General features: G+C 48.2%; 12 protein-coding genes across 24 annotated transcripts in view; 5 read left to right on the top strand and 7 right to left on the bottom strand.

Moving 5' to 3' along the window:
• Positions 1-2,869: 2,869 nt before the first annotated feature.
• On the bottom strand, positions 2,870-25,758 carry LOC106741579 (probable G-protein coupled receptor B0563.6). Its single transcript, XM_014613713.1, has 5 exons — positions 25,495-25,758; positions 5,029-5,178; positions 4,239-4,489; positions 3,656-3,943; positions 2,870-3,173 (listed from the first exon to the last, which is right to left on the bottom strand). Exons 1-5 carry the CDS (start codon positions 25,700-25,702, stop codon positions 2,922-2,924), a joined length of 1,149 nt encoding a protein of 382 aa, XP_014469199.1. The 5' UTR covers positions 25,703-25,758; the 3' UTR covers positions 2,870-2,921.
• A 19,676-nt stretch (positions 25,759-45,434) lies between these two features.
• On the bottom strand, positions 45,435-53,927 carry LOC106741632 (protein GPR107). The gene is made up of 10 exons (XM_014613831.1): positions 53,723-53,927; positions 52,755-52,895; positions 51,369-51,526; positions 50,778-50,935; positions 48,774-49,000; positions 48,312-48,445; positions 47,956-48,223; positions 47,401-47,673; positions 47,146-47,318; positions 45,435-46,708 (listed from the first exon to the last, which is right to left on the bottom strand). The coding sequence occupies exons 1-10, from the start codon at positions 53,816-53,818 to the stop codon at positions 46,567-46,569; spliced, it is 1,770 nt and encodes a 589-aa protein (XP_014469317.1). The 5' UTR covers positions 53,819-53,927; the 3' UTR covers positions 45,435-46,566.
• A 54-nt stretch (positions 53,928-53,981) lies between these two features.
• LOC106741633 lies at positions 53,982-58,859 on the top strand. Of its 6 annotated transcripts, none has more exons than XM_014613837.1 (3): positions 55,228-55,340; positions 55,486-55,724; positions 56,002-58,859. In XM_014613837.1, exons 2-3 carry the CDS (start codon positions 55,672-55,674, stop codon positions 57,041-57,043), a joined length of 1,095 nt encoding a protein of 364 aa, XP_014469323.1. In that variant the 5' UTR covers positions 55,228-55,340; positions 55,486-55,671; the 3' UTR covers positions 57,044-58,859. The 6 variants fall into 6 exon arrangements, with proteins under 6 accessions (XP_014469318.1, XP_014469319.1, XP_014469323.1 ...); XM_014613836.1 differs by having other exon boundaries at positions 55,230-55,319; XM_014613832.1 differs by lacking the exons at positions 55,228-55,340; positions 55,486-55,724 and adding an exon at positions 53,982-54,168.
• Positions 58,860-65,014: 6,155 nt separating this feature from the next.
• Positions 65,015-67,859, top strand: LOC106741577 (alpha-tocopherol transfer protein-like). The gene is made up of 6 exons (XM_014613711.1): positions 65,015-65,528; positions 65,848-66,007; positions 66,275-66,336; positions 66,419-66,612; positions 67,236-67,449; positions 67,565-67,859. Exons 1-6 carry the CDS (start codon positions 65,354-65,356, stop codon positions 67,768-67,770), a joined length of 1,011 nt encoding a protein of 336 aa, XP_014469197.1. The 5' UTR covers positions 65,015-65,353; the 3' UTR covers positions 67,771-67,859.
• A 245-nt stretch (positions 67,860-68,104) lies between these two features.
• On the bottom strand, positions 68,105-70,897 carry LOC106741560 (putative serine protease K12H4.7). The gene is made up of 10 exons (XM_014613689.1): positions 70,700-70,897; positions 70,407-70,588; positions 70,142-70,325; positions 69,973-70,021; positions 69,772-69,907; positions 69,322-69,388; positions 69,028-69,244; positions 68,817-68,949; positions 68,294-68,463; positions 68,105-68,214 (listed from the first exon to the last, which is right to left on the bottom strand). The coding sequence occupies exons 1-10, from the start codon at positions 70,895-70,897 to the stop codon at positions 68,105-68,107; spliced, it is 1,446 nt and encodes a 481-aa protein (XP_014469175.1).
• Positions 70,898-71,644: 747 nt separating this feature from the next.
• Positions 71,645-74,756, bottom strand: LOC106741593 (U2 small nuclear ribonucleoprotein auxiliary factor 35 kDa subunit-related protein 2). Of its 2 annotated transcripts, none has more exons than XM_014613735.1 (4): positions 73,857-74,756; positions 72,971-73,272; positions 72,226-72,753; positions 71,645-72,114 (listed from the first exon to the last, which is right to left on the bottom strand). In XM_014613735.1, the coding sequence occupies exons 1-4, from the start codon at positions 74,106-74,108 to the stop codon at positions 71,745-71,747; spliced, it is 1,452 nt and encodes a 483-aa protein (XP_014469221.1). In that variant the 5' UTR covers positions 74,109-74,756; the 3' UTR covers positions 71,645-71,744. The 2 variants fall into 2 exon arrangements, with proteins under 2 accessions (XP_014469221.1, XP_014469220.1); XM_014613734.1 differs by having other exon boundaries at positions 71,645-72,117; positions 73,857-74,754.
• A 592-nt stretch (positions 74,757-75,348) lies between these two features.
• LOC106741594 (dnaJ homolog subfamily C member 22) lies at positions 75,349-79,695 on the top strand. The gene is made up of 5 exons (XM_014613736.1): positions 75,349-75,873; positions 76,276-76,423; positions 77,451-77,815; positions 77,888-77,995; positions 78,506-79,695. The coding sequence occupies exons 1-5, from the start codon at positions 75,586-75,588 to the stop codon at positions 78,713-78,715; spliced, it is 1,119 nt and encodes a 372-aa protein (XP_014469222.1). The 5' UTR covers positions 75,349-75,585; the 3' UTR covers positions 78,716-79,695.
• On the bottom strand, positions 78,844-103,010 carry LOC106741590. Of its 4 annotated transcripts, none has more exons than XM_014613725.1 (11): positions 102,489-103,010; positions 99,107-99,215; positions 93,782-93,943; positions 91,640-92,024; positions 89,878-90,306; positions 88,558-88,745; positions 84,187-84,316; positions 80,978-81,118; positions 80,618-80,802; positions 80,308-80,531; positions 78,844-79,958 (listed from the first exon to the last, which is right to left on the bottom strand). In XM_014613725.1, exons 2-11 carry the CDS (start codon positions 99,176-99,178, stop codon positions 79,835-79,837), a joined length of 2,040 nt encoding a protein of 679 aa, XP_014469211.1. In that variant the 5' UTR covers positions 99,179-99,215; positions 102,489-103,010; the 3' UTR covers positions 78,844-79,834. The 4 variants fall into 4 exon arrangements, with proteins under 4 accessions (XP_014469211.1, XP_014469213.1, XP_014469212.1 ...); XM_014613727.1 differs by having other exon boundaries at positions 89,878-90,297; XM_014613726.1 differs by lacking the exon at positions 102,489-103,010 and adding an exon at positions 100,457-100,751.
• A 1,771-nt stretch (positions 103,011-104,781) lies between these two features.
• LOC106741592 (MAGUK p55 subfamily member 7) lies at positions 104,782-113,329 on the bottom strand. 4 transcript variants are annotated; one of them, XM_014613729.1, is made up of 11 exons: positions 112,601-113,329; positions 111,406-111,692; positions 111,021-111,152; positions 110,454-110,480; positions 109,039-109,206; positions 108,677-108,748; positions 108,247-108,371; positions 108,038-108,162; positions 107,105-107,407; positions 106,349-106,692; positions 104,782-106,211 (listed from the first exon to the last, which is right to left on the bottom strand). In XM_014613729.1, exons 1-11 carry the CDS (start codon positions 112,641-112,643, stop codon positions 106,035-106,037), a joined length of 1,803 nt encoding a protein of 600 aa, XP_014469215.1. In that variant the 5' UTR covers positions 112,644-113,329; the 3' UTR covers positions 104,782-106,034. The 4 variants fall into 4 exon arrangements, with proteins under 4 accessions (XP_014469215.1, XP_014469217.1, XP_014469216.1 ...); XM_014613731.1 differs by having other exon boundaries at positions 107,105-107,281; positions 112,601-113,326; XM_014613730.1 differs by lacking the exon at positions 110,454-110,480 and having other exon boundaries at positions 112,601-113,328.
• A 1,089-nt stretch (positions 113,330-114,418) lies between these two features.
• On the bottom strand, positions 114,419-123,052 carry LOC106741589 (transient-receptor-potential-like protein). The gene is made up of 17 exons (XM_014613724.1): positions 122,683-123,052; positions 122,026-122,248; positions 121,183-121,380; positions 120,823-121,012; positions 120,548-120,733; positions 119,807-119,997; positions 119,528-119,706; positions 118,848-119,132; positions 118,096-118,286; positions 117,408-117,490; positions 117,010-117,131; positions 116,748-116,935; positions 116,439-116,629; positions 115,922-116,121; positions 115,557-115,826; positions 115,245-115,377; positions 114,419-115,175 (listed from the first exon to the last, which is right to left on the bottom strand). The coding sequence occupies exons 1-17, from the start codon at positions 122,851-122,853 to the stop codon at positions 114,649-114,651; spliced, it is 3,528 nt and encodes a 1,175-aa protein (XP_014469210.1). The 5' UTR covers positions 122,854-123,052; the 3' UTR covers positions 114,419-114,648.
• Positions 123,053-125,230: 2,178 nt separating this feature from the next.
• On the top strand, positions 125,231-129,320 carry LOC106741559 (high mobility group nucleosome-binding domain-containing protein 5-like). Its single transcript, XM_014613688.1, has 5 exons — positions 125,231-125,405; positions 126,406-126,485; positions 127,208-127,441; positions 128,542-128,685; positions 128,809-129,320. Exons 1-5 carry the CDS (start codon positions 125,231-125,233, stop codon positions 128,974-128,976), a joined length of 801 nt encoding a protein of 266 aa, XP_014469174.1. The 3' UTR covers positions 128,977-129,320.
• Positions 129,321-135,882: 6,562 nt separating this feature from the next.
• LOC106741558 overlaps positions 135,883-139,577 on the top strand; it is a 5,649-nt gene continuing 1,954 nt past the window's right edge. Inside the window, exons 1-3 of the mRNA XM_014613687.1 lie at positions 135,883-135,942; positions 136,600-136,969; positions 137,493-139,577. The exon at positions 137,493-139,577 is cut by the window's right edge and continues 260 nt beyond it. Coding sequence (XP_014469173.1) covers positions 135,883-135,942; positions 136,600-136,969; positions 137,493-139,577 — 2,515 coding nt within the window. The remainder of the gene's footprint in view (positions 135,943-136,599; positions 136,970-137,492) is intronic.

Here is a 139,577-nt window from a genome sequence, read left to right as displayed (position 1 = left end):
TATTTTCAAATAGCGGTGTACCAACGTCGGAGAAGTTCGGACCACTTCCATTTAACTCTGCGCAAATTCTACCAACTCCTCTCTCTCTCTCTCTCTCTCTCTCTATCTACCTATCTATTTATCTCTTTCTCCCTCTTTCGTTTGTTCTTCGTCGGTTCGAAAACGGTTTTCCCGCAACTCGCGAAATGAAACTGAAACCGACCACCGGTGATTTCCCTCATCACTTCCGTCGCAATTTAATCGGCGCTCCGTATGGCAAGGACGCGCTTCAACGCGCGCGAGGAATGTCATCGATCCGTTCGCACGGACGCGCAAGATAAATATCAAAAACTCGCAGACTGACGCGTGATGCAAAAATCGATCGCGGGAACGGATTGAACGCGATCCGCACGCGGAAATTCTGCCACGACTAGCCATATCACGCGCGCTCGTCATGTACTCGTCATCTGGACCGACAGCAAGTCCGTTGCCGCATTCGACGTGACGAGTATACTCGCCGGGGCGCGTCGCGTGAATGTTTTTGCGGGCTATCGAAAAACAGCAATTCAAGAAATCAGCGAGCGTGCAATTCCGCGAACCCGTGCGCGCCATAAATCACTTCTTCGGGAGCAGGAAATTAAGTTAAGTTCGGTGGTGGCTGAAGAAGAGCCAATGTTTCCTGCTTTCCGACGAAATTACGCACATGGAATTTTTATGCACACCCAGTTTCGACACGTTCATTGTTGCAAGCGCGAGAGAGGGGAAGAGGGGTGAATGCGAGGTATGAAAGTTGGGTAGACGTTTCTCCGAATTTATTACAGCGTTCGCTTTGCCAGGTTGCCAGACATAGCGGCGAGTCCGCTACAGTGGTATGCGAAAGAGAGCTCGTGTTGCGAAGTGTCCTTTGTGGTGAGATCTGCGTATGCAAATAAGCAAAATAATGTTACCATCGAACCAAGAACGCGGACGGACCGGTTGGTTGGCAAATTTAATTATCGATTCCCTGGGAGAGAATATATCTCTTCCTGGAATGCAGCATCTATGCTGAAAACGCGACCAAGAGGTAGCGGTTTATTTCTGAGAGTTCGATGGAATATTATTATCGTAGCGGCAACGCCGGTCCTTTTGTTGGATTCGCGTAAGTTGAACCTCCACGGGTTCGTACACGCCGTCTCGTATCGAAGATACTCTCTTGTTGTGTGTTTTTTAGTAGACGCGTGCAGGAGGGACGTGGACCTTCTCGAGATTCAATTCCCCGCCTCGGTATCGAGCGAATATCGATGAGCGTGGATCGCTCGATCGTTTAATCGAACGATGACTCGTCGATTCGGTGCGAAAATGCATCGCGCTCTTGCGAGTACAAAAGATCAATGAGGTTGGTGTACGACAGCAGCGGGCACGAGGATGGCGCGTATCGCTTAATTTTGTGCTGCTACACCCGGCGGCGTTTTAATTACGTAGCGTTCGAACGGAAATGGCACGCGGCGATATTCATCGCGTTGAATAAAGTACACCCCGCGCAACATCCTTCTCGTTAATTTCGCGCGTCACTCGTTAAATGTTTGCGTTGAGTTTTGGCACACCGCTCGTCGTCATGGTTGTCTCTCGTCCGCTGGTCTCCGGTGGCTTTCGATCACACACGATTCGCTTCCCTCTCGTGCCACCTGACCACGCTCGATAGTCTCTCATGGTTTCCCCACAACAACAAAAAACATTAAAAAAGAAGGAAGAAAAACATCCCTTGCGACCGGGTACTTGACGCACCTTTTGACCGTTTTTCCTTCCCTTCTGCTTCTCTATCTCGTTCTCCGCTCTCCGGGCTCCTCGTTTAATTTCCAGCGGCAACGGTGATCGCTCGCCGACTCAACGCACAAGTCTTGTCGTTGCGTCTCCGCGAATTCTGATAAATTCCTCGCGTCACAATGAAACGGACGCACTGCTGTAGCTCTCACCGCGGCATTTCTTTTCCGGCCGTCGTTCGTTTCTCTCCTTCTCTCGTCTGCATCTTTTTCCTCACCTTCCGCCCCGGCTTTCAGTGCGAACTCGATCACCGGCGTACGCCGCGAGAAACTTTCCCAGCTTGTACTTTAGAGCGCGAAAGAGTCCCATGGGATCTCCAGTGACGGCTTACACAAAATCCCTTGCCTCTTTATGTACTTTTGTCATTGTTTCGAGAATTCGTCGCGATAACTCGCGCGAGTTACGCTCGCGATGATCCCTACGCGATCGCCAGCTGAAACCCGTGTCGCTCGCTCGTTCATTCCCTCGTCCCTTCGCAAGTGCGTCTGAGGGAAATATTCGTATATTAACTATTTAATCGGCTCGGTCGATTTGAACCTCGGAATAGTCGGAGGTTGAACTTTAGCGGCAGCTACATGCAGACACGCCCGGCTTTATCCGCTAGTACGCAAGAATGTTGTTTCGTAGGGATGTGGCTGCTTTCTGAAGGCAGTCTGCAACTATTCTCGAGTTCGCCGGTGCACGGAATATGCATAGTTCGGATACTTGTTCCGCGAACGTGCCCGTAAGATTCGCGGAGTGCGGAAAATTGATGGCGCGTGTAGCTCGATGTTTTCCCCCGCTGTAATTATTTCGCTCACCGAGAGAAACAGGAGAGAACGAACACCGCCGGGGATTTTCGAAAATCTACATATCGTCGTGCATACATACATACATACACTTTGTCGTCGGTCTCAAGCCCGAGTGAGCGAGACTATTCGTCTCTGTGTGTGATCGATACTCTTTTTCTTTCTCTTCTCTTTTCGTATGTCGTCCGGATATTCGGCTATTTTACAGAGTTCACGCCCTTACAATTGATTTGCACCGACATTTACGGTTTTGCAGTGCACGGGTTTCACGCACTAGATTCATGTCTCTTTTTGCCCAGCATGGTCAACGACCGAGTGGCGACTGACGCCGGGACCGACGGCAAAAAATCCGCGTTAAACACTAGCACGAGCCAGATGTCCGGGGGTTGCGACCGCGGTGGTCGGCGGAGTCGTCGTCGTAGTCGTCGGTCTCGGTATCGGAGAACGCTTCATAGGCAGCCCCCTGCCACCCTGCTCGTTCTTGACCCACGGCCATTGCAAAGTGCGTATCAGAGTGTTGCGGAAGTCCTCGGAGAAAAGGCAGTAAATGTAAAACGTGATCGAGTAATAGATCACCTCCAGCAGATTGGCCAACGCTCGGAACACCTGCAACCGAGTGCGGCGAATTAATGGACGGATTCATAATTGATGAGAGTCGGGGAATTAGGCGCGGGAGGATGCGCGAGAATAATCGAATCGGTCGATCAAGGAGAATCGCACGTGACGCCGAGCGGATTCGTCCAAACGACTCGATTCTTTCGATATAACGAAAAGACGAAACGTGTGAAGAACCAAGACAAAAAACGGAGGAGCAGATTTAGACTTTTTATTTTCGGTATTTACTGAAGAAAAGATCGGATAACGATTGCCAAGTTTTAATTAAATTGTTTGGTTATAAATACATAAATATAAATATATTATAAATCTTGGTAATTGTTGCCGAATCCTTTTTTCAATGTGCGATTTGATTATCTATTTTGTTAGATGTTCGAGTAGAAGCGGAATTTCTTCGTGAATTCGCGACACTACGCGCGTACGAAAATCATAAATTGTACATGGTATAAAATTTGTAATACGTGTCTCGTTACCTGGTAAGGATAGTGGCTGAGATTACTCTCGCTGAGAGTGACGTTCAAGATAACCATAGGACTAACGCAGACTAGAAACAGGATACTGGTGCTACCTAAAAGCAGAATAAGTCTTCGTTCCTCGGCGAAAGTTCTGGGATCCTCGTCATTGCTGACGGTCCTCGATAAAGTCATTCTTCGACGTCGTTCGCAGGACCTCCTGTACACTATCATTATCCTCAGATTGAATCCCGCAAGTAGGATCGTCGGCGCCACTTTAAAAACCATTTCCAGCGCCACTTTATATACCTGAAAATACATTTGCGCGTCACGCGAAGAGAAGTGAGGTAACGTTTTAAGACCGTAAACAGGGATGCATAATTAAATATATAAAACGCCCGAACGATTCGCGACCTCGCCCTCGATTTGAATGTCAGATTGTTTTTGGCAGTTTACGGCTAATGGAAGGTTTGGTAGCACTGGTATTCACACTTTTATCGGCAATTAGTTCCCGGGAAAGTTTTCGCATAACGTTACGGCTTCGAGATATGCGTTTTTTACGACTACGAAAGAGCAACGCGCCCGCGTAAAGAGCACAAATTACCTGATAGTACCACGAGTTGAGAAACGACTGATTCTCTCTCTTCTGGTAGATTAGGGGGCTACCGGGCGCCAGCAGACAGGTCGTAATTTCATCCCGAAATACGCTCGGCAGATAAACGAGAAATGTAGCCAAGGGTATGAGCACCACTGTTAGGTGAGGGGGTCCACAGAGTGGACGCGTGTGTTGTCCGGGATGACAGACGCTCACGTAACGCTCCACTGTCAATGCCAGAAGCATCATTACTCCAACCCCTGTGCATACAATTAACCTCTATATCCCTCAAATGCGTTATACGAGTCGACCTTAAAAGCTCTTCTCTCCTCTGTCTCTCTTCGTCCCGCGTTTTCGTACTCGTTATAAGATAGAGAAAAATAAAAAACCAGAAGATTCTCGCAACTCATCCCGTTTACGCAAAGTGACCTCGCAATTCGAGCCGTTTGCCCGAACGCGCCTCTTTCAGCTACATCGGAGCAAACTTCTAATCGCTATCATCGTCGTAACTTATAAGTGCCCAGCGCGAGATACGAAGTAGCCGAAGTTTGCCATCGCAAACGCGAACTCTCGAGCATCTTCTATTTCTTCCCGCGCACGGAATTCCGGGTAAGGGGGGCGGATAAATTCATTCCCTCGGCATGAATCATCGTATCAGCCGTTTCCGAGAGAGAAAACGGCGTTAACGGCGTGGAGGCGACACGTAGGAGGAGAGAGTCCGCGGTCTCGAATTTTCTCTACGAGAATGTGGAATCCCGCGGCTTTTCCATGTAAAGCGACATTGTTTCGTCGCGCGTACCGAGGCAGCCGTTGCCGAGAAAGAGCTCGAGGTGAACGTGGTAGAAGGCTTGCAGCCAACTGCTCCATCCTCCCGTCTCCTTGTGGATGAGCACCCTGAGTGCGAAGGGGATGCAGAAGAGGATCGCGAGGAGTGCCGCCGCGGAGTAACCTGCAACAAAAAGTGTTAAGCGGAGGATAGTCGGATAAGGAAAAATAAGACGGGGGACTGAGCGAGTTAACTCGATTTCATAAACCCGGAACAGCCGGGCGAACGTGGCGGCGCGATTCACTTAATCATTCCGCAACTTCCCGGGATATTCCTGCCGCCGGGGAATTTTTCATTCCACCTCGCCTTCGGGGCTCCTTTCCTCCCCTCTTTTCCTCTCTCGCACTCCGTGTTCGTAGGGTGACAGAAATAAGATTAAATCGCTCTTCAGGATCTATTCCGGGATACTCGATTATAATCTCTCTCTCTCTCTCTTTCTCTCTCACGATCTTGAATACCATGTTCCTGTTTGTTTTCCACAGGCACGCACGTTTCGCTCAGTTATTAATTAATTGTTAGCACTATCGGTTCGTTTCGATTTCGTCAATTGGTCGCGCGGTTGCAGGCAATCGAAATGGGATACGTACTTTTTGCCAATTTCCATGAGTTGACTGTGTTTTCGCGCGGTCAGCTTTAGCGTTTCTATCTCTATCTCTCTCACTCTTCATCTCGTCTCGTATTACGAGCTTTTACGCCGCCCATTGACACCAATTAACACCCTGTATTTACCGTTCTGTAGAATTTCCCGGGCGCAATTAGATGTTAGCGTCGCACTCTCGATCCCGTGTCGTTCGCGATTGCATATTGCCTACAAAATTGTTTACACGCTTTAATTCACGCGCGAATGCATAAAAAATGACTCCGGTGGAAACTTTTCTGAATATATTTAAGAAAGGACTCACCGCTTCGAAAGAAAGCAATTTTCTTTTTTACACTTCGAACAGTTGAAGTTCAGCAGGAAATATTCGGATAAAAATTTACATTGTCGTTATTTAATAATTGTCAGACAGATACGCTTAAAATATATGCAAAACTTATTATTCATATCATTTTTTTTTTTTTTTTCGTGAACTAGTTGTTATTCACGGGATTACCTTCGATCAATGTGCGATGCGCACAAACTAACAGATGCAATTTTATCAACCATCGCTTTTATCGCGCTGTCTGCTTACAAGCTCCCAGCCGCCGGTGAGCTCGAGAGACATGTCGGTAGGGTTGTAGGTTGAGAAAAAAAATCAATGTCTGGGAATGATCAATTAATTTTTAACCTTCTTCAAGACTATTCGATATCTAATGAATTGTTTTTAATAATATTTCATAGCTCCTCTGCAGACCCATCATTGAAAGTCGTACTATTTAAAAACTTTTCTGACATAACGTTGAGTCAAATTATTTTCGGATAAAAAGTCGTCCGATCTTGCCTTTGCGTCGTATTAGGGCTTCGATTTTTCATCAAAGATGGTGCCGGTTCGAGACTTCGGACAGTCACTTTACAATAATAGCTCGATCTATTAGATCGGTAAATGCAACTAAGATCAACGCGCTAAACGGGCTGCCTGGTACAATCTAGCGGTTTCGCGAAAAGACCAGTTGCTCTCAACGGGTTCGCATCTCGGCTGAATAGGGTTTGCGTCTCAGTTAAGAGATCCATTGCTTATATCAATTTCGATTGATAAATTTTATTATTAAACAGAAATCTCTGGAGCAAGAGAAAGCTTTGAGGAAATTCGGACGAAATGAAATAAATTCAGTAACCGAATTTATATCAACGTGGTAAAACTAAATTTATTAATTAAAAAGATCTACTTAAGGATTGATAGAATTTGAAAATATCGTGAGTGTGTTTTAATTAGTTCGCTTCATTAAAAAAAGAGTAAAAGAAAGAAAAGAATTAGACGCTGGTTCGTCAGTCGCACGTTTTCACTCGCCGGTAACACGAGGATTTTCTTGGTCGGTGATAACGGAGTCGACGACGACAACCACGGGGTAGTTGCAACCCCTGAGCTCGTCAGAGTCGATACCTCCTTTACCAACCGGCTCGCTTCCGCGGACTTCTCGAGGATCTCTCTTTGAACGTGTCTCGCCCGGCAGTGACAGAACGACAGTCACTTTAATTACGAGGGAAAAGTTCCGTCGGGTCTTTGCCTCCAAGTTTATTAAAGCGCGCGATACACGCCCGTCAGAATATGAAAGTCGTGCGAGAGCCCCGGAAATTGGCTAATGTCGCGCGAATGGAAGTCGAGTTTTCCGTTTGACTACACGACGACGCGTCGTAGAAGCTCGTAAAACTTTTTACGCCGCGGCTCTCCCTATTAAGGCGAAATTACATTTTTCCATTTAAATTACGATTCCTCGCCGCCCATCGGTCGTCCGTCAGCGGACGGCCGCGAGGAAGTAGTTCAGTTTTATTAACCCCGCCGAGCAGTTGGCGCGAATCGACGAACAGCGGCGGCACCGAGCACTTCTTGCCGACGGATTTCGATCCCTCCCGCTCGCTTCGTCGCTTTTCTTCAGATTAACGCTTTGTTGCGTCCTTCTTGGTCAAGCTACAGCCGTAAATCGCGCGATTATATGAGTCATAAGACTGCACTTTTTCTTTTAGCACGTAACGTCACGAGATGTTCTTCGAGGAAGTAAATTTCTACCAGAATAGGATCGCAAAAGTTGTGCCGTACAATTCAGCGAGTATGATTGCAAATCGAAGAATTGACATTCACGCAATAATTATTTATGCCACGCATATATGTGTACGTGTTATAAATAATATACTGCGGCCTGTTCTCTCTTCTCTTTGTTCATCGTACGAATGTGATACTTCAAATTATCGTTATTTCCGACTTATCCCTTGTTACGTACAAGGTATACAGCCGCTTGCTGACTCTCGCCACGGCTGATTCGCGCTTTCCATTTTTCTGGAGGCGACGAGCGGATGAGGGCGTCGAGCTCGTTAACCCACGCAGCACAGCGATGGAAATTAATGTGTTAGTGATTCATTTTAGGGTCACGGTTCGTTTACCAAACCCTATAACGCTGATTGGCCGATTCCCCGATGTTTTCTTCTTCTCTGTATCCGATCCGTCGATTCGCTGTCCGATACGCTGCGATACGAGAGCGAAAGAGGGGAGGGGCATGAAAATGCCGACGGACTCGTAAAATTCTGATTGGAAAAGTAACCGGGCGAAAGAGAAATCCGGGTCTGAATATACCGGCGTAGATATTCTTATGTTCTGCGGCGCGCACGTAGGTCTGAGGAATTTTGACGATGTCCCTTCGGAAGGAAGATCGGGCGGAAAATATGTCGGCTTTCTTGCCTCGGAAGTTACACGCGCGGCTTCGCCGATTTGCGATGATCAAAGTTCTCTCTTTCTTTTATTTTCGTTTTCTCTCAGTCGTAACGCGAAACGATGAATCGGACCGGCCATCCTCTGTCAGGCCGGAATATCAGTAATCTGTCGTCACTCGGGGCGTCCTTCACTACCACGTTCAGCGCTTCGCAGCGGTAATTGACAGCGAGTTGTTTCCGCTAATTACTCCCAAACACGCTGGACGAGGCGAGACGATTTCTTCGCGATCGCCCTCTCGACTTTACGCGCATAGCAGTTGCGCGTTGAAGATTCTCCCGATGTTGCCTGCGTCACGCGACGCGATGCGCCGTGTCATCATCGCGATGCGCCAGGTTAATACCTCACGTCCTCGTCGCATTGTCCGGTCTTGCGCGCGTACATGCATGTAACTGCACATGCATGCGCGCGTGTCGACGAACACGAGGGAGGCTAGCGAAGAAAAATGTCGCGATGTCTTGCGACGTTGTTGCCCGGCATCCCGCGGCGACGTTTTACAAATCGTGTCCTCTCCTGGCATGTTTAATTTATCGAAATCCCGAGAGAAAAGCCAGCTGCAGCGTCCATTTGTCAAGGTCCGCGTCTACGCGAAACGGTACGCCGATGATGCCGCGCGTCCGTGCACGGCCGCTTTTAACTCCGTAAAAGCGTCTGTTTCCGCGCGTTAATTTGTCGTTCCTTCGCGTCGAGAGAGCGCATATGAGCGTGCACGTATGTTTGCGTGTCGCGAATTGGATAAGTTAGAGGTTGCGAATGTTACTTGCGGAAATGAGATCGCATCGAGGCAGCGTTCATTGTCACGCGTTCTTCGTGAGAATTAATTATCGATGAGAGATTGACAATATTTTTCTTCTCAGAGATGCCGACGATAAGGATCCTTATGCAAATCCTGTCTGTGAAGAGCGAAAATCGATGAAACGCGGATTCGCAACGAACGAACCGAGACACCCGACAGTGATTGCCTCGCGCGAGTAAATTTGCGAGTCGGTTTAACTCGCAGGAGTCGCATTCGCGGGGGACACGTAGCTTTATCGAATTACGTCACGCGTCGGAAAAATATCGCCGAACCCGCGGGCGGCGGCAAACGGCAGCGCAGGTGCCAGATGTTGAATTTAGCAGAGCGTTTTCCCGCATTCGGCGCATACGTCTTGCCGTGTGTTCATCGCGTCACACTGCCAACGTTCGTGCACCACCTGTTGAAAAACGCGCGTAATACGAAGTTCCCATTACTTTCGCGGGCGCTCGACGTATGTCCCATACTTTACCGACTTTGCCCGTGTCTCTCGGCGCGGCGCATCTGCACCCGTTCATCCCGCGAGTTAATAAACGCCCGGGTAAATATCCTGAAACAATAGCTATATCGCACGTCTCTCGGCGATCTTCCAATTAATCTGAAAATTCAATTTCGTCGGAATATAATGGAACGTACTAATCATTTGTGACGCGAAATTCCGCAGTTCCCGGGCAACGTGAAATTGTTAATATTTGATATTTGATAGTCGGAAGATTACACTCTTCACGAAATATTTTGCAAATTAAACTATTTCAGAGAGAGAAGAAGAGAGAGAGAGAGAGAGAGAAGCGATTTCTTCTGACCTCTCGTTCGGAAATTAATTTCGATCTTCGACCGAGACGTGCGAATTTTACACCTGTTGCCTGCCTCGCGTATTTTTTATCGAGGAGAAAGCCGCTTGTCGGCAGCGATTGTAGTTACAGGTAGCGAAGCGGTTGAGCGATCACTTGTCGTGGGCGAGCATTTAATTCTGTCCATTGTGGCCTCGCGGTTCAGGCTATCTTGAGAATCTTTCCTTCCGAAGCTGTATCTCCGAATGCCGGTCACGAAATCGCTCACGACGTTTCTCGTGTCGCGAGGACGTCGCGAGAGAAACGTCGGAGACTCGGTCTTAGTTGACTTTTGCAAGCCTACCGTAAGACAGCGATCGAGAATGAAAGAGTATCAAAATTTTACCGAAAAAACTGCGATATTTAATTGGTCATATACAACCCTGAAGTTGAATTCATTTAACTCTACTCGAGTTGTCCTCCACTAATCTTTTTTTACAATGGAAGAGAACAAAACGCTTACCTAACGATCGTCGGGTCGTCGAAGCGAGAAATTAAGATTCGCGTGGGTAGTCGAATCGTAAAGTTCGCGATCAAGCGCTCGTGAAACGAAGGGAGACCTGTTGAGGGTTGAATCAAATCGAGATAACGGCTAGCTTCTGCTGTCGTTTCGCCGCGGTCTATGAAATTTATTAGCGGACGGCTCGAGCGGAGAAGACTTGGTCGAAGAACGAAACGCGAAAAGGTTCCAGATCCGTTTGAAACCGTGCCAGTGACCCGACGTTGGAAACTCATAACGACCAGAAATGGTAGGCACGAGGATGGGCGCAATATATCGCACGTTCGGTAATGAGCCACTCCGTGGTAATATCGTGGCACGAGGACAACGAAAAGAGGGCCCTTCACGACACCAGCGACGTTCGCACGAGCGGAGAAATTCGCGCGGGGGATTCCTCGGAATTCTCGCGATCATCGTCGTCTTTAACCGCCGTTTGTATTCCGGACGTAGACAAAGCTCTCGCGGATTAACGAAGACAGTCGGTGGCGTCGTCCGCCGCAGATCTCGCTGTCGAATAAATTGTCTCGCGCGGAAAGTAAACGGGGGTATCCACGTTATTTCGCGAAAGAGATAGAGAGGCTTTCTTCGAAGATGATGAAAGGAGTTTCCTGCGGCGGAGGAAACCGATCGAGAGCGATCGATTCAGATCGGGAGGCGTTGGCTGTTTCAGGATCCCGACTCGTCGGTCATAGGGATTGCGAGCGGCAAGGGCGGAAAAGCGAGTCAACGTCTCGCGCGTTGATACACTGCTGCTTCTTCGCGAAGAAGCTGTGTTCGCGCCGTGATAGGATTTAATTCGCACGTGTGTCCCCGACACGCATCTCTCCGGGGAAATAACGGTCGCGCATCGCCGCGCATATCGCGCGAAATTCCGAGCGTTCGACGGAATCGTGTCCTCAGATAGATAGACGCGCGAAGGATTACAATAACTCTCCTTTCGTTCACGTCGGCGCTCGCTCGCCTGCAGTTTGAATCCCGAGCGGTCGCGAATCAAGGAAACGCGATTGGGCGTGTTGACGTACTACGTGCGCCGCGCTCGCTTTGCTCGCGTCCGCCTCGAACGAATGTACGTAGCTACACGAAGCGGAAAATGTCGAGGAGAGAAATAGTATGAAATTTTACGAAGTAAATCCCCTTAATCTTTCCCAGTTGTCGAGGCAACGTGCCGTACAAAAGATCGTGAGTGAGTGATCTCCCGCAGCTTTCATTCATCGAATGCCCCATCGCGCACGTAAAATCATATGATTCGGTCATCCTCGGGGGCCGGAAAAAAGTTCAAGGTAAACGAGAGATCGGTGATAGATTAATCAAGCGGCGCACTCGGTGCGCCAATGCGACCGCTCGCGGAACGGAATCGCGCTCGACGACCGAGCACAAGTTTTAACTAGTCACTCGGCATAACGAGGGGTTATCTGAGAAGATAGCTGCTCGGTTCGTTCGGTGCCGGGGAATTAACGACCATTCCCCGTGCGTTTGCATACAAAGTGCATTCTCCGCGCCGGCGGTCCTCGTTATCCTTTTTACTGCGCGGCACCCCCCGGAGGAACTCTCCGCGAATGCGAGGCCTTCCGCCGGGAATAGACTCTCCAGTGCGAAAGGAATTAAATCGTTATCCATATCCGGGATTCCGGGACGTCGCCGTTGCCACCGCCGCCGACGACGCTACGTTTACGGCGTTCAATTTACTCCGTTCGCAGGTTTACAAACTCGGCCGGGGTGGGGCTCGTTTTATTGCGTCCCATATACAAAGGAAAAGTTTGATGAAATATTGTAGCGTCGTTTGTCCCTTATTACTCGTGACGCGCGCGCGGGGCGGATACACTCGCGAATAATATTGTACGACTCGACGGCGGCACGCGATGCCGAGCTCTCGCGCATTGGATCTAACTTCGTGCAAACTTTACTTTTATATCTTCTTACCGGGAAGTAAAAAGCTCGGCGAGAGGTTTACGTTTTATCTTCAGGATTCGCTTCAGCCGCCGGTATATCCGCCGGACTGACTTTATTCTTAATGAGTCTCAAGATATTTATTCCCGGATCTATCTGAGGACCAGGGCTGCATTCAGGTTAATTTGCGCGATTCGATATCGAAAGCCCCTTCTACAATGGCTGGAAGTCTGTCCAAATGTAAATATTTCTCCTGACATTTTCCTCGATATTTATTGATTAGTAAACAATTTGACGGAATATATATGTTTGCGAAATATACTTCAGTTTTCTTATTAATTGGTTACTGGGAATAAAACTTCACTTCGCCGTATTTGCATAAACGTTTATTTTCGTGAAATGAACCTTATATTTCACGAGTAAATTTTTAAGAATTTTTTCAGTGTAAGCAAAATGAATTACTTTCATTTCTTACGGCCTTACGCCGATCAAGCAGAACAAAGGAAGACATTAAAGCTCCAACTTTCTCCTTCCTGATTTGTTTCACATTTTGCAATAAGCTAGTAGACAGCACCGTTTTAAGAACATAAAATTCTACGATTCATCAATTAAATGGCTATGGCCTTACGCCCATTGTAGAATAGCCTTTACGCGCCTCCGTCCTTTCGGCGCAAAGTTCCAGTGAAGATGGGAGATCTCGCAGAAATCATTCGCTTGCATCTACACTATTTATTGCGCGAAAATACCAATCGGAACGATCAACGGAGTCGCTGACGGTCGTCGCGCTCGTCATTTCCGTGAGCGTAAACAAACGTGAGTCAAGTTATGCGTCGTTCAGTTGTCGGCTGCTATCTAGTTCGCCCGCGAGTTTGGCAGCATCCGATTCATGGTCTGGCGTCCACTATGTGTGTGTGTGTGTGTGGGGGAGGTCGCGAATTCCGATTGAGTGGCGGTGTCGCCGGCGCGCCGCGAGAACGAAGCGTCGGGAGTTTTCCCGAAACAAAAAAGACCGTCGCGGGGACGGGCGCGACTGAGCGCCTCGTGCGCGCCGGGTGTCAGAAAAGTTGGGCGAACGTCGTCCGACGGAGCGGCGAAACTTCGCCGGAAGATTAACCGTTGTCCTAAATCGCGCACCGGAAATCGGACACCGCAGTCAAGCAGCGCGCTACCCGTATATCCGCCGTGAAATCGGGCTCCGCGCTGGAGTTACGTCAAAAAATTCAGCGACACCGAGATGGATACGTCCGTCGGCGAGACGGATCTCGTTCCGCGACTACGCGGCGTGTATTTTTCTCGCGAAAGTTGCTCGTACGTTCTCGGGGTGCGCGCGTCAAGAAAAACGCAGTCGTCTTCGGCAACAACATACCGTTCCTGCCGCCACCGGGTCAAATCGTATTAAAAAGGGCGGTCGAGTTGAATCCGGTGTGTCGGAAATCCCGGACGATTCGGGGATCTGGGACTGTGTTTTCACTTCGAAAGAGAGAGAGAGAGAGAGAGATCGCTGCGAGTCAACGTCTCGCGATGCTCCAAATTTTACGCGCGGTTTCGTCGCGCGATTTTCGAGCCACGCGAACGATCGAAGCTCCCAAGGATTCCCAAGGAAGCCGCGCCTCATAGCCGCTTTTCTGCGACTTCCACGACGGTGGGAACTCTTTCGCGCGGGGCCCTTTAATTTTTCGCCGTTTGGACTTCCCTCTCGCGCGAGCGACTCTGTCGACAGCCGCTTGGCAACTTTCTCCTCGCGAAGCCGTTTAACGAGATTGTAAATTCGCGAGATTCGCCGTCCACGAGTTCCACCTGCGGTAATAAACGCCTCGCGATCCTTGACGCGCCATGCATGCGAGAGTAAGAAAAGCCGCACGTGCGACTCACGCCGGCTTGCTTTTATCGCGCGTTGGCGTGCGTCTGTTCCGCGGAATAGCGCGCCGAACGCAATCCCCTTTTGTCTTTCCTTCCGACGTTAATGGGCCTTCGATTATATATCCTCGTACAGACGACCTCGTACGGCGGCTTTTAAACAGTGAAAAAAAGTGGCCGCTCGGTAGGGTGGTTAAACGTGGGTGAAGAGGGAGGGGGAGGGGGGGGCGGAGAGGAGGTAACGAGGGAGCTGACGGGCGCAAAACGTTCGTTTGTCCCTTGTAATCTCAAGTTGTCTTACTTTACGACGGACCTTAAGATCGGGGCCACTGAATCTCCTTAGTCACCAACTGAAACGCGATGTCGCCGCCATGCAAATATTCAGCTTAAGCGAACGTTGCAGCTGTTTAAGCGCTTTGGAAAGTGCCGCAGAGTGTCACGGTAGTATATTAAAAAAAATGAGAGAGAGAGAGAGAGAGAGAGAGAAGAGGGGCGAGGAACACCACGGACCGAATTGTTCCCCGATAATTGCAGCGCGATTTTATCGCGAGGGACGTAAAGCGTCGTGGCGCGCGTGTGTGGCGCGCGATATCACATGCGCGCGAAAATGAAGGAAAAAAATAGACGGGGGAAAATGGAACAAGAGCCGGAAACCCCGCGAAATTTCTCGCTCTTATCGCCCTCGCCTCCGTGGACACGCATGCATGCATTCGCAGGCGGAAATAGAGATAAAGAGAGAAAGGGAGAGAGACGGAGAGTTCCCCTCCGACTCGTTTTCGCGCAGAAGTTGAACGATCTTTATCAGGGATGCGCTTCTCACGCACGAAGTGCAAGAAGCGATGCAGCTCGTGTAACCTTCGCGAAGCCGTATACCTGCGTCTTGGTGTTTCCTTCGAATGCGGATTCCACGGGAAGAGCGCGCGTTTTTGTAAGAAGCTGCTTGAAGCAGCCGCACTGCTTCTCGAAGTACTTTGGTCCCTATCGATATCGGGGTTCGCGCGCGCGGCGGGAAAAAGCGGCCGCTGATGACGGAGTAAATTGAATTGTTAATTATTATCTTAGGCGGCGGTGACACCAAGGTAGGATAGTATAGATATGAATATTTATGGGGAGGGCCGGGTATACCGCAGTTTCTTAATATATTGTGCGCTACCACGAATCCGCTTAAATCCGCATCGACATCGTCCTGCCGGCGAGCGCTATGAATTTATGAATTTCGGACTCGCGTTATCGTTGTTCCGCCGGTGGCGAAATGGAGAGAGGACGAGGAGAAAGTCCGCGTGTAATTCCGAGGGTAAACAGATATCGAAAACAAAAGAAGATATTGCGAAGGGCCTGGTGATGGGCAGCCAATAAGAACGACAGGCTACAAGAGCTAGATTGAAATTATCGCGCCTAAAATATCCGGCGATGCTCACTTATTATTTTTATTGTACATCAAGAACGCGTAGAGAGACGTGCAATTTTCGATCGTGTCGAGATTCAATTCCCGTTGCCGTTAACCGCCCGCGCGATTTCCTCCGTTGGAAAGTATTCAAGAAGTCGCCGGGAGTCGCCCGACGATCGCAATTACATCTGTATCGAGCGATACACTCTTGTCTCCGGTCCGTCGAGGCGAGCGAGGTGAGAATGCTGCCCACCCGCGGCTCTTCCTTCGGTCAAATTGGCTGTCCGACCCGTCGTGCTGTCGTGAAAATGGTACGGATTTCCGAGAGAGAGTGAATCGATTTCATCCGGCCGGTGCGTTATTCAACGTCGAGTAGTCACCTGTTATACGTGACTACGGGCAGCCTCTCGGACGCCGAGACGAACGTCGGTCACGTCGCATATAAATTGCAAAATCTACTGCGATCCGGGGACCCCAAGCTGTAACTAAGATCTACATATGTTTTTTTTTTATTTCTCTTCGAGAAGCCTTCCCGGGGGTTGCGCAAGGTATAATATCGCGCTGTCGATTTTCTAACTGATGCGAATTTGTCCTGAGTCATAGCGCGGAATTTTCGCGATTTTCTGAATCTTACTTTGAAATTCACGTCACTTCGTTTTCCTTCTGAACACTTCTCAAGTATCATTAATCATTACTTTGAACGTCACAGTGTTATTTTACTTTGCATTTTATTAGATTTAACTATCCTTTAACCTCGCGGACGAGCTAACTCCTTTTCTCATCTACTAGCTGAAAGAAAACTACGAAACTCGCGCCTGACCCAAAGGCGTCCGCGAATTTTCCCTCGCGAGAGAGCGCGCGACGTCCGGGGAAGCTTCGCGAAAATTAAGTTACAGACGCTCGAAGAAGCTCAAACTCGCTCGAAAATTCCGAAAAATCGCGCTTTCCGCGCGATAAACACTCCGCGTTCTCGTCGCGATTCTCCAACTCAATTTGTTAGGCGCGCTACTTTTGACCCTCCTCTTCCTTATCTAACTATAGTGCAGTGAAATAATATATCCCAGCGTCTCTGGTATTACCTTATCAAGCATTGGGTCGATCACCGGTGTACAACACCGGAGGGGACTACGAAATGAGAGGTATCAGGATTACGGTCTTGACCTACCTTTCGCGCAGTCGAACGTCGATCCGGTAAGGTCGAGCAGCGAACGTGCTATCCGTTGTCTCCGTAACGTCGCGATAGGAGATTACGAATTACGATAGGCAATCGCGAATTACGAGCTGAGGCGATCTCGCTTCCGTGCTCAGACCCGCGTTGTGCAACGCGCTTTAATTTACGTCGCCGCAAACGAAGCGTTCTCTCTCTCTCTCTCTCTCTCGGTTATTTAGGACGGTGGTAGTTAATACACTCTGCGACCCGAGAAAACGAGATGAAGCGCTCGTACACGCGCGCACGATCGTTAATATTCATAAAGCCCGAAGTAGCCCCGCGCTCAGTTATTTGGATGTGTAACAAGTCCAGCTGTGCGGATTTAGCCGATTTTCTCTCGCTGTTACGATGACGATGACAGCGGGGATTTTGTTCGTATCGCGAAATGATCGATTAACTCCAACAGTCGAAAAGTTCGTTCGAGCCATCAGAAAGAAACTTTGTCGGTATCGTTAGTCCTGTTTATCGGTTTCCTCGAGTGAAACGCGCTCTCGGATGGCGGATTCATCGCGTGGCTCGAAACACGGAAAAAGGGAACTTTATTTCTTTTCCTCCGGTTCGATCCCCCTTCGGTTTACCCACTTTAACAAATATTGTATCTCCCGGGATAACATCTTCATCACTTTGGTAATTACTCCGGTGGACCCTGCGAACAATTTTTCAGATGACGCAAATCTGTTTTCGAACAGAAAGTTTCCCCACTTGATCGTCGCACTATCGTGCTTCTTCGGAGCGGCGATCATCCTTCTTGACGTTTCCGCATGAATTGCGTGCTGTTTGTCATCCAATCAGAAAATATCCCGAGAAAGTTGTGCTGACGTTCATCGATCGTGCGAATTTATTGAGGTAAAAATACCAATACCCGGACGTAATACATAAACCTGGACGTTCTCATTGTTTTGGTTTTTAAAGACGAATATTTGTACTTTCAACATAAATGTATGTATATATTAAATGAATATTAAGTGTATATACCTATATTCATGGTCGAAAGTTTGGATGTTTATAGTTAAAATCGAAACAACAAGAATGTGTCCAGATGCATATCCGAGTATTGGTACCTCTACCCTTAATTGTAGTCTGCGCTTGAGACTGTTGTTCAAATTCACTCAGTTGTCGAACTCGATCGTTTCATTACACTTTAGATCGCGACCCCGGTGTTCTCGGAGGGATAAATTTCTAAAACGTTCATTAGGTTACGCGAAAACTTCTCCTTCGTTCGGGGCCCCGGCGGTGTGAACGAATTAATTAGCGCGAACGTCACGTCTAACTTGGATCTTGGCGAGGTGATACCCTCAATTTCCGCGTGTAATCGAGCAAAGGCGCGTCGCTTTATTCAAAGTGACCTTTCTTTCTAGACCCTATGTGATCCTTTCATTAAATTGTCACCGCTCGCCGAAGTTAAGAACAATAGGCCTCCTTTCGGCATGACGAGAACTCGAGCCTCCGTTTCGTGCCGGGCGATTGCTTCGTGCGCAAATCCTGAGGTTTCTCGGGGACCTCAAAATGCGATAGATTCAGCTGCGTGCGCGCAGGTGCGACATGTTAAAGGAATTACTTTGAAGCTGATACATGTCCCGTCCCTGATAATTCCTTTGACCAGCGCGTGTCGCGGCAGCCTGATTGTCTTCCTGTTCGGGATAATCAAACTCGCCCCCTTTTGTCTCGATCGCGATTCCATCGCTGTCTCTCTCGCTGTGTGTATGCACTGTCTCGATGTATCGCTCATGAACGCAGATCACAAAGAAGGTTTTCCAGACAAGAAAACAATGAGCTAGCGAGACCTGTTTCTTGTCTTCGGCGGGCGGCAGCGCGATTCGCGATTTCACCGTAATTCCTCGGAATCCCTACGGTTCGACAACAACCAAGTTTCAAGCTTCTCAAGAAAGACAGAGAGGGCAAGAAAAGGAGTAGTACGTTAACGCGCTTGTTTACCTCGTCGGGGAAACATTCGTTCGTTTTCTTGGTCGCGTCGCCGCTTATTTCGATGCGCTCGGCGTTCTCCCGTCATTCCCCAGATTTAGTGACGAATTCCGAGTAAATCGCCCGTTTACGTCGATCTCGAAATAATTTCGCGGGCCGCAAGGCCGAGTTCCATCTGGCTCGCGAGAGCGGAAGGCGCGTTTCAGTCGCGACTACAATAGGCGCGAAGGATACGCCGTCTTATCCGCCGTGCGAAGCATTCGTAAACGAGGCGCGGAAAACGAAGTGGGTCACGGCGGGAATATCGAGGAACGGGAAACGACATATCCGATAAAAGGTCGCGCCACGCGGCAAAACGACTTAGAACCGCCGCAAACGTCGCGCGGATTCCGCGATTACGAGAAGCGATCGTGCACGCGCGACCTGGCGGACGGTATCCAAATGTCCTTCGGCGAATGTTTCCCATCGCCATTAGAGGACCGTAAAATTGACGGTGTGGAGCGACACCAGGCATTTCCACAGATTACTTCCTCTCTCCCTCTCCCTCTCGCGAGAGATTCGGACGATCCGCCCTCGCTCTCACGGCCGTTTCCTCGCTGTTTTCCGCGCACGTTTCGAATTGCATTTCCCTACGCACAAATTCTTCCGCCCCAATACCTCGCAATTCGCAATATTTCCAGGCTCAAAGGCACGTCCCTACGCCCACAGCGTTGCCTCCCTACGCGAGCCAGCCTTATTCCCGGTCTGCATCCTCCTCGGCGTCGTACGTCGCGCATATCGATGCACTCCGCCGTGTGACGAGCACGTCGGGGCTGCTCGCTTATTTACATACGCGTCGGGGCCGATGCGGTGCTGTGCAGCACGACGATGCACACGCATGCGTCGGGCGTAAAGACATCCTCTCCTCCACCTTTCTTTTCTTCCTTTGACACGTCGAGCGCTGTGACGGTCACCGGTGCTCGCTCTGATATCTGACGCCACTAGAATTTTGATGCTCCACCAAGCAGCAGCGTCGCGCGAGGATATAGAGACACTAGTGCACACGCTGGTACGTACACTTATCTAACGGGATTGGCATCGACCTCTTCGGAATTCTAACGACGACGAGGAGTTCCCTCGTTGCATACATATGTACGTCGCTGTGAATAACTCTGCTTACCGGACGTAGTGGCACAACGGAATAGGATGATTTCCCCTTTAGTTTCCCGAAGGTCCTGGATTAATGTCTCCTACATCGTCCTGGAAAATTCATCGACGAGGGGACTCGTTGGGTTTCTGTAAATATTTTTTTCCTCCGAGGAAGCTCTTGATCGGACGAAATCCCTTTTATAAGAAAGGATTGCTCCGATTGAATTGTTTCTCTTTTCTGCTTCTTTTTTTTACCGATAACCCACTCTCGATGGTGTGTCGTGTACAAAGTGTCCGATAAAGCACTGAGATGCGTGTTGTTTTCAAGAGCGGCGAGACCGACGCGAGACTTGATAAAAGGCGGTCGGATCTCGCGAGAAGCTTCTTCCTTTGTAGACGGGTATTTGAGTTTCTTACTTTTGGTAGCGGGATAAAGGATAGCCGGACCTGCGGGACTCGAATTACACGGGCGAGGAATGAGATACTGCCAGGATTTTATTCCATCATTCCTGCGCATGCGAATCCGGATTAACGTATCTCGTGTGTGTGTGTGTGTGTGGGCGCACGTGCATATGTATTTCTGAAATTCGAAATGTAGAATGTTTCTCGTCCTCCTCCAACTAGTGCGAGTTCTTTAAGTCTGAATATTCTGAATGCGATTCTCCTTCAATGAACGCGTTACGCGTGTTTTTCTAAAAGAAACATAGACTATGTACATCAAAATATACATGGTTGTTCCCTTTTTGGTGCAACCAAAATTTTTTTTCTCCGTGCACGGATCCTCCATTTTACGATTATTCACTCGGAGACTCAATATAATTACAAGAAGCGTTTCCTATCATGGATAATTCTAATCGATTAAATTTGTAATCGACGAAGTTGCACGTCGCATTGCGGGACAATTGCGATTAATCCGCGACGACTCCATTCGTTCATCCGTGCGTCCGTTGCGCGTTTGTAGCGGAACTCCTGAATGGAGTTTGATTAGCCGTTATACTCGCGGACTGTTAGTTAAATCATTAATCTTGATATAAACTCGATTATAAAAGTAGATGGGAGTTTTCGAGGGAGAGAAAGAGATAGAGGTGTGTCGGTGCGTTCCCTCGCCGCTTGGCAAGTTTCCTGATGGATACCGGGATCAAGGACGTTTGAGCCCGGTGCCGCGGAAACTCGAGGGAAGCGATTAAAGTCCGGAATACATACACGCTCATATATATATATATATATGTATCGGCTATAGGAAATCAAGAGAGGAGAGTAAGAGCCTTTCGAAGAAGCTCCAAGCGCGTCAGAGTGAGCGAGCGACGTTGACCTGCCATATCCCTCCGGTCCGTCTCGCTCTTCCCTGTCGACCTCTAATCCTGTAAACCCCTAAGGCTGCGTTTGCAACACCTCGCGCGAGAAAACCGAGTAAAACGGAAATTTCGCGCGATCTCTCGCGCCCAGCTTACCTCCCGAGGTAACTCGCTCAAGTATCGATATCGAATCAACGACAAACCGGGATTCGCGGGCTTCTCCATGGCGGATTTCTTCCCCGGCGACGGGACGAAGTGATCTCGCGGAAACGGAATTCGTACAAAGAGATTTCCGTATCTGATACGACGCGATACTGTCGTGCGCTTACATTCTTCTCACGTAGTTTCACACAGGTATCGCAGATCATTGATATACGAAATTGTCTTGTTCCAAAGATAGTCCACTGCGAAATTCGTTAAGTCGAAACACAATGAAATTCACGTACCCGGTGAATTTTCAACATCAATTTATTTGAACAACAGAAAATGTAATCCTACATCCTCGACTTATCTCCTCGTGCAGTTTATCGCGCCTTTTCGATTTATACTATCAATTAAGTGTGATATCCCGTATATCACAATATTATCTCGTTATTTTTCTGTCCTGATAAATAACAGGAATGACATGCGAATATCGTGTTCTTCATTGTCGATGAACTCGAAGAGCGCGCTCTGGTCGAGAGATTTAAATTCTATGCGTTAGTTCACAAGTGCAGCGTGTCGAGATAGAAAGGAGCACGTGCGCTCCGAAAGAATTAGCTCAAGGTCGGAGTAGAACCGGGCAAATGAAGCGAGCACGCGCGCAAGACAATGCGCTCTTTCGCAGTTCGCAGTAGTGCCGGCATAAATCACTTAGAATCGGATTTGCGCTATCACGGCGCGATTCCGTGTGCACAGAGCTTCGGGGCTATATTCCGCGGCTTTCTAGCTGCGAATTAAGCGGCGGCTAGGCACATATACGCGGCGACGTGTTACGACCGTTGGCGGCTCTAATCCTTAACACGTTCCGCGTTTGCGGCCCACGCAGAACTTTTCCTTCAGGCTGGCTCGCCAAGTTCATAACGCCAGTGGCATACGCGGCCTGAATGGAAAGTCGTGTGAAATTGGCTCGGCATGGAACGTGTTAAGGAACCCGGTGGTCAAAACTGTCGGGGACGTGTCCTCCGAAGTGTCGTGAATCTGATCCCAGTCGAAATGATGCGGCGCGACGAAAGTGCCAAAATCCAATTGCCCAGTAATTTCCTCTCTAATACACTGGCTCTGTTGCTCCGGAAACGAGCGCAGATGTCGGCGCCACAAAAGCCGCCGAATTTTCCATCCGCAGGATGTCATGAGAGAGACAGAGAGATGTGGAAAAAGAAAAGAGGGTGGGTAGGGGAAGGGAGAAAACTTGTCGGGATACGGGGAGCGAATGCGAATCGACGCCGAAAACCTGTTGTTTTCGAAACTCTTCGACTTTCGTCGAGAACGACTGTCGTATCCTGTGCCGTGTGTATGCGATTCAATTTCACCGTGCTCGCCGCATTGAAAAATAAATTAGCCGTTTCGGGAGGGAGCGAGCGTATTTTATCGTGTTTGCGTTCCATGACCTCGACGCGGCGAAAGATCAGGGGGGGATCACAGGGGTGTGTGTTCTTAAAAAGCGCAACGCCATCGTTTCTCTTTGTTTCGAAAAGTGGAAATCGGACACGGTTATTAACACGTTGACTGCCACGGAACTTTTCACGATTCTGGTCTAAGAAGCCAATTTGATTTAATCAAGTAATGAAGCGACGAGATAACTCGTAGTTGGCGTCCTGGGCAAGTAAACAACCTACGAGATATCACGTAGTTGGCAGTCAACGTGTTAAAGTAGATCCTGATAGAACACGTAAGTCATATTAAGTAGCCATTCTTCAGGGAAATATCGGGATATTTCCGATCGGAAGTAACGTTCCCGGCCTTGTCAAAGTTAATTAATTCCACTCTCGCTTCGAACATATTCCCCGCTAATCCACTTAGGATAATTTATTCGACACCTATCGGCGCGGGGCAACAGGTTCGATGACAGTACTACGACGGATCGTTCTTTTGCGAAGCTATTAATACTTAAGGGCGATATGTGGCTAATGGATGAAATCGTGGGCGGCACCGGCCGCGCCACAAACAATGGCGCGACGCGAAAAAATAAGCCGAGTTGTCGAGCCGTCGAGGGGCGACCGTCGTGTAATGCACTTGGAATTTTGGTTGGAGGCTCGCGGAAAATCGCGATTGTTTTGGCCTTGTGGCCAAAATGTCGGTCTATTTGGCGATGTTTTCGCGTCGTTGCCAAAGAGAACGCACGCCCGATGTTTATTGGTTGTAAGCAAGGCGCGGCGGCTGACGAAATCGCGTCGGTGCTGCACGCGCGTGCAACGTTCGACGAGCAAATTCCAGTCGTCGTTAACGCTTTCGCTATGTGAAATCATGTATTCACGTCCTGAAAAATTAGTCTCAATTTTGAATGATGTATGTACAGAGTGAGACAGTGCTATTGCCACCTTGTTCGAAAAATGTTTACTAACGACTAGACGACACTGTCGTTTGTTTGCACAAGCCACCAGGTAGGAATTTTATCTGCATGAATGTTCGCCCGCGCGCGCGATCTTTACCGTTTTCTTGTTTAATTATGTTATTATTGACACATTTTGCACAATTTTATTATTATTTTACATGTTTTTGTTTTTTTCCTGAGGTTAAACTTAAGGAAAGATGTTTTTTTTTTTGTTCGAATATCGCACCGAATTTCAACCACGTGATGAAACTACCGTTTAATAGTCTGTTCCCTCGATTAATCAACATTATTATTATTATTAAGTAATAACCGATATTGAAATATCACATCGCACATAGCTGCTCACATTTTCGATAGAAGCGCGCCACTGGGGAAAATTTAACCCGGATCGCCGGTGTTAATTACCAAGCGGAATTTCGCTGTTTATTTTTGGAGTAAGACGAGATCCGCCGCCCAGTTTAACTCTGGACAGGCTGAAAACGCTCTCCGCAATGTGCTCCGGCACGTGTATTTCCGAACGGATCTCCGTCACGCGCACGTGCCCTATCGCGTTGTTGTTCGTCGAGACCACAATTAATATTGATAGCTGGCGATGAGCTTTCAGTGAAACGGTGAAAAATGAATGAAAGCGTAACGATCGCGAGGCTAATCGAGAGTAATGTCCGTCTTTTTCCGGCCGAGAAGTCAGCCCGTCAATTTTGTGCCGGTTTTGTAACGGTCGAGTTTCCCGTGCTTTCAAAGAATACCTCGATGAGCGATTCTGCGGGATACGAAATGCGAACGCGCTCTTCGCGCGATCCCAGGCGGAGTGTTTTCTCCGCAAGCAAAAGTGAGAAGTAAAACGAGAAAAGGTCGAGGGTGCTTAAAATTTTCTTAAGTAAGTCTGCCGATGAAAGCGTGTGCTCATGCGCGCTTATGATTGTTCAATTTACAACGAGAGAACAAATATTGCGTAAAGTGTATCATTTTGGTTTCTCCTACACAATGTTATCTGAGCACCAGGTAACTGGAATTTAAAAAATGTATTGGAATCATATATTTGTCTCCCCTTATATTATATTAATATATCCTCTTTTTCAATCTGTGCGTAAAAGTATTAAGTTAAAGTCTACGAGAAGTGAATACTTCATCGCGGAAAATTGTGGATAATCGCCGACGTGGCGACGCGCGCACGTTAACGATGTGCTTGAACATGCGACACTCTCGGGCACGTCCGGTAATGCACCCGCCCGTGGAAAGTAATGCAATCGAGCCTCCTGTCCCGATATTACATAAATATGGAATAACTTTATTGGAAGGTGTTACATTATTCTTTGCTAATGGCGCGCCGCTCCTTCTTCCTCTCTTCCTCGTCGTCTCTTGTTTCAGCGCGCAACCTAGCCTTCTCGCCCGCCTAAAAAGACGTTGGCAACGCGAACGGCTGCCTTCAGACTCATTTTTCGTTAGCCTGAGCTCGTTTCCGTATCGTCGAGATAATGCTTTTCGCGTTGCCGATAATTCGATTTTGTCCGGCCTCGTTTCGAACTTTCATGTTGTTTTTATCCCGAGAAAAGAAATATCTTATAATAAATCTTACAATAATATTCTTAGGACGCCGCATGGGAAATCCCGAAGAAAAATTTGCACGCGAATTCAGTTCGCGGCATATTTTAGTCATTCAATTCGGAGTTCGCAGACGAACGAGAGGAATTTTTTTTCGGCGCGCGGAAACGTCGAAACTCGCGAGACTTCGTAGAAAAAGACAAATAACGCTCACCTCTCATGTAGATGTAAGCGGCGCCGCGCATGTTTCTCCTCGTGAGAACGACGAGATTCAGGATGTTGCCGATGATGCCGAGACAACAAATGGTCGGCATCACGATACCGTAACTGATCCTTCTCAAAGCCGGCGTGCGAGGATCCTCCATGTCGTCCGGCAGCAGGCAGATATTCGGGACGTTGCTTATATTGAGCACGTCCACCATCTTGACGTTCTCTCTTCAGCGCCGCTCACAACTCGCGATAAGTTTGCCCGTGCCGCCGTGTACGCGAGCCCATCTTCGAACTCTTTCGTTTGGCCATCGTGCGCGCATTTTGCAATTAGCTTAAAAGAGGGGTCGTGTCCCCTCCGACGAGTTTCTTCTGCGCCACGTCGCAGCCCGTCGACGTCTCACGCGACTCCGAAATCGCGATTCCGAGCTCGCAAGCCGAGATCAAGGAAGATGCGAGGAGGCATCGAAAAGACTCGAAGACGACTCTCGTTGAACAGGATCGCCGCTCGAGTGTCGATTCGATGATACACGATGGCCGAGGCGTCTTGCGCGCATCCGTCAAAAATACACCTGTCATGCAACAGGTGCGACAAAAGTTTCACCGTGGCTACCACGCGCGAGTTTGGAAGTCCGAACGAGTCCGTCGGCCCCGAATAAGCGGCTTTACCGCTCCCGATATCCGTGACTGCTTATTTCACCGAGGAATCCGCACGTGTTCTCCTTGACAATTTGTACGCCGGCATCTTCGAGCAGCAGCTGCGCTACGTCGAGTTATCCTGAAAACAAACAGTTGTGCGTGTGTATGCATCTCGCGAATTGAATACGTCCGTCGTCGATCGATATATCTATTTCTCCGTAGTTTGTTCAGGGAATTTTAATTGAAGCCGCGAGCTCGGAAACTGAATATGCGGTTTATTTCTATCGGAAAAATGATATTTTTTAACGTTACATTTTGTCTGAATTTTGAATACCTATATAAGTGGAGAATTTAAAAAGAATTGCGACGCCATTACATTAGATAAGAGAACAAGCAGAGACACATTATGAAGATTCTACTTTAAGAATTTAATGATTTCTGCAAGGGCTTAGAAAACATTTTCTAAATCACATCGCAAAATTTTTCCCCGGTGTATTATAAATTCTACTTGGCAGAGATTTCTATTCTGTGCCATTCTCGGTTCGTTGAAAATAACACCATTGAATAATAGAAATTTATTTTAGAGATTTCTGTCTATCTCGTCACGTATCTTCCATAAATTCACGCCGCCGAATCGCGGGGGCTGCGAAAATACGGGATGATTGGAAGTAAAATCGAACATCCTCTGTCGCGAAAAGCGCGCTAATGAATTGGACTTCGGGCGTGATTCTTCGCTTCGGGGTTTCCTCCCCGTCGCATTAGCCCGAGGAATCTGGAGCGGTACGCTGCGTCCCGGCTCGCTTCGCAGGAAGGAAATCGTTGCTGGCAGCAACGTGCGGATTTAGATTCAGGAGTCGACTCTTCCACTTCCGGATTTCGAGAGTTTGCGGTTCGAGAAACGGCTGAAATTCAAATCCCGGACGAAAATGGATAGTGCATCCGTCCGGCAACCACCCTCGTCAACCCCCTTCGGGTGACTTCCTTCGGGCAACGGTGCGACTGGCAGTTCCACCCCAGTATAGCTAGCCCAGTTTATATTCAAGACGTTCGCTCCCGTGTCCCCGCGAGTTCCGTTCGTGGCGAAATATTCTCCCCCTGACGGAGGCAGGGGGCGGCAAAAAAGAGGGACCGCGTCGCCTGAATGTAATCTTCGCGTGTTGTCGCGTTCGCGAATTGCGCTCCCCGCGAAAATATCCCTTGACGGAGCTTCTCGGTCTCCGCGCTTACTGTATCCGGCGATTCGCAGTCAAAGCGAAATACTAAAGCGCACCCTGCGTCCACTGCGCGTTTTCACAAAGTTCACGATCGAGGATCCCCAAAGTTGGGACGCGGGATCGCGTTTCATACAGATGACATCCACGGACGCGATTCGGAAGCTTTTTCGAACGAGAGAAGTGTATTCTGCCGTGCGGATTTCCAGCAGATGCGATTTGAAAATCGATTTTCCGCGGCGGGGAGCAAAAATTATTCGCTTCAGTTTCTTATCGTGCCGACTTGTACGCAGCTTCCTATTTCGTCCTTTCCGAATCTCTCGCTCTGAATACTCATGCATACTTTTCATGCCATTTAACCAAGTCCAACTATATTCTTATTAACGCGTCTTTTAAGAAGCGATTTTTTTTAGAATTCTTAACTGTCTCTGAATTGACGACAGTATAACGCTATCTGCAGTAATCGGCGCTTCGCCGGAAAAAAAAAAACATGTTTCTTTTTCTTTCGTAAAAGTTAAGATTGAAACCACTGTCCACGGTTTTCCCTGCTCCCCAAATAAGACATCTCACTTTGTGGAGCCCTCGAGGATCATAAACGAAACTGTATGAGTGTACTCTCGGCCTCGTACTATTTCGGACTGGTCTGGAGCGAGATTTAGATATTTGGGTCTTTCCGAAATAATTGGAGTTAACAATGCCTTAGCAGCGCTCTTGTTTCTTCCAGATCGAATCGTGTGCTGTGAACCGTCGCGATTAGACCCAACAAATTTGCACGAATTTATCAGAATCGGCGAATCCTTACACTCGCTATCCACCGAGGTGTGGAACAATCGGCGAAATAATCAACCTTTCGCCGTAAACCCGAGAATGACAACTTGAACCGGATCGCTGGCCCGGGCGCGGAGATTACTCAAGCTTTCGCGTGTACCGAGAGATTACCAGGATTAATCCACGGTGCCCTATCCCCGACTTCGGGGATAACGTCCTGCAAATCCGCGCGTTTTACGCTTTGCCTCGCAAATGTTTCTCGACGCGTGTGCTCTCTCTCCTCCGAGATCGACGAGAGAAAGAGAGCCGAAGAGTATCGCGAGTTCTCTCGACGGCGAGCAAATACGAGAACGCGCGCTTCCCGCGGATAGCTTATCGATCATTTAACCGAGATACGTCAGTCCCGTCGCTCCGGCAAATCTTTTATATCATCTTTCCCCTTCTCCTTCTCTCTCTCTCTCTCACTCATTCACTCATTCACTCATTTATTCTCTCCCTTTCTTTCTTTGTCCGGTTCGCGCGAGACGACGAGTTTACAGTGTAATAGACCCTCTTGGTATAAGTTGTAAAATCGCGGTCGGTAGACCGTCAAATTGCACCCCGGGCTGGTTGATGGAACAGGACGAGCAGATAAGATCGTTCTCTTGCGTTTCCTCCCTTTTTATCTCGCAATCTTCCGAAACTCGCGAGAACGTGACGAATTTTTTAAGCACAATTACGAGCGCGTTACCCTTCGTTCGCGCGGTCTTCGAGGGACGAAGCGAGCCGACACGTAAGCGGCGCGTAGGGGTTGTGATAGGCACCCGATGAATTATTCCGTCGTGCGACAAACGTATGATTACGTTGCGCGAATGCCATTTGAATATCATTATCATAATGTAAGGAAAATATCCGAAATTGGGGGATTCACGGGAGATCTGAGGGATTAAAAGTATCGGCGTAGAGAGGGAACAGGGGAGACGGCTCTTGATATTCAAATTCCGCCCTGGCGATGAACCGATAGCGCTTCCTTCAAAGTGAGATGTGCTCTCTACTTGTGCCGAGATGTCAGGAGAAATCAAAGTTGCGTGTACTGATTGTAAATTACTCTTATTAGCATCGGTATCACGAATTTTCTGCTTCCGTCATCATTTTTATAATACGAAAGCTGCAGTCGCAAAAATAACAAATTATTATAAATCGCCGTTAAAATTCTCTTACGGAGTTTGTAACGGAAAGTTTCATAAAACTCCTTAAAAGGACTAGTACCTTAATTAAATGATTGAGAAATCATTGAATCAAAACAATACAATTAAGTTGTAAGTCAAAGATTTCCATAAGCGCTCTCATGTCATTTGGCGGGAACTCGAGAGAAGTTGAGGAACGCGCGGAAATGGAGCGAAAGAGAGAGAAACTTTTCACGCGGTAATGAGGTTGGTCGACGGCTTTCGGTTTGACGGACGCTCTTCCAGTTCACCCTCGTGAATTGATCGTTCGCTATCTACGTTATCGCGAATCACATCGTAATCAAGTCGCCTGGCTCGACTGACCGATGCGTACGTTATCAGTTATTATCGCCTGGAAGAAATGCGTCGGTGACCGCGACGCACAACGACGTGCAGAACTTTCGCTCCCGTCTTCCTTAATATAACTCGTTACGCGTGGAAGTTCCCCGTCAAACTCGACTTTCGCGCATCCTCGTGACACGAGGACACACGACCACCGCCCTCTCGATCTCTACGAGATTCTCGATGGTTGACCTTCTCTCTTGATCGAGTTTACTCGCTCGAATTCGCGACTCCGTTCGAGCCGACGGGAATCGTTCTCATCGCGCCGATAATCCTCGGTGCAAACTTCCTCTTTCTCCTCCTCCTCCCGCGGAGGTTTCGCGAGATGAGGGCGAGTGAAGTAGAATGTATGGGGTAGCACCTCGAATACATGCACACGCACACACCCGTGCACATATACATACAGCGTGACGCTGAACGAGAGCGCGGGTCGTTATGCTAAAACGTTGCAATTCGATCCGCGTTGCGTACACATCGCGCGCGTCACCTGTTATCCGCGTCACCGCACGTGGTGTATGCGCAGCAAGCGCGTGCAAGCGGTTTGGAAAATACGCCGGTGATAAATCATGGGACTGTTGTTCCACGGGAACAACAGCTCGTCGCGAGTTGCGAAGGGCTTTGACGTAAGAAGAAGGCGGGCGCAAACTTTTCGTATAAACGATTCGCGACTTCCTATTAATCGAGTTGTCGTCCGCTCAACGCCGAAGCCCACGTAAACGATGCAACTCACGCTCGAGGTTATCTCGACAATTTGCAATTAAAATTCATTATTTTAATAATTTATTAATTATCTAGTTGAAACATAATTATGACGGAGATTATAAACGACATCATCATTTTTGTACCACACACCTGTGAGCAACGCGACCTACAGTCAACGGCCGAAGATTGCAATATTTTTACCTCAATAAACTGCGGAATGTATTCGATATTTAATAGGAAAATATATCTTCTGGACAAGACTGAAGAAAGAAATTCTCGTATTAAATTGCGAGAATAAATTCCAAACGAATACTAGAATTATTAAATAAATAGGCTGCAAAACTCATTGGAAAGAAATACAACCTTCCTATCACTGACTATATCTCGACGTCTTCTTCTACATATGTCGCGTTTTCTTTTTCCTCTTCTTCCTTTCTTTCTCGCGTCCCCTTATTTTGTCCCGAGGGTCGTGTTACCAGACCGCCGATGTGTTATACGTCGCGAAAGTAGAATCCGCGTGCCGGATTTCAACCACGGGAACCACTCGAATTCCGGACGAGCGGGATCGCTTTTATTATCGTCTGGATGACCGTACTCGAGAACCTCGCGAGAAAAATATGAGGGGAAACGCAGGAGGCGGCGACGAATGCGTGGCGGTTGATATTTCGGCGCGTAGCGCGATGCGTAGCAACGGAGGAAATGTAGAAAACGGATGGGCAAAGGGACGGAGGAATAGCAGCGCTGTTGTGTCGCGGAATTGACACGTGGTGCGCGAAAGTCCCGCAGGAAACTTTGCAATTTCCTCGGCCACGTGCGCTCGCGCGAGGTGGCAGTATGTTTCGCGGCAGGGTGACAAACTCCCGCAAGTTTCGCCTCTAGTCCCCTCCTTCCTCGCCCGCCTTCTCCTTTTCCGACTTTCTGCAACCTCCGTGTGGCAGCTGCGACTTAAAATACGCAGCGACGAAGAAGGAGAAAACTCGGGCATGCAGGCGGGCATTATGCATTCGTCTTCTATGCGAACGCCGCGGTTCTTCCGCGACGACCGCCGGAATGTACCGAGTAGGATACGTTCCGTCGATTCTGAACAAGGGAGGTAGAACGGGGGAACATATCGAACCGATTTTATGTTTATGACGCGCACTTTTGCGCTACTCGCGGTATTAGCATAAATTCCACGCAGTCGGTTGCATTTCGCCAGCCGCTCGCGAGTTTCCCCCGCGAAGAAACTTCTCCCTTTCCGTCGTTGTTTTTCCTGCAAAAGATCCGTCACTTCTTCTCGAGAACGATTAATTCGCGCGTTTATGTTTGTTAAGATTTTGCTTGTCGTTGCGAATTCCACTGGCCAATTGAGCCTTCAGCTTAATGCTGAAGTTCATTTAATTTACGGATGAAATATTGGAGATGCGCCCTCAAACGCAATTAGTCGTCACTCATCTGCGACGGTTCGCTCGCCACCGCGCTAATTTGAAGCGACGGTGGTAAAAGAAAGGCGACGGCGAAGTATCACGGGGACCGAAGTTCATTGCGAGAAACTCGGCAGCCGCTGCCTGCGACAATGCTGTCGTGCTCCTCGGCCTTTCTCGTTTCTTTTAGCCGAGCGACCGGGGAGACGCCGCGGGTAATTGAAAAATGAAAGCCCGCCGTCCTGCATGATATGAATAAACCGATGTTGCGCTCGCGCGAGTGTTACAGAGATAGGAATTTATCTAGCGAGTTTTGAGGAACAGTCGCCGGAGTCTGCGGGAAAGAAGATTTATCGCGGCGAGGACGCGAGACGACCAAGTGTTTCACGGCGGCGATGAGATCTAATTTATTCTCATGCATATCGCCGCGTTATTTATCGTGCAGCCCGCCCGCAAGAGCCACCATAGCCGCCGACGGAAATATATACATGGAATTAATTACGCGTTATTGGCGCGTGCACTTCAATTACACGCGGCGACTCGGTGTGCACGCGCGATTTGCATATCATGCCGGTAATTCCGCCGGTGATTCTTGAACGGACTCGCGTCCCACTTCCGTTGGTTTTCCCACTTTGTTTATCGCTTCCGACGGATTTTCGAGTTTTCGCGCGGGACGCACCTCGAACGGCTGTTTTTTCCAACGTGCGCTTTTTTTCGCATATTATCGCGCGCGTATCGGATATTTCTCATATTAAATACTCTCGCCGCGCCCGGCCGCAGGGTTGTGTTCTAAATCATCGTCGTTCTGCCCGCTAAACGAGCCGCTCTCCGGGATAATTAAACTTTATCGCCGGTGGCGAAATTGGGTTGGCGCGGGCCGGGAAAAATATTTTATATCCCGGGTGCTTATCGAGCTATCGATGGCGTAATTAAAACCGATGTCAGCCGGCATAATGCCGGCTCGCGCCGTTACCCCTTCCCCGAATGCCGAACGGGGACTAGTTTACCGTCCCCTCGTAATCCCGTCGTCCACGTCGTTACACGAAAATCGCGCCGGTGTAACGACTGGCCGACGTGGGACTCGACCGTGTTAAATCGAAAGTAATGAGACCCTCTTTCGTCCTCTCCGTTCTTCGTATTCCTCTCGCCGCGCTTCTCCATCTTCTACATCTTCCCTTTTCTCTCTTTTTCTCTCGATTTCTCGACAACTCCGCCGCCCGTCGTTAACGATCGGAATCGCAGTTATACCATCGCAGATCGTTACATCTGTCACGGTAACTCGAAAGAAGTAGAGGATGAAGAAGAAGTAAGCAATAGAATAGGAAGCGTCCGGGAGATATCGCGGACACGCGTTTCCGTGATGACGCTCCTTACCTGAGCGAAGGTGAACGAGTTATACAGTGTGCCGGCTCGACGCGAGAACAGGGGGAGGAACGGCACTTCGTCTGACGCGTGGAAATAGACGGCGCCATGATCACGCGTGATAAACTTTACACCGAGACGTCGGCAGGCGGCCGGCTGGTCAACGAGAGCGAAAAGAAAAGGATTATCTCGCGATAGTAAGCGGGATAACGAGGCAACCTCCTTTATATCAGACGCGTCGTAAAATTTCCGCCCTTAACGCGTCGCAGGACGATGACATCGACGAGGACGATGCTCGTGGGTGCCGCGGTTCACGTCAATGACCAATAATGTCCCTCTTTCCCGCCTGTTCCTTGTCACTTCGTAAAAGGATTACTTCCGATCGTACGTCATCGTGAGAGCGATACAATGTGCGTAAGATGGATATGGAGGCAAGCACGTTCTCTCTCTCTCTCTCTTTCTCTTTTTATCTTATGCTCGCCCCGCAAATTCCATTCTTAGATCCCTTCAGAATAGGTTCGCAATCGACATTCTTACGATACATTATAACGCGTCCGAGTGAGATTTCTGATAAGATAAAATTTGACGAGGAAGCAGATTCGACTATGAATACCGGCCAAAGATTGCGTTGTTACGTTCATTTCATTCTTCCTGTTTCAAATCAGATCCTTTGCAGCTCTGCAACGTTGAATTCGCTTCGACGTCGCGTTTTCTTTTTCCAGCCGATTCTATGAGCTATTTTTTTTTCAAATATCTTAATACCACACTCGTTAAAGATAAATTAATAAATGTGTCTTTGCATTATTTAAGCATTGCATTAGTTAGTAAATATCGAGAAGCAGAAGCGAATTATATGATATTGTGGTAAAGTGACTGAATGTTCACGAACCGATGAGAAACATGCGTGAGAGACAGAAGTCGCGGAACGCGAAGGGCTAACTTTCATCGGCCGATTTCGCAACTGCCGACTCCGAAACAATCAGCTCTGTTTATCGTGCGTCGCACACTCGTATGCTCCTTGAGCACGCTGTAGGCTACAATCGGCGTACGACATCTCACGCGACCGCTAATTGACTGAGACGCCGTCGAGTTCTACGAGATAGATCCGCGAAGCGAGCGTGCAGCTGCTCGTCGCACGCGATTCGCCACGGATTGCCGCCGCTGTTCCGAAGTTCGTCGACCGGAAAATCGTCGGGGCTAATTAACTCTTGTCCTCGCGGCGTCGATAATGCGCCAGATGGGATCGCGATAATCACACGTCGCGGATGGGATGCGGCTTCACCGCGTGCTTTCTCTATCTATCTATCTCTCGCAAGTGCGTCAAGATGCTCGAAAATGAGAGCGTTACTCGGTTCCTCGCGAGCAGCCGAGGATAAAAAGGGAGGCGGCGCCGCAGATCCCGGGGAAAACTTGTCGCTCCCTCCACCATCGCTCACACCCTTCGCCCCGCCGACAAACTCGCAAACAGCGAGAACGCGATTACAACTTCCTACTCGCGGAACTAATTGCGCTGCAGGGAGGTGAACGAAGTTGCCTCTTTGTTTTGCATGCTAAGAGCATTTGGACGAATCGCTCCCGCCGGCGCTAAGAACCGCTCATTTTCGAGCCGGGGATGCCGCCTGGCCTGAGAAAATCCTTATCGGCCGCCGGAGGAGCAGCCGGTTTAGCGGGGGGCTGTTTCGGACGAACATGCTGTTTGCAGGCGGGCGAATTTTGCACGCGCGGAGCAAATAGAGCCCGACGGAGGGAAGTTTAAGGGTGGCCTGGAATTCCCATTCTCAAGGACGACGGTCAGGAGTTTTATTGTGTGCGACAGGCAGCCTAAGAGCGTCATGTTGTATTTTCTCCCTTCTTCCCCCTTCTCTCTCCTCATTCTCGGCAGTGGCATCGCGATCGCTTGAAAACCGTCGGCGCGGGCGCATCGGAGCGATAAAATTTATTGCTGCGTCGCGCGACCTGATTGCGACGGCTCCGTCTTGCGGATGTTAAAACGGAGTAAACGGAAATCGTCCGAAGTCGTCATCTCACCGTTATGACGGAATGGGATTACGGTAACGGTAGCGAATGTGACAGCGAGGAGATAAGCTCTCAAGTTTATCCACGCGTCCATTAAGAATTTGCCGATCAAGTTCTTCTGCACGTTCCATTTTCGATGTTTTTTTCTTTCTAATAAGTAAATAATCTCCCTTTCTTTTCACCGACAAACGCAGAGTGCACGATTTTCTCCCCATCGGCAGTATCTTCTGCTTTGCGTGCTGAAGCATTTCCGCAATGGCGAGGGATGGCGTAATATTTGATAACGCACTATATGTATAACAATGAGGGAAACCAACGACGGAATATCGGACTAGACTGTGTGGAATTTTATTTCGTTTCACCTCCCCCGACTACGAGGAAACTCACGCTGCGGTCGCCACATTTTTCGCGATATTTACTCCGTCGAGCCGAACTGCGGCGCGACGTTTAGCTCTCTTTCGTAGTTTCGATCGCGGGATTATCCGGCGTCGTGGTGCGAAAACGTGTAAATAATCAATCGACGAGCGATCGGGCGAGCGTAGCATCGCGCGCGTGTCGCAAGCCATTCAGTCGCGATGGTGTTCCTCAAGTCTCGCTTGACTCAAATAACCACTTGGAGAACACCCACCTGAAATGTAAATGCGATTTTCCCACGTCGTCTTCCTTGTCCCCGTCGTCGCGTCGTCGCCGGGAAAGGATACTCGAAATTAAGCGATCGACACTGAGCCGCGCGAATCGAACGCGAATCGCACTTTCACGCGGAGCACCCCGAGCGCGGATTTTATCCCCGGGCGAGATTCGTCGCTGTCACCGCGCTTATTTCTCCGCGCGTCTGTCCTCCCTCCGCAAATCGTAGGTATCAATCGTAAACCCCTGACCCGGCACGCGCGCGTTCCTCTTCCTCCTCCAATTTCCGTCGTCGTAAATTCGCCGCAGAATGCCATCTCACAGGTTCGGAGACATCCACGCTATTCACCGGACGTCCGCGTCGCCAGAACGAAAGGACGAATTTCTCGGACCTTACAGACGCGTCCGCACCCTGGAAAGGATCCCGTGGACGGCAGAAAAGTTGCTACGCGACGGGCGCAATCGTGATTTCGTAATACCGAATATAAGCTCTTCAGCGTTTCGAGAATTTTAAGATAATGTTGAGAATGTTTTTGGAGTTACAAGATTTTAAGATTCTCTCATTTCTCTCCTTCCTTCTCGACCTCCTTTTCTCTTTTTCTCTCTCAGTGAAATAACGAGACATTAAAACGATCTGCGAAAATGAGTAATAATATCGGACGTTACGTCGAATTGCACTCTCGCTATTTATAACTGCAACATTATCGCGCCGCTCAATTTCACACGGCACGCTCGCAATATTGTGATTCCGGCTGTCGTGGAGATTAGGGAAATTTTCATTTCTACCTCGGTTCAAGGATACAGTCGTTTCCACGATGGGAAAGGGGTCCGAAAGTTCGTTGGGCACGGGGGTATTTTAGGAAATTTAATTTTTAATTAGCTAGGCTGGCATGCCCTGGGAATTTCTTATTAGATCTGCTTAAAGAACTCCGGGCAATTATCCGCAATGGCGGCTAAAACGTGATTATGCGAGCTCTCACGGCGGAATATTTTTCATGTTGATGAAAGGCGCTCGGGGAATCTCGGTTTCGCCGAAGAAGACTATTTCGCGCCCCGGTTGCGCCGTACTAACAGCGGTTATTGCTGCAAACTGATGGGATGTGTATGTGTATATGTGCGTACCTACGTTGCTGTAAAGAATTCGGACCGAGGAAAAAGGAACAACGCGTCGGGTATGAAGAGAAGAAAAAATAATGATCTCAGCTCGGCAAAAGCGGGCGATTTTTAATAGTGGAAAATTGGTAAGAATTTATTAATTCGAAAACGCGAACTAACTTGGAAATTCGTTGAATTCCTTCCTATGACTGCCTCTCTCCATTTTCTTCATTACTCTTATAATTTAGTTTTTTCTCTATACAGGCAAACGTAAAATTCTTCGATCAGGATTTAAACATGCGACATTGAATTTCATTTCGTCTCGCTTTGTTCAGTCCCATGTTCGGCGTTTAACCGGGTTGTTAATATCGTACACCAAAAAGAAGTCATCAATGCAACGATAAAATAACAAGCGAATCAAACGAGGCGAGGACATTTGTTCAACGCGAAATATAATTAACGGGAGTTACAAGCGAACGTGGCGTGTCGTAATATGTGAGATTAATTCGTGGTTGGTATCTCCGACGTGGTTAACTTCTTCATTGATATCATTAATGCATTAACAATGTCACGTCGTACGGGGATATTATAACCCCCCGCCAGGCGTGTCTAATCAACCGTTATTGCTTCCTCGTCTTTTTCCAACGCGCGGACTTAGACACCCTTGACATCGGCGGCATTGTGAATTTCTATAATACACCTTCGACATTCACCATCTCTGATTCTCTCTTTCTTTTCACCCCGCGTTCCCCTCGTCTTTAAATATTGTCGGTAACGTCCATCAGAGCCCGCGATATCGTGCGCACCGACAGCAGGATTCGCCTTTATTCGCGTCACGTCGCAGCCAACCAACATTTTTAATTTAAGTTCGACGCGAGAGTCGGCGAGCGGCGGCGGATAGAAAGAGAGAAGGGAAAAAAACGAGATCCGCTCGCCGCAGAATCGTGGCCGGATTCCGAATAGTCGTAAACGCGAAACGCGCGGATACACACGGGGGTGGCGGACAAGGCAGGCAAGCGAAAATGAGAATAAGCGAGAGAAAGAGAGGGGGGGTTGCACCATGCCGTAAGATCGCCCGGTGGGTAGGACTTGCAGCGTGACGTCGATTAAATCGTCTCGTCCCGCGATAATAATAATTACGCCTCGGCGGGGCACGTTTTCGCGATAAAAAGAGGGTATTAACGAGCGCCGAGCTCGACTTTATTAGCTTATCGGCCGTCCGCGTTATTATGCGGCCGTTGTACCGGACCGCCGTCGCAGCGCGCGAATTTTCGCATCGAGAGATTGGAAAGATGCGAAAAGTCGTGACGATGACCGCCGACGAGCGATTCACGCGTCGGGCATTTCCCCTCGTGTAAATCTGCATTCGGTGGCGCACGAAATGGTGAACGTTATTACGCGAAATATACGGCCAAATATACGATACTCTCGTATCTCACGTTCGGCGTCAAACACGACCGTTTGTTTGACCGAGATTTATTTGCTCGATGCGACGGGCGCGTATCCGGTTTGTTGTTGTTGTTTTTTTTAGCTTTTTTCCGATGGGCTGAGAATTACGCGTGACGAGATATTTAACGTTAAACGACGTAAATACATACGTCGAAATTGGGCTGGAGAGGGTGGGGGATGGCGGCGTCATCCTTTGCTGTAAGCGAATTCATGCGGGTTCGCTCCGTGGAGCGTCGTTGCAGTAAATGATAAAGACAAGCTGGCCTTTAAACTCGATGAAATAGAGGCACTTGAACACGCGCTGACAAGGATCTCCGTTCAGCGAGCGCGCTCCTCGAGAAAATCCTTTCGAAACGCGCAACACCGCCCGCGTCCCCGCGTCTCCCGTGTCCCGGACAGCAATCTTCATTCGTCACCCGAATTCCTTCATCCCTGTTCGATCGTTCGTAAAGAGCAGTCGATTTGCAACGATATATATATATATATACGGGCGATTTCGGAAATCGCGCGTCCGAGTCGCTACGACATAAAACAAGAATGTCGACGAGAAAGTAACTTGCGCAAATTAAATCTCTAAATGAGGGCAGCACTTTTCCCTCGCCGAGATAGACTATGGCCGATGTTTCATCGTTTCATTTCTCTTGAACTTTTAGTCTTCTTTCTAATTTTAGCCTCCCAATAGGGAGAAGAACACAGAATTAGGGAGCAAATTATTCGCAGCGCGTGACGCCCGTTAACGCGAGAAAGAAGGGTTTCACGTGGATTTCGCATTGCAGTTAACACCATGGTTGGACTTATCGACTGGCAGTTAATATCTGCGTTAGCGCAATGAAGCGAGGATCCTAGACTTCGACAGGCACGAAGGGCAATTGAATTCTCGGGGCCGAAATCTATATTCCGCGAAGCTCGTTTTCTTTCGTCGTTGCATGCGACGACGGCGTTCGAGCGAGCTCGTGTGAACATCTACAAGAGTTCTCCGCTAATGTGCACCCTCGGAAGTCGAACTTTGCCCTCCACGTGCGACGCGTTCGCACCGGTTGCCGTCAGTCGGTCGCACTCGTAATTCGACGTCCAGGCTGTCCATCTGTCGCGCACTATCCGTCTCTCTCGCATCCTGACGCGTAACACGCAGCGTGAAGCGATTTCCGGCAGCTCTCAGCCGAATCTGATTTTCCGCGGCATCGATGCGCGCACCCCACTTAACCCGCGCCCTGCGGATCTCCTTGGGAACGGTAAATATAGCGCCGCGGAAACACGGGGAGAGGATGGACTAGCGTGAATATTCCGTCGGGCGTGCGGACCCGTCTCGCTGTCACGCCGGGAGCCGTTGCCTTTTAATTCGCGTCGTCCGTCGGCGTAATATAATTCGCGTCACCGGAGGTAATTCTTCTTTTAATATTCCACATCGACCGAAATATTCATTCCGCGCGGACCGCTTGTGACTCAAGAACTGATTAAATTCCAGCCTGGTTATCTTTAATAGCGTTCGTCCGATCCGTGAAAATTTCAACGGGGGACGAGATTTTGACACGCCTGTGCTCGAGTTGTCGGATTGCCTCAGTTAGAAGCGAGATATGTCACGCTGACGCCGTAATTGTCGACGACGGAGCCGCGAGAATGTCAACGTTGCTACGAAAGTGCGGACGACCGGCCTGTGGTGAATTAGGTGAAATATTCGATCGAGTTTCAGCTGACATTTACTGACGACTAACAATTGCGCGACGATGAAAATTGGTCACGTTTGAGGAACGAAAGGAAGAAACTGGTGTTAAAACAACGGGTCGAACCGGCGACGACGGACGGAGCGGCCGCCAATAATAATAACAACGGCGGCTTTCCGGCCGTTTGCTAATCAACGCGATCGATCGCTCATTACCTCCACCCGTCAGTTCGAACGCAATGCTTAACATGCTCCGCGCACGCCGCGACATGCAAATCACTTGATGCGCGCGCCCGCCCGTCCGTCGCGAAACGCGTGCGGGCCGTAAACACGCGCGCGCGAATCGCTTCGAGATATTCGGCGGGCCAAACATTCCAACAATAATGGTTCTATAATTACCTCGCGGTGCGTAATCGGTCGCATCGTCGCATCTCTCTCTCTCTCTCTCTCTCGCGCGATCGACTCGCGCGCGTGTACACGCGCGCACGCTCGCTCGAGGTTTCCGTAAGTGGAAAATTATTTTCGGCACGTGGCTCTCTTTCTCTCTCTCTCTCTCTCTCCCCCTCTCTCTCTATTTTTTTCCTCCGCCCGCTGGACCTCTCCCTTTCTTTCTCTATCTTTCCTCTTTCCTTATCCGGCGGGAAAGACGTTCGCACGCTTCCTTCTGCGTACGTTCGCCGTGCGAACGAGAGCTCCTTCGAGCGCGTCGCGGCGCCAACTGGAGAATTTTCGCGGCCTGTCGCGAGCACACGTCGACCGCTCTCCGACGCATGCGTCGCGCTCCGCGTCGCGGCTGGAGATTCGCGAGGAAAAGTGTGCCGGCGAGTGAAAAGGGGAAAGAAAAAATGAAAGGAAAAAACGCGAGGGGATCTCCCCGATAATCAGCTGTCGGGGGTTCCCCGCGGAAGCGTCTCACGATAGCGTCGAATGCGGAAGCGGTCCGGAAGATCAGAAGGGGCTCGCGTGAGTTGTTGCCGCGAGATTAAAAGGTCGTGCGTCCCCTTTTCGACGTGGTCGACACGTGCGAGGGGGTGGCCGCCTCTCTTTCTCTCTCTCTCTCTCTCTCCTTTTCTCATCCTCTCGCTCGCTCGCGTTCATCTCGACGCCGAGTTATAATGGGGGCGACGGGGATGACGCGCTGCGAGTAACAAGATGACGCTAATCACGGTACCGAGTGCTATAAATACTAACCCCCGTAATCTAATGCACGATGCATCCGCTCGCCCACTACGCGCTTCTTATTCGATATTCATGTCGGAGCTATCGCGGCCGGCTCCGCCCGGAGTGTCTGTCCTCGGATGCATGGCGGACAGACTCGGTAAATGACACGGCGGAATGATAATTGGCACTAACAGATAGTGGCCGTTGATGGACGCGAGTTCTCGCGTAAGCGAGATCGTTGCAACGCCGTGGAGCTGTCGATATTGAATTGTCAATTTTCAGATTTCTAACTTTTCCAGTCCGGGTTATTAATTAATCTTAATCGTGAATTTACTATTAATTTGGTCCTGGTGTGCAATTTTCCCAGACCTATGTCCAGTTGCTGTCTAGTATTAATGCGTTCTCCTTAACTGTCACAATACCGTGTAGAAAATAGACAAGAACATTTAGTTGGTAGTTTAGTTAGCAGTAAACGGAGCTGCAACTTACACGTCGTAGCTCGTTAATTCGTTCTCTCCGGTGATCGTGTTTTTCTCGCCGGGAAATTTGCGGCCTTGCAACCGACGGATTTTCGCGATACGGGGCGCGCGTTTACGGTCGAGTTGATTGCGCCATTGTCGTTGCAGTGTGCTTTGATCGCGTCGGCACAAGAGTAACTTCTACAATAGGCGGAACGGAACGACGTTCGTCTGTGCGATAGCCGCCCGGATACCTGCGCGCGGCTAGACGTTGTTACCTAGCTGAAGGATTGGGATTTACGGCTCGTAACCACCGTCGTTACGGGGCAGACTACGACGACGAGGAGGGCGTCGTCCTAGCGACACACTCGAGCCGCACGGGGGAGGATGCGAGCGACGATCCTTCGACGACCCGCCGTCGAACTTTTTGCGTTTCGGCTCGCGTAAAAGGATCAGTTACACACCGACGATTAAGTAATTCCAAGTAGTTTACCAGCTCGGCCAACTAATTCCATCCCGTTTCCTCCCTTATGGCTTTAAGCGTGACGTAGGTGGAGGAAGTTAAGAAAGACGACGAGAAGAGACGCAGTGGCTCAAACAGCGACGCGTTTATGCGTCTTTCGTCCTTCCGCCCTCTCGTCCTGGTCGCTATGCTCGTAAGCTTCCGAGAGACGCGATGTTCATGATTCATACCGTCCTCTCGGCCCCGGAGACTCGAAACTCGCTCGTCGCTGGTCTCATTTACGACGATTCGAAAGTCAATAAGGTGCTCGCGGTAATGGCGAATGAAATTTGGGAAAACGCGTGTCTCCAAGAAGTGAAACCGGTTGGTGGTAGTTGACTTGCTGGAAGTAACACGGTGTTCTTGATGTGGTCGTGAATTCACAATACCTCGTGAATTGAATGAAAGGAACGAATTCCGTCCGCGGCCGACGCGAAGAGAGACCGGAACGTCGTGTTCGCGAAGCGCGTATCTGATCCTGGAAAGTAGGGAAGTTGATGGACGTTCGAACGGACCACGGGAGGAAACTCGATTCCGCTCGCTGTTAATGACAATGGACGCGGCGTGTAAGCGACCCCGAGTGTCGTAACTTAGGAACGTCGTGCTACTCGAGCGGACGTTTATCACGTCGCGACGTAGCAGATGCAACGAGGCCGGATTCTTTCCCCGCGTGCGACCCGCATTTCACGAAGAGATCTTCGGGGATTGGCCGAGGGTTGCTCAAGCCGAGGCGATGAAATTGCACCTTCCGTCCACGGGGGGTGGACGAGCTCGCTTTCTACGTTACGGGCTTGACGGGTCAGCGAGGGGACGAGGATTACCCGCGGAAAGAGATTTCGTGGCTCCCCTCTGTGACTCGAGCTACCATTGTGAGTCAATCGCGTCGGTGGTTTTTCCCTCGCGCGCTTTATTAAGATCATCCTCTCCGCGAGTGGCGTCGCGATGCAAACTGCCGAGCGTCGATTGAAAACGGAGATGTCTCGGGGAAACGCGTCGGAGAAACCCGTCCCGTAAGAGAGTCACCAAAATACAAATATCGTCGATGCGATCGGTGGCGTTCGTTCGACGCGTCTGTTCCGGATATTTATTCCCGTCGGGAAATAGTTGGTGCGCGGGGGAGGGCGAATTTTCCACTTCTACGAGGAAAGTCGATTTAACCTAGCGAAAGCCATAAAGAAAGAGAGAAAGGAAAGGATCTATCTTAACAGCAATAACATTCTTACCCTCCTTGACGACAATGCCTTTTGCGCCTCGGCTTCACGATGTCTCGTACGTCGAGGAAAGTGGGACACCGGCGGTTCTTCGATCACGATAAAGCTGTAATTGTTTCTTTCGCGATTACGTCGAGGGGATTATACGCCGGTGATAATTCGCACGCTACGCGGAGTCATGCGTGTGAAAGCGCGATCGACGCTTCTCGCGTATCGAATTCGTCGTCGCATCGTTTCACAGCGGGGGAATATCGCGAACGAGAATAATCGAGCGCGGATTTATCGTGACAGGCAAACAGTTACGGCAGTCCGATCGCGCGAAATGTCGTAAAGCGTCGTTCGCCGCGGGCGTTTCATTTTGACGGAGCCGATATAGAGACGAAATAAAGCGTCGCGCCGAATATTGCTCTCGTGGTATCGCGTGGGTCCACCTCGCCGGCGAAACGTCGAAATAATCGCACGGACTCGTCGTCGAACAATGTGTGCGATGCGAGCCCGCGAAATTGACGCCCCTACACATACCGAACTGCCGGTAAGGAATCGACTATATGGATGAATCCCTCCCCTCGTGATTCAACCCCGAAAATCCCATTGTATCTACGTCGAACTTAAAATCGTATCGCGTTATGGCTCGATTACAGTGACACCTTCTATGCCCCCTATATTTGTTACGGGCTTCTTTTATCGATTTATCATCTTTCTGTATTTTTCGCACGGAAAACATGAGGCCTTATCGAAGCGGATGTCGTTGAAGCTGGGACAGGGTAAATATTGATAAAAACGGATCACCCTCGAAGAACGATGACCTTGATGTAAAACGATTTATTACTCAAGTATTTTGTCTAACAACTGTTCGAATTTTCAAACTTCTTTTGTTATTAACTTTTTAGTAAACAACAAGCGACGGTTAGACCTTCTGAATGTCACTCAGAACGATGACCTTGACGACATGTGTCAAGGCTGTGACTTCCGGAGGGTGGCTTATTAACGATTGCCGTATTTCACGCCTCGCGCGACGCTTTCTTCTGCACGGATATTCCATCGAGGTATTCGCAAAAAATTCTCCGTGCAGAAAAAAAGTGTCGCCGGAGAGATACTTCTCAGCCGCATCCGCGCGTGCCGTTACAACATCCACATAAAAGACGATTTTTCCTTTCCCCGGCGGTTTAGCGCGTTGCACGCGCTATAGAAACCGTGCACGAAACGTCCAGTCAATCAGTCACCAGGAATCTCTTTAACTTTCGCGTCTGTGTACGCTTTACGGAGAAGGAGAACCGACCGAGTTCCTCGGTTTCAACGCGAAACCGCGAACGGTGTTTATGGCTGCCGTAAAAACGTACGTATACGAGCGATGAAGCCTGGCTCGCTCTAAATCCACTTTACCACCCAGGTCTTTTGAAACCGCGCTTGTACCGCGAAGTATAAACCAAAAGTCAAAAGACGGATCGACCACTCGGCGTGCTCGCCGATTATCTCATGCTGCAATCTCATGCTGCAATTATCTCTCGCTACAATCCGAGTATATCGAAGCGACTGAGCTGTTAGCTTCGCGAATAGCGATTTCCCTTTTCCACGGGGACACCCGGTGTATTAATTTCCCGATGCTCCGTCGTTTCGCCATCCGGGCGAGACAAAGAAGCAGCTTTCATCTTGAACGTCACGTTCATTCTTCTTGCAGACGCGAAGAATGCGAAAGGATTTTTCTTCCGCTCGTCGTAACGTCGCGCAGGCGAGCACGGACTACTACACCCGTCATTAAGACGTCCCTCACGTAGCAGGGGGTCAGGTAGACACATGGGTGTGTTGGGAGGGGGAGGGGGAAAGGGATGAAAAGTACGATGCTGCAGGCATTAGAGACCATTCAATAAGTCTTGTGAACCTTCGCTTAACGGCGGAGAAAATCGGCCGGGAAAATTGCCAATCGTTACACGAGCTTCCGCGCGCCTTTTCGCGGGATCAATCCGGAATCACCGATACACTCGTCGGTTCGGCAACTTATTGCTCGAAACTTCCTCGTCCGGTTATCGATCGTCGACGCGTTGTAACGCGCCGAAACAACGCGCTATGACGTTCCCTTTCTCCTCTTTTTTTTTTTAATGATACCACGAAAGTGGGTGGAGAGAAGTGAATACACCGTTTCATAAAAATATCCGCTTTATTCTTTCAACTAGGCTCCGTCTTCGCGTTCCATTCGATATATACGACATAGTTAATGATAGTAACAGGTGTAACAGTGACGACACGCGTGTACAGTAGTAATAATAATGGTAATGTTAACCTTAGCCGGAGTAGTATCGCGCGATATCGCGCGCAAGAGTGAGAGGACACGTATCGTTAGATAGAGTTCACCTTGCACCGCTTGGTCCGGTACAACCAGTCGCTTTCCCTACGATTAATATTAGATGCAATATAAAATAACGAGAATAGAGAGATAGAGAAAGACAAATGTACCTCGAATGCATCGCTCGACAGAATGGGATTCGCATACCTTCGAGGGGACTGAACGCGTGTCATGGGAAAGGAAAACAAATGGAAATGTTTCTCTAAATGCCTACGGAAAAACCGACTATAAAAAGGCGCCTTGAGAAAGGCGCGCGAGCGCTCACGTGGAATCATGACATCGTGGAGCGCTATGTACGCTAGATAAACAATTAACTCTAAGTTCGCTATATCGGTGTAAGTGTCTCACTAAAAAGAACGTCGCGCTAACGTCATATCGGATTAACGGTGACGGGCGACGGAAAAAGCGCGGAAACGGAAGAGATTCGGAAAAGATGCGCTTCGATGTTCGAAAACGAAAAGAAAAAAATCCGAGGGAAAAATATGCGACGACCCGGGGTCGATCTTCGTCGGCCGTCGTCATCATCGCCGAAAGACAGAAGGTATCTCGGTCGGGAGTGAACGTAAAGATAAGTACGAATTTTCACAAGCCGCGATTGTCGATTGTGTGTGTACGCGTTTGCAAACCGGGTCGGCGGCGTTTCCGCTTCCTCCGCCCCGCGAGAAATAGAAAAGACAGATTCGAGAGCAGGAAACTCGCCGGTTCGAGTCGCGCGATTACTTATTATTAAATTTCTCCTCGCCATCCGCGTCGTTTACTGCGGCTGTGATCTGTGCGCCTCTCGTTTGTCCATTTCAATCCGCAGTGTAGTCTCGAACATCCGTAAGAAAACACGGGCGCGTTCGTCATGTGGCGAGTGTCGGATCGGCCACGTATGTGTATGCATATGTGTGTGTGTGTGTGTAATCGTCGTAAGCGCGATTTTTATTAGGAGGAATCCGTCTTTTGATAGAGAATGATGTGCCGCTCCTCCGCTGTAGACGGCACTTTCCCACTCATGGGTCTCACCGCCCTCGGCACTTTGCTCACTTTACTGAAATCCTTGGTGAGTCCGTTACCACCGGAAACGCTGGAAAAAAAGCCGAAACATTAGTACGATCTAGGAATGACGTGTAACTTAGAAGGAAGTAGAGAGACGAGACGAATCATCGCGCGATCGAAATTCAAAGCTCACTTTCGAAGCGCAAATCTGAAGTTCGAAATATCGTTTTGTAGTCGTGTTACCACATTTTTTTTCTCCACGCACTCGATCTCTTGTTTTTAAGGTTTTCGCATTAAGCGCTATATATCTTTCTCATTTTTCTTCGCTATTCTTTCATTAATTTGGAAAGACCTTTTTTTACTACATTCGATACATCGTTAGGTTAGATAATTCTTTCATTTCCATCGCATGCAATCCCATTGCCGGTCCCGTTATTGATGGACGTGATACAGCTTAAGAGTAATTTGAAAGCGAGATGGTCGAATATCGAGGGTTCGGACGTGGCAGATCAGATCGATACGTACACGACGTCCATTCTGTCGTCATCGTCGTCCAGTCGTACTTCGTCACTCGGCACCGTAAAATACGGGTTCGTAGAGGCTGGTCGGAACTTATATCCCGTCAGGACGAAGAAGACGTAAGTCGCCATCTCGCGGAACGTTTCGTCCAGCCACTGGTACTCGAAACGCACGGTGATCTGCGGGCAGGTAAGGTTCCGCTCGTCAAAACACGCGTTTCGCGCACGTTAAATTCCCCGCGAATTTGCGAGAGACGCGTACCTTCAGTAGGTACATGATAATTCTGGTGAAGTATATGTAGCAAACTATCATAATGTAGAAATGCTTGAACAGCTTGAGCTTGCGCAAAGTGATGGCCGCTTTATCACTCGTGCGGGCGGCCTCCTCCAAGTGCTTGATACTCCATACCACTGGGAATATAATCGCGCCGCAACAGAGCAGGTCGACGAGTATGAAAATGTCCCGCCAAGTCTGGTGCTCCAAATTGCCCACTTCGCTCTCCTCGATTATTATCTCCGCCACGTTCGCTAACACCTGAGAAAGAGAGAGAGAGAGAAAGAGAGAATGTTTCCGCATTCTCGAAATCAATTACGTCGCACACTGATTTCGTGCAATTTTTACTTCTCCAAAACTTCTATAAAAAACAATATCGGTAAAAACCATATCACGCGGACAGAAAGTCCAATTTTGTTCGATACTTTTTCTCCGTTTTAATTTATCATTTTAAATTCAAATAAGGTTGAAATAACATAAATATATTTTTTTAACTCGAATAATTAATTTAAGTATAAGAGGAAGATATCGCGCGACGCGTACTTGCAATGGTATGACGAGCATGAAGAACTTCTTCTCCTTGTCCGAAAGGATGTGCTTTATAAAGGTCCATCCGGTGCCAACTAGTACCATGGTAATGAAGAGAACGGCGCCTTTCAATAGATGGGAGATGTAATATAAAATCGCCCACGCCTCCACGTGCTCGCCCTTGGTCTGGATGAAGTGGTAATTTATACCGTGGAATAACAACGATAGAGACTTCAGGTACACCAAGACTGCCATTAAGTAGTGAATTTTGAACACTGAACGCCTGTGGAGAAAATGAACGAGTAACGATCACACTTTCGTTCCTACCGTAACACTTCGCCGTTACACGCCGAAACTTCCGCTTTCCTTACTTGCTTTTGGCCAGAATGAACACCCAAAAGCAGCCCGACAAGAAGAAGAGAAGCGCCATCGTGAAGTACAAGGCTGGCAAGGGCATTTCGCCAGCGCTGAGAAAGTTGTCGTTATTAATCTCGGCTATTTGCATCTGCCACAAGACAAATTTGTCCGTTCAGTATGACGTGCTCGTGACTTCGAATACGTGAACGCGTCATTCCTTAACACGCTCGCTACTAGGAATTCGCTATTTAGGGAGGAGGATCTCTCCCTACAGATCGCCTCATATTTTTTTTCTTTACGAAATTATGCAAGACGGACTCAGCTCGATAATGTGAATGTAGAAAATAAAAATAACATTTGCTGTCACACATATGTGACGCTGGTCTCCCGTGAAAGACCATTTTTTCAGCTCTGCGAGACGCTGGTGGCAAACGTGTTAAATAAATCCGATCGCTCGTCGCCGAATAATCCCTTACCGTGAAGTCCACCGATAGCGGAGCCTCGTAATTGTAATTCAGACAATTGTGAAAATAGAGATTGTATAGGCCCTCCTCTTCCTCGTTGGCCACGTACATGACGAAACTCGTGTTGTATGACTTCTCGCCGTTCGCATGGGTGTTCACAGTCATCGGTAGTTTCGGGCGGCAGCATGTGTTACTGTCCTGTCCGTTCGGTTTACCGCCGCCGATGGGCTTCGCGAGCTCTGCGCAAAATTTCTCTCTCGTGTGCTGAAGGGTTGAACAGGAGGGAAGAGGGGAAACTCGATTGAGCGAAGGACAATGATCTCGTCTTGTCGACATTTTGATGTACCGTTTCGCTCGATAACGCGCTCACTGTGCTCCCGAACGGTAATTCCCAAGAAGGATTGACGGATCCGGTGACGGACGTACTGCGCGAAAAAGCAGTTACCTAACCGTACTTTTCGAAAATACCTGAGTTTCGCGGTATTTATAAGATCGGGGACGAGTCGCGTTAATTATAGCGTCCGTCATCTCTCTCTCGACTGCGTTCGATCGCCGATGCTGCTTCAAGACACACGCGTGTCTGTCGCGCGTCGGTTGTCATCGATCACCGTTTAAAAGCGTCCACGCGCGAAGAATACGCGGACTCGCGCCGCGAGTGCGCTTTCCGCGCGGACTTTTCCAGCTATCGATTCTCGGCGTTTCTCTTCCGCGCGTGACTGGTCTTTTCGATCACCTCTGTCAGTAAAATAGTAAAACGCGCGTGAAATTCACAGTGAAAGGATCACTTTGCATTCACGTTGACGACCTACTTGACGAAGGTAGCCTCGTTCGTTACGTTTCGTTCAATATTGTTGACACAGTCCGTGCCGGGCCGATTTTGTGTGCCCGATTTCATACAGGGTGTCCGATAATTATCTCGGCATCCGTGGTGCAGGTAGAATGGATTGAACTGGACAGAAAAATCATGCACCGTTCTGCAAAATTTGCAATAGTTAATTTGAGATATGCAATTTGAGTTGAGTGCAATGTTAATTTGAGATGCAATAGTTAATTTAATGAGAAATTAATTAATCTATGTAAGCTAATGATCGCATGGAAAACAGGATGGGCCGAAGTAATTATCAGACACTCTGTATTTGTTATAAGTAACACGTATCTCATCTCATTACGTTTCGTTTTAGAATAAAAATATCGAACGGTTTGAACGCAATAATTCAGCAAGAATAATCGATGACCCTCGCGGAATATGGAGTGTGTTAATCATTATCTTATTGCGGGAGACGTCACGAGTAGGCGACACAATAACGATCGTGTGTTAGTTTCTAAAAATAGAAAATGAATCTATCGGGACGATAATAACTGATGATAATTGGTACGCGAGCGACGAGCGCGGTCGCACCGGTTTCAGGATCATCGGCCAAGTCTCCTCCAGCTTGCACCTGTTCTATTTGTTGCAGTTGAATTACATCTCTAATATTAGGCGTTAGAAATGTCGAAAATATCTGGCATATGCCGTGTGACGGTTTATTTTCGATATACCCGAGCGGGTACGCGTCGCTGATAACATTTACCAGATGCCGTGTTCTACGCACGTGTCCTATCCGCGGAATCTCGGTGCATTGCTCTATTCATAGCAATAGCTCTCTTTCTTTCTCCCTCCCTCCCTCTCCCTCTCTCTCGTGAATCAGAATTTTTCGAATCGGCTCGATTGCGCAACGAAGCTAAATGAAACGTCACATCTCGCGGCCTATCTACTCTCTCAATTAACTCGTCTTTATGCACATGCCAAATGTCGCACGCCCGAACCTGTTCACGGACGCGCTTCTCGATGCGAATTGTGCAACATTTGCGAGTTTATTTGAGCATAAACTCTTAGTCGCGCGTTACGCGACGCGATGCGTCAACGAATTCCGATATTTATGCCCGCCGATTTATAACCTCGCGTATTCCGCCGCGATGAATAAAAATACATGGGCGCGCGCGCGTACCGCCCGCATGCGAACGCGCGGGACTCACCGTGCGACGTGTTCCGCTTCCTTCGCGGGAAGAGCGCGGTGTCGCTGAGTCGCACAGGTACGAGTAACGAGTCCCTCTTCATGCGAAACATCGGTATCCTGCTGGAATCCTTGTAAATATGCGTCGTACGCACGTTGCGATTGCAGTTCACGTGCATCCTGCAACAGCGATTGTCCCGCGATTCATTCGCCGAGTCCCTTCGCTTCTTCGACCGTGTGATTCCAACATTGTTACATTTTTCTTTACTTCTCTTATTTGTTTTACTTCCTTCGAGTGAAATCCCACTCGAAATGTGACGATCGAGACACACGAATTTACGTGATTTCTCCATCACACGGAGTGAATTCTCTATTCTGGATGGTCAAATGGTTGTTTTCATTCGAAATTGAATATGACGCGGTCCACCGTGGAATGGAACGAGACAACTCTAATCGATTGGAATATTTATAGATTGAGAATATGTAAGTCTGAATTAAACATTCACCCCTGCGATCCCGAGAGGGGCGGTATTTTTACTGTCGTCCCGTGCGAATTTCCATTCATTCCGAGTGCGATTTCAACGCAAGAAATTTAAAGAGGGTACACTCTTACAACAAATTCTTCAAGTCCATCGTAAAATATATAATAGAGCTGTTGTCCCTCGGCTCCGTCCTCGGGGTTGAAGCGTTTTGCAGCAAGCATCTCTCCAGGTGATTGTATATGTACGGATTGATCGCGTCGATGAGCGTTCGGTCCAGGCTGAATCCGAACTGCAAGACGAAACGTCTTTCTTACCAGATGCGCGACGAGATTACCCGAATGATAAATCTTACAATCGTCTCCTCCTCGTTTTGATTATCTCGAGGACAAAGAAGATCCCGATCGGTTACTGCGATAATAGATTCAGGAAGTCGTCCGGAAAAGAACGGAACAATGTCACGCGTTGCAGCAACGGAGGCAGCCGTGTCGAGGCGACCGTAAATATCAGACAACAAGAACAATGGGCGCATTCAAGTGCCAGGTGTAATCTACGTTGACGGTGCGAACGAGTCATTCACACGAGTTTAACAGTTTTCATGATGCACTGCGAGCGTCCGCATACCCGCGCGCACGTATTTATAAACCCGGGTGGCTCTCTCGCCGCGGGCGCGAATGTCGAGATGCAGGCGGCAGAAACAGGTGTCCGTCGCTGTGGGGCAGCGACAGAGCGACATGTATCGCGTGGCGCGCAGCGCTGTGTGTAACCGGAGCTTAATTGATGACGAATCGTGCGACGGAATGAGCGAGCGAATTTTGAAATTCGACTTGTTCGATCGTCTATTTTCGTTTGCATTATTTATTTGCCACGATCCGCGGTGAAACAAAAAGTACAGTAGGATACAATATTAAACGGTACGTTGAATTTTAATAACGGCAGTTACGACGAAAAAAGTACAATTTCGTCTCGCGGATTTGTAAAAACGATTGGCGTTCCGCCACGGGAACGATGAAACGTTCTCGAATTCATTTGATTTCCAAACGTTCTTTGGCCNACCCCCCCCCCCCCAAAAAAAACGTCGTAACGGTGCGTGTGCGAGATTTTTTATAAAATTTGAGAAACGTTCGGATTCTATAAATCTAAAATTAACTACTCGGTTAATATTAAGACTTATTTAAAATGTTTTTCGAGCTTTATTAGACATTTTTGACGGCATCGTTGCGACACCCTCTTATTAGAATAAAAAGGTTGCATAATTGACTTTCTGTTATCTGGGGGACCCTCAGTTATCTCGCTCGAGTTTTAGCGCAACCAAACGTCCAGGAGAACGTTTTCACGATAACAGAGATATCATCGAGCGTGGCGCCCATTTTGTTTCCATCGCGATTTTCCAGCCGCGATTTTCTTTCGTGCGAAGTGAAAGGGTCGGGCTTTGAGAAAAGGATCGGTTTCGAAGAAGTTCCCCGTGATGCGAAAATCAGACGGAGGACTGGACGATTTGTATTCCTGCGGGCACTCACCACAGCCTTGTCCGTCGTTTCCGGCGTTAGCTTCTTATCGGGGTCTGCCGCCTGGAACTTGAAGTTCGTGAGATTTACGGTGAGAATGCCGCCCTTGTAGAAGCCGAAGGTGGTCAGGGCGATGTACGGTCGGTTGTCTTTCTGAAATGCAAACGTGTCACATGTAACCCACGCCGTTTACCACGAAGGATCGTGAGGGAGGTAAGGTATCGTTGCACGGTGAATAATCCGGCTCCGCGAGATCTATGGATCGTGCGCGTCCTTCGGCTTTCACTTCGCACGGCTACACCGCGAAACGTTACGGCGCGTTACTCCGCCGATCGGTCGTGCGGATCGGCTCGTTTAACGGAACACACCCGGCGATGATAACGCCCGTCGCGATTACGGAACTCCGCTTCGTCGTAGGAAAGGCGAATCTGTCCGTCGTGTTGCAATCGTCGCAACGACTCGATAGAGATGACTTCATCATTCTTTCGCAACGACGCGGAATAACAACACGTCGAGCCGAGAAATTCTCAAGAGGGACAGAGACCTCCGCGCGATATTATCGCGAGCGTTCCGGGCGATATCGCTATTGACGTTTCGCGCGAGTCGCGTATGAAATCGTCCGATCGTTGTTATTCCGCGTCGTTGCGAAAGAATGACGAAGTCATCTCTATCGAGTCGTTGCGACGATTGCAACACGACGGACAGATTCGCCTTTCCTACGACGAATGCCCTTCGTTTTTCATTCCGCCGTGCAACGTACGCGGTCGATCGGCGACGCCTTCGAGGCAACACGCACGAACCGAACGTAGACGTCACTTTCTCTCTATCCGCCGATTGCGAATTCATCCCGCGAATCTTCGCAGGCTGCCACTCATTCAGACTACGCTCATGCACTATGAATCAATTAAGCGCGCGGGGAGGGGTAGAATCGCGCGGTGTGCGAGGAATCGAATCGCGGCCGTACCCGGCCAACAACCGACCCGTATGTCCAACTTGTGAATCCTCGCGGTCGCTGCGGCCACCATCAGCAGCAGAAGCGGCAGGCAACGCGCCAACGCGACTGCGTTCGGCTGCATTTTCGGCTTCTCGCCGATATCACATATCACACCACCAGCGAGCGGGTCTTGCGCGCGCGCGCGCGCGCGTACACCACCTCACGAGCCGACCGCTTCGCCTTCGCTCGTCGATACGCGAGCAGGAACTGAGGTGCCAGGACGCCGGAAGCGGCGGAACACCGCGGAACACGGCTGCCCGCGATGAACGCGGGGAACGCGCGAACCGAACCGGCGAACACCTCCTCGTCGGGCGTGCACGTGTCGTCGGCGATGTCGCGCGAATTTCGCTCTCTGCCGGACCGGAGGTGGAAATCGCGTCTACGGCTCAGGACTCTTCTGTACTCCTTTAAGAACTCCGCTGCGAGTTACAGGTGCGTCTTCGCGATGTGGGAATGACACCTGCGTTCGGCGCAGAAAAAAGATCAGCGTGCGCTTAGCGGCTAATGTCTGTGACTGGAGTATTCTTTCAGATTCTCCGTAAATCCAGGAGAATCTGCCAATCGAGGGGAATAACCCGGTAAACACCAACTAACAGTAACATAACATTCACGTTACGATTTCCCACTCAGTAATATAACTGTTATATAATACGCGCGTTATACTGCATTTACATTGTTGAGCGAGAAATGATAACATTGATGTTGTGTTACTGTTAGTTGGTGTTCATTGGGAATCGTTTAGCGCTGAGCTATTTTCTCTGCTGAACGCGGACAATCGTTTTCGCCGGCGGCATCGCTCTGATCACAGTGACATGTTCTCGGAGCACTTGCCTGCGCGCAGCCATGTCTTTCTGCACCTTCTGCACTCGGCATGTAACGAATATACGATCGCTCTTTGAAGACTGAAAGGAGGGGGAGACTGCGAGTGTAGATGGTGTAACTGAACTTTAGACCTAGTAGTGAGCACATATTTTTCTTTTTGCAGGTCGGTAATAAAGTTCAATTGAGTGACGGTGCGATAATGGTTTAATCATGACCGATGATTCCGATATGTCTTTGCCATTCTGATGAATATTTCTCATATTGAGGGAATAATTCGAGAAAATTTGGGGACATAATCGGTTAATTAATATGTAAAAAAGATGAAAAGATGCGGTAAGAGGATGCCGGATTTGTAGTAACGGGGCTTTATTGAACACACACGTATAAAGTAGAATGTCTCGATTGTATGACGAATGTTAGGAAAGTTCCATCGATTGACTCGAAAAACCTCGTGATTCATCGCGGTCGGCGATTTAGTTGTACGTTGAAATCAAAGAGGGCTGAGAGAGAGAGAGAGAGAGCGCGCGTCGCTTGCGTTTCGTATGTTCTTTATAGCTGCACTTCTGAACTAGGAGCGATAAGTTGTAGCGAGACAAGTATATGCTTTCTCACTTCAACTTATTGCACCAGTTCAGCGGTGCAACTATAAAGTACAGACCCATTCGTCTTGACTCCATTGCTTACACATTAATCCCGTCTGCGCGTTCAATATCTTTCCCCGGCGCCTCTGTCAAGATTTTCGTCGCTGTTTACGACACACGGTATGGACAGACGAACGTCAGGTAACTCGCCTGACCGAACACATCCTCCTGGAACCATGTTTCGCAGGATAAAGTTGACAAGAGCGTAGCGCAGGCGTCAAACACCGCATTGTCGTCGTCGTAGTTTGAAGGTTATGCGGCTGACGATACGCTTTATTTGTCCCAGGAGGTCTCTGTTTCTGTCTGGCATAACAGGAGTTGACAAGATCTCTCCGATCTCTGATTAGTCATCTGACACTGCTAAATTGGAAACGTGGTAATTCGCCTTTCAAAAATACTGCTTCTGGAATTGGATGTATTTGCGCTATTAGAACAAAAGAAATCTGTCCACCTAAAATCACCTGTGATAGACATGTTTCGGATGTTCCATAAGGATATGTCCGAAGAAAACACCGCTCTACTTAGGTATTGGTTTCATTAGTGTAACTTTAATGAGTGTGTGAGGATAAAGTCGTCTCGAGTCTGTTCTCTTGGTGCTGAATTAATGTCTCTGTATATTTATATTAGTAGCCTTCTTATAACAAGCGATCAATGATCACTTAATCAAAGTGATCGAATGATTCAAGGGGTAAATATTTAAATGCCGAGCATTCGATAGGTCAATGAGTGCGATTAATTTAATACAGAGGAGTACATGAAGAAGTTTTCAAATGTCGTTAGTCAAGTGTTTCTTTGTTAACAGGAAATCTTACAAAATAATAGAAATAGCAAGATACTTAGAGACAGACGTAGATGGGGGGGATGCACAAGAGGGGAATGCTGAAGAGCCAGTCGCAGTTAAATCGGAAGATCTTATGGAAGTAGAGGAATCTCACTTTGTGGAAAAGGATATCGCACAGGATCCCCCGGAGAACTTTGCCAAGGAAGATTCCGCAGACGAGGACATACCAGTACAGCCGAAGACCTATGAGAAAATGAAAGAGGGACTTCGATCGCTCGTACCGAAACATTCGACGAGAATGGAGAGCGATTCTTTTTGTTACAGTTTCATTAAACTGTTCCTTTTCTTGTTAATTCCGCTATGTGTCATTTTCGCCTCTCTCGTGCTTCGTGAGCAGAATTATCAGCACAGTACCGTTTTCGCGAATATCTCAGTCGAACTAAAGAAGCGGGTCTACGGTCAAGATCAAGCCGTGGAAGCTGTGGGGAAGTATCTTCAGTTGGATAAGCCTGTCTTGAAGATGATGGCTCTCGTGGGCGGTACAGGCGTCGGCAAATCGTACACAACTCAGATTATAGAAAGCAACTTTCCGATATACTCCATCCGTCAGTACTTCTCGCCGATCAGTCTAACCATGAACGATGTCGGCTTCTCCTTCTTGTATCCGAAGCTAATCGTCTTGGAAAATCTGAAGGAACACGACCTGGCGGACGTCGTCAACTTCCTGAAGATGAATGATAAAGTGGATGTCAATCAGTACATTACCGTGCTGGCCGTGTTCAACGTCGAGCGCATGGACGACGATTTACTGCGAAAGATAGATCTCGATCAAAGCGCGAAGACGATAAGGGATTCTTTCGCCGGCGCAAATCTCGACGTCAAGGTGATCACCTTCGAGCTTTTGGGCGAGGACGTGTTAGAGAAGTGCATCATCGACGCGGCGCGTGTCAGCGAAATTACGCTTTCCGACGACGATTTCGAATCTGTCAAGCAACAGTTGGTGACAAATAACGCTGGTTGCAAGGGGGCCTACAGTAAAGTACAGGTTATTGGTAGAAAATAAGAAGTTCGGTCTCACGTGGTTCGTCGAAAGGCAGGAAATGTGATAATGCGATTACGACTGAAGCGAGAATACACAAATACAACACTACGAGAATATCTACACGTTCGTAGCGTCTATTTTTGACACGTTATTATTTTACTTGCAACACGGAAGAAAGAGAATTAACTCCCATAGTTAAAAACTAGCTACTTATATGGTGCAACCGAAATTTAGTTAGACCTCGTTTTTTTAGCTGTGGGAACGAATTTTTATAACTATACTCACGGCTAAAAGCTAGGTCTGGTATAATAACTGAATTTCAATTGTATATGTAGACAGCTATGAGAGCTAATTCTTTTTTTCCGTGCACGACTAGTAGTCATAAGAATTAGTTGCGATAGGTAAAAACTAGATCTAGTAATTATATTTCAGTAATATTATATAGTTAGCTAGTTTTCAGCCATGAGAGCTAATTCCTTTTTTTTTTTCGTAAACGTATTCCGATGGCATTAAGACTACGTTCCTATCGCGAACGAGCTAGTGAGCGAGCGTGTATGTTCCGAGGTCCGCGACTGATTTCATTGAAGCGCGTTTCCGCGTAGGTTTCATCAGATCGTCGTTCGGATTCGCCGGTTTCCAAAAAAATAATTCCCCGATAATGAGCGCCGCGAAAAGGAGACGAGCGGCGCGCATTGATTTCATTTCGCGGTGAAAGCATAAAATTCGCACATCCGTGTCACGGTACGTTGGTAGAGAACGCGCGATGAAATTTCCACGTGCATCGCTTCCGGATCATCGTAGGGAAGACGACGTGTTCCCGACGCAATTCACCGCGAGAGATGATCACGGGGTGCGCTTCGTACGTATCCGGCGAAACCCGGTAATCCGAAGTGGTTACGCGCGGTTAGGCGAAGTCACGTTCATTAAGGTTACTTCTGGGTAGGGAAATATGTAATATCTAGGACTCTACTTAGGAAGCTATCGTCCTCCCCTTTTTCTTCCGTCACCTGTGCAATCGCACTTGGACCCGTGACGATGTGAGTGACCGCGGCGCCTTGCGTGTGGAAGCTTCGTAATGACACGCGACCGGACCATAAACGTTACAGCGTCTGGTTACGTTGTTACCGGCGATCGTTCTTACACAAGCATGAAAAGTTGCTCGATTTCGTATTGCTTTTCATTTACTCTCTCCCCCTTCCTTCGTAATCACATAATAAGTAATTATCTCGTTTGATTTAACTTTCGAGGTCGGTTTCGGAGATCAAATGGTCGAACAGTCGGGGAAGGGCTGTGCTTTTTACACCCAACATATACATATATATTATTTATATGCATATATATATATATATATATATATATATATATATATTCCTCATATGTATATGTAGATTAAAATAGGATTTTTAATGTACAAATGTAATAGATTATAATTTTTCTCGTGAGTCCGTTAAAAGACTTAAAAGCCGAAAGATCAGCCTTTTTGATGATGCATCGAATATCTTGGGTATATTATAGGTTTAAGGAAGAATGCCAAAAACGAAGCGAAGAACTCGAAACAAATGTTTTATTCTTACTTGAAGCATCACAAAAATTAACAACTATATCGATATCACTGCCATTTCGGTATATGCAGAAACATAAGTTTCTGCTTTTAGTTTTAAACTTTTTAGTGATACATCAAGCTTCCGAAGTTGGAATTTCTCAAAACCACGTTGCTCAATATTTTTCCTTTTTTTTTTCAAGTTATATAAGTAATTAGTCGTAATTAATAGAACAGAAGTGCCTAACCTATAGTTTTGTATTAAGTAAGTTTCTTTAATAAATATAAAGGTTTGTATTTTTTTCCGTAATTTTTTTCCGTCTTGCTGTGAAAACGTCCACAGTTTTCGCGACCGTACTCATACTATGGACGCGGCAATGACTCAGCACGCAACATTTTACAAGTAAATTTTGTACTGATATTCGTCAGTTTATTTTTAGAAAGTGAAATTTCGTTCATTGCGATTGTCATCCGTGTTCTATATTTATGCTAATTCACTTATTACTCCTTCAACCACCGTTATACAATATTTTCTCCTGGCGTAATATAAAAATCAATCAATGTTGAAACCCCAGTTCGTACACAGTGTTACGTCTTGAGGATAAAAAGTATCGCTTATTTACCTCTTACGTGCGCGAATGATGCAACTAGTCAGAAGTTACGTTCGTCCTGTAATACGTAGAGACCCCCGTGCGCGTTACATCGTGCACTTCCAATTCCTACCCGTTACTCCACTTCCTCGAACGTCCGCCGGCGCACAGAGAAAGTCTACATATTCCCGAAAATAATCGCTTTATCATAGCCATCTCTCTAATCTCTTCCGTAAAAANAAAAAAAAGGGGGGGGGGGGGGAAAGACGCCGGCTTGGAGGCGAGCGAGAAGAAACAAATTCTTACTCTCTGTCGCTGCGGGAGGCCGACTTTTACTCGACAATCCTTTAACGATTCATTAAGGTTGCGATGATGCGGACATCCTGTGTGTTTTGCAACCCTCTACGTGATCGCCGTTCGCTGCGCAAAGCTGCGAAATCTTATCTTACTGATTATTTTCAGCTTCGTTACGCCCGCAGGTGTCATTTTACATCCGTTTTGATGACATCGAGTAATCACATCTTCCGGATCAAGGTTGCCTACGGTGATGTTGACTTGCTATTAGTTTTATCGTAGTTGTATCTTTTAAATATTTTCTATAAATAACAAGGAAAAGTGAGAAATTAACGATAGGTCTTCGCCAAGATTCTCGAAGTTAGAATTCGGGATTGCATCTTGCGGGAAATCCGCGGAGAATTTCCCACGTCTATCCTTCTCGCTCTAGTGTTTCGGTGCGAGGACAAACGCGGAAATATGTAGATAAGAATTTATTAATTGAGCTGTTATTCAATTTGCAAAGTTCTTCGTAAGGAGAAAATAGCAAATCGCTCGTAGCATGAATGAAACCGCGTCTCGAAATTGAAAGGAGCGTTTCTACTTCCTGAGCGTTGATTACGTTTATGGACACGAGAGATAAGAGTTGCGTGTTTCTTGCTTCGATTGTGTTTAATCGCGTTTTCAAACGATATTTGCTATGCAAGCGGTAGTTATGGTAATATTGGGAGTGCACATTACAGTGTTACATTTGGACGAGAAATAGCAAGTTTTTCCCCTTGCTAAAGCGAACTAAAAGGTGTCAGATCAATTCCTTCGAACGTTTCGAGACGAGAATAGTAAGGTACAGCAGGATAACTCGAAGGATCAGAAATTTATATATCATGCAACGATACGCCGCGGAAGCTAAGATGGATAAAGATTTAGCAAACACTTCAATGTCTCATGTGAGTTGTATCTAATCGATATAGGCGAAAGAGGCAGATTTTTTATCGGAACTATTTGCCTAATTTAGCAAGAAAATCTCTCTGGTGGAGAGCTCATCCGGATTAATTCCAGTTACATTTCTTATTAAATATTAGAAACGACCTAAATTTGTTTGCACAGTTGTTCGCTAGAATGTTGCTGCGATAAATTATATGTACATATAATTTAGCAGATACAAAGAACAGCGATACGCTATACCTTTGACATTTAGAATTCTAACTGGGCCAGCGGAACACTTTCTTGAATGCTAAATCGGAAATAACGCTACCGTCATTTGCTTTAGCAAAAGAAATTATTTGATCACTGGTAGACAGCCGTGCACATTCGTAATGACCTTAATTGCGGAAATCTGACGACGAGGGGAGCGGCGAGATGAAAAGAACGAAATAAACGATTCTTGGTTAAAACTGAGCCGAATATATGTATATACTGGCGGCACGGGGGGAGATCGTTACGAAACTATTGCGCATCGTTTAGATTGACGATGTAGAGTCTATCTATAAAAGGGTAGAACGCAGTCAAAACAGCGCGCACTCCGCGACTTCCTGGTCAGCGAAGTTTAAAGGCAAGCACGCCGGCGACTGCGGCGGCAATCAACTCGTACTCTGGAGGAATAACTCGAAAAAGAGAGGCCGAGTTCGAGGTACTTCGAAGGATTCGCAGGTCCCCGTGAGGACACGTTCGCTCATTCGCGATTGGAAACGGGGGAAGAGGAGAGGAAGGAGCTGGAAATTATAAAAGAGCGTCCGAGCGACGAGAGAGGGGCAGTCGCGTCCAAGTGTGCACCTGGGGTACCACGAACGGGGTACGTTCACATTATCACGATATCTAGTATAGTATTGGAGAACGTAGGAGACACCCGAGTCGCTGCGGATTTCGCGCCATCCGTCAAGAGACCACATCGAGTAAGCGTACGATTAGGATTAAGGATTTGACACGTGTGTAAATTCTTTTTCTCTTCTTATTTCACATTTCCTCGTACGCTTGTCTGAAACCGCATAGATACCGAATGTCGAATTAAGTCAGACGGTCGTCGTTTTTTAACCTATCAGTGGTTCTTAAATTGAATTTATTAATGGGATAAAACTTCCCTTGGGATTACAGAATATATTCAAATACAGCAGAGTAAACACGTATTATTATATAATTAATTAATTATTAATGCTCCTTATAATAATATTGTTAAACGTGTCGGGTGTTAAATTAAAGAGAAATCTACAATATCCGAATATTGGTATTAGCAAACATACTAATACGATTAAGCGGTTTAAATCTTCCATACAATGTGCGTCAATTGAAAAAGGAAGACGAATTCGAAGTTTTTGAGGAACAAAGCTTTAAACAAGGAAATCGATACGAGTACTTCGTCCTCTATTTGATCTTCATTGCACTTTACCGCGAACAGCGCTTTATCAAATAACTTAGCAGTCCGAACACTCAACTCTGTACAAATACGGCGTTTCATCTTGAAATTTTGCCACAGGACAATCAAATCTGGATTTGCCGGGAATCTGGAGTACTTGAAGCAACGCACAAAGCACACAGCTTTCGGAATATCCTGTAGTAATAATTTTTTTATTATGTCGGCATATACTTTAGTTCCGCTCATTAATTTCGATGTGTGCCTGAGATTAACGATTTAACTGCGATCAGTTCCCCAAGCGCGATAAGCGTAGCTTCTTTTGGTTCTCCGAAGAACACGCTGCGTTAATATTTCATTCATATCAACCGTGTCCGAATGATCTTACTCTATAAGACAACCGCACGTCATACATGACGTTCACGTCAGTGACGTCCTTACTCTTTAGGCCATTCGATCACGCGTCGCGGAATAATTCGTCGGACCGATCGACGCCGTGCGAATTTCAATTCACGCGACGATTCACGGAGCAGCGTGTCCTCGTCCTTGCTCGCAAAGGTCACGATTAACAAAGGTCAGGAATATGAGATGTTGACAAGGCGGAAAGTCGTCATTGTCCGAGTCGATATCTCGCGGGAAATTTGCGCGGAAAAGACGCGATCATTACCCTCACGATGATCGGATCGCATAAGAAACCAGCTGCAACGGAGTTACGATCGAAAGCCCCATGACATAATCCTCGTAATACACGACGGAGCCCTTCGGCGGGTCGTTCGTCCACGTAACGATTGCGCAAGCGAGCAAGCAGGCAGCGTTAAAGCGGCAGGTAAAGGTGACGCTGCGAATCAACGTGAAAACGCGTAGAGATTATCATCGGTGTCTGACGTAACGCGACCTCCTAATACTCTCTTATAAAAAAGCTCTTACAAGCGTAACAACGATCGACGCCACGGATGAAAGCTCGCCGCGGACGGTAACACGATAAGTGGCACTTTCTACACGGAAGAAGACTGCTCCCTTAACTAGCTCCATCGTATCGTAGCGATCGTCGCATATACGTGCGTACATACGTACGTACGCACTAATCGTGATTACATTCATCAACTATCGCGCGAGATCGACGTGAGACGATGACACGGCGTGGCTTGACGCTCGATGAGCGTCCCGCTATTATTATTCCTCGTCTATTCGACCTCTCGATCTCGAGATTCGTCTAATTCAGGGCCGACGCGTGTCCCACAATGATACAAATAAAATCGCGTACAAGAAGATAATATTCTGCTCTCTCTCTCTCTCTCTCCTCATTTACATTTTATAGTAATTATATTAATAGTCAGTGTTTTAAATTGAAAACTTAACGATTATATTCACTAAAGTATTATTCGATCAATTCTAGACTCAAAATTATGAAATATTTATGAATTATTTATGATGTTTTTTTGTTCCAAATTTATGTATTTATTCAAAATAAACTCTTAGAAACAACAACGATTATAATTGTGATTATAACTATGATTAGAATTTTTAATGATTGTAACAATGATTATAATTTTTAATGATTATAACAATGATTATAATTTTTAATATAAATACCGACTTGTCAGAAAATAGTTGCAAACTGTCAAAAAAAAACAATTTCTACAAAACTAATAGACACTTTGAAATACAACTTAAATTATTGACTTGATCGAACAGCTATTTCGACATGGAAACTTCGAGAAAAAGGTCGTATTAAATCTATGTTAATAAAGTGAGAGGGAGAAGGAAGAAAGGGAAAAATTGCCCATGTTATTGCTTAACTTTGCAAAACTCGAAATATGTAGAGCTGAATAAAATGTCAAATAACGAACGAAATGCTCAAGTAAGCATATATTCGATAATTATATGATAATACGGCTGACTTTAAGAAAAATGAGAAAGTATGTGCGATTAAATGCTAAAATGTACTCTGAAAACATTTCGAAATGCTCGAAAGTAAAAACGCGTTATAATATACGCCGACTTGTACATTAGCATATTAATGTCATTGCGTAATGACGGACTATTGAATAAATTACTTATACTAACTAAACAAAATATTTATTCCATAAGTAATCGCTAGAATTCGTCATCTAATAATGAGGATATTAAAGGGAGCCATAATACCACCTTCTCCTTTATTCTCTGCGATCGTCAGTTCTCCAAGCCTCACGCAGGCTTCCCTTCGTAGCCGTTTCGCGCCGAATTGCTCCTTGAACGGCCATGTAACGGGTATTACGTGTAAAGATGATTTTTGCGGTTCTAGTTCACGATAAGCAGTATCATAATGCTTGCGCAATTCATGGCTACCTGTGCTTTCTGGAGCGCGGAGCGTTCGATGTCGAATCAAGTGGAAGAGAGTCGGAGAGAGGGAACGGTAAATCTTTCGGCGGCAATAATAAGTCTATTACGGTGCGCGAACGATTACTCGCCGGGCGTATTTGTCGTCGCGAATGGTGGTTTACGCGGGGTAATAATAGAGGAGCCACAGCGATTTCTCAACGGCGCCTCCACTCGCTCTTTCCCACTTCATTAACCGTGTGAGACTTTTTCATATAGCGCGGGCTCAGAGAAGAAAAATGCAGCTTTGTGTCGTGATTGCGGTAGCGCCTATGCAATCTGAGATGATAACGATATCTCTTCTTGCACGCAGCAGCCACGCGTTTGTTTCGGCGAACAAAGATGGGTGAACAACCTACTCATATTGCATAATCGGAGAAAGTGGTTGCGAAACAGGCTGGCGGCAGGCACATGCATGTAGACAGAGAGAAAGAGAGAGAGAGAGAGAGAAGGGAGGGAGTACTCTGAATCATACACGCGATGGAAGAGAACACTCGCTATTTCTCGACCATGCTAATCGTTATGTCACGACCTGACGAAAGGCCCGAGAATTCTCGCGCGATCTCAGCTGGCGGCGCAATCGTCTGTGCTTCTTTCTTTCACGGGGAAATACGAGGGATCGCGCATTTCTCTCGACACTTTGTTTCATGGACGCGCGAAGAACTGGGTCAGCTGTTCATCCGCAGGCGTGGTGATATCATCTGGTCGCCCCGAAAGAAAGTGAAAACGCGCGTCGCGTCGTGTAATCGCACGGATAATTTATTTCGGGATGCAACACAAAAATGAGCGCGATGAGCGCGAGCACAAAGAAAAGTGAATATACGAAGATCAAGAAATGTCGAGAAATATCGAAATGGCATCATTATTCCGGTAGAATTGGCTCTTCGTGTCCGATATATGAAAAATTCTACAGATTGGAAAAGAGCAGCGTTAGAGTAATGTTCACGGTGTCAAACCTCTTCCCAGATGTTTCTGTCAAATTAGCAGGAGATTCGCTGGTTTCTTGTGCAGAGTTTGTGTTTCTTTCCCATTTCGTGAATTTCATCCTTCTCCCAGAAGTATGATCGTCGTTATTCGTGAGAAGGATGCGGCGGCGCGAGTTCCACTCGGAAATGTTCGCGTTCTTGCTCAAACTGTCAGAGATTAAACATCACGTCACGACGTTTCCAGGTCTCTGTAAGCTCAAGTAGGTCAACACTCGCCTCTCGAAGCAAGCCGCGAAAATGGGAGCAGTCGAGTGGGTAGTCGATGAGGATAAGTACGAGTGCACTCTCTCGAAGGAGACGCAAAAACTTGCGAAAGATGAGCTGAGGGAGGACAAAAACACCAGGGATCAGGCCCTCGAGCAGATGCGCAATTGGATCAAAATGAATCCGCGTATTCAAAATTGCCGTCTGGGTGAGATTGTAACGTCGAGTAGCGATCGACGCGAAATACTAGCGCAAAGGTTGATCCGATACCGATCACGCGGAAAGGGAAGTGAACATACGAAGGCATTCATTTCGCCGATAACTATATAGATTCGTCGAATTATTTTAAGATTTTAACACACATCCCAGACAGCTTTAGATGATAATTAATTCATAATCTTCCAAAGAAAAAAAAAAAAGACTTCCGGAGATTATTTCGTAGAGAAATTGTTAGCGAGTAGCGTCGGTCCTACGATTTTGTGTATCGACGATCAGACGCACGTCATTAATCTGTCATCTCTCGTCAGATGGGCAATTCTTACTAAGATTCTTACGATGCAAAAAATTCAATGTGCCGATGGCACAGGAAGCCACAGAGAGGTACCTCTTGCTCCGCCAGGTATATCACCCGGCTTTCAACAACTTGGACATCACGGAGCCGAACATGGAGGATTTATTGTCGCTCGGGTGAGTAGTCGTCGCGAGTAGTCGCACGGAAGAAAGAAATTAGCTGTCTATATAACACAACTGAAATTTGGTTACCAAATCTAGTTTTTAGTCGGGACGGGTTAAAAACTAAGTATAAGTACAAGGAAAAAATAGCTAAATGAATTAAATTTCAATTGTATTATATGGACATACAGCTAATTAATTTTTACCTAGTGGGAGCTAATTCTTTTTTCCATGCGTATCGTTATCGCCAGGAACTTGTTCGCCAGCTCGTCTATCTTTTAGATACCTCTTCGCCGCACCCGGCCGCGACGCGAAGGGCCGTCGCGTAATAATCGCTCGACCAGGTACGTGTTATAGCCTTTCCTTTGGCGCGCTCGAGGCGCTGAGTATTATAGATTTAATTGCGCGCGTGATTCTCCACCCAAGGCGTATTCGATCCGCATAAATACACGAACGCGGACATGTGCAAAATCCACGCCATCACTTACGAGTCGCTAATGGAAGACGAGGAGAGCCAAATACGTGGCTACGTGCATTTCGCCGACGGTGCCGGCGTCAGTTTCCCCCATCTGACGCTTTTCACTCCGAAGGAGGCCGTGCGCATCGTGAAAAATGGCGAGGTATGATCGAACTATTAATAAATTATGCACACCATCGAGTTTGATCTAACTCGATCGACGCGATAGGCTTCTTTTAGATGATGCGTATATTTTTAAACGACGTTACGTAATCTCTCCTCGCGCGATATTCGTGCTGAAGTTTACGAAACGATTTATGTCTCGTGAAAGCGAAGTCGTCTCGCGACAATTACCATCTTCGAAAATTCTCGTTGACGCACATAATTCGGACCATGTCGGCATACGCCGAGAATCAACTTAAACGGTACAGATGAATAGGTTTTGCTCGCAAGCGTCGTTATTCGCTTCTTTGAAACGGCAGACGGTTGTTGATAAAGCGGCGAAAACGTTTCCTCGTTTTCGCCATCGAACCGTAGCTGATTCCGTTACACGCGTGAACCAAGGACGACAGTAACGAAATTTCATTCCGCTATCCTCGCATGAAGCATTCGACGTGCACCGAAACCGGTTTCCTCGATCACGTTTGAAATTATAGTCGTATACTCAGTTACTGAAGGACTCGGGTACCCGGCTAGTCGAAATTGACGGCGAAGCTAATTATTCGAGTTGTCACGAAGAAAGAAGCGCGCAGACAGTCACGAGCAGATGATAAACACTTATTTCAGCGCACCGTGCCGATGCGGCACAAGGAAGTACACGCGATCAACGCGCACCCCTCGCTGAAGTTCGCCCTGGACTTCGGGATGTCTCTCATCTCCGACAAGATCAAGAAACGCATCAATCTCTACACGAGTCTGGAGGATGCTATCAATAGCAAGATGGACACCAGCATGCTGCCGAAAGAGTACGGCGGCACCATTCCCATGAAGGAGATGATCGGTAATTAGTAGCGCGTTTCACCGCGTGTCTCCACGTATCGACGTTCGAGAAGGAGAGAAAGTCTCGTCGTCCCATTCGAGGACACAATAAACCGTGCTTCTCCCCCCCGATGCAGATCTATGGCGGAAAGAGCTGATGGCGATAAGACCCACGTTATTGAGACACGACAAGATGAAGGTCTGCCTCGAGCTGTACTCGGAGAAGGCGCGGGAAGGCGCGGTCTCGGCCCTGAAGCAAGGATTCGGCTGTTCCAGCGTCGGCCCCAACGACTCCACGATGTACGGCATCACCGGGTCCTTCCGGAAACTCGAAGTCGATTGATGCCCTCACTCGTTTCGCTCACGCGGGCCTATCTGGTGGAATAAGTCGGCGCGGAGTCGCGATCAATATCGGCGGGCCAGGAGGGATCTTTTTGATTATACAGCACAAGGTGTCAAGTGGACGTAATATTATTTTTGTACTATGTAGCTACTGTATACGGTTAGATTCATTGTAATTGTGTGGCGCACATACAAATATCCCCGGTATTGTACATAGCTTTTGTAAACATATCACAATCGATGCGTTGTAAAGAAACGTTATATGTTGTCCTTGTCCCAGAAACCGCCACGTTGGTGAGCGACGTTTCACGGGAAACTCCCGACGAGAGCTTTCCTCACGAGGAGAGCCATTTACCGATTATGCCGCGAACCTTCGCTCTGGCTTTCTTCAAGTCCTCCACGTCCGTGGCTGTGTCGCTATAGAGATCGCGACAATGCGAAGATCCTGAAAATAGAACGATAGACGTTTCATGTCGCATTGTAGAGCAAACGAGGACTTCTCTCGATCGGTCTCGTTCGATTACCGTTGATAAGAATAGCCGGAGAGTAAGCATTAAGGTCCTCTAATACTGACAAAGCATGCCACGGGTCGATATCGCCGTTCGTGAAAATCACGTTCGTTAGATCCGGCCGCTGCCCTCCATACATTATGTTCGTCCTCCTGACTCGTGAATCCAGTAACTTTCCGTTGTAACTAGAATCAACGCGTTTGGTTTCTTCTTCCGATTGGGAATAATTTGATATTAAGGGGCTATATACACCCGAATGGCTCGAAAAACGGGCCAATGTTTGAATTTTTCAGCTGACCACATTAAATCGGCCCAATAGTTCCCGGGATATTTTGAGTACCAATTAACGATGATGAGCTTCACGCAAGTAATAACAGTATTATATATCAATTTTCTTTACTTTTAAGAGGCGAAAAATTCTGCTTTAAAATTCGTTTACTTTCTAAAATCTTTTTTTTTTAATATTGCAATTTTTAATATTCGGTATATCAGGTTCAACTGACTTTGGTGCTCTACGTTCGAAGGTAATTATACTTACTAATCGCCATATAGATCGATACACATGTCGGTGAAGTAACTCAGCGGGAAAAGGGTTCCGAAGATCGACTTATCCGAATTCGTCGTTTGATAATAACCGTACTCCGTACAGGTCTGATGACACCACTGTCTCACTGTAAACATTGCAGAGTTACGTGAAACGCTGTATCGCGCCTTCGTTTGTTTCGTTAGACGAATGAGGTCGAACTCACTGACAGTGGCTGCCGCCGGCGCGTCCCACGAGATTTCACGGTATTTCGCTATGAAATTCTCGTAATTCATATCGAGGCAACCGTCCGAGTTCACGACGAGACGCGCAAGTCTCTGCAGAGGGCTGCCGAGATGCGTCGCTGTCATATTATCGCACAATACCGCGATCTTCGTGCGACCATCTTCGACTTTGTCATATTGGACGATTCCAGCGAACACCTGATCACAATGAATGATCGAATAGTCAAGTAAACAAAACGGTCTTATCGGCTCGTCGTTATCGATGATCTACGCACCTCTGCTAGCGAATTCATCAGATAACCGAGATCGCTGGGAGACTTCACATCCGGCATTTTGCACAAGCTAAAGTCGATATCCAATGGTCGCGAAATCATTCTTTTAATTAATCGCCGCTTACTTCATCCATTTATTTTTTCATTCTATTCGTTTCATCGCAATCGTAAAAAAGTGCGAAAAAATCGTCCGTGGCTTATAATATATTTGGACTCGTATTACGATTACGCAATAGTCGTTACTTGAAGTTCGTTTCACATGAGATCTGAATTTCAAATTAGATCTGAATCTGTTCAATCGAATCATACGATATATGTTACGTTGTACTAATAATTGCGATTTAATTCGAAAGATTACATTCGATTTGAAATTAAAATCTGAAGATCTTGTGAGAACAGTTCCACAAGTAACGGCTATAAATGTAAGCTGCTGAATATGAGTCATTGTCTTACTTGAAATAAACTTTGAGTTTCTCGGGGCCGCCTGGCGCGGCCAGCAGTTCCTCCACCGAGTCGAACGCGCTCTTGACGTCCGCCACACATTGCGTACTGTGTCTGCCGAGCGATCTCGTCACAACTTCGTAATACTCTGAGGCAAAGAAAGCGGTTAGCGACATTCATGGGAGACATGTTTAATTAATCGATATGGTTTACCATAGAAATCAGCTTTCGCGTTAACCGGTGCGCTGCTAGCTAAGGCACCCTTGAAAGACATTTTTTCATATATTTCAGAAATTTCAGAAATCCTTAAGAAACTTCTTGATATATTTCTCCGCGAGAGGTTGGAATTCTCAAGATACACAGTCAAGACGATAAGAGATACCTGAATGAGATGAGGGTACTTGAGCCGTGCCCACGTTGCCATATTGCCAGCGTAGGAACCACCGAACACTATCACCGGACTGTTTTCCAAATTCTTCTCCTTTTTCTTCGTCTCGATAAAATATGCGAGATCAGCGAGCGCTTGATCGACGCTCAAGAATCGCAGACTATCCGCGCTGATGTCCCTAAATTCGTGCGGGATCGATTTTCAGAACGTGATTCCATATTACGGTACACGACGCGAGAACTGCGGAATACTTATGTACTTTGTCGGCCTGCTCTTCCCGTAAAAGCGATGCTCCGTGTAATACATCATGCCACCGTGAGTGGACGCGATCTCGTACATCAGTCCACCCTGCAGAAATCCGGTCGATATCGCCCATTCTCCGCCGATCGTGATCAGGATGGGCCCGTTTGCTCTCAGCAACGCGGAGTTCTCGTAGTAACGCTGCGGAGCGATCAGCGAGTGTTATTTCGTGAGTGTAGCTTCTCCGAATAAAACGGATAGTACTTCCTTCCTACTCGAAGAAATTCCCAAAGGTAATCACGCGACGATTACCATCAACCAGGTGCGATTTTCACGGGGGTTGAAATGATCGAGCGGTTGAATGATCCAACCCTCGATCACGTCCTCCACGTTGAGTCCTATCGGCTCCGGTTCATCCAGACCGCGGTAGGTGAACCCACGAAAACCCACCCCGCTTACGAGAGGGTGGATCGAGCACAAGACGAGCAGCGCGTTGAGCAGCACGATCATGACGAGTCGTCGAGAGAGAACGAATCGTCGTAAGTTTATTTCCTGATTGTAGCACGAAGAGTAGCCGATTGTCTTTTAAAGCGCGCTCGAGACACTTTACTTAAATTGTGACGGATTGATATTTACCGTTTCATTTTTGACTGCTGATAATCACCGATATGTTATCTCCAATCGCGCGATAACGCTCTAGACGGCGTTTATTTCGTATTCAATTAAGCGTTTGAAGAAATCAGATCGCTACAATAACAATTCGCGAGGATCCTCCAGTGAGACGGTGTCGCTCGATAAGCATGCGAATGCAAGTGCTTGTCGCGCGATAAAATGTGTCGAAATGAAATTACAACAAGACGACGCGCGAGGTGTCTCTCGTAATCAGACATACTTTATTTATCGTCGTTGCGACGTCGTTGCGACGACTCGAATGATCGACTCGACGGGATGGGAAACCAATGGAATCGCACGCTATCCAAATGGAATTACACGCACACACGCATTTCTTCTCAATACTCGTTTATTATTCGCTCATTTGTACACTTAATGTCGAACGTTATCTTGCACTTAAGCAAAACTCAGTGCTCAGTCTTTGACAGAGTTTGTTAGAATTAATGTACAAAAGAACTCATCTCAGAATAGTTCGACGCTGTAAAGCGAAGGAATATTGTCTTTATATATATTTGATATATATTCCATACATATATATATATTCGACATATATATATATATACAAAGAATATATAAAATATATATTTTATATACACACACGCGTATATATTTTATATTTATACGTATGTAAAATATGTAATATATATTTGCGCGGTCTTTGGATTTTCAGTGACTCCCGTTGTATTTAATTCCTTCTCGCTTTTTTGTGGTCATTCTCATTGTCGTTTCTTCGTTTAGATTTTTTCTTGCGCTTCTTCGAGGAGCGACCGTCCGACGCGGTCTCCTCGTCGTCGTCGTGGCTTCTCTTGCGATTCTTCGATCGATGGCGTTCCTCGGGTGATCTCGAACGGCGGGAACTGTTCAAGCTCCTCAAACTGCTCTCGCTTCCATCATGCGAAGATCTGTGCGATCGTTCTTTCTTCGGGACATGAGTGCGTTTCTCCTCCGCGTCGTTTGTCCGAGGCTCTAGCTCGATCTCAGGAGATTCAGACCATCTCCAGTCGCGTTCTTCTTGGCTGTCGGTTCGAACGGATTCCTCCCACCTGGACTTCCTCCTGCTGAAGAAACAGATTCGAGATTTCGTAAATAATAATGAAAACTCTGGGAAATTGATTTCGTTACATTGTACTCGCAACAATTTGCCGATGGATAACGAATCAACCGACCTGCGTTCGCTTCTTTTGCTGTTCGATATTTGGGGAGTGTTCTTCATGCGTCGGGCTTCCTTGATGCTGTATTCGTCCCGCGGGTTACGGAAGGTGTGCAGGTAATTGCAAGCCGTGCCTTTCGGGCACTTTGTCATCCCGCAGATGGCGCTTCGCCAAGATTTCAGATTGGCGAACTCGCACTTCAGCTGTTTGCCGGCGTACCAACGTCCATTCAACCTCTTCCAGGCTCTGGTGGCCTCGCGCTCCGTGTGGTACTCGACGTACAGATTGCCGCGCAAGTGCGCCTCCGTGTTACAGCAACACCTGACCACGTTTATTCTGCCATATGTTTTCAGCTCACTTATTACGTCCTCGTAGAACTCGCGGTAGTGCTGCCATGTCTCCGAGGTCTCGTACTCGAGCGTCACATCGGTGTCGTATTCCGCTGAGTTCTTCTCGAGGGAAAAATGCGAGTAGAATCCGTGGATCAGAATCACCTTGCTCAGGAAGACTATTCGATGATTTTTCGAACACTTATCCCCGTACCTGAAAATGAGGCACGTCGGAAAACAATTTAATTTTTATCTCAATTCAATTCGATTTCATTGTAATTTCATAGGAATTGATAATTAATTTTCCGGCAGCCTTCAGGTGGAACGCTTCCGCGGTTTAACGAGAAGACATGGCAAAAAGTCTGTACAGATCCGGAGATGCGCGAAATTTCAACATTGTCATCTTATATCGCATCGTTCGACGGACTAACCGGCAAGCGCCCGTTTTCATGAAGAACGGACAGAGATCCTTCCCGGGCTGAGTCTCGTTGACTTCTCGCAGAGCCTCGGGTGTTTTCGCTCGATTTTCGATGTAATCGTTGATATCCTTCTGCAGCTGCTCCCGTTTCCGCAGTAGCTCCTTTCGCTTGCGCCTGTGCTCTTCTTCCTTCTTCCGGAATGCTTCTTTTTTTGCCTCCAATTCCTCGGCCATCTTCCTCTGCTCCTCCAACTGTTTCTGCTTCTCTTCCTCCTTCTTTTGTTGAAGAGCTTGCCATTCTTTTCGCGCTCGTACCTGGGGAATCGAAAGGCGACGGTTGGACCGATTACGGAAAAATTTCCTTCGACACGTTCGATATCAGCGTCACACACGCCTCCGTGAAATATTTCAATTTGCCTATTTATATATTTCTTGTGGGCAGACATGAAATTTATTGAATAAACAAATTGAATATTAAAAAAAATATATTAAGTATGGCTATGAAAAATATAGCGTTATATATAGAAAAATCAAGTATTAGAATTAAGTAAACATGATTACCTGTTTTTCAGCCTCTTAAATCAAATAGTATTTTTATCAATTTCAATATATTCCAATAAATACTTGAACGTAGTAATACTTGAATTTAGTAAATGAATTACTGAATGTAAGTGTAAAATAGTTCTAAATTTAAGAAATTATCATACAGCATGATAGATATTTAAAAGAATATTCTATTTTTCTAGTAAATATTTGCTAAGAAGTATTGAAATGACCATTTTACTTAGATCAAGTCAGTGTTATTTCAACGACGGGGTAATTGTTTTCGGCATAACGAAAGCAACTCTTGAAATTTAAACGCGCTGGCGGACGTTTTAAATTCGCAATCAAAGCATTACCTCTTCCTCCAACCATTGTTTCTCCCGTTCTTCGTGCTCTCGCCGCTCCCGCGCTTCCGTTTCCTTCTTGAACCTCTCCTGCTCGTCGCACCACTTCAAATATTCCACGGTGTTGTTCAGTGCTGCCCTCAGCCGTTCCTCATCGGCGTCACGTTGTTGGGCGGTCGCACGCCGCAGACGTCTGCGACGCTCCTTTTTTACGATGCGGCGCCACTCCTTATGACGCATCTTGGTCTCATTGCGCTTCTCCATCCTTGCGAATCCGCGAACGTGCACGACGTCGAAACACTTGTGGGTAATCACGTCGAAACGTATGAACGATTGACCACCAGCGTCGTACGCGTGATATGGCACGTGTCTGTCGCCATATTGATCTCGGCGTCAACAACACCGAACGGCACGACGAACGACGCTGAGAGGTCGGAATCGCCGATCGTCAGGGAATCGTAAAATAAAACGATAACTGTTTCACAAATCGCACGGAGTATCACTTGTGATGTTGGGCGCGAAATCGGGGGGTTCGTGTCTCGTCTCGAAATTTCGCTTTGGTTTTCCATCGGTAGAGATCTTTTCGCCAATTTCGATCGACGAGGTGTTCGATAATACGTATTATCGCGTATCCTCAAATACCATCGGATGCCAGTGGCATTGCGTATTATTCGTTTCTCGTCGAATATTGAATTACCGGGTAGTTTTTGCCTTACTGTGGTGAAAATCGACACTCGCAGGTAACACGTGTGTTCGCGACCTCGCCGAGAGATGGTGCGGCGTTGGCCGTTCTTGAAGTGGATTCAGCGAAATCCGCGTAATCCGAATGATTTCATTCACAAAAGTTTACTGACACACCGCGAAAGATCCGGCCGTGCCAATAGTAGTCGCAACTTTCGGGAGTGTGTACTATTTCGAGTTCGCTAAGTACTTCGCGAAAATAGTACAGCTTGGCGTATTTGTCGCGAAGGTCATTGCGAAAGAGCCGCAGAAAGAGACGAACGTTCAACTTCAACGTTCTGAAGTTTACACGATATTTCATTTCCCTTCCACGTCTATGTAAAATCATAAAAATGAGGATTTGTGCTCGTTAATTAATTGATGACAGATAGAAGACTAATACGAGCCATGCTCCGATATTGTATCCTCAAGCGAAGACGTTTCGCGTGATCTTCGTTTTGGTACCAGAGAATGAAATCACTTGCCATTTAGTGAATTGAAATGCCCGACGTAACATATCGCGACCAAATAGTTGAACGACAAAATCCGTACTTTAAGTCGCGCGACTTTCATCTCTCTTCCTTTCCGAAGTTCCACGAATGTCCACAGGTTTAAATATTAAAGCGGCGCTTACGTGACTTTTAGCCACTTCCGCCGGATTGTCAGGTAGCTGCTTCCCTATTAAAGACGAGCGTGCACCTGGCCGTTACGCCCCTGAAGTTTACCGTTATACTTGCCTGCCGGAGCGTTGAACCGCGTTTAACCGGTGCAGTGGAATCGCGACCGTCGGGCCAACGCGACATACTTTACACGACGAAGCACTTCAGACAGAAGGAAACGGCCGAATTGCGAGTGAGAGATTTTCGTCTGTGAAAAATGCGCGGATAACGGCGTTTCCCTCCCCGCGATTCCTTCGCGCGAAAACGGACAGGAGAGCGGGAAACGTCGCGATCATCGCGGCGAGATATCAACCTTCGACGTCGAGCCGAAAATGAACAGTACGTGACTCGGCAAGCGAAATATGGAGAAAACGAAGGGGAAGAGCGATGTGCTGGAGGCTCGCGAGCCCGGCGGCAAAAAGTCCAAGTTCCGGGCGTACCTGCTGTGGCTGTTCGGCGGGCTCTTCGGGGCCCACCACGTGTACCTCGGCAGAGATGATCAGGCTTTCGTGTACATGAGCACTTTCGGCGGCTACCTCGGGCTAGGTTGGCTCAGGGATATTTACATGATACCGTCTTACGTGGCGGACGCGAACGACGACCCGGCGTTCATCGAGGATTTCAAACGAAAAGTCCGGGCTAATGGCAAGGTAAATAAATACTCGGCGTGAAGGTTAGAATCGCCGTGTGTCTGTGCGCGTGTGCCGCTGAGGAATCTGCCACGCGAGTCTTCGCTAATCCTGATATCTTTATTAACATCGTAATTACGACTTTTCCGCGTACCCTGTCCGCGCATTTGTTTGAGGAACCGATAACGTAACAGAAACCGCATAAACATTCACGTCCGATGCGTTACGCAATATTCATGGTCGTCGACAAACGTGTGCCGGGCGCGTTTCCGACAAGGACGTTCGGGAAACAGTATCCAGGTATCGGGGAAATGTGATTTATTGGCGAGAAATGCGTCACCGAGGAAGGTCGATGTTGTCGAAATATGACACCGATTGGGAAGCTTCGCGAACGGCTGACGAGAGGGAATTTGTTGATTACAGCCGCCGTTTTCCGCGGCGCGATTCGTAGCGGAAACTGCCGTCAGCTACTTGTGGGCCGAGCTGTTCAGAAGCGCGATCCCACAGGACGAGGTGTTCGGCATTAATTTCAAGCATCTGGTGATCCTAACGCCGGCCGTGATCGCGCTAGGTAAGAATCGCCAGTTGCAAACGGGGAAAACTGGAGCGCCGTTTTTGTTAAGGACACGTCATATTTCCTTATCGTATGTCACAGATTAGCTTTGTGGTAAATTATGTTCCTTCCGATAAGTCTCTAAGGCTACGACGCCGATCAGAAGTGGAACGTTGCCTGTAATAAGCGTTGAAAAAAGACCGAGAAGAACGAAATAAAAATCAAACAATCGCTCGCTGCTTTCCGCGAATTTCATCATACGAGCTGCCACGCGAAAGCCTCCCCTCCCCCTTTGATTACCGAACAATCGCAATTAATCTAATTTCTAACACTGTTCTAAAATTCTATCAATATACGATGCTAGTGCATTTTTTCATTCCTTGTAAATGTATAATCAGTGTCACCAGTTGTATCAATACCAATTGTATCAATATCAATATTAACACTTTAATGGCCGTTCACACAACATGTGTGTGATAGCCGGAACAACTGTTATTGTCCGCTCACGCAACACGTGTGTGATGCTACCGCCGAAGATTATTGGCCAATACCACACTCTCTGTGTGATGATTTATGAATGTAAACAAGAATTGTTTCGTGAATTTTAATAAAGTTTTTTTTAATTAATTCTTCAAAAAGATTGCGTCTGGCGACGTTTGACTGCGTAGACGTGCGGCCATTAAAGTGTTAATATCCATGTTATGACTATTTTTATTAATGTTAGGGCAACCATGCTGGTTACTTCCAGCGAACTATGGTCTCTACAAGCTTTACATGGCAACCTGTTGCGTGGACGAGAAATAACGATAATATTTTGTTGCGGCAATCCTATTTAGTCAAGCGATATTTCTAAGTGTTATCTCCCCATTCGTTAATTATCGGATGCGATAATTGTAACCAGCAGCCGGATGGTAAAATCATTCGAAGTAGGATTGTAACGTATCGGTAAAAACAACACAAACGTAACAGATCTATAGGAAAGGTGGAAATCTTGGAGACATTCTTGGGTTGATTTTTGGTGAACTTTTCATTTACTTTTCGCAAGGCGTCTGGCTAATCGGGAATATCGGCCGAGAGCAAGGCTCGATATGGATGGCACTCGTCGCCGCTTACCTGCCGTATCCGACCTTGTACTACATCGGCGACGACACCGTGTGGGTATTCCTCATGGTGATCGCCTCGAGCTTCAGCTTCGACACTTTCAGCAAGCAATGGCGATTGAAGCCGAGAAAGCGGAAAGGCCTCGTCCGGAGGGCGACGTGTTTAGGCTTGGCGCTCATGCTCTACTTCTCCGTGATGGGTAGCTACTTGTACTTCAACGCATTCGTCACGGACAGCGAAGGCGAGGAGATCAAGCTGTCGGAAGCGATACAGCATTTCCTCACCTCGCCCATTTGGCTGGACCTCAAGGTGGGTCCCCGATGACGTTGAACGCTGAGATCGCGTTTGTATGATGCGAATGTCATTGTGTGCTCACTTCAGGTGAGCCTGGAGGCCATGTGGAACCAGACGAAGCATGACGGATTCTGGGCCACGTGGTCGCACTTGGTGGATCTCACGGATCCTCGTGGCGAGATAAACGCTTACAAGGTCGGGAAAAACACCGCTCACGGAACATTCATTAAACTCGTGAATTAGCAACGCGTGTTAATTAACGAATTTTTAGCCAGTTCGTTCCGTTCTTTCATCAAAATATACATATGACATTTATTTATTCTCAAATATACTCAATCAACACGCAATGAGAAACCAATTTGGCTGCATCAATCGGAAAAACGGGCGATCGAACGCAATTTGGTTGAAGGAAACCAAATTTCTTTCTTTTTTTCCGACTGATGCAGGCAAACTGGTTTCTCAATGAAGCAAGTACGCTCTGATTTGTTCGATGACTCACCATCTCAATCCGGTAGCTGCGTGATTCCACGCCCGTAGAAATTCTAGGATCCCTACGGGAAATACTGAGTGGAAAACGGAACGAACATTCGTATCGATTCAATAATTTGTACCGGTCAAAACAATCGTTCCCAATTCGAATTTCATCGTTGGACCAATGAAGTAACTAACTCGGCATAAATAAATTGACGCTTGGACCATCTGTAGGTCTTGGATCTACCGCAAACCGCGACGCAAACCGAAGTCACGGCGCGATGGCGAAGTCTCTCCAGGGACAATCACCCGGACAAAGTTAAGGGCTCGGAGGTGGAGAGGCGTCGGGCTCAGGAGAAGTTCATGGAGATTCAACAGGCGTACGAGATCCTATCGCGGGCGAAGAATCGCAGACAACGTCGGAACCGCCGTTCCGAGGAGTGAACCGCCGATGACGATTTCCGAGGATCGAAGTTCCCTCGAACGCCGTACTTCCACGTGCAAAATGACGGGCGATGCTCGCCAGCATGGTCGATTATAAATAAGCCAATCAAAGAAACAGGAAGGAACGATTGATCAAGAAGACATTTATTTTAACAACCATCTCTGACAGTAACTGCATCGATATAAAATCTTGTACGTAAAACGCGTGTTATATAAGTTAGAGAGGGAGACTCGCGAGGTGCGCAAGCTCGCAAGCTCGTTCGCTCGCCTCTGAAACTCTTCGGAACCCTTCGGTGAAGTCCGGAGGAAGCGAGTTCTCCGATGCCCAGCACGCGTGTCGCGGCTAAATCGACGTTCCATTCGGCAAGACGGTGAGAGGCGACGGCGGATCGTGAACATGTGTGATCAGGTGATCCTCTCTCAGCGGATTTCCCGGCTTCACCGCCGATCACGCGGTGACCCTCGACGGCGCGCGGCCGCTCTCTCGTAAACTCCGCTCGCACCGTGCCGTTCCGCCACATCTCGCGATCCATTAGGAGTCTAAACTAAAAATAAGACTCGACCGTCCCGAATGTTTACGCCTTCGGCGGCCGCCGAAGGTTTACATCGAAAACAATCTCGAGTAGCGGCTACCGTAAGCGTGACTCGGCACTTCGGCCAGCCGCCGGTTGCAGATGCTGATTTATCGGAGGCGATCGGTTTCTTCCGAAGGTCTTCTCTTTGATCTCCGTGCACGCGCGTCCTCCGAGAGAGGGAAAAGGGGGGGGGGGGCAGGAAAATGGAGCGCTAATATTTTTCGGCGAGGTGAAAACGGAAAAAGAGAGGGAGAGAGCGGAAAGGCTTGCTTGAAGGCTGTGTCTTGAAGAACCGCGCGGCGGAGGTCGTTCGGGCGACGAGGAGGAGGAGGAGAAGGATCACCAGATCGGTTTTGCAGGCAACAATGGAATATCGGATAACACGTAAACGTATCTCGGATAGATCACAAATATTCTCCGCTGCTTACGTCAAGCAGCGACTTGCGCAATCTCTCCCTTCGCGAGGTTGCTCGACGCGAAGCGAAGGCGGACTACAAACGCGGCTGCCCACGACGGCTGCCGCGGGAGCTTCGCGCGCGTTCGACTACTTGCTCTTCTTCTTTGAACGCGGCGGCTTCACCATCGCGCTCTCGATCTTGTCCGTGAACGTCATCCCGTACTTCTCCGAGGTTTTCTCCAGAAAGTCCTGCGGCGAGACCAACGTCACCCTGAAAGAGGAGGAGACCACCTTGATACCTTATCTTCGTCGCGAGCTCGCAATAATTAAGTGAACTCGAGGGAATTCATATCTTCACGCTGCGAATTCTTCGAAGTTCGTCAATGATATCTCAATTGATTTTCCTAAATTTCGTAAATACAAATTTTCATCGAAGCCCTCGTTTTGAATATCGATCTGTCTTTTGTTTTGCCGACGAACGAGAAGTTTGTGATTAATTGGGACTAAAGTTAACGGCCTGTGTGGAAAAAGCCGATCTTCGAATTAGCTGATTGAGCAGGAGAAGGAGAGGGGAAACGAGCGAGCTTCTTCAACTGAATTAAAGGCTTTTAATGAAGTACCTTAATTGAGGTACACTCAACGGTCGGAGGAGACTCTTCACCACGGGTGGCACGTCACCGGGTTTCGGCAAGGCCGGGCTGCTCGCGCACAGAGCCGCGCTGGTGAGCTGTGACACCAGGGAGAAGGTTCGATCGGGACCGGAAGTGGTACGGAAGACCTTCCGTATCTTCGACTTCAGCCCCGTCGACGGCGGCGGCAATGGATTCGTGGGCAGCGGTGTCACCTGCGCAGTTTACGTAGGATTTTTACGCCCCCCCGTTCTCGCGTGCGCGTTAATATTAGTTCGGTTGCAATTTGCCACGACGTTACCTTGCCCTGCAACACTTTCGCGGCCAACTCGGGCTCGCTGCCCCACCGGCAGGACGTCGTTCGCTCCAACAGACGATGCCTCGCGAATCTCTCGATCACCTCGGCGCACACGTATCTGCCGCAAAACCTCGCCCACTGCTCGGCCCGCAAGCCTCTACCGTGATCGCGTAACGTAGGATTCGCACCTGCGGAATTCGCGCGACGTTCACGAGAAAGAAGTATACCGAGAGCGAGGGCAACGTTTCGACTCGTGCCGCACGACACGTTGATTGCTTCGAGCGACTTCGAGCGAGGATTCAATGCGCGCTGAGCAAACATTAATTCGCGATTCATCTTCGTCCGCGAAAGCTTTCAACTCACCGGCGAACAAGAGGATCTTCGCGCACTTGGTTCTCCCTTGAAGGGCGGCCTTCATGAGGGGCGTGAAGCCCAAGGTGTTCCTGGCGTCCACCTCGATGTCCGGACACCTCTGCAGGAGGATGTTGAGGCACTCGGTCTGCCCTGTCGGCGAACACATAAGGGGAAACATGTGAACTCGCATAATCGCACGCGTACTTATTTCATAACCCGCGCCGGTGTTTTGGCAAGGGGGAACATTTTTCGACGCGCGTCATCATCGCGTAGCTGCTGCGCGCGAAGTGCTACCCGACGTTCGCTATTTTCGGCGGCTGTGACGCGATGGGAACCTCGTCGGCGCGAAAGCCCGCGGATAGATTTGGCATTAGGCTCGGAATCGCGTTCCCGGCATTTTCTATCGGGCGCCTATCGCCGATCCGCGCCGAACGCGCTCGTTATTTCCGCGCGTGTAAAAATATCGCGGGTCGGGTTCGCCGGTTTCGGAGAATCGAAATTCGACGGCCGGCCGCGGTCTGACGTCTCTCTTTTGTACAAAGCATTGTTTCTTCGCGAATTTCTCGAACTGGTACGTTACATTTTACCTCGCTATATATAAAAACAGTACACGTGCCAAGGAGAAGAAACATCGTTAGAAGATAAAAAGCGTGGGTGAAAGGAAGATACGACAGGCCGATTTTAACACGGCCGTTCGTTATTTTCTCACTTCGTAGATACATCAAACTCCACGTCGAGCTTAGGTTAAATAAGTACCTCCTGCTTAGTACTGTTAGTATTTTTACGTCTATGATGAGTCGAACCGCACGAGGGACGTATTTGTGGTATATCGAAAGAGCTGTTTGCCGCCGCGTGGGGCCGCGAAGGTGTGTGATCGCGCGCGGCGGAAAAGAAGCAGAGGTAAACACGATGGTGAATTATGTTCTAAACCGACCGGGTGAACGAATATAAAAGATTCCCGCGAAAACCGGCGCGTCACCTTTGAACGGCCGCCTCCCACTCGTCGTCGCGCTCGAATACCGATTGATGTAATATTTATTCTCGCCACTTTTCCTGTAGCGAGCGACCATCCCCGCTTACCGCCTCGTGTTTTCCACCGGGTTCATTTTTGGAACGCACTAGATATCTCTCTGGTGATTGTCGATGACGATCATGTCCCGTGTTACAACGCGAGGAGCGAGTCTCGAGCTTAAATCCGCAACGCGAGCGGTCCAAAATCCGCTTTCGGACGATCCGATAGAATTAGACTTCACTCGCAATAGAATTGGAAGTAGAATTTTATCTGTTATTTCGTGCGTCACCTGCTATAGAAAATGCTTCGTACGCACACGTATGCTACATACGCTTGCAAATGCTATTCCAAAGCTTTGCATGTTTATTTGCAGATGGAATTCTGTCGCCAGTTCCGTCGTGAATCATAGGTCATCTGTTAAGTCGGCTCAACATATTAAATCGAATGATTGACGCACCGAATCAGATTTGTGAAACCATTATGTTTGTGATTCGGCGATATGTGACTCACGATATCACAAAGTGATACGAGAAAAAATGGAAATCTTCGCTCCACATTAATCCTGATATCAATTTCGTCGAACTTGAAGGACAGATGGAGAATCTCGAAATATAACATTACGTGGGCTATTGTCCTGCATTTAACGCTACAAATGGTTATCTTATTGCTGTTTTTTTCATGTTACAACTTAAAGAAGGACCTGTAAAATTATTTATTATGATATTCGATTTTAATAAACGATGTGTTAATCATAGTAGCTTTCTCGACTGTAGACAGAATATGTGCGATGAGAGAGAAATTAAATAATTCATTACAATAATGGGATTAATGGGTAAATGAAGGAACGGACTTTCTTTTCTAATAATCCGTGTATTACAATTTTTAATTGATGTTGGGAAAATTTCAATCAGGATTTGAAAACCTCCAAAGGGGCGGTGAGGAAGTAGTGGTAAAAGCAAAGATAGCACTCGCATGTGCGCGGCAATAATACTGCGCGCCAATGGAGATTTAAATTTGGATTCGGCACAATAAACGATAGTTCCTTAGATAGAAGCGAAAAGAGGCGGCGTTGTCGAATTTATCAAGGCAACGTTTTGAGAGCGTCGATTGTTGTGACCTCTCGGCCACCGTGATTATGTACGTCTCATTGATCGGCGGGAGCCAATGATTTGCGATTCACGAGGATTGTGTTTTTACCTTTTTTTACCGGTTGTTTTGGTACTTCGCGCCGTCACATACTCTTCCATGATCGAGCCATTGTCGAGCCGGCGAGAGAGACGTACACACACTATGACGACGTTGCGTGCATATGTCGGTGTGTTAGTTATCATTCCCGTTGATCTTTCAATTATTCATCGGTCTCTTGACGGCATCGCGTTTATTAATATGCGTTTCTCCGATCATATCGTGGGCGTGAGTGTCAGTGTTAACGTCAGTGCCATGATGGTGTATCCAAATCAACTCGGAGCCAGGCTGAACCGGAATGTCAGGACGAAGGATGCAAGCGGCAGTACATTACGTACTTTCAAATATGTCGCGTCACTTACATTACGCAGGAGATTTCCAATTTTAGCAGATATTTCATGAATTTACCGAGAATGAAGAGACATCATGGATCGAAATTTATGCTGGTATTTGTAATGCGTCATTATTTAACGGATAATTATAGCTTCATAAATTTGTATTCTGTAATTAATTATCATCTCTCGTTTAAAGATGATAAATAATTGACGGCTATGAATACCGGATTTAGACAAAAAGAGAATCTAATACGAATCTCTTAAATATTGATTTTACGTCAAATGACGTTTTCTTAGATTGCGAATTTGATTTCATTTCATCTGTCAACGTCTTCTTTTTTGCTTCCATATTTAGCCTATCATATTTTACATTATATTCTACGTTTAGCTTATTATATATTATATTATACATTGCATCTCGTGATTCTTTATTGATCCTTCATATTCGATGAAACTCGCAGGATTAGTATAGAACCAAAATTTCGACTCGGAACGCTATAGAATTCATCACCCACCGCGTGTTTTCGGCGGTAACGGTAAAATCGCGATTACGCCGAATATTCTAGAAATGCGATTATGAAAGCCCGAGCGGGTCAATTCCCGATGCGGTATGCGATATTATGCGTATCGTCGCGCATTCTCCGCGCGGCTACTCGATATTTTACTCGTAACTTAAAATCACTCACCGGCCTGAGCGGCGAAATGAAGCGGCGTGTTACCCTCGTTGTCGGGCAGATTCGGGTCCACACCTTCGAAAGAGAGTGCCAGCTCCAACATCGTCGACGCGCCGTTTCCAGCCATGTAGCTTATGGCCGTCTGCAAATTGCAAAGAAATCATTCCGAGATCATAATCGGTCAGGTTTTCGGGACTGAAAGCATGCTCGGTTACGTAAACTCAAGTCGGCGGTGGATCGCGCCAAATTGTCCTCCTCTCCTTTCTCTCTTTCCCTCTGACGCATCACGTGGACGATTCAATCGATGACACTTTGTGAACTGAAGCGACCGCGTCACGAGTCGGAGGGAACATCGATATATTGAGTTTCAGTTTCATTCATTTTTCCCACCGACTTCGATCGACTCACTTTTCCGCTTTTCGAGGAGGTGAGATCGCTCTTACGTCGAGTCGTCGCGTTTTCCGCGCGGAGCGCGAATAATTTAATCGCGCACTCGTCTTTTAGCGCTATTCACTCGCAAGCGCGCGACTGACGTGCGCGTGAGCGCGGGTATATTGAAAACAAAGTGAAAATCGCGTTTTACATTGAACGTAGACGTGTTCTCTCGGTGTGTGAGCCTCTTTCCGCCATTGTACGCCGACTTGGTCGACGACGAGAGCGACGACGCGCACAATGGACTATCCACTAAGAATCAATTTATTAAGTGGCTGTTGACGTTGGTACGTTATTGCTTTACTTGCGTCAGCATGCGCCAGTGTGCAAACAGATGTTAAAACACTGGCTGTGCTAACAAACGCTCGGAAGAAGAAGAAGACGCATTTGCCTCTGAAACGACGCTTTCGCGCGCTACTCGTAAACGCGATTCGACAAACACGCGAGTTCTATTTCGCACGTTACAAACAAAACTGCGGAACGCGCGGATTGATCCCCTCGGCGTTCAACAATGAAACTTTCAACATCGCGCACAGAACGACATATATTCCGATCGCTATCTAATTCACGATCACATTGGAACCACGTTCAAACGCGGAGACATATTTTAGCCGAGTTTTCGATCATCGATTTTAATTCGAACCGAGATGCTCTATTCTCGAAAATTCTTTGAGCGAAATCGCACTCGAAAAGTAAAATGAGAGTCAAGTCACGCGAATTTCCGTGACTTTTCACTCATATAGAACGAATTCTCCATTCTGTGAATCGCCGAGTAGAGGCATCTTTGAATCTCTCAATTGAATGCTCGAAATTGAAGAGTGAATCCGACGTATTTCAGCGTTTACTGGGACATTCACTCGATCGCGAAATATTTCCTTGTACGGATGAAGAATCTATTCTGAAGCCGGTATTCGTAATCTGGTCTTATATTTAAGACCATCTCGAGCTCATCTTCAGATACCGTACGACTCATTTCATTAACAACAAAGCACCTATAGCTGAACGTAAGACTGTCTTAAAGATAACATCCGACCGTGAATACTCGCCTGAATCCGAATTACGCATTCACTCTTGCGATTCCGGCCGGCGGTATCTTCACGATCTAAACAAACATCTTGTCAAACAAATTCCCACGCGTTCGGAGTGAGATATTTCGCTCCGGGAGATTCAGATGCGGTAACATAACTGCGACACCAAGGTAACTTGGTCGCAAGTAACGACAGGTATGTCGGAATATCGGCGTGCCGGAGCGATTCTCCGCGAGTCGCGCCGCGCTTGTCGACCTCGCGCGGATCCTTTGAAGCAGCCTAGTTGAGTCACTGCCGGTGATCCGCTTAAGGAAATCAGGTATCTGTTTAAATGCCGTCTCAGGGTTAATACGCAACTGTCCGCTTTACGCGACGCGTAGTCATGTACGCATTCATGCACGCATTCGCTCTCGATCGATCGGCGAGTCGCGCGACGCGATCCCGCTCTTTCCGCTCCACGTGCGCGACCTTAGAAGCGGCCGCGATGTTATCCGTCACAATTAACCGGGACACCTACACGCCTTCCTTTGGTCCCGACCTTAATGCGGGTTCGCCGACGACTACGCGAAGGTCGCGTTTCTAACGACGACGAAGCGGTTCGGACGAAGGCGCGATCCGGCTTTAATTTAGCGCGTTGCGTACGGAATGCGGTCAACGTCGGAGACGATTCTTACGTACGGGTCGAGTAGATCACGCGTTTCCTTCTGATCCCGTGGCGCGTAAGAGAACGCGAGAAGCGACGGCCGGGCTCGGGGAAAACCCGAACGAATCGACCCGGCCTTGTCCTCGGATGTAAGCCACGACTTTTGATGGCAACGAACCCGAATCGAACTGCGAATTGTCGCGGGACGACGCTAAACTCCTCGAGTCGGAGGTATCCCTCGAAACAACGCTAACTACAGCATCCGGTAACTTCCCGTCGATCGTTGCGTGTTTTTCGTCTCTCGATCGTGTTATTTATTACGTATCGCGTCTCTCACCCGAACAGAAATAGAATACGGTAAATTTCTGGTACGGACATGATCAGGTATTATTATAGCACGGCTCGACTTTGGCAGTTGTAATAAAGTATCTTGTTTTGGGCTTATCCGACATATCTATTTATCGCCACCTGCAAAGATCCGCATCTTACTATCCTGATAAGCGATGACGTTATTATGGAAGCGTGATCCGGTGCATATCCTGAGAAACCCACTAGACTCAAACAACATTCTTGTTTGGATATGGGTAAACAAGTATTTCAGTGAGAACCGATGTTTGGTTCAGAGAACCGAACCTTTTTCATTTTCGCCTCGGGAAACCAAACCTTTGGCTCAGAGAATCAAACTTCGGTTATCACAACTGAAATATTCGTTTGTTCGAGCCAGCTAAATAGGTTTCTCACCAGAAACAAGTTTCAAGTAACAACTATTAATACGGGCTTTAATCAGGGCGAAATTTCGAGGCGAAGCCATCGAAATCTGCCTGATATATTCGGTAGTTTGATTAAGATCGCGCTGCCGCTGAAATGTTTCGCGAAGGAAATTCTTATGGGAGGAAATGACATTTCGCACCCCGGCAGTTTTCACGAGCGATGTCGCCCTCGGAATCCAAGCAATCTTATATCTCTCGGGGCGCGATTTCACGCGCGGCTCGTCGCTGAAGCGGCCGGAGTCGGGCGGTGCTCGTGCAATTGGGTATTTTTCCACCGGGCGATGTGCACGGGGGGAGGGGGGGGGGGTTGCACGTGGGCGCTAATGAAACCACCGCTGGAAGCGTGGAATTTTTGTGTCGAATCGCAGCGCGTCGAACGAGTTGGAAAATAACCGGCGCCCGCAACGACGGCGGCGACAAACCGCGCTTGAATTTTCGCTTCGGTCGCATCGATTCGCCGCTTAATCCGCGCGCCGTTCCGGGCCGCCTGGAAAACAGCCCGGTTAATTACACGGAGTTTCGTCAGAAATTAGAAAAGTTGCCCGGGCATCGTGCTAATTGCGCCGATTATCTGATCGAGGTGTACCGCGGTGTGCAAAGCAGCACGAAACAAACCGGATTATCTTTAGCTCGGGATTCAAGGATTTTCCGGAAAGGCAAGGGAGTGGAAAGAAGATGGATCGAAGGAAAAGTCGGGGATTATTTCACGCGATTATCGTTTTCCTATCTTCGTTTCTCCGGCAATGAAGTGAAGGAAATCTCACTTAGTAGTAACTAGTAACGGTGGAAGCCGATTTCCAACTTCACCGTTGCGATTGCATTATCATCGTCCTTTTTTCGCCGACGAAGTAATGGAAGTCTCGATGTTAATCAGGAGTCGGTGTTCCGTCCCCGCTGAAAAACGCGGCGGCGTTCATCTCTCGACGCGTCATCGTGCCGCGCTGAGATCCCGCTCGTGAAGAATCAATCGGGCCGAAAGCGGCGGCCCGCGCGTTGCGTGCACATTTTTTTTTCGCACAACACCTGATCGGCTCGGAGGAGCGAGACTCGACGCGCATCGACGGGGACGGATCGTCGGGATTCCGAGGGCGACTTAAAAATAGATCCATTCGACACCGAAATTTGTTTCCTGCCGCGTCGCGCTTGACTCGCGCGCGACCCTAATTGCGCTTTCATCGATCGCGATTCGCGCCCTGTTAATTACGGACCACCGGCCTTTCCAATCCATCAGACTCGTTTAAAGCCGCGGGGTTTGATCCGATATCTGCGAACGATCACGGGAGGACCTCGCGCGGGTCGAGATCGGCGAGCGAGCGAACGGTTCAAGATCGTTCTTCACTGGGAGAAAAGAAAATGATGAAGCTCGCTAAAATGATATATATCGGGAAGACTGGCCGTCTTCAATATTTGTTTTTCAGTTGTCTTCGCGCCGTGCGAGGTGATGCCGTGAGATGGGACGCGACGGCAATTATCGGGATCTGATTAGATCGATTAGAAAATTTCCGCTCACCCTGCCGCTGCTGTCGACCACGTTGACGTCCATGCCCTTCAGTCCTACTTTCCGGGCCTGCGCTACGATTTCCTTGAGACCCGTGTCGTCCGCCTCCCTGGCGGCCCTCAGAAGGGCCGTAGGGCCCCCGGAGGGTGTCTCCCACGAGGGCGGCACTTTCGTTTTAGTCGTCCCCTCGCGCGCGCGGTCTGCAAGATTTACAGTGGCCCCGTTAATGCCGTCCTAATACCTTCTGGCTAGTACCGCCGCCGCGGGATAAGCCTTTATCGAGTTACTCGCGCAGCAGCAATTGTCCCTAACTGTATTGGCCCTAAGTCCAATGCGGGGGGTTTACTGCTGTATAATAATCCTGTTTTATATGACGTTGCATCCGGTGTGCTGCGGTTTGGAATCGGCATATACTATCCTAAATATCGCGCGCCATACGCTGGAACTTCCGGTACTCCCAGCAGCGGATAATTAGCGCAACTCGCGCGTTGTTAAATTATTCAGAGATTTATTCCCTGCGAATTTCTCTCTCCCTATCTCTCTCTCTCTCTCTCTCTCTCGCACGCTGACGAAAGCGCTGCGATTGCTTATCTTGGAAAGGTGCTTCTTCGCGCCAACGTGAGGGCGAAACGAACGTTTATCGAGATTCAAACATCGCTCTTATCAGCCGTTGCCGGTCGCGGCTGAAGTCACGTGTCGGGATCAATTTCTCGCTGTTGATAAGCGCGATACGAAAAATTCGAGGCGAATGGAACTCCCGGCCAACTCGTCGACTGCATTCACATTACCCACGCGTTAATTTCACGAGGAAATTGATACCGTTACTAATTAACACTAATGCCAGCGAAAGCGCATAAGTAGCCTCACTGGAAGATTATTTTCGAGGCAAGAGTCGATTCAGTTAGACCGATCTTCATCAGAAAGAAACAAAAGTTATTCGTCACACGAATTCGTTACACTAAAAAAATCCCAGTCGGTGTAACTAAATTTTCCGTTGGCTGGGGAAACCGGACGAAAACTCGACTGTAGGAACAGGGAAATTTCTGTGAGAACTTTCGGCTCAGTCAATCGTTCTCTCAGTTATCTCAACCGAGTTTCAACGCGGTTGAATGTTCACACGACTGTTCTCAGTCGTAGTAACAAAGTTATCATATCTTGTCGCCGAATTTGCATCTATTGTCACCGAGACTTTTCTTTCTGATCTCTAATCAGTTGCGAAGAACCGAATTTTTCCTCCATGCGAAGCAAATGCTAGTCTCACAAAACGGAAACTAAGATCCATAGTCAGAAATCGGGCGGGGCGAGATAAGTGAGCTCGCGAGGAAGACTCACCCTGAAGTACACCCTTGCGATAGATCTTGGCCTCGTGAACGGCAGACTGCTTCCGGTACGGCGCGCGTTTCTCCTCGAAGCTGGTGTCGGAGCTGAAGGAGACCGATTTCTTCACGCCTACGGCGCCCTTCTTCTTCCAGCTGCTCGACAGCGTCTGCACGCTGGGCGAGCGTTGCAACGCGCGCAGTTCCGCGTTGCTGTCGCCGCTCGACAAGATCGAGAGGTACCCTTTGAGGCCGGTGTACCTCGAGGACGAGGCACGAGCGAGCCGGTAGCCGTTGTTGGACGGCCTGAGGAACTTGGTCGCGTCGTCGTCCGAGCCGAGCTGCTTGCTGGAGGGGTGCGCTAGGCTCGCCAAGAAGGCGGAAGACCTCTTCAGGATGCCGTCCTCCGGCACTCGCTGCAACGTTCTCTCCCTCGCTGGAAGACCTGCGTGTGTGAGTCGCGACCGAACGAACTCGCTATATTTGGCCGGTGTCACTCTCGCGTCCCGCCGCGGATACCGGTCGCACGCTTAAATAGACGACGCGCTACGCTGCTCGCGTCGTTTTCGCCGCAATAAAAGCACTAAAACGCGAGGAATAGTTTGCGCTCGGCCGCACCGCGCGGATTGCGTGAGCCCTCGCGCCGTTTGATTCGCGTGTCCCCCGCGATGGCACACGATGCAAATCGAATCCCCCGTTCTGTTTTGTTACGCGGAACAACCCGGCGTGACATGACGTGCACGACGTGCTCGGGTTTCGTTACGGTAGAAATGGAAATCCGGGTAGAAATTGGAGCGAATGACGGTAGCACGCGCGAATCCTGTAAATCGTGTAAACCCGGAGTCGCCGCCGTTGCCCTTTCGCCGGAAATTCGCGAACGCGAATCTCTCAACGCGTTATTTCGGCTGATTTCAGGCGAAATGCTCTCCCGATGTTTCATTCTTCCTAATTCGGCTCTCGTGACGCCTCGGGGCTTTTCTCCCGAGAGTGAAAGGAGTGGACGGGTGAAAAATGTGTACATTCTCGTTTCGTTGAAAATCATGATTAGAAGCCGCGGACGAGTTTATATTATATATGTACCGCTGCTGTCTCGTTAGCGGCAACCCCGACGAGTCACGAAAGTATGAAATATCACATACGCACGCGTCATCGTCGATCCTATCTACGGCCGAGCGTAATCGTATATAAATGGTACAGGAAATTAACTTCTCCATCAGAGGTAATTGCGTCGCAAGATGCCGTATATTTAGGACGGTAAACAACTAATTACGTGTCGCGCGACGCCTACCTCCAGAGTAGAAGGGGAAAAAATGTCGACTTTAACACGTAGTCGAGGAAGAGAGATCGATTGGCGAATTTACGAAATTTTACAAAGAGGTACTGTTGCTGCCGAAATGACTGTCGCGTTAATTACACACAAGGTGCGGTTTATCCATATTAATATCGACCTCTAATTTTCCGAGATTAGCTAAAAAAAATTGGTCACATTTCGTCGGAAAGAAATGATCGGGAAGTTTCGTCGAGGAATTCAAAAGTCTATCCTCTGTGAGAAGACGATTTCTTAACTTCGCATTGTAAACGGAGAAAATATTTCAGTAAAGATTACTACGAAATTTTTTTATGCTGGACTATACCGGAATTATGATAGAAATTATTATATGTATTTTAATTATAGCAATTACAATTTCAGTTATAATTTCTGGCGCACATTTGCACAATTTTGCGGTAATCTTTACTACAATATTTTCCGTGTAAGGAAGAAGATTTGCGCGACGTACCTTCCTTCAAGTCCTTCGGTACAGAGGCGGACTTGATTATTCCGCGCTGAATGCCTCGCGAGATGCCCGGCCTCGTGGTCGACGTCGTCTCCTTGAACGCGTCCTTCGTCTTCTTGGTCTCCTCGGCGAAAGTGCCGCAGCGAGCGGCCTCCTCCTTGGAGTGAATCCTCCCGTTGACGATCGCCGCCGAAGTCCGTTTCTTCGTGGTGACGTTGCCCGTCGTTTCACTTGCGGCGCGGTTATTTCGAGCGAGTTCGCCCCTAGATGCGACGATGCTGTAGTTGTTAACCACGCAGCAGGCAGCGGTACCCGACGTGCACTTTACGCGTCTGCGTGGGCCGTTTTCTTGCCACCTGGCCTGCTCCTCGAGGATCCGTCGGACTTTCTGCCGGACCCACGAAACGAGACGCAATTAGTCCCGAGAGGAAAGGACAAAAATTGAAGGATTAAAAGAACAGCCGAAATCCATCGATCAGTGCATTCTAACTCGCGTTTCATCCAAATTCAATCCGATCGAACCCGGTAGCGTATTTTATCGCATGAACTTTTATCTCTCATTGTTTTCAACGTGAAGAGTACTTTTGAATTCGCAAGACGCGGCGACATCGTCACTCTACCGTCACGAACTACGCGTGTCATCGTCGACGCGGACTCTACGGCTCATTTTGCACTTGCTCGTTCACATCACCAATTAACCATCCGAGGGAAAAAAGAAAAAGTAGAAGTCGACGAATCGCACGCACTTCTTAAGAGACAGTTCTCGATTTTGTTCCTCCTCGACGTCGATCACCGATCGTTAGCTCGCTCGCTCGCTCGGCCGCTCGCTCCAGCCGCGCGATCCTCCTCGGAAAGCGACTCGCGCCTTCCTGATGGGCTCGCAAGACGTACACGCGAGAGAGTTCTAGCGGCTCTCTTTAAACGCGCTATTTATATGTCAGTTAAGCCCTCGCGTCGGTCGGTGCCTCGTGTGCGCGCAAATACACACACGCATCATTAACGCACGAATGTGAGCGTCTCCCTTATACGTTCACGGGCGTCTTCGTGTGATCCATCCGCTCCGCGCACTTACGCGTGTCCGGCGCTTCCGGAAGCCCCGCGAGTCACGAAATGATGAATAAAAACACATCGCGATCCGTAGCGCTCGATCGAATATCCGCGCTCGAATTTCCGCATCTGATCAAAAATCCAGACGAATGCTCGCGAAAAATACGAAACAAGATATCCCATATTTTTTCCTCCGGTTAAATTAACATGTTGAATTTCAACGAAGGATTAAACGGAAAGTTAAGTGAGAATTAAATTCTCAAACGAAAATATATTAAACGATCGTCAAGACCGGACGAAGAAAATAATTAACGGGATCATCGAGAATTGCGGAACAGTCCGCGGGACTTGTTGCGAACTTCCGCGGGTGAAATTCTACAACTGGAATTTACCGTTACCGGAGGAAAGGGGATGTTTTTCGTTCACCGTGATTACGTTGATGCAAAGTCTCGTTTAAATTGCGATAAGAAGAGACGGACGCGCGAGAAGTACTCGCAGCCGATGCTGTTCGCGCGCACGTCGCGTGCGTTTCCGTTCGCGTAAAGGCGAAAAGTCGGGGGTTCGTCGCGAAATCGCAATTAAAGAGGGAAGCACAGGGCTCCTGCGGGATCGCGGATTCGGATCGCTCCGCGAAGACGCCAATGGAGCAACGTGCCTCCGCTTATTACGCCACATGTATCGTCGCCGCGTGCGACGCGCACGCCCGACGACCCACGTTTCTCTTATTCCGTGTTATTCCCCCCTCCNCCCCCCCCCCCCCCCCCCCGTCTTTTTTCCGGCTACGATCGCACAATGTGCCCGGCTGCTTCTCTCTTTCTCGCACGGACGTTGAATGGCGCGAACGATACCGCACGCGTCGACACTTTGCGGAGGAGTCGCGCGTCGCGAGATAGACTGCTACTCGCTCTCTCGAGGCCGCGAGACGTCGCGCGACCGAGCCGTCGATGATACGCGTCGACGTATGAAAACGAGGATGCACGACGCGAGAGAAAGGGAGAAACAGGGATGGAGATAGATAGATGGGTAGGCAAAGAGAGAGGGAGAAACCGAGAGAGAGATAAAGAGAGAGAAACCGAGAGAGAGAGAGAGTGAGCTTACTTGCTGAGTGGTCGGCTGTACAGTGGAGACAACGACGTTGTTGTCGCTCCTACTGGTAACGCCGCTGGTGACCATGGACGTGGTGGTGGTTTCATTGCTCGCCGCGAGCTTCACCCTGCGGCCACCCACCATCGTCGAAGGTCGGCTGAGGCCCGTGAGAGGCTGGAAAAGAAGAGGTATCGCCGATCGGCTTGAGAATGATAATATATTTCGTTCCGTCTTTCTTTTTTCGTGTCACGTGAGTCGGAGAACGATCGTTCCTCGCGGACGTAGAAAAACGAGAGCTCAGTTTAACGGCGAATCGTTTTCTTCGTTTTGGATCGGGACCATGTTACGGAGGCTTAAGACTCAGATGAGAAGAACACGCGTGGTCGACTGGATAAAATCGTGGAGAAATGTTATTCGGGATTTGTTCGATCAAGATTAATCCTCGGCCGGAGAGATCAATTAAATGATACAAAAGGCTGTAATGTAAATCGAAATGCGTGCATTCGCCGACTCTTATCGATTCGTATCTCGAGATCGGCTGTTTTGTCATGCAAATGCCGCGATTTCTTCAGCCTATATTTCTTTTCATCGTCTCGCACGGCATCGTCAACACGTGCGTCGAGAATCACGTGGAACGACCGATAAAGCTGAATCAACAAGATTTGAGTTTTTACTTCTTTTTTTCTTTCACTTTAATTTTCTGTTTGATTAAATTATTGATCGTGTGCTGTACGAAATGTCTTGTATTTCGATATTTGCGTCGTGTGCGTTCTTCGAGAACACTGTCCATAACGAATAACTATTCTTCTCTACTTCTCTCTACCGATAAAAGGAAATGCTGAATAAACAGGCGGATTTACGAGTTTTTCTCATTTCTTTCCCAGCATTCCTTTTAATTGATTGTTCTATTTAATTGAATTATCAATTATACGTCGTATGAAAACCCTGTATTGAAATGATTGCACCGTACATATACCGCCCAGAGCAGGTAACTGTTTCTCTCCGCCTATCTATCGATCAAAAGGAGGAATTTCAATTCCCGCTCGTTCGTTCGTTCGGTGTTTCTAATCAGGCAAATGCTGCAGTTCCGATGGAAACGCGTTTCGCGAATCGATTTGTTTTTTTCTTCGTACTCATTGCCTCCGTTAATTTTACGGCCGGCGGAAATTGCCGCAAATCCGAAGCGAAAAACGAAAAGCGGGCAAGGCGGTCTCGAGCGTAAAGCCGACCTCGCGAGCGGCGCTCGCGTAAAATCGCGCTACCTTCTTTCGAGCGCGCTTACACGGTTATTTCGGATGTTGCTTCGGATGTCGTTATGTTGCACGATATAACACTGTCATCGCGCGACTCTTGGCCGTCCGCCAATATTTTGAATTTTCCAATTTCACCAGCTTATCCGCACACCGGTGGAGAAGCTGTACGCGAGGGTCGAAAAAGGAAAATACGGTGTACGGAATGCTTCGGGATTCCTCGCGTTAACTCTCATTTATCTAATTAACTCGAGTGAATTTAAAGGAATCTAACCGAGCTTCTTCTCCCCGTTGCGTTTAATTACACGCGCACCTAGCGACCTAAGGGAAATATCCGAATCACGAAGGTGAATTCAACGTCGTAGCGCGCGGGGAAATTATGAATGAAGGCGCTCGCGATTGAGTCCCCGTCGGGAAACATTTGATCGCCAAACAATCCATCATTCACGCGCGTACTGCCAGTTTATCGGCAACTGGCGGGAATTCGCGAGAAAACAGCGATAGTTAACACACGACACTACGCTGTAACGCCGTAGAGGCCGCCGAGATCTCGCTTCGTGAGACTCGGACGAAACTGGCACGAGCCGACTACTATAGTATATGGTAAATGGGCTTCGGAGTTATCGCTCCAGTTATCGAGTTTTCGTCGCTCGATTCCGCCGCGTTTGCTCCCCCTGAATAGACCGTTTCATATCCAAACAATTGCGTCGCTCCGTGAAAGCTTCCGTCGGCGCGACGTATGGAACAATATCGGATGCTGTAAAATACGACGTTCGTGCATCTATCCCGGTAAGCGCCTCCTCCACGGGAGGATGATCAATGGCCGGAAGAGTGATCGCCGCTTGTCACAGGGCGAATAGGAAAAGAAGCAAAAAGAAAAAAAGAGCGAGGTAAAAAAAAAACAGCTCCCTCCCTCTCTCCCTCTCGTCGGGCGTGACGAATCCCGCTTGATATTTCGCGACATACGCTGACGTACGTACTTTCGTTTGTCCGCGCGAACCGCGGTTTGCACCTCGAAAACCGCGGGATCGCGCACGCCCGCGATAAGAACGGCTGATTAATCAAAGAGACGCGCTATCGCGACAGCGGATTAGTCGCGGTGGTGCGCGTAAGTGTCATATCTTGCCAGCTTGCGGCTAAAATTTCACCGACGTGACGTTAATCGCTCGATACGCTCGGAGCGCGCCGATTCGCTCTGTCGAATCCGGAAAAACGAACGGGCGCGGGACATCGTTCAACTCGGAATCCCCTTCCGGACCAGCCGGAAGGATAGCGCGTGACATTATCGCGACCGACAGAGCGACGCTTGTGTCGGTCGTTCGTTGCCCTCTCCCTTCAAAACCACTTCCGCTTCCACTTATTATTAACAACGACGTTATTAATACACGTACTCTCGATCTTGGCGGATTTATCGCGCGCTCTGTAATTTATCCGAGCGTCATTCTTCTCGGCTTTACGCTAAAGAGCCCTTGAGTAACGATGTAAGTTTTTCCCCCCGATAGTAAACGGTCGGGATCTAGTCTCCTCTTTCCTTCTCTCTCTTTCTCTTCCTTTCTCTACTTGTGACGCACACTGGGAGCGGACGAGCATCAGGTGCTCTTAGAAGCGCCGCGAGTGCACTCACGGATTAACGAGGGCTCCTCCTCGCGCGGAGCGAGCAGCCGGGATTAATGCGCCGGGAGGTCGGCTCTCGCATTCGACATCGAGAGATCGATATTCCCCGATGCACGTAACGTGGATCTGATTTATAAACGCCGAGCGTCCTTTCGGCCGCTGTAACTCCATCGGGAAACGTCAGTGATGCGCCGCACCGCGTCAGTCGGACGCCCGGTCTGATTGACTTTCACACAGACATGTGTGCGCTTCCTGACAGTGATTGACCGTACCGCATGAGAACTCGTCGCTGACAGAGCCGCTGTACACGGCATACGTCTACTCGAAAGCTCCGATCAAGCCTTATGTGCCGTTAGCCACGCTGTTCCCCCTCGGCGAAATTTCGCGAAAGACGCGAATTATTCCATCGGAGGGCTCGAGCGCGTAAGGTGTGCATTAGTTGGATTATACTGCCGTGGAATCGATATTTCTGCTCGAATTTCTGATCGGTAATAATAACGCGTTATAATCACTCGTTATTACGGAAAAGTGGTATATCTGAAAACGAGGTCATATTCAATCAGCCAAATGCACGCCATCACCACTCAAAGTAATAGTTTTCGCGGGCTGAAAACGGAGAAATATTGTTGTACTCCCTGGACTTCTCGCAGGGCGAATGTTCAATTCAAACTTAGAGTGGATTTTCGATTCGTACGAGCAAGCGTTTTTCAAAGAAAATTCAATCGCGTAATTCTGCGACAACGTTAGATATTAACGTAACATACATTTGCGACGGAAATTTGCCTCTATATCATCATGTTACGTACGAGATACTTATCCGCTCGTCGTTTTCACTGTCGTTACTCGATGTCCGCGCGTGCAGATAGATTCTCTTTTTAACCCGGAAGCTTAATTAAGAAGATTGATGTAGAGTAGAATTTAAATTGAGCTCGCGAATTTGCGAAATAGGGCGCAAAGGCGCCTCGTGGGCGCGCGAAACGGAGAATAAATCACACGAAGCTGGCCTTTGGTGGAAATCCCGATCTTAAAGGAAGGAATTCTCTGGAAGAGATATAATGTCCCTCGTAAAGAGGTGTATATATATATATCAAGAAAACGAACGCGAAGAGGCCAGGTAATGCGGATTAATCGCGCAGGTCGTCATCCGGATGACATTTATTTGCGGATAAAACCGCAGAGTTGCGGAATCGAAAAATGGATGAGGCATGTGCGCCAAATGATAAAGCAAAAGCTCCGATAAAAAGGGGGTTGGCGTGAGGGGCGGGTGAGGCAGAAGCGAGCACGCGAGCTCCTAATCGCCTCGTCTCGAAGAGGCGCCGACGCCTTTCGTGCCAAGGTCGGCATCCTCGAAGCTCGGCATCGTAACGAGCTCGCGCGCATTTGTTCGTGCGGATCGCTCTTCTGCCACGAAGAAAAAAAAAAAGAGGAAAGAAATCCTCGACGGGAGACACTCAACCGACCCCGCGGTTGCACCTCGACGCTTACGCACGCGACTTCCGCGAACTGGCTGTGGGTCACGATTAAAAGTGTACTTCATTAATTACGACGCGAGAACGGGTACGTCACACCCGTGGGCGTCGCGACGTTTCCAGAGCCCCACTGGAGACTCCTCATTCCTGTGTCATCGACTTTTTTTTCTTAACGTAAGTGATTTTTATGACATTCGCGGTGAGATTTCAGAATGATTTTTTCTCTGAATTGATTTCCATAGACTATTACAGAAGTTTAACTGACGATCGAATGATCAAAGACACGGTGAATGAATGTAATAAATCGAAACGGATATGTCTCTTAATTCGCGCCGCATATATCGATTTTCCCAATGCAATTAATTATATTTTATACACAATTTCATGTGACACGGTAGTGTCATATCACTGGTGACCGTCACGACATTCAACGTGACGATGATAGTCCGTGGCCGATTCTCTTTTATTATCAGAAGCGTGAATTAAGCTGCGTGATTATTTACCGAGGAAGTTTCTGATTAAAAGCGTTTATCCGATTCTTTGTATTCCTTTTCGGCCGGTATATGCCGGTGATTCAGGACGATGTGGCTTTTAGATGCTATCCGACGACCGTATTTCAACGCGGTGGGTATTTATCGCGATCAGATTCGGCGGTTGGATTCCGGCACGCCATGGCGCGCGAACATGAAGGAGAGCTCCGACGATTCGCCGGGATGCGATTGGATTGATTAAGATTCCTCGCGCGTGCCAATTCGCGGGGGATTTACCGCTGTTAATAAGTCTCACGCGATATCGCCCGATGGAATAACAATAATTACGACGTTTCGCTTCAACGTCACGCGCCATCGTCGCCGGCCGTGTCGTTGACATTCGCGGAAGATGCGGTCGCATATCCGGACGGGCAGAGTCACGCTCGTGATTCGACACGACGTTCAAAGTTCTGTCGCAACGAATGCACGCACCCACGCACGCACGCACGCATGCCGAGTAAATACGCTACTGACCGCTTTAAATCTGATCTTGAACGGTGTGGTAGCCAAGAAGCTGGAGTCCGTGAGGGTTTCGCTCAAGACCATGACCCTGGTCGCTCACGTTGCAAGCTCTCCCGGGCCACTGAAAGGAATCAATTCAATCGACTCTTTAATTCTCGCTTTTTACCACCGTTTATATTTTAGCATCGCCGAGTCGTCTGTTCACGCAACGTTCTCACTCGGGTTACTCACGTTTGATCTACGTGACACGCGCGATATTACAGCGAATACTGAATTTAGCTCTCGCGTATTTTCCGGATTTGCTCCCAACGTTTGCTGTGCTTGATGCAGCATCAAGTTGCTCCTCTCTCGAATGAAGTGAACTGAAGTATTCACGAAACGTTGGGAACATCCACAAAAATCACTCCAAGCCGGCAGCTAAATCTAGCATTTCTCCCCACTGCGAGGAAATCTCGAATATCAAATACGAGCGAATATTTCTCCGCGATAACCTCCGAAAATAATTTGTCCTTCGTTGAGAGAGATTGTATCGAGAGGTTGATTGTTTAGTTGGACAATAACGAATGTTGAATAAATGGTCAAGAAAGAAACACTCGTCGGAGGATATCGGAGTTTCGCGACGTGATCTTGACCGATACTCGAAATGAACCCCGGTCGCCGCAGAAGTTCAGCGTGACCTTTCGAATCGAACTAATCCCGCGGATGCACACCTCGGGTCACGACCTGAGGCGTGATCCTTTCGGATACCTGTACTCGGGCCACACTCGGCCAGACTCGTGCGTGTTCTAAATCACGTAATTAGGCGCTTTAGAAGACGAGAGTGCGACGGGATCTCGTATTCTCTTCACGCGAGCACCGCGTGCGCGGAGCTTCGAATGTATCACCTCGAGATCACGACTTCCGATATGTTGCAAGCAATATGCGTCAAGTTTCGCCGTCTATAAATGCACCACTTCAACGTTGATTCGGAAATCAAATTCTTTTCAAAGATACACCGAAAAATCCACTTAGTTGACTCATATAAAATTCTCGTTTGAATATGGACAAACAAATGTTTTGGTTCTTTGAATCGAACTTTCTTTCGTTCTCGTTTCAGAGAACCAAGCTTTGGTTCTCGCAACCAAAACATTAGTTTGCTCATACCCAAAGAAGAATTTGAGTAAAGTAAATGAGTTTCTCTGCGTACGGTGACTTCCAATCGTCGTTTCGATTGTCTCATCTATTTCACATTTAATTGTGATATTTAATATTTCTGATCGTTTCGCATAATTGTAATCATTTCAGTTCTTTCTTTTCACGACGAAGCAATTTGTCTTTAGAACGTTGTCGGTACAGAGTCGGAGTTGAAATCGAGAATGTTACCTTCGCGGAACCGGTGTAACCTTTCGATTCGCGGTCGGAACACGGTGTTGAGTGGAATTCCTCTCGGCGACAACACGACGGCGAACTTGGCGGGAAAAATCGCACCATTTGCACAAGCGCCGTTGGGCCGCGAGAGAACTCGTTATTTCCAGCGCGACCGACTTCTCTCCGGATCGTCCGCTCGTCAAGGGGTTGATTGGCTACTGGGCCAAAGTTTAAATTGCACCCTCGCACCGAAAGTCTCACGAGGGTTGGAGCGAGGCCCCGTCATCACGCAGGCGCGGATTTCAGCCAGGTGTTACGATACCTCGCCGCGATGGAAAATTAGGATGTGCTCTCTTGGATGCGCGCTTTTGCCGGGCGTCCCGTCGCCGGGAAGCTCGAAAAAGCCCGCGGCAGAATTCTAATTGCGTCCCGATTTATGGCGCTTCGCAGTTCGTCTCGACAGCTGCTGCCTCAACACGCCCGAATACGCGCGACACGGATTTGAATTTAATTAAAACGGACGCGTCGAGTCCTCAGCGAGACGAAAATGCCATTTTAGCGATTAACAAATCCCGAGCGAGAAGATGAATCTCGCCGTCGATTTCTCGTCGTCGCTCTTCCGCAAATAAACGCGAGGAGGGATTATTTTCGTACGATTGCGCCACCGAAATCTGAAACTGAAAACAAGACATTCCGTCCTCGTATTACTGCACCTTCCAGTATTCCATTTCCCGACGAGGGGAAGACTGGAGTCCCGTCGAGACGGCCGCGGATGACGACGCGCCGTCGGCCGAAATTCTGACTGGCGTGAACACCGGCCGACACGTCGCTGAAATTACGAGCCGTCCTCGAAATTACACGCAGGCTAACACGCGTTGGATAGACGGAAACACGAGCTCCTGCTCTCCCTCCACCGAGGAGCGAGCCTCGTCTAGCCGCTTTCCCGATTCTCGTGCTATTTTCGAGCCGCGACACGCGGTCGCCGCGGTTGCACGGCGTGTAGCCACGTGCTCGCTCCGTCCGATGATCCAAGATCAATTAGAAAAGCCGTCGCTAAAAATAAAGGCGCAGCAGCGACCACCGCGGAGACCCTCGCGATTTTTGCACATCTCGCCGAGGCCGCGCGAAGGGACCTTCGACGACACTCACCTGCGCGAAACCCGCTGACTTCGCTCCCGGTTTACGAAAATACGTAAGCGAAAAATACGAGCCTCAATGCCATATCCACGCGGCGTGCCTGCTTACTTATTATTGCGCGCCGGCGATATGTGTTATCGCTCGCGCGATTACGGCAGTCGCGACAGCTGAGCAAATTCCGCGCGCGAATCGATAACTTCGGTTGTTGGTAAGCGAGAACACGCACTTTTACTTTCGTTGTTTTTTCGAGCGGAGAGTGAGAGAGAGGGGGGGAGTTTTCCGCTCGTGGGAGGCGACATTTGCGCTCGATATCTTTGTCGGATCTACTTCAATCTCCGCGTCTGTCGGCCGTTGAAGTTGTTGTGTTGAAACGCGAGAGTTGGGGGTATGCGTAATCTCGGCAATTTCAAATCGCAAGGTCGATCATGAATCTTCCCCCTTAGTGTGAATTCGCGAAAAGTGGAAACTGCCGAATGCCTCCGTGTTGGGAGAATTGGACTTTCCGTGCAATAACAATTGCGCAACCCTGAGACTCGATTCTTCTTATTCGATTTTTACGTACACCTACACGGTAAAAAACGTCGTGTAAATTACGGTCTACTGAAATGTTGATATCACTTTAACAAGGCGAATATATACTTTTCAATATATTCTCATGTTAAAGTACGACGAAAATTGCAGTTATTTACGCAAAAATGTTCGTCGTGCGACGGTCGAGTTTCTCGTTTTGCGAGAATATTACGGCGAAAATTCAAACATTTATTAATAATCAGAAGGAAGGAAGGAAGAAGGGAGACGCGTGCTAGCCAAGTCGCAGGTGGTGGAGCGTGAAGTGCAGGTCAGGGTGAAAGTCCAACGGGCGAGAACGAACTCGCTGAGCTTTTCGCTTCGCGTCCCAAGTCGAACTTACCGTCTAGGCTAGCGCATTCCGTTCGACAGCCAGCGATAATGGCCGGTCGGTGGTCATCACGTTGACGTAGAATCTTCGGCGGGTGAAGGGCTGCCGTTTTACATTACGTTTCTCGGGGAGGCTCGCGCGATCGATGATGACACGGCTGTCAGCGTCGGTTCGACGACGAGGTTCCAGATCACGCTCGATCTACGGCGATCGGTCGCGCCGCGGAAGCACGTAAAAGAGCGCGCGCGGCTCGCGTCCACGACGGGCACTCGCGAATTATTATAACGCATTGTACCTGCGGCCGCGGCGAGAAGTGGTGTTTCTGGAGACGACAAGCACAAGCGCGCACGGCCACAAGTGCGTACCGTGCGAATGTCGGCGAGAACGCGAGGACGTCGAGGAGGCGCGTATTCTATTTCTGCCGAGCGTTTCTTGGATCCGCCGGCGATTGATAAAGACGACCGACGAAAAGAGAGAGATGGAGACAGAGAGAGCGACGACGCGCGACGATCGGCCGGTGCGCTTCGCACTAAGAAAAATAGATCGGCGATCCGCAAAGTGTCCCGTTCGCGAGTCGCGACTGTTCGCACTCCGTGCCGCGAATCTCGCCGTTCCGGCGCGCGGGGATTTCAATTTCGCCCGGCCGACCCGGTCGAGTGGACGCGCGTCGTCATCGTCGTGACCCTGATAATAGACGAGGATCATTTTATGCCTCGCCTCGAGATAATGGTAAATGTCAGGATGCTTTCAACCGACGACGGCTCGTGAGCGTCCTAAATAAGAGTTTCTTCCGCTGTTCTCGTGAAAAAAACATTTTTTTCATCTTCACTCGAAGATCACTCCGAACTTCAGCCGTATCATATTAATACGTTAAATAAATGTAGCGGCCAATGGAAAGCTCAGGAAACGAATCGAAGGATACACGCCTCGAGTCGTATTTATTTATCGTATATCTAGTGTGTACTAAATTATAATGATATAATTAAATCATCCGAGTTGCGCGCTCGTGCAATCAACGGAAATCAACGCGAGAAATTCGAGCGTTATCGCGCGAGATACATTAATTGTGACGAAATTCGAAGTGGATTTATATCAATTCTACGTAATATCGGCGTACCGTAACGGATTCCGTGTGTTCGATCATGCGGACACGTGAAACGAGCGGCATGAGACGAGGTGATAGACAACGATAACGAAATGCATGCGCGCACGTAAATTGCATTACACGTGAAATAACGCGGGGCGAGTCCGTGCATGCGGGAAAAGTTGGCCGGGAATTCGGAAATCTCAGGCCGAGCGGATACGAGCGCGAACTCTCCCTCTCGCGCGTGCACGCTCGCGTACGGGAATCAATATTTGCTGGCACTTCCAATGAAGGAGCCGTAATTTCGAGAGGAAGTCGTTGGCGCGAAGAGCGAAGTGGTTTCCGTGCCTGCTCGTGACGGGCTATTAAGCCCCGCCGAAGAATCCGCCAGAGTCGAGTGCAAGTCGCAGTTTAGACACGGACAGGATGCTCGTCACGCTCCTCGACATCGGCGATTCTTCACGAACGTGAGGATGGTGCATTAATTGCCGGAGGAAAGAGTCCTTAACCGGCGACGGAGACGTCCGACGTTTCTTCCTCCCGTCGTTAAACGCGCTCGCATGTTGCCAAGTAGAGATTTACACGAAATGGATAGGATTCGGAAAAAAGATCGAGCAGTGGAGAATGATTGATTCGGCGGCTTTCGTCGATTTATGCGTTGAGCGAAGCGAGAAGCGCGGAAAAAAGCGCGCTCTCTTCGGGTCGCGTCGCGTCGGGAGTTTCGAAAGTTCGCGATGCCAACTGTGCCTAGGCCACTTATTTTTACGTAAAGCTTCTCTCGCGTCGTTCGATCCGTTTGCGGTCTCTCTCTGTTTTTTTTTTTTCACGGATCGTCGAGCGGATTGACCCATCGCTCGCTTGACACTGACCTTGGAAATAATGAACGCGGAGAGAAACCGGCGCTCGAAATGAAGGCATGTGAAAGACGTCAAGTACCCGTCACTGGACTCTCACGAAGGTCTCGTCTATTTTACATCTACTACAGTTTCTCGGAAGACGCGTTCCAAGGAATAATATTTTAGTCCTCTTCCTCTCGCTTCTTCTCTCTCTCTCTCTCTCTTTCGGTTTGCTCAAGCGACCAGCTGCTTTTGAAACGAGTTGTACCCGCGCACATAGGAACGGTTGCGACAATATTGACCGGCGTTAATTATAGTTAATTGAATTCCTCGTCTACTATCGCGATTGGGGACACGGGTAGAAAGAGGGGCGATCGTACACGCGTTGAAAGTTTAATGCTTATATTTCGATAACATACAGAGTTTACATCAAGGATGAATTATGCAACGTCGACTCGATAGTGCGAACAGCTTCTTCTTCTTCTCCTCCACGCGTTTTCGCACGTTGGCATTCCTTCCCTCCTCGTGGAAAAAGGAAGATAGCAACGTCTCGGTATCTGTGTGTGTGTGTGTGTGTGTGTGTATGTGGGATGTACGTCGCTGTGGAAAATACGGTAAGTTTTTGTGTATATGTGTGTCTCTGACGTATGTGTGAAGCGACTGTCCGGGTGTCGTGTTCTATAAGGTACGATACTTGATTTGGCAACAATTAACAACAATCGAGATCAAAGATCGTCCGCGTAAGCGACTCTTTCTCTCTCAGCTCTCCGGCGAAGCTCCCGAGGTGAAACTCGACGCGAGTCTGCCGTTTCGCGAGCGTTGAACCCGAGTCGCGCGAGATTTCCGCGGGCCTCGAGAGTGGAATTTCACGGCTGAGTCCGCGTCGCGACGCAACCGAGGAGCTTTTCGTATTCGCCGCTCGGTTGCGCGCACACGACGACGACGCGAGATCTCCCGCCGTTGGGCGAAGCTTTTCTTGGCAGTAAAGGTGCTAACGATTGCGCGCAGCGTCGCTAAGACGTCCGACGGTCACAAGGGAAACGAGGACTTTGGGACGTGGACGACTTTGAACCGCTTCGAGCTTGTCCTCGAGATTACTCCGACTTTCGCGCTCGACTAATTAACTATGACGACGACGTCGTCGAGGAGACACGCGTCGCGTTCGCTCCGCTCGCGATCGACGCACCGTCGCGAACGAACGACCAAACCAACAACGAACGACGCGGTATTCGGTAATAAAAAAAGACTTCACTTTCGTCTACGATTCGTTTCGCGGCCGAGACGAAGCGAAGAATCGGGATTCACGGGCGCTCGAGGTATGAAATGTCTACGGGTTTGAAGGCGCAATTTACTCTCCCCCCCCTCTCTCTCTCTCTCTCCTCTTTCCTTCTCTGTCTAAGGTGGTAAACTGCGGTTCGAAATGCGGAGGGGGGTGGACGAGGAGGTGTATCTCGGGATAACCGGAAGTGCAGGAGATGCAGTAGCGTCGTCGAGCGTCGCGAGAAACGCTCGATCGATTCGGCGGAGCCGCTACGAACGATCGCGCGTCTCCCGCAACGAAACGATCCCTCGTTTTCGGTTCCTCCGTTCCTCCACAACGCTTTGTCTCTTCGATTTCGGAAACGAAGGGCACCGGTCTTATTGAACCCACGAGGCCGGCACCCAGAGCGGTTCGGACTCCACTCGGTGAATCGCGTTGACCAACTGCTCGAACGACATCGAGAGATCGGCGTTTACTATCACCTCGTCAAACAGGTGGGAGTAGAGGAACTCTATCTTCTCCGCGCTGTGCAGGATCTCGTTGAACTCTTCGTCCTGCAATCACCGATAAAGCGAAACGTTTAACGCCGGTCGTGTCGACCGACGCGTGTCTCTCCAATATCTCGCATCGAGTAAACGTGAATTTCCTAAGCGAGACGGTTATTTTGGCAAGTAAGATCCGCAATTTTTACCGTGAAACCTCGAGAGTTGTTCTCGTCGAAGGTCGACCTGGCTCTAGCCTCGTTCCTGGTCTCCTTCAGCACCTCGAACCGCGGCGGTTTCACGTATATCACGTACGGCCTCAATTGCGGCGTCCTCAGCATCTTGAGAGCCTGATAGTGAGGATTCAGGAGGCACACGTAGCCGGCGTTCACGAGCGAGCTCACGCTCTCCGAACTGGTGCCGTACAGATTCCCCTTGTACTCGCCGTACTCGATGAACTTGCCAGCTTCGACGTCCTCCTCCATCTTCTCCCGGGTTACGAAATGATACTCCTTGCCGTTTACCTCGCCCGGTCGCGGTGGCCTAGATGTATCTGAGAAAAGATCCGTTCAGAAGCTTAGTTTCGGTGAATTGCCGTATCATAATGTTTTTTTCCGTTTACAATCATCATAATTCTTTCAATTATTCTCTTTTTTATTAGCTTCCATTCAGTTGTTATTCATCGAATCGTGTTTGACTCGGCTGTCAATCTTATGTTGACTGCGCACGATCATTTGTTGATTGATTGATTAATTTATATACGAGAAATATCCTTTCTCGGTACGATAAGTTCAGCAAATAAAATAATACGGAGGAAAGAGAGAAATAACGAAATAATAAGAGGAAAAGTAAGGCATTACCTGAAAGAAACGAAATAAAATATATTAGTCTTAGCTCGATATTATGAATTCGATTGACTGTTCTGTTAACGAATCGAGCGCGTTCTCGCCGGCAGTGAAACTTACAGGGCACGGGAGTCTTGTACTTTTCGGCGTCTGTCGCCATGAGCCGCCTCTTGAGCTCGTTCCTACCGACCCCCGGTGGCCCGATGAGAACCACCGGCCGGTACAGGCCCGGCCTGGGGTAGAGTTTCGCGACCTCTTCGTAGGTCGGTACCTCTTCCCGGTCGAAGTCGTCGTTCTCTGCAGCGTCATACATGATTTTTTTAGTTTTAATTCCCTGCAAGTTGCACTTTGTGGGCGAGGCGTGCAAAGAGGTACTGGGACGGGGGCACAATGCGGGCAAAGGCACTGGAACAGAACACAAGCCTAACCGACGGTTAGGTCGTCAGGCCATCATCCGTTAAGAAAGCGCAGCCGAGATCAGCTTACCGAATTAACGGGTAACCACCTCGGGCTCTGCCGCGCGCACACACGATCGAGCATTGACGCGTCCTAAGGTACACTTGAGGTGGTTACTAACGAACAATTAATTCATTATGCTACATCGCTACCTCCCACTCGTCGTGTTAGTGTCAAGCTCTTGTTAACAACAATGCCAATCTCGAGAACAGAGTTTTCCTCTCGGAGCACGTTGACCTCTTCGCATACGCCGATGGAGAGTTCTCGAATTGTATTTCTTATTTTAGATTTTCTCGTGAACAACCGTACTCGAAACAAACGCCTCGAGAAAACGAGATAGAATTCAGTTTGACGCATACGAAGTTCCTCGTCAAAAGTGTTCCGAGTATCTACTCTACTTTGGTAAATTCGATAACTTGCGAGACATCGTGCAACATCGATCGATAACTGCCGCTAACAGTATGAACAGAATTGTGCGCATGATAGAGACGATGATGATGTTACGTGATTCGATGAATGATGAACGATTGCAACGACTGCAAACTGAGACCAGGACAAGCGAGTTACGCCGCGCGAACACAAACCCATCTGACATACTTATATTATCTTCGTCTGGCTTCTCTTTCTGCTGCCTCTCGAGGAGGATCCTACGTTCTTGAAGAGCCCTGCTAGGGATCAAGCCGGCTCTCATGTTTCGGTCGCCCTCCCGTCTAGCTTGCCACCTGCGTTCAACATAACGTCGTGACAATAACGATTCCTGCGAACGCGATCGAATAGTCTGTCTCACACGCAACAAATCGTCTCACCAGTAGGCGTCGTCTTGACTGACGATGTGCAGGACATCACCCTTGACGAAGTCCAAGCCGGCTTCCTTGCAAGGGATGTAGGGATCCTCGGACGCTACATACGAAAAGTGCGCCCTCACGCGAACCTGAAGAGTAGTTTTGTTCTTTTAGTGCGGTTTCGTTTTGCAAATCTACTGAGGGTTGCAAAAATTCGTAGGATTTTTCGTCAAATTTCTGCTGCACTTCATAGTAACCGTCAATCCTCTGCCATCGTTACCCGCCACTTATTCAATCATTTTTCTGTTACTGTTCAGGCAACTATCTGGCTTCATGTAAGTAGAGTCACTCACTTTCGGGGCCAATGAGATCATCGACTATCTGACGAACTTTTGCAAGCCCCTAGTATTATAAAAGTGCCTCTAATATTATACAAGACTATCACAGATCTCACCTTGCTTTCCCTGACCCCGCTCTTGCTATCCGCCGGCACTATTTTAAACGTGATCGTCCCCTCCGAGTTTTGCTGAAAAAGATCGAATTTACACCGGGCTCTTTAATAGCATCGATCTGTTTATCCGGTAATCCGAGACGGTATTTGAGTCATGCATTGTATTAAATATTGCGTCACGTTAAGAGTGGAATATTTATTCCTTAGATTAGACCAGGTTTTCAGGCTTATCAGAAATGATCCTGCTTCGAATTCGAGCGTCCATTAATTCGAATTAATTATCTCCCGACGATATCAATTTCAAACGAGAATTTGAGGTAACTCGACACTCGTTTGCAGCGGGTTGGAAAGATTTGTTGTCCTACCAAAATGTGCAGGACGAAGCTGGGCGTCCTCCCCTCGACGCTGATACCGTTGACTTCGCAGACCTCGTCGCCAACGTGGATGAGACCGGATCTGTCGGCCGCGCCGCCGTGCATTATTCGCGCGATCACGATCTTGCCGGTGACCTCGCAGGTTTTTATGGTCGCCCCCTAATGTCAAGGTGTAAACTAGTATTTTCATAGCGTTGCATCTCGCGCGCGAACGCGTACTCTCTAGGAAACGCCTTCTCTTTAGCTCTTTCTCTTTTCTTAAAAAAAGAAATAAAAAAAAATAAAGACGAGTTTACGGGAAGGCGCGTCGCGATCGGCGCGGGTTCGTCTCGTTTCCTGTTGCTCTCGATTGATTTCACCGGGTATCATCGAGATCGCGAAAACTCGGACGAGCATTCGCGCCGATACAATTGTTCCAAACAACACGATCGTCCGAAAGGTATGTTTCCGCCGTAAACGTACTCGAGAGAGATCCGATAGCTCTCCCTTTCTCTCGGACATCCCATTGAACGCGTCTCTCGTCCGGTCTCTTCCGGAGTCTCGTGTCGTGCGTTTCCTTATCGGTCTCTACGTTTCTCGAGATCAACAGAAAGAGGCATTCCAAACTCCGCTCGCGAACGAAATCGTGCCGAAGGTGTCGAATCGCATCTCGAGAAATACCACCGCAAAGTGCGCGACGTCACCCCTCGATATCGTGGCCTTATTTTACACGACGATCGCTCGAAGAGAAAAATATTCGATTCCAATATACGCGAAATACTTCATACGTAGGTGTTTCGGTCCGTAATGCAGAACATCTACTTTTCAAATAGCGATATCTCGAGCAAGCTCGGCGGGAGGGGCAAGTTTTGCACTTCACGGTATTTAAAGTACGGTCATGCGGGACAATAACAACAGATACAGGGATTACAGTGTAACAACAGATTTTATTTACAAGCCAAACCATAAGAAAACAATTCAACGAAACATATATGCGGACGCAACAGAGGCAAACCAGCGTGATTAACAAGTCCGTGCGAGAAGGGAAAGGATGAACAGACAGCGCTTCGTATGTACAGCGTGATCCGTGTCCTGTGATCGCAACGAACGATTTCGAGATCGAAGGTGGCTAGAGGTCTATGCTGAAGCGGTGAGTGAAACCGGTTGAATTCCCGCGATTATGAAATTCTCACGATTCGCAGATTTCGTCCGCATTTCCCACGTGGTTTGCGACAACGGGAGGAGTGTGAGTCGACTCGAATTCCACCGGTTTCGCTCGCGGGTGACGCGAAGGTGAGGCGAAATGAAAGGAAACAAAATGAAAAGTAGCTAGCGAACCAGGGTGTGGTGTACTAGGCGGTTTGTCGTACGACGTAAGGTGTTATCACAGGTTCAACATGTTGTCTACGGGCATTCAGGCGACTTACCACGATCGGTTCAACGCCGGCGTCGCCCTTCGAAGCAAGTTTGACGATGAAAGAAACACGTGATTACTTGAGACAGTGTTTTTTCGTTCCTTCTTTTTTTTTTCTCTTTCGTTCGTACTCTTTTGTTTTCGCACGTACTCTCGTGTGAGGCTAATCTACTTTCGATTGGCAAAAGATCGGAAACTACGCATGTAGTAGTAGTAGTACGTGGCTCGCCTGTCTACGCCGATACTGGGGAGCAGTTCCTCGCGTCTCATGCAAGGCGACGCGTCAAATACGGAAAAGTGTGCGGGCGGAGGAACGAAATCGTTTTTTTTTCTCCCCTTCTGGCGGCATTTCCCTTCTGTCTTTCGACTTTTCCCGCGCCTTCTTCGTGACGCAGAATTACACACGCGTACACGCGCTCTCGATTAATTTACTACTCAACCATCGAAGGTTATGTAAGCTCTTTTTCTCTCCCTCGCACCCTCGCTCTCGCTCGCTCTCACTTTCGGGTTAATCGAGTGAAAGACGTTCAAAGAAAAACACCGTTACTCAAATGCCGACTCTACGATCGATCTGACGTACCAGGGGCTCGTTCGACTTCACCAGCTGCACGATCTTCACCGTTTCCTCGTCTTCGTCCACCTCCAACGGGATGTCCGGTAGCCTCGGGTAGTAGTCTTTCTGAGCCACCGCGTCGTGCGCGCATAGGAGACCCTTTGACGATAACGAGTCAGTCGGATTATGATATTTTTCGGGAGTGTCGGTTGCTCGAGGGACAATTTTCTCAAATCGCGAACCGAAATGGAAAGGTCGGTAATTTTTTATTCGACATATTAATAGCGAATCGAGATGCGACATTGTCGGAGAACGCCGTGAATGTTTCATAATTCATCTTATACGTCACGAAAGATAAGAAAAGGGTAGAAAGAGTATTTTATTCAGTTGCTCCTTGAGCCGCCTTTAATACCTGGATATGCGGTTTCTGCAGCAAGTGAAAGAGTTCCTTGCACTCGGCGGATACGTGCGTCTTGGTCGAGAGCAGATCGAGAACATCGACGTCGATATCCATCGAGTTGGACAGCACGGGAAAGAACTTGTCATCCTTGACATTGTTCAGGATCTTGTTGTGAACGTTCACCAGGGCGTTCAGCTCCTTCGATTGCAGCAGCTCGCTCAGAAAGCCGAATTCCTCCTCGGTGCAGCTGGGTATCTCCGACTTGCTCTCTTGCAGCGAGTTCAGCAGCTTGGACAATGCTGAAACAGATGAAAGCGAGATTCAGCAACTGACAACGATCATTCGAATTACAGAATCAGAATTCGGCTTGTATACAACCATTTCATCAGTTATGCCAATTAAAACGGACTTTTCACTGAAACATTAGTCAAAATTTGTGTTTCAGTCGCGTCCCGATTGCCCGCGTTAGTTTTACGAGGTCGCTAATTACCGCCGTAGCCAAATTTCACCGGTAGCTGCGTAAACGCAAGCGTGACACCGGATCACCAGGATTCGGTTCTAAAATTGGACTAATTAACCCTCGCGTTTCTACCGCAATTATTCCCAACCTAAAAGCGACGGCTGTTCCCAGGTCACCTTTACGGTGCCGATCGATAAATTAATTTCTGAGCACAAAGTACTCTCTCTGGTGCGAGGCCTCCTTTCCTTTCGGCGAACTGGAGCACGCGGAAATGTACGACGAACAATCGCTCTCTTCCTCCGGCGTTCCCTCAGGCCGCGATTTTATCGTGGAGATCCCGTTGTGTTACTCGCGTTTATTTACTCCGGCTCGTGCGCTCTATATTTACAACGCACAATGCCCTGCGCGCGGTTTTATTAATACGCAAGACTCCAAGGACTGTCCAGTCCNCCCCCCCCCCCCCGAAATACTCTCTTCTCGTCTTTCGCAAAGCGGAAGAATCGTCGTCGTCATCTTTAACGTCGTTGCCGCCACGACATCGCGATATTTGAGTTAATCGGAATGAAAACTTCGCTCTTCGAGCACCACTGCCACCACCACCACCACCGGCACTACCACCACCACCACCACCACCCTCGATTTCGATGCGCCAGCGAGAACACGTGAAGACTCCCGACGCCGCTCTCTTTTGAACCTCGCGAATCGGGTTCTCTTTCCCCTTTGCTCGCGGGTTCCGCTCGCACTTACCAGGGTCCCAATTAACGTTTTCCATGACGATCGCCGCTGTCATAATTCGCAGTCACACATAGACACTTCCGCGTACAGCCCCAGGTCTCCCGGCGACGCGGCGGACGCGCGAGGTGGGCGTCGCGACGCTCTCTCGGTATCAGAGGCGGCGATAGCGGGATCCGGGTCGGCCGCGGTGTATTTTTGTCGGGGTCGCGCGCTGCGCCGCCGCGACGGCTCTCCCGGCGACGATGACGATCCGCTGCTTCCTCTCGTGTCGCCTTCGCGCCTGGAGTGTCGTTATCATAGCGAGAATAATCCGTTACGTAAGCAGCCTGTCACTCGACATGGGGTAGGATGACCGCCACCGGATTGGCCTGCTCTCCCTGCCCCGTGTGACTCCGCGACATGGCTCCGTTTCTCTTTCCACTCGCTCTCTTTCTCCCTCTCCTCCCCTCTCTCTCTCTTTTCCGACGCGACTCTCCTTCTCGATGAGTCCGACACGCTCACCCAAGACTCTCCTCGAGCACTTGAAGCACCCGGATGAGGCTCCCGCAAGGTTGATCCGTCTAGCAACACCGATGCACCCCCGATACACTATCGGCTCTCATTGTTCGCGTACTCGAGCGCGACCCGGCGCGTCCGCCGCCAGTGCCATGTTGGAAGGCATCGACGCTCCGCGCACCCTTCCTCGGCCTCTGCTCCGTGCCGACTCACCCAGGCTCGTTTCTCTCTCCTTGTCTGGCACGCATGGGCCACGAAGAGAAACGAACGACCCGTCGAAACCCGACCCTACTTCGGTGCCCATACAGGGACGGCGTTGGCTTGCCACGGCGCGTCTCTTCGGGGCGCCGGGTTTATTATCGCCACGTCCGGTGCGCGTACGTGAAATACGACATTTTCTCATGATTCTTCCACTCAATTTCAGACTAAAATTCTCCCAAGAATATTATATTTTCGCTTATATACGAGAATATGCCTGTTGTTGATTTAAGACTATATTTTTCCTGTACAGAGATCCTTGAAGGCAGAGCGTGGGTAAACGAAAAAATGTGAGATGTATCTCGAATAATACTTGATTTATCGATTCGCACACACGCTCTCTGAAATTCAACCGGACACCGTAGTTCCCGCCGCGACCCGAATCACCGGTTCGAACGACATAGCTTTGAAAAGTCGCACGGAGAAGCACTCCCACGAAACGGCTTACAGTGACATCTGTTACGAGCTCGCGACATCAAAGGCGACAGGTAGAATAACGCTTACCGGTAATAGACCGCGATTGATCAAACCCCGTCGTCTAACCATCAATTCTATCGCGCGAAGGAAACCAGACCAACGGTGCAATTCCGCACTCGTTGCACCTTTCGCCGTGTGCGGCGATCACGAGGTAGATCTAACATTTCTTTTTCGATTCATGAATGAAAACGTCCACATGATTCACGTTGTCACCCCGGAGACGCGTTACCTCCGATTACGTTTGCGGAAAACCTTTTCGACTGCATTGACTTCTTTCGGATCGCCAACTTTCGCACTGGTTTTCTGCAAAGACAGACGCAGTCCTTTATTAACTTTGTTTCTGTCAAGTCCAACCTGGCTCGCTCTGAACCTGCCAGCGTCGCATACCAAATTGCTAATATAGCAACAGTTATTTATAAATAAATAGTAGAACAATACGAAGAAGTGCAAATTCTTCTTCGTAGATTATAATTAATAAATTCGTCATGCTCAAACAACGGCTTTGGTTTTGGCTATCGTAAGCCAGGTGACAACGCTTCTTCGTGTTGTATAATAATTGCTAGGACGATTAATCCTAAAATAAAGTAAAAGGCAATACAATTGGAGATACGTGAATTTTAATATTAATGTAACAGGACGTAGAAGTTTACATTGTTAAACGTTGTTGAACGTCTGGCCTTACTTTCGAAGCATCTTCAGCGATGATAACGACTCAACCTGTCGTAATGTAACGATCGTGTTTCTTTTTCCTCTTAATTTCCGAGTTTCACCAACGCGAAATCGCGACAAAATCGTCCTAATGATTTCAACATTTATTTACAGCCGTACGTTCAAAGCCATCCTCCTCTCGACGATCTACCGTGCGGCGATTTCGGCATAATGTCGACGAGCTTCTCGCGATCGTTGTCCTTGCCGCTGCTCGTGATGACCGTCAACGACGGCATAGTTGGGAGTTTAGGGCTGTGCGAAACTTTCGGACGCGCTCTGACCGAACTGCCGTCATCCTTGACGCTGGCCGCAGCTGCGCTCCCAGCGGCGGAAGATTTGCCTCGACATTCCGCGGTAGAACCGGAGGGAGTCCTTGCGGCGCTGGAAGTAGCGGCTGCGGAGATGGCGGTGGTGGTGGTGGCGATGCTGACGGTGGATGCGGTGGATTTCGCGGTAGCAGAAGAAGCGGTCTTTGCGTCGGTGGTCTTCGCAGAAGCTGCAGATACGGTAGACGCGGCGGTGGTGCTAACGACAGTCGTGCTTGTACCGGCGGCAGCAGACGTAGAAGCCGCCTTGGCAGAGCCAGCGGAAGCAGCGGCCGCATTAGTCGGGATTGTCGTAGCCGACAGCTGGGAAGTTGACGGTTGCCCTGGAGGAACGATAAAAGTGTCGTGTTACACGCGACGTTCGGATTTTGTAGGAAAACGGGAACGGTTACCGGTCGATGGTTGAGCGCTGGGAACGGGCGCCGCCATCTTTCGTTTGATCACTCGCGGTGGCGATGTGCGAAGCGGTAACAACGGCGCCGTAGCTTTCGCAACGGTGGTCTTGTCGATAGAATCGAATTTCGGCTGTGATAAGAAGGGAGTTTGAAAAGTTAAAAGCGAAAAGTTCATCAGATGATCGATAATATATAAATGAGTAAATAAATGAATAATTTCAGCGAGAGATCGATCATTCTTTCCTCTCGTTGCAATATATGAGCTATATGTGGTAAATCTACGCGGAGATTCATCGAGAGATTCGACACCTGTGGCATGGCTTTGAAGCATTGGGTGCCATCTCCGAGAGGTTCCGGAAATTTATCAACGTCGTCGGTCTCGACGATGTCGTGCAGAACGTGCAGTATCGTCGCCGCCGTGGTCTCCGGCAATTGGACCGGCACGATGGGCGACAACGGGCTCTTCTGTGCGATACGCCTCGCCTCCTCCATGGCTCTCTTCAGGCTCTGCTGGTTCTGCAACGACGCCTTGCTGGTGCTCCTGCCGATCTGAGAACTCTTCACGGCGTTCCTCACCACCTGTGCCAAATTACCGCTCGATAATTCTCACGATGATCCCTCCCGTTTTCGCTTTCTTTTCTTTTCGGCGAAAGGCAGAGCAGAAATAATCACACCTGACTCCAACGGCGCTCGGTCGAGGTCAACACGGCCAGTTTCGCGATTCTCTTCCATCGTTCGACATTGTTCTCATCCTCGGGCTGCTGGAGAGCTATTTCCTCGTGGAGATCGGCTTCAGCGGCATTCACGGGGCCCGCCACTTGGAAGTCCTTCATCAACCTTCTTTCCCAGATCTTCATCTTCTTACCGAGTACAGCTGGACAGTTTCGAAGAAGCATGTTATGTGAGCGAACTGAAATTCTGCGAGAATACTTGAATTTCATTTCTACCCTTTGAATCAAGCCCGAATCGATCCGACGTGGTCCGCAATATTATTCTTTGCGCCTCGTCGGATAACTTTTTATAGATGTAGTAGTCCCATTATTTCTTCCGCCAATGCAGACGGTGGTACAAAAAAGCGTCTGGCGAGTTGCAAAAAATAATGTTGCAGGTCGGCCGGACTTCTTCTGAGCTCTCTCTTTTGATATTTTCCACGGTCGAAGGAGAGTTGTTGTCTACGGGGGAGACGCTCACTCTTCTCTTTCATGTCCACGTCGCCGATGTTCATGCCGTTCTTCTGCAGGACGTCCAGAAGCTCGCATCTCCAGGACGACAGGTCGGCCTTGAGCTCGTGGACGTCGTCCTCGGTGACGGGTTCCATCTCGTGCTCGCTGTGCGCGTTCACAACGTAGCGCCATATCAGGGCTTTCATAACGGCTCCGTACCTGGTAATCAACACGAGGTACACGCAACTAACAACAATCCTCACACTTGGGTCAACAAGTTGCAACCTGAATAATTTCGAGGAAACGGGAAAATAGGAAAATATGCGGGATATCTCACTTGTATTCACGCGCTCGTCGACGTTGGCTGCAGCGTCTGCCGAGCGGCTTCTTCCGCAGACCGCACAGCCGGAAGAGCAACTTCGGAGGCGGGAAGATGTTGAAGGGCGCCGGCAGGGTGCCGGTGTCCTCGAAGTAGCTCATCCAGAGCTTCGTCCGCGCGAATTTCCACTCGATGTCGGAGTGTTCCTGCAACGTCGACAGCGCGATCGTCGTTGACGTTGAATTCATTCGGGTCACGAATATCGTTTGCGTGGGCTCACCTCAATAACGGCGTAGCTGTTGCTCATCATGGCTATCAGTAGATTCAGCAGGACGATCACGTTGATCACGGAATACGATCCGAACATTAGCAGGCCCCAAAATCGAGTGTACGACTTGATTCCTGAAAGTAACGCGGACGATGAGCGGCGGTAGGCGTTTAGAAATTCACAGTGGACAATTTCGCGATTAGTCCACTGAAATTTTATTGTTACGTCAACATGAGGAATGTATTAATTTAATATTATATTTGTGTATTTTTTAACACATATTTGTTTACTTTTTAACGCATTCTTCGTGTTGAAATAACACGCAATTTTTTACTGTATTTCCTCCGTTGACGAATGACGAAGGATGAATATCGACTTCATATTTACAACACGTATTACAGTTGTATTACCGGTAAGTTCGAAGGTCTCGATGCCGACCATGCCGAAACTGGCCCAGAAGAGACTCTGGCACGATTCGAACAGGTTGCTGAATCTGGGGACATTTCGTGAGAAATTCGTTGAAAAGTCTTCGCGAAATGCTTTCGGTCTTAGGCCGATTTGAAGTTCGCTCAGTACTATGAACCACAATTTTTCATCGTTCGATTCACTTTGATGCTTTACACGGTTGGATCAATTTTCTTTGATTCTAAGTAATCTTTAACAATTAACGATTAAAACGATTAAATCTCCTTTCATACTTGCCTATTTATTATTATTTGTTCGAGAAGCAAAGTAAGAGCTTAAATTAAATCTGGCGTAGTCCCTTGGAATCCGGAAACGTCGAAAAATTAAGGTCGAGTGTAGAGGCAAAATTTTGAAAGTCACCTGAACTTCAAGAAGATTCTTTAAAGGAGATGCGATTTTTATATATGCTTGTGTATTCCCGACGAATTTATTATACGTATTATCGGTTCTGCGCTACCTTAATCAACAATTCATCCACTCGATATTACAAGACTGAAAGGTTGTGCGTGCGGTCTGTTATTCGTTTTTATGATTATCAGGTGACAGATAGATCTGCCGGAAACTCGGCCCGAAACGCGGAGAAGACGGGACACGTCTCTCATCCGTGTCTGGCAATTCGATTATTCCATTCACCTTCTCCATCTTAAGCAGGCGTCACTGCCGGCGTCCCACGAGGGATCCAACATTCCGCTGTAACATTTCTGCCTCTCCAATTCGGCAAAATACCACAGAAGTTGATTCAGGCCGCAGGCGAAGGCGAATAATACCAAGGTGTAGATGAAAAAGAACTTGACGATGTCGATCACCATCCTGCCCAGTGATATCTAGACAGAAATCGCGGGGTTGCGGTTCCTCTCGGCGAGATACCGTCACGGTAAAAAAATATCCATATCGGTATTAATTATATCGATATCTCAGGTGATTCTTCATCTGCATGTGCAAACGTTGACGCGATATGTTTCAGAATAAAGAGAAACTAAAAATATAACCGAAGTACAATTAAGTTTCTCAAACAGCGATCGACGTAATTTCATGTAGGAAATCTCATGTAGATAATAATAAAAAGGATGTAGAAACAATAAAAGTGATCCTTTCGATTGCAATTCTTTAGTGTAAATATTAAGCTATAATAAGCTACAATTATATTTAACTTCGATTATATGTTTAAGACTCTTAATTTTTCTAGCGGTATTTTTCATTTCGATGAATCTGAGAACATAGGTGAAACGATCCTGTGATCATCCTCGTGATTTCGTTTATCTCCAAAACGATAACAAACGATAAGAAAACGATCGAAAATTATTAAAAACGATAGAAAAAGAAAAAGAAAAAGAAAAAAGACACATTACGCGAATCCCTTGCAACTGACTGTACGAGCGCGATACCTGAAGAGGTCCCAGGTGGGGATTGATGCTGAAGAGATGTACAAGCTTCAAAGCACTGAAGACATTTGCGGCCGCGAAGAGGCCCTCCGCGATCAGCTGTGGGTCGAAGTCGCCCCAGTTCTCCCGCGGTATCAGCGCGGCGGACGGGTCCATTCCTATTTCGGCGCGTTGCTGAAGATAAGCCGCCAGCCGGAGAAGGCCGGTCGCTAGATACAGCATGTTCCTCGTAAAGTCGATGAAGTTCCACATGTCCCGCAAGTAAGCCTTCAGACCGTCCACGTATACCTGAAAATTCGCAAGATTGTCGGCCACCAGGAAAAAAAAAACAAATCACACGTGCAGAGCTTGCAGTTAGAAAAAATCCTTGGTATTCGTAACTATAATTGTATAAGCGAAAGAATTACGATCGGAAGAGACATTTTTCTAATAAGTATTCACTGTCAGTGTCGATGCTCGCGTCAAATAGAATTATTTATATTATTTATTTATATTTATATTATATAATTATTTGATAACTATTGGAAGTTTCTGTATTCAGATTGAATAATCGCTCCAGATCTGAAGGAATAATCCGATTTCAGCTCGGAAAGCTTACAACCGGGACGATTAAAACCAGGAGAAGATATAGTTGAGGACGCAAATGATTACGATAATAATGAGATTTTTCCAAGCGCGCCCACCTCTCTTATTTCTTCCCACACGAATCCGACGACGTACAGCACGACGATACCTTCCAGAGGTGTAGGGGCGGCGCCTCTTTGCCTCGCCAAATAAGCCTCCAGATTTCTCTTCATTTCCTGAGTGCCCAGGAGTCTGACAATCTCGACTTCCGCACGCTGCGACACCAGCATGAGTACGACTGCAAACGTATCGCTTGGGTAATCGCGTTTACCTCCTCTCGTCCCGCAAAATACGGATTTCTATTACCGACGTCGCGAGAACGACGTTTTCACACTCACACAAGAAAAACAAGTAAGACGAGGCGTGAACGAGGAATTTCATGAAGGGTCTTCGCATGAGCCGGCCGGTCTTGGACTCGGGCATCAAGTAGTACATGATGCAAAAAAAGGGAAATAGGACCGCCGTCTTTAGGAGGATACCCACTCTCTGCGTGGTGGACATTCTTCGAAATCCGGGCACGCCTTCGTACCTTCGAATTTAAGTCGATTTAACGAAAGGTTGGAAGGTATCTCTCAAGAATTTTGTATGATTAATGTTACGTTCGTGTCTCGGTAGTCGGTTGTGAAAGAACGTTTCTCTAATTGAGTTTCGACGCGCAAAAAGTTATCGATTTTCGATGCCAAGAAAGAAACGGAGGAGTTTTTATCAGCCGTTTGAAAAGAGATACCGATGTTTTATTTTATTCGATTTTACTCGTAGGCATTCGGCGAGCATAGTGGAACTTTCACACCAACTTAACGCATCGCGCGAGTCACGCCTTAACAGACTTTGAAAACCACACATCTCGTAAATAGTAACGTATCTTGACCTTAATAATAACTTTAATAATTTTTGAAATTCTCATGCAGCATGGGAATTGATATAATAAAATCTAAAAGTAAAACTAATGATTTTTCTCCAGAATCACATCAAAAGTTTCAGTTGACCGGTCGATCAACGATCATCGAGAAAATAGTCTATCTATCCGATCGGTTGACGGTGTGTTAACATACACAGCTTTCGAGAGACGTTCGGCTTACCAAATCGCCGCCAACAGTTGCTGAACGTGAGAATGCGAGACGAATCTCTTTTGCTTGTACTCTATGGCTTGTTCCAATCGAGCCAGCTGTTTGCTGAGTTCGGCGTTTTTCTCCTCGGGATCGTAATTTAGAATGGTGTCCAGCTCCGTGGTGGTCCGCACGTGTTGCAACAGGTCCACGGCGAATCTGTTCGAGACGATCATGAGAAAAAACTCACGTCGAAAAAACGCGAAAGTACTATTCCGCGGGACAAAATTTCCCTCGCGACGACTTACTTCTCCACTTGCCGCCGCAGTTTCAAGTACTCGGCTCTGCTTTCCGGTTCCGATACTGACAACTCCCTGAGCTCCCAGCTCAGCTGGAAAGCGGTCATCAGAGGATCGCTGGAGCTCAGCGCTATTAAACTTGGACTGGCCAATGCTTTGTACTCGGAGATCCTGGTGGACGATAATCTCAACGGGTCGCCTACGAGGAGTTTCAATCTTACCATTGTCCCGATATTTGCTCGGCTAATTAGGAAATTATTGATATAATATGATACAATATGATACGATATGTTAAGACACGACTGAATCAACGGTATATAGATGGTTCTCTTTGAAAATAAATCGGGTTCTTCGGTATCGCTCTCTTACAAGTAGCCGCCTGAAGACAGTCGTCGCAGCCGCACCTCACGTCGTGCGGCATCGGCAGGGTGGCTCCCCTGTCGAGTAGAAGCTTCAGGATCTCGTAATTGTTGCGTTGCGCCGCGAGCACCAAGGGTGTCATGTCCACCGGATATCTAGCCGATGCCGCGTCTACCTTCTGCCAGCTGTGTATAATCTCCTTATCCGCTACAGATTGAAAGGTGTGACGGAATTAGAGAAAGAGAGAGAGAGAGAAAGCGAGGAAGCTTTATTTTAGGACAAGCCTAAAATAAGAAGTATTTGCGCAATCTCTCTTCTTTTTTTCTGAGAAACTAAAAATTGAAATAAAGTAATTTCTGTTTGTTTGAAAATGCACCTCTGTAGTCGCTTTCAATATGAGAAAATAAAATGTTTAACTCTAACTTAAGTTTTAATTTAAATTCTAACTTAACTTTCTCAAATTTGTTGAAGTTTATCTTAAATATTATTACCGTATGATGGCAGCGTAATTAAAAAAAAGGAAAACGTCACCAGAAGCAACGGAAGACATTTATTTTCGGATAAATAACAGTTTATTTGATTAAGGTGCTAATTGTTTTGCAGGTAATTCCGTAAATATATTTAATTTATAGCCAATCCAAACGCGTGTATTCCCTTTCGACGCAATATGAAATCATTCGAAATTTTATTTAATTTTTTATTTAATGGTGAGCGGATTTATTTCCAGCGCATATCGAATATCGCTCGTCGCAACCCGCCCACGCGCGATAATTGAGATGATTAAAGTTTCGCGACCGGCGAAACGGTCGCACCGCGCGCGCTATCGTTTCAGGGCCATCGAGGTTGACTCACAATCTTGTTCAATCAATTGGTTCGCCGTAAGAAGTTCTTCGTGTTCCAACAGCAGCTCGACCGCCTCCACGAATTCCTGATCAATGGCGTGGAGCAGGGCGTCCTTGGTCTCGACTCCCATCACAACCAGCAACTCGACCATTTCTAAATTCTCCGATTCTATCGCCAACGTTAAGGCACCGCGACCCAGGCTGTCCACGCAATTCATGTCCAGCGGTCTCCCCTGAAACGGTCAGGCTCCATCACGAACAGCGATCGTCGTGAAGCGCGCCAATCTTGCGAAATTGCCCCTACAATTTTTATCCGCGCACCGTCCTCAGAATTTCGTCCTCGATGTGTGCGCTCGCGTTTAAACGTTAATTGAAATTTCACTCGGTAAAGGTAGACGCTATCGATCCCGATGAGTTTTTCTGATTCCATCCGAGAAAAGCGATCATCGTTAACTCAGCTTCGGCAATAAGAAGAATAAATAATCGAAGCTCGAATATTTGGCTAGTTAAGTATCCATGCAATTTGAAAAACACCTGAATAGCGAAGTGAGCGAAATCGAAGTTTTGACGCCACTTCGACGCTTTTAAGGATACGCAGTGACACTTTATTCCCACGGTGCTTTAATCTCGCGCAAGTCCCTTCTCAAATTGGGAGACCCGTGTTTACCTTGCCTTTGTTCGCAACCTGTAGCAGCCTCTTTACATTGGGTAGATCGCCCCTCTCCACGGCCAACAGGTACTTCTTCTCCTCGAGATTGAGCGACCGAGGAAGACGAAGCACGTAGTTGCCCGTGTCCTGAGTGGCGGCCTCCATGTCCTCGTTCTGCACGTCGTTCATCCTGAGCCTCCGATTCTCACTTGTGGCTGTCCTGACTGCCTTCAACTGCGTTCTCACCGAGAACGACCATATCCTTCACCGGCACGAGTAACTACGAGGCACCGAGTCCCCCCGAGTCCCTGACGAAACGAAGAGAAGCGTCCTCACGGGGAAAAACGACTCGGTCGGCGGAGCTCGGAAACGACCCTTCGACGGCGAAGTGTTGTTTCGCCCTCGTGCGAGCGGAACGTGACGGCGATTATATAGGGGATGATGAAAATCGAATTACGCGTATTAACCCAGACCTTATTTGTCCAACGGGTCGCAGACGATGTCGACGATGTGCGCCACCGTCGGCGCAACCGTCGTTATCTGATCATGTGCGCCCGCGCATGGTCGATTTTAATTTGCTTACCGATATCTTGTTAGCCGGCTCGATGGATTGCACTTGGAATAAGAGCACGGCGGGGTTCGCCGAAACGAAGGAATGTCAACACGAAGCGATTAGACCGCCGCCGACGATGGTGGTTGTAGCCGCTAAGCCGGATAATTCCATATCGTCTTGTGCATTACATAATATTCCGACAGCCCTGACGACGACCCCGACGGCAATGACATATCCCAACACATAATTGCAACATTTTGATTAATATTAAGTATTATCAATTATTAAATATTAATGTTTAAATATACAATTAATATTCAAACAAAATCGCGTATCTCATTTCGGTAGTATCTTTTTAAACGTTTGTAAAATTCATAACATATAATTGCAGACTTTTATTAGTATTAAATATCATTAATTTACATATATTACATAACTAATATGTAACTAATATCATAATATTCAAACGAAATGGCGTCTCATCTCGCGTTATTTTTCAAGCGTTTGTAAGGAAGTTACAAATTGAGAAATAAAATCAGAAACTCGTTTGCCAACGTCATCGAAATGTAATCTGTTTCTCGCTCACTGCGAGATCGTTCCTCCGGCCGATTTGCAGATGCGAAACTACCGTGGGAGATTATCGGCCGTATCGGAACGCGGCTCGCTGAATTTTTAAGCATCCTCCCGAGCTTAGTTCGCGACGAATATGTTTCGCCTGTTTCCGAGTCCCGCCGTTCTCCTGCATAAGCCGTGACATTGGAATAGAAATCGGGCGCAGCTGTTGAAATATGCAGCGGTTCGCATCGATATTTGAAATCGCGCGGACGCGGGAACGTTGCGCAAACATTTCAAGCACCATTGGCGCGACGCGTTCAATAGTTTCACGCCAGGGAAACATTTGAGTCGCCGGGCGGAAACGCGAGAAAACGCACACGACCTACAGCTTACGGTCTCGGCGACACGCGGATTAATAATCCTAATTGCGACAGAAGACGAAGGAGAGAGAGAGAGAGAGAGAAACGGGGTAGAAAAGTCGGCGGGAGGTCGGAGTAAAAGTGACTCCGGTAATTGTTTACACGATGGCTTCCTTTTCTTCTTCTCGGTCACGGTTGCGCGCGGATGTTTGTCTAATGGCTGCTGCATCACGCGGGATCCGGTATTCGGTATTCATTGAGCCATCCACGTCGCTTCCTCTCTCACCCGATCGGCATACCTTCGTCGCGTTTCACTCTCTCGTTTCGCTTCCGCGGCATCTTCGAGTGTCGCATCGCGAATATGGCTGAGTGTTCTCGAGGGAGAACAACGCGCCGATGAATCACGCGACGACGAAAGGAAATTGCAGTGGCAGGGCGCGCCGATAAATTACAAGCCGGATCGAGTTCTGTTAACAACGCGCGTGCCTGAAAAAATTACGCCGAGCGTCGCAGAAGTGCGCTAATAAATTCGAAGTCGCGGCAACGAGTCGCGCAATCAAAAGTGCACCCGCCGGATGAATAATGGGCGGCGAGGCTCGCGCCGGCGATTTGCGAGTGAAAAACGCGCGCGAGTCGCGCGCGAACGAACGAGTAAATCACCCGTCAAAATAGCCGCGCATCGACGGCGATAAATCGCGAACTAAGGAGCTTACGATCGAAGACGCGAGAGAGACAGAGAGAGAAGAAGACTGCAAGATATATGCACGTCGCGCTTCGTTGCTGGTTTATCCTCGCTCTCGTGCCGCGAAGAACAAGCACGACGAAGTGAAAGCGACGAAGGCGCGTCTCTTTTTCCGCTCTTCCGCATCCCGAGTCCGTCCGGAAGAGGGAAGTCCTTTCAACGGGAAAAACCTCGCGATCGACGACGACGAGGAAAAAGGGGCGACTCTCGGAAGCGTTCGCGCAATAAAACCGCGTAGCGTTCGCAGGTGCGTCTCAGTGACCCGTCGCATCCTTGTCCTCCGGTTCGTCCTGCAAATCTCCGAAGCTCACCTCTTATTCCTCGCGTGTGCGTGCGCGCGCTCGGAACGATACCGAAATGACGTCGCCATTGTCATCGTCGTCGTCGTGTGTCGGCGCGTTGAAGATACTGTGGTTGTTGCTGACCTTGGCAAACCTTCTCGACGCTTGGCCGGTGGTCAGGAAGGTCAGCAAGGTCCCGGCCGGATTTCGATACTCTGATGATCTGAAGACGGACGCCACGCATCACGGAGGTGTGTATCTCTTCCGCAATATTTCATAACGTGTCTCGTGTTATCGCATATGTGATATATCTTGAACCAAATATGTTTGAAGAGTATTCACCCGAGCTAAAAAATCTCGGGTAAATTTCGTTTATATATATATATATATATGCATGCCGACGTTATTGTTATCACACGCTGTCGGAAATGTCGGTGAAATAACCGTTTTTGACGACCGGAAATTTAATCGCGCGCGGACAAAGCACTCGATGGTTTACGCGGATTCGTCGTCGTCGGTCGTGCTAATTCATAAGTGCCGGAGAATTAGAAGCGTGATCGAACACCGCGTCGTTTCGAAGGATATACACGCTACATTTTAATTTCCAACCGCTGGCTGTTCCTGTCGTCCATTTCCTTTCTTTCTATACGGTCTCTCTTTCTCTCTCTCTTTCTCTCCCTCCATTTTTCACGTATTTTTAAAACTGCAATTCAATCGACATTTTGTCGCTCGGCATTTCATTCCGATGTGATACATATCGATCCATAAGCGCTCCTTCGCGTGATCAAGCGTACGGGACGATGTTTTCTCGTTTATTATTTTCTTTCGACAAGATAAAGGGTCGTAATAGCGATTGATAATAAAGTTCCCGCGGGGGTGCAACGGCCTGCGCGACCCTTGTGCGTTATTGCTTTTTATCGAGCAAGCGAGGACAGTTAATTCTCACCTCCGACACGATACGTCCATTTTGCTCCCGGGAGAGAGAGGAATAATATCTCCGAATACACGAGCAGGCGACCTTGGCACCTCGGTAGGGCAATAAGGGAGAGCCGAGAGAGAAGAGAGAGTGCACGTGTTTTACACCACACGATAGAAACTTTTCGCCTCCGCCACGCGCGATGAACGATCTCGGCTTCTCCATGCAAATCGAGAAGCTCGTTAAACGACGGAGATCTCTCTCTCTCTCTCTCTCTCTCTCGCACCGACGACGGTCCAGGTTTAGATGCTTTATTTACATTTTCATTCGAACAGACGACAAACACCGGGAGGAGGGCGCCGGTACGAAACACGACGAGGACCATTACGACTCGCACGGCCGCGAGAGCGACAAGGTAAGCTCGATAAGCGCCCTTCCTCCTCTCCCGCGCGGCGACGTCCAGGTTGTCGTCATCGTACCGACGATATCGACGACGACATCTTCTTTTTTTTTATCGTCCACAATATAAGCGTCCATGATCTTCGTCCTTTCATCCCCCTCTCCAGCCATTCGGATCCTCGTGCTCCTTCTCCGCACCCTCCCAGCGGGAGCAGCTCTCTTCGCTTCCCTCCGGAGATATATTTATTGCACGGTCGGGTTTTTTTTTTGCGCGCGAGACAGATCACGCATTTCGCCGCCGCCGACGTAATAAGATACTTAACCCCTTTGTGCGCCGTCGAGCGCGCCGAATAGCCCCGGTTTTACGTTTCGACGAGAGAACCGCCCGCCCACCCCCTGTCGCGGAAATCTGCGTGGCGAAGGAACTCGCAGAGGCGCCTCCTTAGAGAGAGAACGAGCGAGGATTTCGCGCGCCCATTGTGCCGCGAAACCGATGTTTTTGTACGCGCCATCGCCGCGCCATCCTACGCGCGATGGTCGTCGCTTTTCACTTGTGCAAGCGAAGCTCGGCTTTAAGCCCGATGAGAGACTTCTCGGAGAGACGTGTCGCCGCTTTTTCATTTCAATTCCTCGTTTACGCGAGAAAAGCCCGCCCGGTCCTCTCAACGGCTCGTAAGACAGATTTATCGGCCGCACTCTTCCGCTCGCTCTCTGACATAATTTGCGAAATCGGTGAAGGGTTACAAAGCGTTCCACGAGTCCGAGAAGAGCGGCAAAGGCCACCACGATAAGGAGCAGCACGTGCGCGAGTACGACGTGGAGAACGGCACGACGAAGAAGAAGCACGATGAGGGTGGACATTACGGCGAGGAGCACCACGGCGAGGAAGGCTTGAAGAACGCCAAATTCGGCGAGGAGGGCAAGCATCAGAAGGGTTACAGCACGAAGGGGGAGCACAGCGTGTTCAAGAAGGTAGGGTGACCGTCAGCGTGTCGTGTCGCTTCGATGACGAACGATTGATTCGGATTTGAGAAAATCACGCGTTATTCGTGCAACAAATTACACGGTGGGGAGATTTTAGAATAAAAATCAAATGAAACGAAAGAAAATGACTGCAGAATTTTCTGACGGGAAATGAACTTTCAATTAAATTCGATCATTGTAGAATTTTACGATAGAAATTAAATGAAGCTGAAATGAAATTACTGTAGAATTTTGTAACCGCGCACGCGCACGCGAGGAACGCATTTTGACATTTTGTCCCTGTTCGTTATCCTTCCGTTTTCATATGCACTATATATATTCCAAGAATTTCAGTTTACCGTTAAAAGAATTCGCTATGTTTCTCAGTGAGATAAAATAAAGGCACGGTGGGACTTCTAAGAATTTACATAAAATAAGCTATTTTCCCAACGTCTTGGAAACAAAAGAGAGGGGAGAGAGCGACGGTGTGCGTTGAAATTCGTTGTTGTTTAAACGGCGGTTGATCCTGCAATGTTAAAGCCGTGGTTAATACTTACACGAATATTAAAGCTTTCCGAGATTTACGGGATAAAGCCGCGTACGGCTTCGGCTACCACCACTCGTAATGTCCAGGCTTCCTGTGCGACACTCCTGTATCTAGTGTTTCATGCATGATTTACGTTAAGCCGACTCCATACTGACTTCAAATGTCGAGCCGACATAAGATGTAAATAGAAAAATTTGCATGTAAAAATTACAAAAAGAAATCGCACAATTACTAACACACGATACGATCAATATCATATTATAACGTTGACATTCATTCGTCGTGTCATGTGCAACCGGCTTAACGAGCGTTTGACGAGACCAGACCGTATCTGGTCTCGACAATGCAATCGACAACTCTTCTGCATCGCCCCGTGATTTTATAAAATTAAATTAATTTGTTTCGAAACAGAATGTTCACAGTTACATTCAGATGCTCTTAGGCGATATCTAGTAATTAGCACAATTTTATTGTCGAAAAAGAATTCTGATATTTTTCTATTTTTCTTTCATTAGTATATATGTGTGTGTATCTGAATTAATATAGAAATTGTTGCCTCAAGGATGAGTACGAGAAGAAGCACGATTTTTACGACGAGTATCACGAAGACGGGGGACACGAGAAGCAGGGTGGTTGGCACGAGGAGCACGAGGGCAAGAAGGGCGGTCACGAGAAGACGGGCAAACTGCAGGCCGACCACCACGAGGTCATTATTCATCGAGATCACTAACCTCTCTCAGTCGTCGAAGGAACGTCGTTCCTGTATTCGCGTTATTCCCGTTAATTGCCTTATTTTTCCGGTCTCGTTTATATCTACTCCTGATTTCAGGACCATCACGGCTCGGGGAAGAAATACGACGAGGGTCATCGTCATGACGAGAAGGAGGGTCACAAAGTGGCCGAAGGGCAGAGCAGTTATCACGAGCACGACGAGAAATACGGTCAGAAAGGCGGTCACGCCTCGGGACAAAAGTGGTCGAAATCAAATCGCCGTTGACGAGACGCGACGAAACTTACCTGCGTTACTCGCGTAATCGTCGAGTCTCGCTTGGTTTTATCTTGCTGGGAATTTCGCGGATCAGTCTGTGGCGGGGCGGGTGTTCGCGATGACGAGTCGAACGGAGAGAGCTCGTGTCGGACGTGCTGGTTTCGATTCACGGTTACGGCGACGATTACGATTTTATTCTCGTCGTCGCGACACCTCCGCGCAAGCTCGTCGCAAAATTTTCATCTGCAACGTTATCTCTAACGAATGGATTTGCGTCGCGATAGCTCTTATTTAAGATACTAAGGCGATGTAACTTTAATACTTAATATTTAATTACGCTTAATACACTTTAGTTGTATTTAACATGATATATTTTGTTTTAATACAGTGCAGTGTATCCACAACATATATATATATATATAATACATTACATACTTGTATATAACACAATCTAGTTTAGATACTTTCCACTCGACGAGTAACATCGACGAGCGAGTAAGAATAATTATCGGCTGTGCGAAGACGTTCGAGTACGCTCAAGTATACGCAGATGTGTTAATAAAAATCTGTCGAACGAAGTTATCCGCTCGGATCGAGAGAACACGATTTCTTCAGCGGTCACCCGCGTCACACCGGCAGTTATTTGGTCCGCGACTCGCCACGTCGCGCCGATCGTCAGAGGAACGACACCTCGGCGTAAAATCGGTCGCGCCTCGATGCACGTCGCGCGAACGAAACGTTCTGCAGTGCAGATGTATGGCATCGAGGCGACCTTGCGTGTCTTCCTTTTTCCTCTCTGTCTCGCCGTCGCTGAGTTCGACGACTGGAAAATTTTTCAGAATTCCGCGCCGAAATCGCGAAGGGAAGAAGCGAACTGGGAAGCGTCCGTCGCCGAAGAGTTTTCTCCGGTGGTGACCGGATTCGTCGTCGCAGAACTCTCTCCGAGTTCTCTTCGTCTCCATTGGCAATAACGCTTATTGGCTCGAGAGAATCGCAAATAGCCCACTGGGCTCATTCTCGCGGGAAGCCCTTCAATTATGATTCGACGGATAAACTACCGTCCGCGCGCATGCGAGCCGGAGTTTTACATCGCAGACCGTCGGCGACGATGTACACACGGTGGAGTGGATGATAAAGTTACATGTCAAATGCGTCCGCCTTCGTGAGAGATGATTGTTGAACGATTTAAAATTATTAATCTCACATGTCCGGCGATTGTTGAATCGTTTCCCGCGCAAAGACGCGCGGTAAAAACGGCGCTCTTACACGCGCGTTTACACGTAAAACCGTTCCCTCGAATGTCAGTTATAACCCCGTAATCGCCGCCGGTATTTCCATAATTGATACGACACTGCGACTCGCGGTCACACGTACACGCGTACACAGCGTATGTGTAAGTACGGCTCCGCCGCGCTCACATATTTCACCGGCAAAACCGATCGATTCCGGGGGAACGATTGTACTCGATGGCTTTATTTTCTGACAAATTTACCCGCTCAAACTTACACCGGGCAATCGATTACAGTGTGTGTGTGTGTGTGTGTGTGTGTGTGTGTGTGCAGTCGATCTGCCGATATCACGCGCGGCCATTGGTTCGCCGCTTATCCTCAATACTCGCGCAAATTTGTCCAAGCGCGCCGACGTGATTGATCCTTACATGTTCGATCGATTCGGTAATTATGTAACAATAATAATAATAATAATGATAAAATTACTGTCGATATTTCGACTTTTAATATTTATACATATTATATATTTTATAAATATGTGATATACATAAAGAAGGAGAATAAGTTATCTCGGAAGATAAACGGTTTCCCGCGCGTATCAGTGTGTATTATGTACGTTGCTGCGAGATCCTTGATTAAGGAGAAAATTGAAAACGTTCGCATGGAGTGTTTGCTGCGACCTTAACAATAAAACCGGTAATATCACGGGAGGCGTTTGCTCCGAGGCAAAGCAGGATTTGTCGAGAATCTATTTCGACGTGTACATTGTCCGCCCTTAAAGTCTATGATCCTTCCCCTTAAGCACTATATATATGCGACATTTACCGAAAGGTTCTAATGAAATGAGCGTTCGCTCGAGTTTCAGTAACAGGAGGGCAAGCGGGTCAGTAAGTGCGGCTGAAAAACAGACCGGCTATCTGCGCTGCGCGTCACCTTGCTCGTATTGTTATCGGCACGTCCCGCCGGGTCCCCCGCGTCCGATTGTTACAACGTCGCGCGCTTCGAACTTGGCGCGCGCGGGAATAAGGACGCACGTGAAGGACAGTGCGTGTAATAAGGTCAGTACGCACTCGCCGGGACGAATAAAACCCGCCGTCCGGAACGACGATCCGCCGATGATTGCACCGCGGGATCGGGACGACGTCTCCGTCGTTCGTCGGCGATTCGTAGAACGAATAGGGAAAAAAAGGGCGCAGATAGCTGTGAAAATCGTTTCACCCTGACCTCGTGACGGAGGTAGGTCAGCAGATCCCGCTGGTCCCTCCGCACCCTCCTCCGCAGGTAGCGAGTCTGCAACCGGCGGGAATTACCGCGATTCTCTGTGCCGTTGTGCTTCCTTCGAGTGGTCACGTGTCGACGTGCCATCGATTCGTGTGACCCTATAGAGACTGTTCTACACGAAATGGACCCTTTCGTTTCTTTCTCGCGGATTTCTCGACCGATTAATTCTAAATTTCAGCGTATCGACTTGATATAATAATTTTATTATTATTAACTAACGGCGAGAAACCTTTAAATACGCAATAGAGTAAAATGTAAAAGTGAAAAAGATGGATGAAAAATGAATGAAAAAAATAAAAGTGAAACAGCTTGAGGGTAGAAACGAAACATTTTGACAGCGAAAAGTGTACAGATATTTGACAAAAATAAAATTGTATATCATTCATAAATTGTTATGCGTGTATATAAATGGATGATAAAATTAATGAGAATATATAATACATAGTAATAAGAAGAAATAAATATAAAGTAAATAAAGTAGCTAATAAAATCGAAGTTCACTTTCCGTCGATATTTCTATTAATACACCGATATTAAAAAAAAAATGTAAGAATTGGCATTCTCAATTCTCATTACTACAACGTAAAATCGCTCTTAAGAACTGTTTCGTGCAATATAAAGTTTATATTTCATGGTGCAGCGTCGTTCTGTAAGTCCAGATACCATGTTCTTGTTAGAACGACAATCGTTCTTATTCTGATATTTCGAAACGCCGGCCTCTTTCCGAAACGGATTCGTAGAAGTTTCGAAACTAGGTTCCACCTAGGCAACGACCACGAGTTTGCTTGCGTAACGAATTCCCTTCAATTACGTCTTTTAATTAAACTCCGGGGCAACACGGAGCGTTGTTGAGCGTTCGACGCGGTGTATAAGCAATCATAATTGTCCCATTTAGGCTTGAGTGCACGCAGAATTCGACGTCGTAATGATCGCTCGACGAAGTCATGCCGTGACACTTCTTTTCACTTCGGTTGACATAATCAATCCCACTCTGGTCTATCCGAACGGAACTGCCGTTGTGTATTTGCATTGAAAATTCTCGCTGTCGCCTTAACTTGCCTGCGCCAGAAACTACGCAGCATTGTTTGACATCGGTCCGGTAATAAAAGTAACATCAAACCTAAAATGAAGAAATAAATGACGAGAAGCAAAATATATATTTTTCCCCGAGGGAGAAAAGTAGCGGAATCAACGAGATAGAGAAAATTCGTTCGAGCGGGCCATTTAGTCGATCGAACGAATTATATAATGGCCTCGATGTGAAGTTACCGATTGATTCAGTGATTGAAATTCGGTAAGCGGCAATAACAACGCAATGTACTGTCGCGCCATCGCGTCTTTGTGTCCAGCGGACGCGATTTGTTTCAACGAGGGTGACCGGTGATTTTATCGTTAAATCCTAATTGCTTTTTCCCTCAGTGCGGAGACGTTAAACTTCAACAAAGCTTTAACTTTTACCAGGCCGAAACTCATTTTACTCTTTCTAATCGCATTTCGTGTACACATTATAACTATTAATTATTTGATTAATCTGTCATTTTGATATGTTAGATCGTATTATATCGCATAGTTATTTAGACATGATGGAAACCATTCGAAAGAGTAACGAGTTTTGGCCCGGTAAATATATTAAAATTATATATTGAAGTTTGGATTTATTAGTATTCAGATTAAGTTTGTGATGTATGGTCAGTCACAAAAAGGCTGTGAAGCTTCTTTTTATGATTCCCGCAATCTGCATTTCGTGTCGAATAGGAAAATGTATGAATCGCCTGAGAAAAATCACTAAGAAACAAATTGTCCACGAAATGCGTTACGTGGCTTATAAAAAAAAATGTCGCAACCCTTTTGTAATTGACCATACACAACGTAAGATTTAAATACGTTCACTCTTGAAAATCCTGAATTGAAATCATTAGGACGAGAGGAAGAGAAAAACGCGAGACTGCGAGAACTCGCTCTGATTGAGATTCGTTAAAATATCGCGGGGAACGAGGAAGGCGATACGAATCCGTTCCATCGTTATGTCGAGATGCAGGATAACGGCCTGCGGTTAATTCTTTCGATCGCGTCGCTATCGAATCACCGGCTGCAATTCGCTCGATTCTCCGTTCGGGGCAATAATCTACGTGATGCCGAAAAACCGCAGCGGATCGCGTGTCCCGCGCGTCGTCGTCACGCAGCATGCGGCGGGCAAGAGTGTGAATCGACGTTCTAAACAAATTCGTATCGTTAGCGTGAAGCGACGGATGGGGTCAGCGTTACGACCCCGAAACGTGAAATTCGTTACCGGACGGACTCGATTCCCATCGATCGTCTCCATACAATATAAATGTGACCAAGAAACATCCTGCCCCAATAGAAATCGAATCTCGTGGGGGCTTAACCACAAAGACGTAAATTTGTGTCCGACGTCGCTAATAGCCAATAATGCAACGCTCACCTCTCCGAGTGGCCAGATAAATAAGTTAACTGATGGTTGAATCAACAGAAATTATAGTTACGAGATGAAAAATCCTAGCTAGTCGCCGGACAATGATATAATGCTCTCTTCTGCTTTTTAAAGATTTTTATGAAATATAATCTATCATCAATTTTGATTCGCTATCTCGTTTTTAAATGCTTAATGTCGGGTACATACAACAGCTATATCTCAGGGAAAACAAATTTCTAAAAGATCTTATAAGGACGTCTGGAAAAGATCTTAAAAAAGTAGAACATCTTTTGGGCGTCTGTAAGACATTTTTTAGAAATTTCTTCTGAGATATTTGAGAATAGACCGATTTGCTCTATCATATTTGGTATATAATGATTGGACAACGGTTGGATCGCACAACCGATTCTACACTTTAATGAATAATCAGCCAGTAACGAACTACTCTAACGAGCTAAGAAATTTAATTTAGCCTGTACTAGCCAGCTTTTGACTCAGACCGACTACGTACATTTCTAGTCGGATGGAGACGCTTAGAAGATGTTCCGCTCGTGTTGGGTATTTTCAGGATGCCTCCAAGGCACATTCTAAACGTTTGTGTTGGCCGCTGCAGCGCGCAACATCCAATAATCGCACGACAGCCACATTCCGCGCGAGCGTGGGCCGTTACGTCTTTTTCGCGCGTGTTTTAAGGCAAATTGCGAGTGTGAAATTAGTACGCATAGACGCGTGCGAATGCCGTTCTGAGAGAAAACAGCGCGGTTAGCGCGACAAAATCGGCGGCACTCTCATTTAAAGGAACATTGCACGTCCGCCGATCGAATTCCATTGCGTTGGCGCAACAGCACGTTGCGCTTACGCACAGTCGCCGAGCAAATCTGAAATATCAGATGCCGGACGTCCCGAAATTTCGGCTTTACTTTAAATCTTTAATTTCCATCTCAAATTTCCGTCCTCGCTGTCGCAGCGTTAACACAAATTTTGTTCTGCAATAACATTAAAATGAAATCGGCAGAATTCAAGGTTCAAGAGAGAAATTGACAAGAGCGTGGTATCGCCCAAATAGATTTTTATTAATCTACAGACGGTCTAGGCAGGCGCGAACTATACCTCTAAATTTCTTAGATCGGAGCCTCACTCTCGGAATAAATGAATAACGGCAAATTTCCATCCGAAGCGCTAGTGGCAATACTGCCGCTCGAAATCGCAATAGCGAATGTCTCGCTCAAGCTTGTCAGCTGAATTCTGACATATCCTCCGTGTGAGCAAAATGTTTCAATCGATCGAAGTGAGTATGTTCCCCGTGCGATCAATCTACTTCTCGAGTGAGACTTCGCTCCGAGAAATTCGGAGAGATCCTCAAGAGCGTCGAGATAACATCAACGCACGCTTCGGCTCGGGATCGGAAAAACGGATATCCATAAAATAGACGAGGAAATATCCCAGCGAGATCTCGTTGATTCCGGCTCTCCGCTCGGCGCTGATAAAAGCGCCGATAAAAGCGGCGCCGGGCGGAAGAAAAATGCGCGGGCAAGTACGACGACACAGCGCGACGCACGCCTCGCCTCGGACGCGAAGTTCACCACGCCGCTTTCCGCGTGTTACGACACCCCGCGGCGGCGACAAAAAGCGCCTCGTTGCGCAAAGGAGGCCGGTAAAGAGAGGGAGGGCGGGCGTTAATAATAGACTGAATAATGAGAGATCGAGAGATGCTTGCGGATCCGCTCCGGCCGAGCGACGATCTCTTGTGCAACGCGGGAGCGAAAGGAGGAAGCCGAGCGATCGCAGGAGCGATCGATGCAGGACCGCCGGTCTCTCGCTCCTGCCACGACGCGGGAGGCGGCTCGCTCGAAATTGTCGTATCATTCGCGCGGATCGCTTTTCCAGATAGAGGAAACGACGCGATAATATAATTACCCGGCGACGGCCGGACCACGGCTCAGTCTCCGTCGCTCCGATCTCCGGCGAAACATGAAAACCTACCTGCGGAGGCCGGCGGTGGCCGTGGTGCCGCTGCTCTTGATCCACCTGGTAATATCCCACTCGATATCCCCGCGAGATAATCCGGCGAGGCGCACGGACCGTCTCTGCGAGAGAACGAAGGGGAGAAAAGAAACGCGAGGACGACGCGAGGGGACCGCGCGAGGAGGAATCGAACGGGGCGCATAACAAATTTTCATTAATATCCGGCGTTTCGGCGAGATGCAATACGCGAGCGTTCCCTCCCGAGTCGAACGAACCGCCGGCGAAAATGTGCAGATGTGTGATGTGTGTTACGAGCAGAAGGGTGACGCGCGTGTTTATGTTAACTTTTAATTAAACCGGGATCGGAGTGGGCGGTGGAGAGACCGATGCGTGCGCCGATTATTGTGAAATATTACGCGGGATCTTGCCTCTCTGCGATATCAAGCTAATTAATAGACGCGTTTAATTGCGCGTATAATAAATTTTATCTTATTTGTATAAATCGTCGCACCGTTCTCTCTCTCTCTCTCTTTCTTCCTCTCTCACCGTGCCGACAGAAATGCGAAACAGCGGAAGGAGTCATCGGACTGTCGCTGCTCACACGCGCGAAATTCGTTGTAATCGTCAACACCTGATATTGCCGTCAATGAAATTGACGTTCGTACGATTTCCCCGATTCACGCCGATAAGAGCGTCGCCAATAGACAGTTAATATATTTACAGGTGACGTTGCGAGCAGGCGGCGCGACCGCGGCGAAATACCCGGGCGTCAAGCATTCGGCTCCCGGCAAGATAATCCTGGAGGAGGTGATCATCAGCGGAAGCGGGAATAACACTCGGATAACCGCGAACGCGTTAGCGCAGGAGCCCTCGCAGCTCGGCCGCGAGATCCTCTCGCTCCTGTCGAAGCGCGAAACAAACCAGCCGCGTGTGACCTCGGATCAGGAAGTCGGCGAGTCGCGCGTCGTCCACGTCGAGGATGACGAGGACGAGCTGGAGAGGCTGAAGCGCGTCGTGGCGAAGTACGAGCCGCAGAGGATCGCCTCGAGGATAGCCAAGAGGAAAATCCTGGACGCGCCCGTCGATATTCACGGTAATTAAAACGAAATAGATCACTTTCGTCCCCTCCCTCATTTACGTTGAAAATTATAACGCAAATATTATGTCAAGAATGAACACAAAATTAATATCCACGATATGTTGATCGACGAAATGATGTGTAAAATGTGTTAGCTCACTTACGCACGCTGAGTATCGATTCATACGTAAAATATTGAGATAACAACACAAACGGAATATGTTAAATTAACATACGGGTGTGTTATAAATTTGACACAGAAGTTTTCACGAACACTGATTTTAACGCGAACGCGACATTTCGTTTTATTATACGCTAGGAATTAAGATAGCAAAACAGTTTCCATTCTAGTGATTTTTCTAATGGTACAATTCATTTCTACGCTGATAGAAATTATTATTTCCGGCCTCAATTTTTACAAACAATCGGAGTAAGCGCGAACCGTCTTTAGAGCTTCAAAGTGGCATGAAAATTTCGATTCAAGTTCGATTCAAGATACACGCGCTACGGAAGGTCACTTTCCTTATCTGTTCCTCAGATACACCCGAGATAAGCGATAGGATCGCGGGGTCGACGACGACGGGGTCGACAGCGGACCTCGAGGACACTTATCACGAGGTATTGCGCAACATATCTCGCGGGATCTCCCAATTGGCGGCGGGCAACGCCGGCATGACGCTGAGCCCGTCGGCGAAGGGTTTGCGACAAGTCCCGATCCCGGAAGTGACGATTCGCACGGCGACCGGCGACGGTACGGAGAAGCCGTCGCACCTCGATCCTCCCCTGTCAGCTTTGAAGAAGAAGAAGCTGTTGCTGAAGAAATACACGCAACCGAATCGTGCGACCGCGTCTCCTCCGCCGGAGTCGAAGCCCGACGAGGCGGCCGCTGGTACCGACGAGTCCGCCAAGGGGCAGTTCCACGTGGCGAACGGGAAGCCGAAGCTGAAGAACGGATCGTCGACCGAGTCGTCGTCGTCGAATACTTTCCCCGAGCCAACGGAGAAGTCGAAAAAAAGTGCGCAGGAGCGCCTACTACGCGTGCAGAACGCCTTCAACAGCCTTCAGCTGCCGTTGAAGTACAGCAAAGTGCCCCGACCGTTCTCCGCGGCCGCGACCGACCCTCCGCGATTACTCCACGCGGCCAACTCCGCCGCGAAGATCGCCACGTCGTACGGGAAGCCGAGCTCCTCTCCGGCGAGCGTCACGCGACAGATCACTCAGCCCGCTCCGCCGGCCCAAGTCCTGCCGTTGGTCCTGCCGACCGACCTCTTCAGCGTGCCCCCTACGCGCCACTACGTCCCGATAAAGCGCGCGAATCGCGAGTTCAGCCATTCCGACGGGATCCACACGGCGGCGACGAGCTTCGGAAATTCACCGGGGGCTGCGGGGAAGGAAGCTGCCGTCCTGGGGAGGCCGACGGATCGCCCGGCGCCTTACACGAACGTGATCGCCGCCGCGAAGGTCCCCGTGAAGGTAGCCGCTGACGGCCGCCCGGCACACGTCGTCATCACGGAGAATCCCGCGGGAAGTGCTTCGACGACTTACATCCCCAGCCCGTCGCATATCCTGCAGCGACGCAAGGAGCCGCAGGACGTCGCTCCCAGGACGGGGGACACCCTCGGAGTCGCCTACGACGGCGGGTCTGATCTGAACGCGAACCCCGGCATCGCGTTGTACGACAAGTTCGCGAGCCTGTACTCGATACCCACCGCCAACGTGCTGCCGAAGGCGGTCGCCCAGGATTACAAGAGCTTCAAGCAGCCCTCTTCCGCTCTGCCCTACCCCGCGACCCCGAAGCCCATCCCTCTGAAGCCCATTTCGCCCTTGCCGATCGTCCAGCCGCTCGCGCCCTATTTCGACAGCAGCTTGTTACGTCACGCTGCCGCGGAACAGCTCGACAAGGGAGACGGCGAAGTGAGCGAACGTCCTCGCGTCTCCGACGAGGGCGACGTGGCCGACGGTAAGAGCGCTCTCGGGGCTCACCGAACTCAGATCAACCACGGGACTTACGAGGTCCGCGAGGGCGCCAAGGCGACTCAGGAGATTCGCGAGAAGGAGCAGCGGAAGCAGAACGACGAGGATCCTTATCGTCAGCGAACTCGCGACTATGAGCGTACGGAGGAGTATCAGGGACGTCGCGATGAGAAGGAGGACGATAGGTCCGAGGATATCCAGGCGGAGGAGGACGACGAGGAAGACGCGGGTGAAACGCGGGAGGGCGAATACCAGAGCAATAATAGTCGGGCGAACAAAGAAGACGAAGACGAGAAGCGAGGTGATCGGTTCGACAAGTACGGCCGAGATGATTCCGAGGAGGAGCTGCGGCGTAAGAAACAACGTTACAGCGTCGAGAGGTACGACGGTCCGGGATACAACGGGGACGAGGAGAGCGCGGACGACGGGGAATATCGGCGAGATCGCGGAAACGAGGAGCACGAGGACGCTTCCGAGGACGAGTTGGTGGTCGCTCGACGCTCCAAGGACCAGAGTGAGAAGCAGGGTGGGAAGTACCAGAAGAAACGGATCGAGAAAGACGACAAGCGGAAGTATTACAGTCACCTGACCAGCCCGCGAGCGGATACTCATCTTCGAGCGCAGCAGGAGGAATACGACGAGACTAATC

This window comes from Dinoponera quadriceps, unplaced genomic scaffold (genome assembly GCF_001313825.1).
Source record: "Dinoponera quadriceps isolate SergipeBrazil2010 unplaced genomic scaffold, ASM131382v1 scaffold586, whole genome shotgun sequence".
In the NCBI taxonomy this organism is placed as follows: Eukaryota; Metazoa; Arthropoda; class Insecta; order Hymenoptera; family Formicidae; genus Dinoponera; species Dinoponera quadriceps.
The sequence above is the reverse complement of the archived record's forward strand: the minus strand, read 5'-3'. Positions and strand labels throughout refer to the sequence as shown.

Coding starts and splice junctions, on each gene's coding strand:
- LOC106741579 (XM_014613713.1), bottom strand. CDS start 25,702: ATGGTGGACGTGCTCAATATAAGCAACGTCCCGAATATCTGCCTGCTG. Junction 3,944..4,238: donor TCAACTCGTGGTACTATCAG/GTAATTTGTGCT, acceptor ATGTATTTTCAG/GTATATAAAGTGGCGCTGGA. Junction 3,174..3,655: donor TCAGCCACTATCCTTACCAG/GTAACGAGACAC, acceptor ACTCGGTTGCAG/GTGTTCCGAGCGTTGGCCAA.
- LOC106741632 (XM_014613831.1), bottom strand. CDS start 53,818: ATGCAGCCGAACGCAGTCGCGTTGGCGCGTTGCCTGCCGCTTCTGCTG. Junction 49,001..50,777: donor GAAGCGGAACACGTCGCACG/GTGAGTCCCGCG, acceptor AATTTTGCGCAG/AGCTCGCGAAGCCCATCGGC. Junction 47,674..47,955: donor TGCTCGTCATACCATTGCAA/GTACGCGTCGCG, acceptor TCTCTTTCTCAG/GTGTTAGCGAACGTGGCGGA.
- LOC106741633 (XM_014613832.1), top strand. CDS start 53,999: ATGAACGCGGGGAACGCGCGAACCGAACCGGCGAACACCTCCTCGTCG. Junction 54,169..56,001: donor AACTCCGCTGCGAGTTACAG/GTGCGTCTTCGC, acceptor CTTTGTTAACAG/GAAATCTTACAAAATAATAG.
- LOC106741577 (XM_014613711.1), top strand. CDS start 65,354: ATGGGAGCAGTCGAGTGGGTAGTCGATGAGGATAAGTACGAGTGCACT. Junction 66,337..66,418: donor CGTAATAATCGCTCGACCAG/GTACGTGTTATA, acceptor TCTCCACCCAAG/GCGTATTCGATCCGCATAAA. Junction 67,450..67,564: donor TCCCATGAAGGAGATGATCG/GTAATTAGTAGC, acceptor CCCCCGATGCAG/ATCTATGGCGGAAAGAGCTG.
- LOC106741560 (XM_014613689.1), bottom strand. CDS start 70,897: ATGATCGTGCTGCTCAACGCGCTGCTCGTCTTGTGCTCGATCCACCCT. Junction 70,589..70,699: donor AAAATCGCACCTGGTTGATG/GTAATCGTCGCG, acceptor ATCGCTCCGCAG/CGTTACTACGAGAACTCCGC. Junction 69,245..69,321: donor TGATGAATTCGCTAGCAGAG/GTGCGTAGATCA, acceptor CATTGTGATCAG/GTGTTCGCTGGAATCGTCCA.
- LOC106741593 (XM_014613734.1), bottom strand. CDS start 74,108: ATGGAGAAGCGCAATGAGACCAAGATGCGTCATAAGGAGTGGCGCCGC. Junction 73,273..73,856: donor AACAATGGTTGGAGGAAGAG/GTAATGCTTTGA, acceptor TCGATTCCCCAG/GTACGAGCGCGAAAAGAATG. Junction 72,118..72,225: donor AGCAAAAGAAGCGAACGCAG/GTCGGTTGATTC, acceptor CTGTTTCTTCAG/CAGGAGGAAGTCCAGGTGGG.
- LOC106741594 (XM_014613736.1), top strand. CDS start 75,586: ATGGAGAAAACGAAGGGGAAGAGCGATGTGCTGGAGGCTCGCGAGCCC. Junction 75,874..76,275: donor AAGTCCGGGCTAATGGCAAG/GTAAATAAATAC, acceptor TGTTGATTACAG/CCGCCGTTTTCCGCGGCGCG. Junction 77,996..78,505: donor GCGAGATAAACGCTTACAAG/GTCGGGAAAAAC, acceptor GACCATCTGTAG/GTCTTGGATCTACCGCAAAC.
- LOC106741590 (XM_014613725.1), bottom strand. CDS start 99,178: ATGGTCTTGAGCGAAACCCTCACGGACTCCAGCTTCTTGGCTACCACA. Junction 81,119..84,186: donor TCATTTCGCCGCTCAGGCCG/GTGAGTGATTTT, acceptor GTTCGCCGACAG/GGCAGACCGAGTGCCTCAAC. Junction 80,803..80,977: donor GAAGATCCTCTTGTTCGCCG/GTGAGTTGAAAG, acceptor CGAATTCCGCAG/GTGCGAATCCTACGTTACGC.
- LOC106741592 (XM_014613729.1), bottom strand. CDS start 112,643: ATGACAGCGGCGATCGTCATGGAAAACGTTAATTGGGACCCTG. Junction 110,481..111,020: donor TGAAGTCGAACGAGCCCCTG/GTACGTCAGATC, acceptor CTTGCTTCGAAG/GGCGACGCCGGCGTTGAACC. Junction 106,693..107,104: donor GTACAAGACTCCCGTGCCCT/GTAAGTTTCACT, acceptor ATCTTTTCTCAG/ATACATCTAGGCCACCGCGA.
- LOC106741589 (XM_014613724.1), bottom strand. CDS start 122,853: ATGAACGACGTGCAGAACGAGGACATGGAGGCCGCCACTCAGGACACG. Junction 117,132..117,407: donor CGAGACCTTCGAACTTACCG/GTAATACAACTG, acceptor CGTTACTTTCAG/GAATCAAGTCGTACACTCGA. Junction 115,176..115,244: donor CAGCGCTCAACCATCGACCG/GTAACCGTTCCC, acceptor TCGTTCCTCCAG/GGCAACCGTCAACTTCCCAG.
- LOC106741559 (XM_014613688.1), top strand. CDS start 125,231: ATGACGTCGCCATTGTCATCGTCGTCGTCGTGTGTCGGCGCGTTGAAG. Junction 126,486..127,207: donor ACGGCCGCGAGAGCGACAAG/GTAAGCTCGATA, acceptor AAATCGGTGAAG/GGTTACAAAGCGTTCCACGA. Junction 128,686..128,808: donor TGCAGGCCGACCACCACGAG/GTCATTATTCAT, acceptor TCCTGATTTCAG/GACCATCACGGCTCGGGGAA.